General features: G+C 35.6%; 7 protein-coding genes and 1 long non-coding RNA gene across 14 annotated transcripts; 5 read left to right on the top strand and 3 right to left on the bottom strand.

Moving 5' to 3' along the window:
* The first annotated feature begins 2005 nt into the window (after positions 1-2005).
* On the top strand, positions 2006-5886 carry LOC129247951 (DNA-directed RNA polymerase I subunit RPA2). Its single transcript, XM_054887335.1, has 6 exons — positions 2006-2180; positions 2243-3284; positions 3342-3799; positions 3874-4331; positions 4406-4813; positions 4879-5886. Exons 1-6 carry the CDS (start codon positions 2112-2114, stop codon positions 5810-5812), a joined length of 3369 nt encoding a protein of 1122 aa, XP_054743310.1. The 5' UTR covers positions 2006-2111; the 3' UTR covers positions 5813-5886.
* Positions 5887-10917: 5031 nt separating this feature from the next.
* LOC129247052 (AP-2 complex subunit alpha) lies at positions 10918-27760 on the bottom strand. Of its 3 annotated transcripts, none has more exons than XM_054885926.1 (11): positions 27700-27760; positions 18864-19419; positions 16640-16851; positions 16314-16507; positions 15571-16234; positions 15264-15451; positions 14546-15172; positions 14196-14469; positions 12490-12773; positions 12219-12423; positions 10918-12153 (listed from the first exon to the last, which is right to left on the bottom strand). In XM_054885926.1, exons 2-11 carry the CDS (start codon positions 18925-18927, stop codon positions 12076-12078), a joined length of 2790 nt encoding a protein of 929 aa, XP_054741901.1. In that variant the 5' UTR covers positions 18928-19419; positions 27700-27760; the 3' UTR covers positions 10918-12075. The 3 variants fall into 3 exon arrangements, with proteins under 3 accessions (XP_054741901.1, XP_054741898.1, XP_054741900.1); XM_054885923.1 differs by lacking the exon at positions 27700-27760 and adding an exon at positions 27331-27693; XM_054885925.1 differs by lacking the exon at positions 27700-27760 and adding an exon at positions 27566-27693.
* A 2278-nt stretch (positions 27761-30038) lies between these two features.
* On the top strand, positions 30039-32951 carry LOC129248122 (F-box-like/WD repeat-containing protein ebi). The gene is made up of 3 exons (XM_054887560.1): positions 30039-30562; positions 30623-31695; positions 31757-32951. The coding sequence occupies exons 1-3, from the start codon at positions 30505-30507 to the stop codon at positions 32600-32602; spliced, it is 1977 nt and encodes a 658-aa protein (XP_054743535.1). The 5' UTR covers positions 30039-30504; the 3' UTR covers positions 32603-32951.
* Positions 32952-34174: 1223 nt separating this feature from the next.
* Positions 34175-34901, bottom strand: LOC129247941 (uncharacterized). Its single transcript, XM_054887324.1, has 2 exons — positions 34566-34901; positions 34175-34510 (listed from the first exon to the last, which is right to left on the bottom strand). The coding sequence occupies exons 1-2, from the start codon at positions 34770-34772 to the stop codon at positions 34298-34300; spliced, it is 420 nt and encodes a 139-aa protein (XP_054743299.1). The 5' UTR covers positions 34773-34901; the 3' UTR covers positions 34175-34297.
* Positions 34902-36298: 1397 nt separating this feature from the next.
* LOC129248296 (homeobox protein prospero) lies at positions 36299-39334 on the top strand. Its single transcript, XM_054887787.1, has 3 exons — positions 36299-37987; positions 38065-38193; positions 38258-39334. Exons 1-3 carry the CDS (start codon positions 36725-36727, stop codon positions 38309-38311), a joined length of 1446 nt encoding a protein of 481 aa, XP_054743762.1. The 5' UTR covers positions 36299-36724; the 3' UTR covers positions 38312-39334.
* A 978-nt stretch (positions 39335-40312) lies between these two features.
* Positions 40313-44776, top strand: LOC129248568 (heterochromatin protein 1). Its single transcript, XM_054888166.1, has 5 exons — positions 40313-40444; positions 40613-40781; positions 40865-40984; positions 43820-43934; positions 44003-44776. Exons 2-5 carry the CDS (start codon positions 40668-40670, stop codon positions 44287-44289), a joined length of 636 nt encoding a protein of 211 aa, XP_054744141.1. The 5' UTR covers positions 40313-40444; positions 40613-40667; the 3' UTR covers positions 44290-44776.
* Positions 44777-65315: 20539 nt separating this feature from the next.
* Positions 65316-91822, top strand: LOC129248604 (uncharacterized). Of its 3 annotated transcripts, XR_008582631.1 has the most exons (6): positions 65332-65402; positions 66108-66140; positions 68695-68884; positions 78982-79457; positions 90983-91057; positions 91303-91822. It is a non-coding gene; the product is annotated as an uncharacterized LOC129248604 (long non-coding RNA). The 3 variants fall into 3 exon arrangements; XR_008582629.1 differs by lacking the exon at positions 66108-66140 and having other exon boundaries at positions 65316-65402; XR_008582630.1 differs by lacking the exons at positions 65332-65402; positions 66108-66140; positions 68695-68884 and adding an exon at positions 78581-78687.
* Positions 91823-106382: 14560 nt separating this feature from the next.
* On the bottom strand, positions 106383-143358 carry LOC129247485 (inactive hydroxysteroid dehydrogenase-like protein 1). 3 transcript variants are annotated; one of them, XM_054886623.1, is made up of 6 exons: positions 143227-143358; positions 132103-132303; positions 114700-114822; positions 114421-114531; positions 107243-107691; positions 106383-106644 (listed from the first exon to the last, which is right to left on the bottom strand). In XM_054886623.1, exons 2-6 carry the CDS (start codon positions 132278-132280, stop codon positions 106537-106539), a joined length of 969 nt encoding a protein of 322 aa, XP_054742598.1. In that variant the 5' UTR covers positions 132281-132303; positions 143227-143358; the 3' UTR covers positions 106383-106536. The 3 variants fall into 3 exon arrangements, with proteins under 3 accessions (XP_054742598.1, XP_054742599.1, XP_054742597.1); XM_054886624.1 differs by lacking the exon at positions 143227-143358 and adding an exon at positions 142989-143195; XM_054886622.1 differs by lacking the exon at positions 143227-143358 and having other exon boundaries at positions 132103-132876.
* Positions 143359-144179: the final 821 nt, after the last annotated feature.

Raw genomic sequence — 144179 nt, 5'->3', positions numbered from 1 at the left:
TCTGTAATATACAAATTCTTTTAAATTAATTTCATTAATTTTGTACTATTTTAAATACAAATAACTTACTTTTTCCACCATTTTACTACTTTCATTGCGCATTTACCCTCAACGTTTAAAAAATTGTTGTAGAACAATAAGCAGTTGAAAGCTATTCACAGTCGCTGATTTTACGAGCGATCAACAATCACAGTAGCATCGATAATCGATAATGACTCAATAAGAGTTTATCGACTGGCAGCCGATATTCGCAATAGGGGTAAATATTTATATCGCGGTACCGCTATTCAGATCTCATTGAATTTAACAGAATCAGCTGTCATGCCCCTTTATTTAAATTTTGTTTCTAATCCTCTTCCATGTTTCACTTAAACAAATTTTTTATCTTTTAGATAAATTCGATACTTTGACATTTACCGCTCAGTACTCTTTTTAAGCTCCTCTAAAATTACACTCAAAATTCAACTTCATACTGCTAAATCTTGTATTCTGTTATTCCTGATTACTTATTATTTTTTTTTTTTTTTTTATTTATTATTTAAACACACAACGATAAGTTATTTTACAGTGTTTGATTCTAAAATATTAAAAATAACATTAAAATTAGGGGTGTTTTAGGGAAGAGGATTGGAGAAGAGCATAAAATGTTAGTATTATTATAAATAACATAAATAAATTAACATTGGAATGTCTAATTTTATTTATAATAGCGCAAAATTACAAAACAAAAATTGTCAACAGTTAATTCACTTATGTTCGGCATATAAAAACAGAGCACAATCTATATATTGGGGATTCTGCTGTTTCCGTGGCGCCGCAATCTGATGACGGATTTTTATAGAACTCGACAAAAGAAAACGAAATGAAGAAGTAAAATTTTTTGATATCTTGTTTAGTTTTCGAGATATTGAATAAAAAAGTCTCAAAATGCCCTTTGGAACTTCACTATAATTTGCCACATTACACTATATATTTTTTAACACTTCACTAAAATTCACGAAATATACACTCACACGCGTGTTTTTACTTATTTTTATCCTTATATTCGAATTATTTTTATTAAAATAAAATGTAAATGCATTTGTCCATACAGTCACTTTCCAATTTTAAACGCGAATAAGAAGAAGATTTGAATGACAACAGTATGGTGTTGCCGGATGCCTGCAAATGAAACAAAAATATGAACAAAAATCAAGTATTTAAGTTTAGTGTTAATGTTGGGGATGGGGGTTATTGTGCCTCCTTACTACATACACGCATATGATGTTTTAATTTTGGGTTCAATGGTTTTAACACGGAAAGAAGTTCTACGCAAAAATACTGAGGATTGCGTAGCCGGAGTTGGACTGATGAGGGTTATTTTTTTTAAGCGCAGCCGAAGGCCGCCCACGCGAAAAGGAGTTCTACGCAAAAATACTGTGTTAATTAATTTAATTTTAATTACTTTATTATTTTTTGAGATACGCGTAATATCATGGTTTTTAAGTTTGAATTAGTTGTATGTTTTTATTTTCAAAATTATTTCTCAACTTAAAATTAGAGCAAAAAATACTGCAGTTTTACAATGAACTTTCTACTGAACATCTCTGCATACGAACTTCGTTTTTATTTCAGGTGTATGGCAACACCAACTTTTCGCTAAATTAGAGAACTTTAACATTAAATTACTTGAAAACTGAGCGAGATATCAAAAAATTTTACTTCTTCATTTCGTTTTCTTTTGTCGAGTTCTATAAGAATCCGCCATTAAATTGCGGCGCCACGGAAACAGCAGTATTGCCTATATATTTGATATGTAATTAAAAGTTGTATTCTTTTTTTCAATTTTTTCTTTACACGGAAAATAAAATTATTTGATTAATTTTCCAAAAAATTGGTCAGCTGCAACTCTCGCCCAACATAATATTTTATGAATGGACTTCTCAAAAGTACCGAATACAACCAGTACTCGTATTTACATTGGCATCCGCACACATTTTTGTGCATATTTCACTTTCATAACACGTGCGGACGACCGACTATTTTGACATTTCTTTAATAACAACTATCTGCTCGTATGCAATTTTGTATGGAATTTCTGGTGTAAATTGTTAAAACAAAAAATCTGAGCCATGAAAATGTACCCAACCTTGACAAATAGTCGGCCTGACTTCAAAAAAATTCCAGATAAGCTGAACGAGGTAAGATTCACATTTCACAAAATTTAGTCTCACATTACCAAAGTTTTTCTTCACCCTCATAGCATTTGGAAAATTTGGGAGCTCCACATTTGGATTCTTTCAATGAAATGCTCACAATTGGTTTGAACAATTGCGCAAAATACATGACGCCTGTTAGCTTTAAAACGCCAGCTGGTGAACAAATAGAGCTGCGCGTGGAAAGTATACAAATTGCTCGTCCACAAGTTCCAATGGCGGTAATAGATGTAAAGACTCGCTTGATATATCCTACTGAGTCACGACAATCGCATACCTCATACATGGGTATGTGCACAGTGCGGGTAGGTTGGACGGTGGATGGTTTGGAGAAGGCTCCAATAAATGTGGATCTGGGTGAAGTGCCGATTATGCTGAAATCCAATGCATGCAACCTTGGTGCACTAACACCAGAAGAAATGGTTAAACATGGAGAACACGATACCGAATGGGGTGGAATTTTTGTCATAAAAGGAAATGAAAGAATCATACGTATGTTGCTGATGAGCAGACGCAACTACCCGATTGCAGTTAAACGTTCCACGTGGAAAGATCGAGGAGCAAACTTTAGTGAAATTGGCGTAATGGTGCGCACAGTACGCGAAGATGAAACTTCATTTAATAATGTACTACATTTTCTTAATAATGGCACTGCAAAGTTGATGTTCTCTCAAATGAAAAGATTGTCTTATGTGCCCATATGTCTCATACTGAGATGCTTGGTTGATTATAGCGATGAGCAGATATACCGTAATTTGGTACGTGGTTATGAAAAGGACCAGTATTATGTTTCATGTGTACAAACAATGCTTAGAGATGTGCATGGCGAGGGGTTGCATACCCATAACGATTGCAAGGCATATTTGGGAAAGATTTTTAAATCGAGATTTCCAGAGGTTCCTGAGTGGAAAACCGATGTGGATGTTACGGACTTCATTCTGAATGAAAGAATACTTATTCACTTGAATACACATAAAGAAAAGTTTGATTTGTTGGTATTTATGGTCCAAAAACTATTTCAATGTGCACAGGGAAATTATAAAATTGAAAATGTTGATGCAGTAATGATGCAAGAGGTTCTGCTTGCAGGTATAATCTAATTTGCACATTCATTGTGAAAATACTAATTATTTCGCGTTGTTTCAGGCCACTTATATCAAAAATTTTTGGCTGATCGTGTCGATCTGTGGCTGCAGTATGCTAAAAAATATGTTATGAAACGTCTAGAGGCACCGGACGCATTAATAACACCACCTTTACTTACAACTTGTTTACGTAATGGAGGCGGCGTCTCGCACGCCATGGAATCTTTTCTTGCCACGGGCAACGCACCTTCGCGTTCTGGTTTGGGGCTTATGCAGAACACTGGCCTTGTCGTGATGGCTGAAAATATCAATCGCATTCGTTATATGTCTCACTTTCGTGCAGTACATCGTGGCTCATACTTTCTCACTATGCGTACAACAGAAGCACGTCAATTGCTGCCCGATGCTTGGGGCTACATTTGTCCTGTCCATACACCTGATGGTGCGCCTTGTGGTCTGCTTAATCACTTGACTATGTCGTGTCGCATATCGCGCATTCCGAAGAAGGAGCTAGTTGAGGTTTGTAGCAGATAATATTACAAACACATCATATTTTCGTGAATACAATTCAAATATTACTTATTTTTTAACAGGCTATACCGAAGTATTTGATAGAAATGGGTATGATACCATTAGAGTCGGAAATGTATGATGCGAATGCAAAATTATTTGTTGTATTGTTGGAAGGCAAACTATTGGGCCACATACGTCAAGTAGACGCAGAGAAAATAGTAAATAGGTTACGTTCTTTAAAAATTGAAGGATATTTACCCAAAATGATGGAAATCGCATATATACCTTATAAAGCGAAAGGTCAATTTCCAGGATTGTTTCTCTTTGTTGGACCCACGCGCCTTATGCGTCCAGTACGAAACTTGGCGCTTGGAAAAATCGAATACATTGGTTCTCTAGAACAAGTATACATGGATATTGCAATCGATTTGAAGGAATTCTATCCCGGTTTTACCACACATATGGAATTGTCGAAAACGGAGTTTATGAGCAATTTGGCGAATTTAATTCCTATGCCAGACTACAATCAATCACCAAGGTAAAGCGCATATTGAGAATCAATGATGACTTTTTATAATAATAGAACTTTCATTTATTAAAATTCGTTTTCAGAAACATGTACCAGTGTCAGATGGGTAAACAAACTATGGGTACGCCATGCCTTAACTGGCCTAAGCAAGCTAGTAATAAATTATACCGCTTACAAACCCCCACAACACCGCTCTTTCGACCAGTACACCATGATAATATAAGGCTTGATGACTTTGCGATGGGAACTAACGCTATTGTCGCTGTGATATCATACACAGGCTACGACATGGAGGATGCCATGATTATAAACAAGTCTGCCCATGAGCGCGGTTTTGCTTATGGCAGCATATACAAATCAAAATTTATCGAACTAGAGGGTAATAGTTACTTTGCGCGCAGCCCACATTTGCCTGAACTTAGCAAAATATTGGACAATGACGGTTTGCCACACGCTGGCACAAAACTGTACCACGGCTGTCCTCTCTATTGGTAGGCGAATTAGATAGAATGTTTAATATGCATGCATATACCTAAATTATCTTTCCTCATTTCAGCTACTTTGATATGGACTCATCGAATTATAAAGTTGTAAAACTAGATGAAAAAGAAGATTGTGTTGTGGATAGTGTACGCTATTGTGGTAGCTTTAAGGCGAACGCACGTCGTTTGGTATGTGTGACGATACGAATACCCCGCCCTCCGACAATTGGTGACAAATTTGCATCCCGTGCTGGCCAGAAAGGCATCTGCTCACAACGTTATCCGGCCGAGGATTTGCCCTTCAGTGAAACGGGGCTCATACCAGATATTGTTTTCAACCCACACGGTTTCCCATCACGTATGACAATCGCTATGATGATTGAAACAATGGCAGGCAAAAGTGCTGCCTTGCACGGACTCGTGCACGATGCAACACCGTTCCGCTTTTCAGAGAAACATACGGCAATCGATTACTTTGGCCGCTTACTGGAAGCGGGTGGTTACAATTACTATGGCACGGAACGTCTTTACTCGGGCGTGGATGGTCGTGAAATGACAGCAGACATTTTCTTTGGCGTAGTACATTATCAGCGACTACGTCACATGGTTTTCGATAAGTGGCAAGTGCGATCAACGGGTCCAGTCGATGCCATAACACAGCAACCCATAAAGGGTCGCAAGCGTGGCGGTGGTGTACGTTTCGGAGAGATGGAGCGTGATGCTTTGATTTCACATGGAGCCGCCTTTCTTCTGCAAGATCGTCTTTTCCACAACTCTGACAAGACGCATACATTAGTGTGCAGCAAGTGTGGTAGTATATTGGCACCAATGCAGAAGATCATCAAACGCACAGAGACTGGTAAATTGCAATCGATGCCAGACACTTGTCGTCTGTGTGGTGATGGTTCTGCTGTAGGTCACATTGAAATTCCGTTCTCGTTTAAATATTTGGTAACCGAGCTGAGCTCAGTAAACATTAATGCGAGATTTAAGTTAATGACTATCTAATTAGCAGTGTGTTTGTATACAGATGTGGAGGCCTAAAAACGTTTTGAAATAAAAATATTTGTTCGCAACTCAAATGAGAATTTTTATATAAATTTAAAATACTTGAGGTGAAATTTGTCAAACTTCTTGGTTTTTAACTAATTTGGCAATATACGAAAATATGAAGAAAGCTATGATTACCAAGCAATAATGCTAATGCTAATGCTAATGGAATGTTTTTCATCTGACAGCGATGATGAAATGGAACAAATTATTGTGGACGAAATAAAATCATGCGATACAAAGCTCGTTGTTTTGCATTTTATTTGCAATATTTTTATTTTTTATTTAATACGAGGTAGCTCAACTGAATTTTTTTCCATTTGTTGTGATTTTTCGCGCCAACAATTTAATCAACTGTTCGTAAAGCTTACAAATTGTTATTTGTTTTGCGTGCATGTACTTTTTTTGATATTTTTCTTTTTGAGAGCGAATTCTCGGAAATTAATTTACTAGATATTTTTTACATAAACAGACATATTTAAAAGTTCTGGAATACGCGCTTCGGGTACCTATCAAGCAGTTTTCTATGACGGAAGGTGGCTCATAAATGTTAATCAAAAAATATTGGGTTAGCTAAAATGTTAGAAAAATTAATGACGTCTTTTTTATTTAAGAACTGTATTTAATTAAATACTTCTTCGATAAGGTTTTTCTATTTTTGGATGGACCTATTAGAACCTCTGAGTTTTCTAAGCAAAAAATAGAATCAAATACATTTCGTCGGCCTCTAAGCAATTTAACTTTACTCCATTTTGGAAATTCTGCAGAGACTGAAATACATTATTGCTTTCATAGATAAAAACTTTGGTTCTGTAATCAAATATGTACAAGGTGGCGCAAAATTAATCACCCTATCGGGTGCCTACCTCGGTGCCTTTTCTGTTGTTCAATTTTGGCTTCTCTTGAATTGCTTGCTGATCTATTCTCATTGAATATTAACTTTAAAGGCCGGAAGCAATGATTAGTTCAGGCGGTAGTTGTTCAGCGCATACCATTTCCTTTCAACCCCACCAAGCATACATGCCTTTGCAGCATTTATGCCATCATTTGCAACCCGAGGAGGAAGGGTTGCTATGATTTGAGAAGCTACAGGTCGGTTCTTATAAAATTTTTGTGTACATAATTGTCGCATGTGATACATTTTTCATCACCTGTAATCATAAGCTTTAAAATTGTGCGATTTCGCTCCTTTTCAGCAGCGTTTCGCATATCACAATTTAGTCTACTAAATTTTTTTCCGATAGCTTTTGCAATCGTTACTACTTATGAGCCGGTCTTTTTCAATTTTTCCACGACTTCATTGACTTTTGCGGCGATTACTCAATGTGAGAGAGGTTAATTTTTAACAATAAAATTATGCCGGTAAGCAGAATAAAGTCTTCTTTATTGTGTTAAAAAGTGTCCCTATTATTTAAATGCATGTAACTTCACTATATAATACGATTGTCCTTTTATATTTCCAGCTGCGAAACACACCACTGAGTTTGGACTGCACAACTTATTTCTCAAGAAAGCGCAAAACAGATGGAGCGCCACTTCTTCGTCTGCTATTTCGAAAATCCTTTGGCCGTAGTACAATAGACGCAGGGTGCAGAAAGTCCTGCGGACTTCACGCCATTCAATTTTCAAACTCGTAGCTGTATTTACCAGTCATTGGACGATCGGCGCACACGCAGAAAAGCTAGGGTTATCATTTAATCCCCATTGCAGAAGCTGTGGGAACCTTTCAGAGAGGGAAAGTGTTGAGCACTTTCTCTGTAAATGTCCTGATTTGACAGCTAAACGATTGAGGTCACTGGGTGCTCCTTCCTGCAACAGCCTAGGGCAGTGCGCCAACCTAAATTCCATTAACCTTCTCCATTTCATCAACAGCTCTGGTTGGATGTAAATGTCTTGTCTACCCATTGGAGGTATCTAAACTGCGCTTTAGTGCTACTTGGAGAGTAATAGAGTGATACTTCAGCCATTCCACCTACTTATCTACTAAATTTGAAGTTATCGAAGGCAAACAAGATATTCAAGTTTTAAGCAATTAATCAGAAATTCCTTACCGCACTTTTTATAGAACCCAATGAACAATAATAAGTGTTTGTTTTGTTTTTGTATGTATATTTCTGAGTTGTATTTTTATTATTAATTTATATATGTGTTTAAATATACAATATAGATTTATTTTATTATGATAATTCATAAACTGCATCGAATATGTTTATTTATAGGTGTAGAGTTGAACTGTAATATCTAAGTTTAATCTGTTTTTTTATTTTTATATTTTTGCCAAATCATCGAAAATTAATTCGCACCAACAAATATTTTTATGCAAATAAAAAAAAGTGTATTTAAATCAGTGAATCAGATATTCAAATACCTATTAATTTGTGTATCTATATTTTCAATATAAATACATAAATTCTATATATTATATATAATATTGTGGTAGGTGTTGTTGGTGTATTTACTGTACATAACATGCTGCTGCTGCAATTAAATATGGTTTTAACATTGAAACTCCCATTACACTTTGACCTAAGTAAGATCTAGTTCATAATATATGTGTGTATGTATTTATATAAAGCGTAGTCTATATGATACAGAATAAATTCCATTTTGTGTCTAGAAGAGAATTGGATTTGATTAATTCTACTTAATTGATGATTCGTTCCACGAAAAGGAAAGGGTGGCGAGCAACTAGATTCATTCGCATTCAGTTTCAGATTCAGTTTGTTCGAACGTAGAGTCGATTTGTTGAAAAATTAACAATACTATACAAATATGTATAATGTAAATGTATGTAAATATGTGTATTGGTGGCATTTTGAATCTATATATATATAATTCGTGTATTGCATTTTATTCACATATGGGCTGGCTTATAAACATTATTTAGTTTTAGTATATTATTTTGCCTCTCCATGTAATGCATTTAACGACGTTGCTTAATTTCTTTTTATTTCGTTTCTTTTTTTTTCTAGGCCATTTAACAAATACTACATTTAATACTATTCATAATTTATATCTATTGATAATTGTCGAGTCGCTCATTTTCCAAATCGATGTCGTAGAAACATGCAAATAAAAGAATTTAATTATTAACAACTTTACTCTTTCGTTAACCTTATAACTATTTTTCTGTTTTTATAAATATAAAATATCGGTTTAACATAAAAATTGAAAGCATATAAACAGGTAAGAAATTTATTCGCATCGATTTGGCATTTGAACGACTCTAATTTATAATGCGTTTTAAAATAATACAAAAAAAAAAGAAAATTTTATATCTTCAAACCCCAAGCGGCATGCAGAACATACTATGTATGCATTTTCAGCCGGGAATATTTTGCCACTTGGTAAGTTGCGTGCGTGGGTTTGCACAAACTATGAGAGTTATGCGATTAGACAGTTAATAAAAATAATAATTTGTATACAATTTGGATAAACAGAACGTGTAATTAAAAAAAAAATGATGTTTACATTGTACAATACAATTTAGATGAAGAGAAGTTTTAATAAAAAAATTGTAATTTTTATATAATTTAGATAAACAGAACTTTTAATAAGAAAATTGATTTAGATGAAGAGAACTTTAATAAAATAAATAAAAGTTTGCATACAATTTAGTTTAACAGAACTTTTAATAAGAAAATTAATTTTTTATTGTACAATTTAGATGAGAAAAATATTTAATAAAAAAATTTATAATTTGTATACAACTTGGATTAACAGAAAATTCAATTATTTTTTTTATAATATACAATTTAGATGAAAAGAACATTTAATAAAAAAATGTAATTTGTATACAATAAGATGAGGAGAACTTTAATAAAAAAATTATAATTTGTATACAATTTGAATTAACAAAAAATTTAATAAAAAAAATTATTTTTTATAATATACAATTTAGAAGAAAAGAACTTTTAACAACAAATTATAATGTGTATACAATTTGGAAAAACGAAAATTTTAATTAAAAAAATAGTTTTTACATTGTACAATTCAGATGAGAAGATTTTTAAATTTTACAATTTAGATGAAGGGAACCTTTAATAAAAAGAAAATAGAATTTGTATACCATTTGGATAAATAGAACTTTTAATAAAAACAATGATTCTTACATTGTACAATTTAGATGAAGAGAAGTTTCAATAAAAACATCAGCACTTTTAATAAAAAAAATTTATTTTTTACATTATACAATTTAGATAAACAGAACTTTAAATAAAAAAATTATTTTTATACTGAACAATTTATGTAGTTGAAGAACTTTTAATAAAAAATAAAGTTCTTTCCAGATTACAGTTTAGATCAAGAAAAACTTGGAAACCAACAATACATATATGCAACATAACTTCTTAACGATTATTTTTTTATAGTTGTAAATTTATTTGGAATGCTTATATTAGTAGATTTAACAATTAAATTCGAATATTTTTCAATTTTTTTATTTGCTACAAATAATGCGATTTCAGCGCTAATAATGAAGAAACTAAAGTCAAACGAAATTAGGAAAATACGCGTTATTAACAGTGATTGTTGTTGTTCGCTAATGAACGAGTAGCGAGCGGTAAATAAAACGCTGAAATATGTATTTATTTTATGCTATATATTATCGAACTTTTTAGCAAACCTATTATAATATTTTACTCAGTAACTTTAGCCATGCATTTTGTTTTTGAAATTACCAAAACTGCTGGTGTACGTATTTGTAGAAGCTTGCCGAATAGCGATTACGATTATAACGAACACTTTGTGACGAATGCAATGGTTAAACACATATCGGATCGCCGTCCACTAAATCACCATTTGTAAAAAAAAAACACTTTATTGAAGAAGGATAAAGAAACGGCGCATTTTATTAATCTAAATAGCAGATTGAATATATTACACGTTCTTCATCATTATTGTTATTGTAGCGGTACTTGAACTTAGTAATTAATCGTTTAATCGCACAACTCTAATAAATCAGACAATTTGGTATCAATACATTATTTTTAACACTCTTTTTCAATTTTATTTGTCTAGTATGAGATTATTCAAATTCTTTTTAATTCCTTTACGTTTATGCATGCATATCCTTGCAATTGCAGTAATATAGTATTAAATAGTTCTCAATATTTTTTTCTTATTTTTTTTTGTTCTTTAATGACATAACGATAACGAAAATTGTGTCAGCTATTCTCTACAACAACCCCCATGCCAACTTTTCATACTAAGCATCATGAACTCATATCAAAAAGAAGGTATATACAGTATATTTTTTCGAAAACAATGTTATTGGATTTGGAAATAACCTAAACTAAACGCGGATTAAGCAAAAAGAAATTGTATTTTTATTCCATTGATTTCTACTTTGATCAAAAATTTCCCCCGACAAGTTTCTTTGATTGTAGCACATGTCCTTAGCCCCCGCCCTGTTTACTAGGTAAGCTAGATTCATTATTTTGTTGTAAAAGTATTGCTGTTTTTGCTATTTTACAGTTCCTCTCCCTCTCGCATTTTTAGTAACAGTAATTTATTATATTCATTTTCTTTTCCATATATATTTGCGAGTAATCAAATTTTAATGTAAAAATCATAAAGACTGTTTTATTTATTATTATTTTCTTTTTCTTAATCAGTTGCACGTTTTTTATGAATACTCAACATAATTTTTTTTTTTGTTATTTTAATTCTAAACGAACAAACATTGTATTGTTTATTTCTTATGTTTTTTTTTGTGTGAAATTTCATTGGATGAGAGAGGAAAACATTTATGCTGATCGCTCAATGGTAGACCTAGCTACTTTAACGCAGTTGAAACGATGTACCGCAGATTTCTTTACATTTTAGATTTTCGCACACGTACATGGAAAATTAAATACTCAAAAATGTCCACACAATTAGTTGAGCTAAACGCTAATGTATTGCGAAAGCTATACAATTGTTCATACATTTGAATTTTTAGTTTATGTACTTTTTATTTATATTTGTAAAAAGTTTTGCCTTTAGATTTTTGAATTGTGCTAAATAGGAGAAAGTAGTTTTTTTTAGTAATTTTTTTCTTTATTCTTGCATTTTCCTCGCATTTTATTCCGCTTTATATGATCTCCCCTTTGAAGTATAACCATAAGAAACGCCGTTATTTAGACGTTCAAATAGCGTCTTAATCAATTTAGGTTATGTTTTCATGATTATTTACTTTTTTAGCCTACACTAAGAAGGTCGTCGTTGCTGTTTATTTATTTTTAGAACTGATCTGAGAGCAGCTCACATACTTCGCGGGTGACTGTTTCTTTGCTGGCGCGTATAGTCAGCCGAAACATCTGAAATTAATTAAAATAAAAACATATAAATTTGTCATATAAATGAATATGGAAATAACACGGACCTGCGCTTGTTTATTCGGCTCCAGACGCAACAGACAGCCAACCTGTTGCGTTTGCGTGTGTATGATACCTGCACACACCATATTATCGGGATTGGGGTCAACATTTTCCAATAGTTGCATGCCGAATCCCATTAGCTTATTGCGCGCACCAGACAGATCCAGTGGTTGTTGTGCCTTGAAGACCTTTTGTGCTCTTTGTTGTTCGCTATCAGTTATTATAAATTGTGATAAGCGTTATTGTTTTAAACATTTTCGTTGCTTCTTCACTTACCCTCCCAAATTTTTCCATCTTGCGAAAAACGATTCCGCATTCATTTCCGTTGGTTCAAAAAATTTATTTAATGTCAGTGGTAATTTAATGCTGAATTTTTGTGGCACATTGTTAAAGCGGAAGTTCACTTCGATGGTGGGTGTATCCGCATAATCCTCAATGCATTCAGCGGTGAGTAATTGCTGAATTTGTGCACCAGCTTCCAGTGTGGGGTCCACGGATTTCACTTGCACGTTAAGTTTCAGTGCCTCCTCTGCGCCCCACTGAAGTACTGGCATGAAATTCTGTACGGAATCAATAAAATTTAGAATTTAGTTTTTGTTTTTGTTTTGAAATCGATTTTTTGTTTTGTTTGATTTTTTTCGTATTTGAAAATTATTTCCGTAATAGTTCGCAAGGTTTAAAATTTAGAATAATTGTTTCACATGTGCCTAAAAAACTCACAATTTCTAGCAAATGTTTATATTATACAACCCAAAAGCATCACTCGGCCGCTATTTGTTACTTTCAAGGAAGAATTATTATTCCATCAGGACACAACTTCGGGGTACTCTTAGCCAAAAATGTGTGCCTCTATTGAATTCAACCTTACTGCAACAAGAGATTTCTGCAGAGGCCAAAAACAATTATAGTCTGAGAGTACAAGGTTTGGTAAATTTGGTGACACTATTCCTGGGGGTTATCAATAATGTATGTATGTATGTGGTTTGGCATTGCCATCATAGCAAACGATGTCTGTCCTGTTAATCAATTCTGGTTATTGTTGTTGTAACAGCATAAACATTCCTCATGCATGCTGCTGGGACGACAGTCTATCGCCGCATATGAATTCGGGTCATTCCGGTAACGTAGATCCGACTGTTGTACGAATGATTCAATTCTGGTCGATTCACTCGCATTAGTCTTCGGAAGTAGAATCATTTAACCAGGCGGCCGCTTCTGTTGCTGTTGTAGCAATTCACAAAATCTGTCTAATGCAGTGGAGTCAGCGATCGCCATCGTCTATCTCAAATAACGATAGGCCCAGGATACGCACCGCTTTCAAAGAGTGGGACCAGATGGAAAATGGGTTCAGATAAGCGGGTTCTCGCGCTTCTCTCCTATTACCTGTTACAATATCCAGAAAGTAATTGTGACAGAATAAGTCACAGTACGGATCTCGTCAGTCAATTACCGAAGATACCTTCTGACGTGCGTAGGAGGTGGTAGCGTACAGCAAACGCCTACTGGGGTGGTAGCTCATAAGGCGCCATTGCTAATTCATGTAAACACACACAAATAGGATTTTTTAACAGAACTTTAGATTATGGATGTTTAGTTTCCTAGCGATAGTTTCACTATTTTTTTCACTTTTTTCAGGAATTTTTTGTATTAGTTTTCGTTTGTAAATATTTTCACTGCTATTTTTCTAGTTTTACACTAGTAAACATAAAAACCTTTTTTAGCATCAAAAGTTTCTACAGTAAAAAACTAAAATATGTCAGAAATGTTCCGGAAATACTACGCCTGTGCATTTATTTTATTTTTTTCATATCAATCTTAAAAAAATATCCTTTCATTATGAGATTATTGCCGGAATTTGCTTCGATGTTTTCACACAACCCAATAATATAATAGAACTAAGGATTAGACGAGTTTGTCTACAGCTAATATCGAATGCTGGAACTAAGAATAAAAATATTTCGAAAAAATTTTCGTTTACTCACCGTCAACGGTGTTTGTGTCTTGTTGCCATAAAATAGTCCCAAACGTCCAAGGTTTTGCCGGAACTCGCTCTTCACACCGATCTGGAGCATTTCATTTTCAAAGAGTACTCCATTGTTCTTGAAAAGAAACTTCTTCGAGTTGTAAGTCGCCGTATTGTTATTGCCATAGATATCGCCCAACACATCTATTAAAGTGCCACTGCCTCCCGTATTATTTACGCCAGCAGGCGGTGTGCTCAAACCTAACAAATCTGCATTAGCATTACTATTCACCCTAAAGTAGAGTAAGCCAAAATTAAAAATATATAAAAATCATGCCTACACACAAAATCCATTCAATGTATACACACTTGTGATTTACAAGGATATTATTTTGCGCCAACGCATTCGGTGCTGGACTCTTCGACTCGCGAATCTCATTCTCGGGCACACGGCCAGGTTTTTTCTTCTTCAAAACAGCCAAAATGGAACTTTCGCGCTCGGGGAATGATGGCATCTCTTCCAATACAGTCGCCAACACATCGGTCGACGCGACAATACTCAGTTGCAAATATTCGCTAGCACGCTGCTGCAACTCGGCATCTGCGGAGCGTAAATTACTATGTTGCCGGAACACTTCCTGAATGTTGGTGCGTATCTCGGGGAAAAGATTTATGAATTTAATATATGTCGACAGCAACAATGCGCGTGTCATAGGTGAGCAGAGGTGATATTTCGAGTGTAACAATTTGAATTGTACGAGTGGAGCGGAACGTGAATCGCCAGCGATAAGATTGCCAAATTCGCCTAAAATGTAACCCCCTACTTTAACCATATTCTCATGGCAAGCCGGCGCCTGCAGAGCTTCGAAAACAGTTTTTGCTGCATAGCCTTGAACTTCCTCCCGATTGATAACGATCTGTATAACACGATACCAGACTTCCTCAGAGACATAATCGCCAGCAATACGTATCAGATTGAGTATGACATCAACGTACCTAATAAAAAAGTGAAGTAGGTTAGATATATTACAGGAAAAAAAATCTGATGCTTTGTCATTTTAATAATGCCAATGCCAATCTTTCATACCAAGTGTAATCAGTAGCGTATTTTTCAGCTAAAATGGCCACTTTTAGCACCATTTCTTCGCGTATGGAGTAGTCAGCTGTTTCCAAGTAGTTCAGCATTTCCTGCACGATTTCTTCAGCATTACCACGATCGCACATCGCATACAGCAAATCCACAGCCATTTGACGCACCGAAACATCCTTTTCCATCTTTATGTGAAGTAAATCATAAGACGGAAAATTATCGCAAATGATGTGACGACAATGGGCAAAACATAGCGTACGTAATAAGTTTCAATAGAGCACAGCCAGTGCTTTGCATTACCTACCTTCATGGATAGGATGACCACCTCCTGATGTTTCTTCACCTCTTCATGTGAGAATTCTGATGTGGCCAAATGACACATAGACTCCAAAGCTAAATAACGCAAATTTGTTTCGCGATTACTCAAAAACTGTCCCAGCTGATTGCAAGCGCGCACCAACAAATTCGGCTCACTATCGCTATGAATAATTAAATTAATGGCCTCGAACAGCACTGCATTCTTGGCATTCGAATGTTGGACTTTTTTACTTTTCGGTGGCTCTTGTGCCTTATTCAGAATCGTCTCGAGCGTTTCATTCAAACGCGCACGCACACCCGGTTCCTCTGTAACTGGATTGTAGTTCTGTAGCAAACGCAAAAGTTTCACCGACAACCACGGCGCTGGCACAAAATAATATGTGTAATCCTGCAAATCCGTATAGCTGGCAGTAACGATGCGCGACAGACGTGACACGGCTAGATTTACGCAACCTTTATACTCTTCGGGATTGCGCTTGACAAGTGCATCAATCAATGAAGTAGCAGCCGTAACCACGCCCATATGTTGATCGTTGAGCAAATGAATGATACGAGATGTCCATTCCCCACCTGGTATTATATCAGGACTGGAGCGGAATAAACGTAGAAGACAAAGTGCAGCCGATTGTTTTACAACGTCCATTGTATCACTGCAACCCGAATAAATAAATAAAAGTTATATATGTATGTATAAGAAAAAAAATTAGTACTAAAGTGCAAGTAACTCACCCCGATACCAATAACTTTGGTATTTCATTCGAGAAAGACTCCGCCATATCCCGACTACCAATATTGGCAATACACTGTAAAGCCAAATTCACATGTACAGGATTGCGCGATTGCAAATCATTTTTGATCGATTGTATGATCAAGCGTATCAAATCGCTATTGGTGTTCACCAACACCGAAATGAATAGGTAGCCCTGGAAGAGTTGAATGAATGAAAATATATGTATGTATGTATGTATGTATGTATGTATGTATGTACATATATATAATTTCGATTACTTAAATTGTGACAATTATAATTGATTGATATGCAGTGCAGTACATACAATTTGTTTTTCCGAATATTTGTTCGAAGAAAGTAAATTGACCGCCTCCATATGGCCAAAGTCGATGTCGTGCCCCAGCAGAAAAATAAATAACAGCTTACACACATATTTCTTCTTTTGATAACCGTCGAGCGTTTTATCGCCTTTAAATTTGCTGCGAATATTGGCGAGCTCCTTATTGATGCGCTTCACTTCGGCCTCTTTACTTTTACCTATTTGACGAAGAAGTGTAACATTAATATTTTCACATCAAAAACAGTTTGCAGTTGAACTGAATTAAAATACAAATACTAAGTATTATAATAGAGATAGTTAGCGTAGGGATAGCTAGAGGACGTGTAGAGTAGAAAACCATAACCAGAATAGTTAGCTCTTTAGAATAGAATGAATAAGGTGTTGTTGCTGTCGTTGTTGATCTTTTTGTTATTATTGTTGTTGTTGTTATTTTTGTCGTTGTTGATGTTTTGTTACTGTTGTCGTTGTTGATGTTTTTGTTGTTTATGATTTTGTTATTATTGTTGTTGTTGTTGTCGTTGTTGATGTTTTGTTATTATTGTTGTTGATATTTTGGTTATTATATTATTTTTGTTCTTGTTGTTGTTGGCTTTGTTATTATTGTTGTTGTTATTATTATTACGGTTTTTGTTATTATTATTATTGTTGTTGTAGCTATAATTATTGTTATTATTATTATTTTAATATATTAGTTAAAATATTGCCCATAAACTTTTGAGTAATGTCGTTGAGGTGACAATTCTTGATCGACATCGACTGTCGTAGGAATGACATTAATGGCGTGTAGCTTTAATTTTTTTGTTATGTACTATATTTTGCAACTGCCTTCGAAGTGCATAAAAATTTGTTAAATAGCAGTAGCAAAAATTTTTCAAGTAGCATAAACATACATATATTTAATTATTGTTGTATCAGCATCAACATTTCCCATACATATACAGGAAATGCTGCAGTCCTTGGCCCGATATAAATTCGGGTCATTCCGGTTACGTAGAACCGACTGCTGTGGGAACGAATATTTAGTTGTCTAAGAAGTTCATTAACAAATTGCTGATAAATGGCTTGGTACAACAAAATTGCGTTAGAGAGGTACCATTTTGCTGATGGACACTAAAAAATTACAGCGCAGGCCGCTAAAACGTGTTGAATGCTAGCAGATATACTAGAGAATATAAACTGAAAGCTTCGGTGCTTAGGATTAACCTCACTTTGATCGGCCAATCACAGCAAAAGACAATCAAGTAAATCAAATCAGGGAAGAAATTGAGAAAAAGACCGGCACAAAGTAAACAAGACATTGCTAGGGCACAAATATCCAACAAGCGCGAAGAAGGATGAGACACTTTGACCGGATGTGGCCGGAAGAAAGGCAGAACGCTCAGCCCAACCCTAATTTATATTAGGTTCCTTTAAAAAACTGGGTTTAGATGAGGAACAGCGCTGAATAGAGGGCACAAACGACCATGAGGTACAAGTGGAAACCTCATTTTCATTCATTCAGTCAAATATCCATAAACAAAATTTTTTGAAGCATCTCACAGCGGCCAAATGTGTTGTTGGCACACTATTAAAATAAGTGAAATTAATTAAAAATAAAATGATTAAATGTACACTGAGCGCGGAGTAAATGTGGCAAGTAAAGCAAGTCCAATGAAGCATAGCGATTCATGCTGCTATCATCAAATTAACATGTGTCTTCTGCGTCGCCCTACGCAAATCAATTTTGAAAAACTGGCGCCAAGCAGTACCAGCCACTGATTGTGGTCGCGCAAAATTCATGCCAACAATGGAGACAACAATCATGCGCGTACATTTGTACATATGTATGTATGTATGTATGTATGTATTTATGGAAAATGACTGTGAAGCGCATAACGATGCCATTTCTCCTATCGTTAGCAAACACTCATAAAATCAACAACAACAACAATAACAATAAAGCACACGCTTTAACGTATGAGTGAAAATTGAACAGGAAAATGTAGACGATAAATAGTTCTTGCAACGCATTATTGTACAATTTAGAAAGATTGACGCCCCTATGAATGCATCAACACCATTTAAGTATTGTATGTATGTATGTACATACGTAGGTATTTACATTTGTACTACTATAGCAGCAGGCAATATTATATTATATATGTATGTATGTATGTATGTGCATACATAAACATCGCTGGTAATTATTCATTAATTATGGAATACTCACAGTTTCTTATATCCGATATAAAAACCGCCAGACCTCTCATACCGTCCCCCCGCACAGGTGCCATTGTTGTTAATTTATTAATTTTCGCTAAGTTACTGCAAAACCGCTGAGATAAGAAAACTTTTCTTTTGTGTTGACCACAAATACAACGTTTACGTGATTACTGATGAGGACGCAGCGCTTCTACTTCACAAACCTTAATATGCTCTATGCGGGAGTGAAGCCGATCAGACACTGCCACAAGACGACTCCGTCGCCGGCGTCTTTTTCGGCGGATAGGTACTCAGAGAATTTTCACAAAACAAACAATCGTTAGTGGTCTCGACTCTTTCGAACAACGACGTCGTCGTCCGCACACTCACTGTAAACGGTCAGAGCTTTCGTTGCGTCCCTCGGCGAACTTGGTTGAGACTAGCACGCTAATAAGCGCCGCAACGGCAACGGAGGCAGATAAGATGCCTACCGACTGACTGGCTATGGTTGGATTTTAGCTGCGCCCGACACTGGCGACTCGCTGATAAACAAATGCAGTGATTTAATGTACTCTCAAGTCGGTCTGTTCAGAGAAATAAAACAACAATAAGAAAATTAAATAAAGGCAAATTATAAAGTAAGACTTTATAATAATTTAATTCATGATTTAGGTGCCTGTGTAACAACTAAAAACACACACACGCTGTTGAGATTAAATTTGAATTCGAAGATGCAAAATGTATTTTGTACGTGTTGTATATATGGTATGTATGTATGTGAGTGCATACATACATACATATATTGCAACGCAACGATGCCCGTATCGCTATTCGACCCTCTAATCACCGCACATACTCGGTGCCGACATAACAACATCGATCAAGACAAAAACAAAATGCACATGATTTGTAAAAAAGTCGAAAGTAAACAATGAAATAAAATCATCTGCAAAGCCTTGCCAAAATTTATACTTATAAAAAAAGTCGATACTTCGTATTGTACTAAAAATATATGTATGTATGTACATATGTATGTAGAGAAGTGTGGCTGTGCTATATAGTACATATTGCTGTACCATAAGAACATGAGTGTGTATGTACTCTACATATCTTCTGTTCAAAACGTATCCACAATTACTGATTAAAAAAAACGCGCTAGAAAGATCGTCAAAATATTTTTCTTTTCTTAATCACCAGTTAGTTGCGCTTCTGCTTTGTAAACTATGTTTTAGTAACCCACCGTTATAGTGGACGGGCATACGTGGCGTAGTAACACAAAGTACATGAAACTCGTGCAGGCAGAGAACACGCAAAGAAGAAAGATAGATTATAAGTTTTCGCCATCCGAAACAAAATTATGAGAGTAAATTTGGCTATTACCGCTGTTACATCTCCTGTCAAGTCAGCAAATCAGCTGATGTCTTCAAAATCGCTGAGAGCCGGTTAACGCAAATTCAGCTAATGGGCTGACGTCACTTAGTCACGAAGCGGTTTGTTTATGAAAAAACTGAGATGCGAAAACATCAACCAATGACAACACTTCATTGCCATCTGAACAACGACTGATTGGACGAGTGTCTGAATACATCTGAAATTGTGTTAGTGACATACGGAAGAAATCAACACAATCTGCACTCATGTTGCTTCGTTGCCATCTAAACAGTGACTGATTGCACGAATGCATGCGAAATGATCGTGCAGGATGCGGGTGCAGAATCTCTCAAGTGACGTGGCTGCCAAAGTTCCCCTAACAATTTTTTTTCACCATAGCTAAACCAAATAGGTGATCTATCAACCGCTGTGGTGAAAAAAACATTGTGATAGTAACATCGACTGCCACCTCAGCGGGGACTCGGCAACAGAATTCTGCCCGCTCATTTCACACGTATTCACACACACGTCCAATCAGTGGTTGTTCGAACAGCAACATAGTCGGACAGTAGCATGAGCGGAGACTATGTGGATTTTTTTCGAATATCATCAATACAATCTCAGTTCTTCCGTAAACAAACTGCTGTCATTACCCCTGTTACGTTAGCCAATCAGCTGATTATTTCAAATTCGCTGAGAGCCAGTTAACGGTGTGACTTTGGCCGCTATAAATCTTTTCATCATTGGTTAACAGTCCGATGTTGTACACACATTTGCATTATCTCTATTGTGGAAAGAACACTGAAATCAGGTGATCCCTCTGTCAGCATATACAGAAATTTGTAAAACTTTGTAATTTGTAATCGTTTATTTCAAAACTTGGGCGTTATGTATAAATTTTATAAAGAGTATCAAACCAAACCTGAGAAGGAAGAAGGGCTATTTAGTAAAAAGTTATTGAGAAACAAAATTGAATGATTAATTTTACGCCACCGAGTTTTGAGAGTTTGGTAAAAGTTTTAAAAACTCATGGAAGGCAAACATTTTGCACGTTTAAACTCAGCATTTGGAAGAATTATGTGCGGTTTCCTTTAATAACTCGCTTAATTGGGGTCAAATATACTCCTAAAAACCACAGCAGATATTGCATTTTTTTATTCATACTCTTTTTTTTAAGAGTGTTTAAAAGTATTTAATAATGAGTTTTTTTTAAAGGTGCTTCCGTAATTAAATAGAGTATTGTTGTAACAGCAATTAAATTCCCTGCAAATATTTTTTGGAATGCTGCTGGAGTGACAGTCCTTGACCGAATATGCATCCGCGTCGTTCTGGTAACGTGGAAACAAACTCTGGTTATATCGCCCGGAAGAAATGCACATACGCTCAGCCCAAGCCAGCTCCATCTTTAGCTGGGATTGGATGAGATACTGTGATGACTGGAAGAAACAAGAAACCATAGGCTTGAAGTGCATACCTCAAACAAATAAAAATTATTTAGTTTTCTATTATACACTACAAAAAAGGTAGGTGAAACGGTTAAAGTGCCGGTCTGGCACTCCTCAAGTAGCACTAAAGCGCCGTTTTGATACCCTATATTCGATAATGATTTTGTATTATCTTAAGTTGTCAATAAATCTATACTGTGGTGCGTTTTCAATCACATGGGACTCCCATAAGTTTGATCGTGTCAGCTGAGATGTTCTGCGAGTTCACGTTGGTAGGTAGCTGAGTTAGTAAATAATTTTTTAAGGTATTCTGTGAAGTTCGAAATATCGAATTTAGTTGAACATAGTCCAAGATGAATTCATTCAAGATGATGACACTATATCAACTGATTTTGGCATTGTGTGTCTTGATTGTCAATGTGGCCTGCTTCTTTGCTTCTTCTTTAAATGTGTTTACATTATCATTGAAATGTTGATATGAAGAAAAACTTTACGAAAAAGAATACATGTAAGTGTTGTTGTTGCTCCAGTGTTACCACCTTGAACAGATTCGCTCTAACATAGTCTATCTGAAATTGTATGTTCCTAATAAAATTTCAGGGCGGAAGTATTCAACTGAAAATTATATTATATATAAAGATTATTGAGTGAGTTTCCATTACCACGAATTCTTCTCGTCAGGTAAAACATGTCATATGACCCATGAGGACCGCAAGAGAAAGCCTAACTGAGGCTAAAGTAATTGGTGGGAGAATGGTCTCGGCCGCAAAGTTGAGAAACAACTCTGTTTTCTTGACCACGACAATACAATGACTCACACATCTCATCTTGCTATGGCCCTGATAAGGCATGCCTTTTTTACTACTGAACTTACCACTTTATGGAAAATGTTTTCGAGGCAATTAAAAGAGCGAAACTGGTCTACTAAAAATATTTGAAGTATGTGAATTTGGTTTTAATTTTATTGACAATTTTTCGGTACTTTTTTAGCAGAACGTATCGAAACACATTCATATGTACAAAAGAATTCGTTAATTCCGGTTCAGTGCCGGCAATCAATTCCATTATGAATGTATGTATCGGACTGAAGTCTTAGGCGCGCTAGGCACAATGTTGGGAATATCTAATATTAATGAATTCCATTTTTTTATTCAAAAGCAAGGAGCGTATAGAAATTTTACAATCAAGACTTTGAGTTTTGCCGAAAAAAAGTTCCATCTGACGCAGAAGTCTGAAGATACAACAAATTTTATTTAATTTTTTCCGATGAAAAAAAAAACAATACTCGTTAACTTCCCTAAGGACAAACTGATAATGCTCTATTTGGGTCAAACTTATAGTAGAAACAGAATCAACTTCGTCGAGCAAACTTCGTGGGGCGAAGCTATGCCATTAGGTGATACTCGACACAACATTTCGCCCATTTATATAGAACCAAAATTAAATTCGCATCAAAAGCAAAATTGATGAGTCTTCAAATTTTCCAATTGATTCAAATTATAAGTCGCCGGCGGCAGCGAAAAAATTAAAAATAAATGTACTCACGATGAACTTCGTCAGGCGAACTTTGGTTGTGTGCAATCTAATATACCGCAGTATGATTTAATTTTGACAGTGAAGTTTGGCCCAACGAAGTTCGTTCAGCCCACCATCCATATAATAAAGGAATGAGTATTGTAAATGCAAAGTTCCTTCGAAATGCATAGATCATGTATGATATAATTAGAGAGAGAGTAAGAAAAAACCTATAAGAAATCTGCAGAAATATATATACCTTCTGCTCAAATATGAACGAGACGGTATCAATAAAACGGTCCGCGGATGACATATGGCAAAAATAATTTTTTTGTTTTTTGGTAGGACTATTATAAGCTTACATAGCAAATTTCAGAGTGATATGTCACATAGTTTGTTTTCTGTGCTACTGTAAGCAAGTCAAGCTCGAGTGTGTTCTTCGAATTCTCTTTTATGACTTCAATTGTCTCAAAATGTTTTCCACGGAGCGGCAACTTGAGCTTGGGACACAGGAAAAAGTCACATGGAGCCATATCAGGCGAATACGGTGCTTGCGGAACGATATTAACATTATTTTTGTTCAAATAATCGCGAACAAGACGTGATGTGTGAGCTGGTGCATTATCGTGATGCAAGAACCATGACTTGTTGTCCCACAATTCCTTCCTTTTAAGACGAATGCTCTCGCGCAAACGCTTTAAAACGTCTAAATAATATTCAGCGTTAACCGATTTTGCGAGTTGTGCGATTTTCAAGCACAATTTCCTTTACTTTTCCGATTTTTTCGTCGTTTACTGATGTTGCTGGACGACGTTCATGAGGCAAGTTTTCAACCGATGTACGGCCCTCTTTGAACGATTCGTACCACTGGAAAACACGTCACGCGATAGAGCAGAGTCCCCATAGGTTGTCTGCAACATTTTTAAGGCGTCTGAAGCCGAAATTTTGTTGGAATAACAAAACTTCAAACAAATTCTTTGAATTTCCATTGTTAAATTCAAAGAACACACTCGAGCTTGACTTGTTTACAGTAGCACAGAAAACAAACTATGTGACATTCACTCTGAAATTTGCCATGTAAGCTTATAACAGTCCTACCAAAAAACAAAAAATTTATTTTTGCCATATGTCATCCGCGGACCGTTTTATTGATACCGTCTCGTTCATATTTGAGCAGAAGGTATTATACATATTATAATTAAAAAAAGAACGGGACGACAGAGTAATTAAAAAAGGATGGATTCTAGTTGCATATGCTTCGAAAGCAACTATGCACGGAAAGGAACAACTGCATCTACATATACATACATACATGTAAAAGCCTGGTTCAATTTGTGTTCAGTTCATTTAAATGTGAGACCGTTAAAGCGAAAGCTGTTGATTGGTGAGCAATAAATTGTTATAATTTAACATAAAAACATCTGAATCAAAGTTGCTATAATTACTAAACATTTAAATATAGGGTGGGCCATGTAAAATTTGCTTTTTGAATCAGCTATAAAAAAAACTAATCAGTATTTTTTCAAACTTTGAAGATTGAACATTGTCATTTATGAATGAAAAATAATATCGTTCAAATGATTGCCACGACTGGCTTTACAGTAGGCCATTCGATCAACCCAATTTTTAAGCACATTTTCGATTGTTTGAGCTCCAATTTCATAAATGGCAACTTCGATTTCGTGTTTTAAAGCATCATTTTCTGAAATGATTATGCAATTGTGTTAGTTATATACGGAAGAAATGAACACAATCGTCTCTGGATGGTTCGCAAAGCATTTGTCCTTAACGGCTCCCCACAATAAATAGTCCAACGGACTTAAATCACAGCTCCGAGGCGGCCAATTGATATCGGAATTTCGGCTGATTATTCGGTTTCCAAAAACGGTAGCCAAAAGTTCGGGTGTAACTTTGGCAATGTGACAAGTTACTGTAGCCGCGGCTCCTCGCTCATTTTCTAAAAAAATGGCCCGATGCCGCCAGACCAAAAACCGCACCAAACAGTGAACTCGTTGTGGATGCATTTGCTTCTTAACGTGTGGATATTCTGAGCCCAAATCCGACAATTTTGCTTATTGACGTAGCCACCGATGTGAAAATCAGAAAAGAAGAAGAAGACTCACCACTTTGGAAATAGGTTTTCAATATATTATTTCCCAATTTTGTTCAAGCGTATAGCGTCCCATTTAGTAAATGTGAAACCTTTAAGTAAATTATGAACACATTTGACATGTCATTTGTGTTACCATTCTCAAAAAAATAGGTGGTTCAAAAAGCAAACGCTATATGGCCCACCCTGTATAAATAGGTACATACAAATGTATGTACATAAAAATGTATGCTTACGCCGTAGCAAATTTGTGAATTTTTCGTTTCTAATCAGTGCAAACGAGACGAAAAAAAAATCTAAAACCTTTTATCAGGCTTCCAACTGCAAGACATAGCTATTGTTTAAGATAAAAAACTCAATATGCCACAGAAACCGGGCAAATTTCTCTGTTTATTAGTCATACAATTTTTTAATTTTTTTTTTATTTATTTTGAGAGCTTATCAAATTATAGAAAAAAATTAAAGTTAACATGCAATTCTTATGTTAATAATTTATTAATTACAGATGGAGGTAAACTATTACAACCTCTTCAGGCGTTCAAAAGATTCAATCAGAAGATCTGTTAAAAATTTAATCCAAAATATAGCAGCTTTGAGTAGAATTGCGGTAATTCATACAAAATGGAAAGAATTCGAAGTTGCTACTAAGGAATGAAAATTGTTTACATTCAATTGAAATTTGATGGGAATTAACTTCATGCTTATAATTCTTGTTTTGTACTCCACTTTTAAGTTACTGCCTCCACCTTTCTATTGTTTATTTTTATTTTTATTTTTTTTTATTTTTAGACTATTTCATAAAACCAAGAAAATGTCTATAATTGTTAACTTTTCTTCAGCAGCATCACCTAATGGGGATTAAATAGTTTTTTAACCGAGTTCAAAAATTAGTCAATGTAAATATTGCATATTTTTAGATTATTTCAATGATTGATTTGTAACAAGCTTGTAAGTTTAGACCAGTAGAAAAGGGCTCTTTTATTATATTATTTTTTAGATATTTTTAAACCGACCAAGAACGGGCAGAGATGATGGAAGAGGCTCATAATCCAGAGATCTCACTTCTTCACCAACCTCTTTCAGGTCTTCATTTAGACAGGTATGCTTTGAATTACATTATGGATTCGGCCGCCGTAGGCGAATAGGTTGGTGCGTGACTACAATTCGGATTTCGGAGAAGGTAGGTTCGAATCTCTGTGAAACACCAAACTGAATAAAAAGTTTTTTCTAATCGCGGTCGCCCCTCAGCAAGCAATGGCAAACCTACGAGTAGTATATTTTTGCCATAAAAAAATCTCCTCATAAAAAAAATATCTAGCGTTCGGAGTCTCCTTAAAACTGTAGGCCCCTCCATTTGTGAAACAACATCAAGACGCACCTCACAAATAGGAGCTGCTGCTCCAGCCAAATACCCAAAAAGGGTGCAAGTGCCAATTATGTATATATATACTATATATAGCATACCTGTATTTCTGCATGAAATGTTCGCAATTATAGTAATAAGATGTAAATAATACTATAATATGGTTTGTACGCGACTATCATATAGTTGGTCTCAGAATCGTAGCCCACATAAAACATTAAAAAATATAAAACTTGATTTTTTGAGAGCGGTTTTCCCTCTGCCCCTCATGCAACAAGATAGTAGGTATAACAAGAAAATCCCTTAAACCCCATAATTTGAACTGCAACAAAATGCAAAAAAAATTCGCCAATGTGGCATTGGCATTGCTTGATTCATCACGCTGTTACCTGACATACTTATTTACATTATACTTAAATACAAATTGCACTGCTTTATTATTTAAATTAATGTTTTCTCCCATAGAGTTCCCCGGCATTTCGGGCATGAAAGACATATTAAGCTGTTTTGCTCACACATTGCTTTCTTTTACTTATGTATATTCCATATTTTTGGTAATTGGTTTTAATTTTTTAGTTCTACGTTGCTATTGGCACTGTTTCGCTTTACTAACACGTCCCTATCGATGTCTAGCTGAACGCCCCTAACTGCATTAAACGATGACGAAGGCGAAAACGTTCGAATAAAATACCTTTTCAACGAATGTGCACTTTCATTTAATCGAGCGGTTTACTTTGATCTTATATCCACGGCACGAGAATGGAATGTTAGTAGTTCCGTCTGAATATTTGGGTTATTTCTTACTTTACAAGATTACAACATCGACAAAGAGGACACCGACCGCGACACGACGGCTTCTTTAACAGAAATTGCAATCAATTTCGGCCAAAATGGGCGTATCAGAAACCACTTTTCTTGTAGCTTACGTATTCATGTACAATTTCGTAGTTAAATCAGAAAGAACGCTTTCAGTTTTCAAGCGTTTTAATTTAACAAAATTTCTGCATACAATACAACACAGCACAAGTGAAAATGAAAATTTTTATTGATTTTTCCTTACGTTGACTTTTCACACACTTTTCTCTAACATTCGCTTTTCCCGAACAGTGCTGCCATTCCATCCATGAATTATACTTCTTCTATAAGTGATATATTCACAATAGACCGGCACCGATATATAGCAATGCTGCCCCTTAATTAGAATTTAAATAAAATTGCAGATTGAGTTTTTATAATCAATATTAATTTGTATTAAAAATTGTTTTGACAATGAAATTAAATGGTAGGACAATTCACGATCTGGCTTGAAACTCAACAACCTAATAAGGTTCTTTAACCTCACAGAAACGCTAGTTTCGGAATGAATCAGCACTTTAATCCACAAGCAATTCACGTTTTAGTGGATTTCTGGTAGAATGGTATGCGCATTTAGAAGAAATTAATCTTAATACGAAAAAACTGTTGATGTTTATTTCGATTAGTACTATTTTGCTTCTGCATTGGAATAGATGTGCGCAAGCATAAAACGTTTATAATATCGATAACAAATACTAGTTTTTTGTGGGTGTGAAATTATAAGCAATTTGGATTCGTGATAACTGTTTGAAGTGAAGATATCACTGAAGTTCGTAGAAAATTTGTAACTACTATCAGCTATCTATAGCTGAATGAGAACTATCTATTTGACAGCTAAGAATTGCAAACTGTTTTAAGGTTTCCGTTCAGTAAGTTTTGGCAGGCCATCATGAATCGTGTAACGCCAGAGCAATGCTTACAAATTGGGGAAATTTACATTGAAAAAATAAATATGTTCACGAAGCTCACAGAGCACTTCGACCATTTAACGTTTCTACTACATTACATTACATTGTACCATTGATGCTATATGGTCAGATTTATTGGAAAAAGTAGTCAATAATTGGACTGATCGAATGGACCATATAACTCGTAGTTGCGGCGAACATATGCCGGATATCATATTCAAAAAATAAATGCCGTGAAATTATCCACCAGGTTATAAAAAAATTCATTCCAACAATATTTCTGTCTTGTATTATCATTCGGCCGCCATAACCGAACGAGTTGGTGCGTGACTACCATTTGGGAGTGCGTAGGTTCGAGTCTCCGTGCGTGAAATACCAAAATTATAGAATTAGAAATTATAATTTTTCTCTAATAGCGGTCGCCCCCCGGTAGACTATGGCAAAGCTCCGAGTGTATATCTGAAATGAAAAAGCTCCTCATGAAAAATATCTGCCATTCGGAGTCGGCTTAAAACTGTAGGACCATCCATTTCTAGAACAACATCAAGACGCACACCGCAAGTAGGAGGAAAAGCTCAGCCAAACACCTAATAAAGGGTACAAGCGCAAATTATATATATGTATAAATGTTCAGTAAATGCCTTGGTGATATTGCAATTTTACGATTTATGACTTTTAAATTAAACAAACTAATAAAAATGAAGTGCGCCAGGTTAAATTGAGAACTAACGTGTTTAAAAAAAGGACCAAATGCAGTTTTTGTTGTTTTTATTCTGATGATATCGGGGCAAGAAAGTTTGTGTTTAATGTTTCTTCATTTTGTTTGAATACTGAATTTTGAGTTCGCTGTGCCGTCAGGCTACATGAATAAACAATCAAAAGAAAGGGGAATTACATGCTTGGGAAGAGAAAGAGTAGGCCAGAGCAATAAAAATTACCAAACCCAAGAAACTATACACACTTGTCAGGGCATCATCCGTATAAAAACACAAAAAAAACGTCATTTGCAGGTTTCATATTCATTTGTGCTTTCACAATTTAACACGCGGCACTTCGTTTTCATTAGTTTATTTAATTAAAATTTTACAAATCGCAATATTCTTAAGTTTTGTATTAGAAAGGAACCTGTCGTTAGACTTGTAAAAATCGCAAAAAATAAAGTAATTGTTTTGGGAACACGCCACCGGCAGAACTCAATTCGTCTTGCTAAGAGGTCACTTTCCATGATTTCGCCATGGCGACATCTGTTATGAAACGGAATAGCAACTAAGTTAACTCTACAGGAATGGATAAGAAATTCTCAGCTTCGAGAGAGCGCTCCAAAAATGTGCACTCTTTGTAACGTTTTCCAGTGGTGCCATACCAGCAAAAGTTGTGGATAGGGGCATTTATAGACATTTTTGTAATTTTTCGCATTAAAGAAATGCACCCAAAACTTAATTATAATTTTTTCAGTGCCGATGCTTCTATTATTACTACTATAATCGTTTAAATGTTGGAACACCATATTGTAGTTATATTTTTGTTATGAATATAAGGTATTTTTGGATTATAAGCGGGGCATTTAGCATAAAAAAGTGGCACTTCACGTTTCATGTGCACTTTTCATATAACTGTTGTTCTTGGCCGAAATCAAGGCGCAATTGGTTTAATTTTTCCTAGCCGAACTGTTTTTTTGTTATTATGTTTTTTCTGTTTACTTTCTGACTGAAAATTCAACATTCAAACTACCAAATCGCAAAAACAAAATACTTGTAAATTTAATTTTGTATTACTGCTATGCTTTGTGTGGCTGGTAGCATAAGACACGAGATCGTGGGACGCTCTCAGTAGAAGAGAGCTGTTCATTGCCTTGGCTTTGGCCGTAATAACACGTCAAAATATTAAACGAGTTTTAAATTCACAAGGAATTGATTTATTTCGTTTTGCATACATTTAATTTATAAAATGTGCATAAAGGTGAAAAAAAATCTTGATTATTGACTTCAAACAGTGCTCTGGAAATAAAGAGTGTTTAAGGAAATATTTATAACGGACGCTAAAAAGACATCAGATATTAGAATAAAAAGTTGGCCGGAATCTAGAGAATTGTAAATACAAAAATGAGTTTTTCCAGTGACGAAGTGAACTTTTTGGTGTACAGATATTTACAGGAAAGCGGTTTGTTTATCTCGTAAAATCCTAATCTTTTACAAATTAATTAACAAAAAATTTCCCTAGGTTTTGTGCATTCGGCTTTTGTATTTGGCGTCGAGTCACACATTTCACAGAGCAATATAAATGGCGCGTTGGTGCCACCGGCTGCGCTTCTCACAATTCTTCAAAAAGGCCTAATGTATACTGAAGTCGAATGGAGCGTTGGAGAAGATGGAGAAGTGGCACGTCCGGTTGAAGGTCTCAGTTTAATTGATGCTGTTATGCCTGAAGTAAAACCCCCAAAACTACCAGCGGTAAAGTCGGATCCCGGTAAGACGGGTACAGACAGCAGCAGTACTGCTGCATCCACCACTGCAGGAACTGGGGGCGTTAAAACGGAAGTTAAACCTGACAGCAACACTACCGGCGCTGCAACAAACAACGAGCAAACTCCTGGGGGAATCCCAGCGACAACTGCAGACTCAAATGAAACAGATAGCAATGCTAATTCATCTACTGGTACTACTGGAACACCGAATGCATCAACAGTTGGAGCTGTCAATTCTACCGCAGGCTCAAGTAGTGATGCTGCTGTAACTGGAAATAAAAAAGCTAACACGACTGAAGGAACTGCCACCAGCTCTATTTCAACAGACGATTCCACACCAAACGCTAGTGCCAATAGCAATAATAGTGCCGGTACCAATACCAACGTAAACGAGCCAGTGACAGCTAGTGTTCCAGCAACCGGTGCAAATACGAGCACAAATATTCCAAGTACTGGTGCTCCTACTGCTCCTACCGGCAGCACGACTAATACCTGCCCCACTTCTGGCAGTTCAGATGTAATATCCCAAATGCAAATTACTAATAGCGGCACAGCGGCGGGAGCGGGAGAACCCATGGATATTGATCAAAGCATTGAGATACCAGCCTCTAAAGCTACTGTTTTGCGTGGCCATGAGAGTGAAGTTTTCATTTGCGCCTGGAACCCCAGTCGGGATTTGCTAGCAAGTGGATCTGGTGATAGCACCGCACGCATTTGGGATATGTCTGATGCAACGACTAGCCCGAACCAACTTGTATTACGTCATTGCATACAAAAGGGTGGCGCCGAAGTGCCCAGCAACAAAGATGTTACTTCATTGGACTGGAATGTAAGTTGCATCATATTATTAGGTTACAAATAATTAATTATCATATATTCATCCAATTTAGTGTGATGGAACTTTGTTGGCTACCGGCAGCTATGATGGATACGCACGTATCTGGAAAACAGATGGTCGCTTGGCATCTACACTGGGTCAACATAAGGGTCCAATATTTGCGCTAAAATGGAATAAACGCGGCAATTTCATACTCTCAGCTGGTGTAGATAAGACAACCATTATCTGGGATGCTTCCACTGGTCAATGCACTCAGCAGTTTTCTTTTCATAATGCTCCAGCACTCGATGTCGATTGGCAGACGAATGTATCTTTTGCATCATGCAGTACTGATCAGCGTATTCATGTGTGCCGCTTGGGTTCAGACGTACCAATTAAAACATTCAAAGGTCATACCAACGAGGTGAACGCTATAAAATGGTGTCCACAGGGTCACTTACTTGCTTCTTGCTCTGATGATATGACTCTAAAAATTTGGAGCATGAAGCACGACAAATGTTGTCATGATTTGCAAGCACATTCAAAAGAAATCTATACAATCAAATGGTCTCCTACTGGACCGGGTACACAAAATCCCAACACTAATCTCATATTAGCATCTGCATCGTTTGATTCGACTGTACGTCTATGGGATGTGGACCGTGGCAGTTGCATACACACACTTACGAAACATACAGAACCGGTGTATTCGGTTGCATTCAGCCCGGATGGCAAATATTTAGCTTCGGGTAGTTTCGATAAATGTGTGCACATTTGGAGTACTCAATCCGGGCAGCTAGTACACAGTTATAAGGGAACAGGTGGAATATTCGAGGTGTGTTGGAATTCCAAAGGAACTAAAGTAGGAGCGAGCGCATCTGATGGAAGTGTTTTCGTACTGGATTTGAGAAAAATTTAAAACGTAATATAAATTTAAGAGCTAGCTGACACTCGGCAGTTATTATTTTAAGCAAAAAGTATATTAACATTTTTGTTTCAAAACAGATGATTAAAAAAAATGCAAAACATTGTAGCTTTCCCTTGAGTTAATACGGATGTTGAAGTTTGTACAATGTTAATTGTATGTATTTCTATATATTTTGTGTAGTCCCTTCATGTAATCAACCCGAAAATCGTACATAGTGAGTGTTTCTTAAATAGTAAACCAGTCAAACTACTGTAATCCCATTTACAATAATTACTTGAATACTTCAAACACAAGTAATTATATTTAACTGCTTGACTCAATAAATCTTTACATTTCAGCTGAGAGATTCGTTTTTTCAATCAAGCTCCTTAGATATTTTTCGATGTTAGAGCAAAGAATGTTTGCATCTGCCGAATCAGAGTGAGGTATATTTATTGGCAATGGGTTGGGTTGGTTGGTTAAAGTGGTGATTCATCCAGAATCCAACTAGCGCTTCCGCATCACTTTGTTGCCACATCCTCGCTACCAACTTGTTCAACGGTTATTTACAGCATGACTATATCCAGTCTGCGTGAGGCTCTCGCGCAGTGGTTTGCCAAGGGTTGACATTCTCTCCTTCCATAAGGTTCCCTACCTACCTTCACAGAGAAAATAGCAAATAGTTTTTTTTTTATCTCTGGTTGCTTAGAACTGTGACAGTGTGTGTTGTGAGGTATACCCATTTTGGCTGCCAGTTATGACCGCCGAGAGTCTGCAGTTATTCCTTCGTTTCATATTTGTTTGTTTGTGGTTGTAGGTGGGCTATAACGTTATGCCAACTTCGCATGGTGTCTCGTCTCTATCTGCATTTCGTGATTGTAGATGTTTTAAGGAAATTGTATTCTTGATTGCACCAAGTGGTATAAATACAGGTTCTGCAAGAATGTCATAGCAGACCCACTCTTGACAGTTCGTCCGCTTTTTCGTTTCCTTCAATTTTTTTGTCCCGGGACCCAGATTAAGGTAACTGTATGGTTTACCCTCGAGGTGGTAAGACTATTTCTGCTTTGTTCCACCAGTTTAGAGGTTGTTTTAAATGAATCCAGTGTCTGGATTGCAGTTTGGCTACCCGAAGGAAAAGCGATATTGCACCTAAAAGAGAAGTCTGGGATTAGTACCCTACAAGCTTCCCCTATTGCCAATACTTCCGCCTGGAAACACTGCAAATATTGGGAAGGCGCTGAGATTTTTCAATTCTAAGTCTATGAGAATATATACCAATGGGTACTAGTTTCAAAATCGCAGTGAGGATCTCAAGCCTCTTGGGGGCCCAAAATAAAAAGCGTTGCGGGCGATATTTAAATCGATCGGCCAGCTGGTTATAAACGTAAATGCTCATCTGATTGCTGATGACTAGCAAAACGCGGTGGACGAAGCTGTCGATCTTTCAAACTACTGCGTGGAGCACCACCATGGAATATCTTCCGATGTCACCTGAACACTAGAGCTAATGGAACACCGATAGGTTTTTTACATTACGCTATACTTACAAATAAAATCTGCAAAATACTATGGCCATTCAGCTTAAGTGAATTAAAAATACGTATTTTAATAATTAAAATATATAAATTCCATGTAACAAATTTACAATGTAACCACAAAATCTATACATGTAAGTATGGGGTAATTAAAACTACTAAAAGACCTTTAATATAGATTTTTGTCGAGAATATCGGCTATCTGATTAAGAACCTGTCCATCTACTTTACGTAATCCCAAAGCAATTAAGATGTCAGTAGGGCATTTGCTCAGCTTGGTTCTGTTGATCAAAAACTGTATGCCGGCTCGAGCTTCCGCTTGGTCAACACCCAATAAACATTTCATAGTCACTGGCACTGATGTGTGAAATTCGGTTATGTTCTAAGTATTGAAAAAAAGCGTAAATTCTCTGTTTATTCCATTAGTCAATTCTTACCAATGGTGCAATGCGTTTTTCATGCTCATCCTTTGCATCGAATTGAATTAAGTACAAGTTGGGTAAACCGCTGTATTGTGTGATCAGCACCATACATTTGTTTGTGAAACGATGAACAACAATTTTTGTTAAACATTCACCAATTTTACAGTTAAATTGTGACTGGAAACCAATATTTTCTTGAATCGTATCGCTAACGCACTGCATATCGTAATCTTTTTGGGAATAATTATTATATTAATGACTACAAATTATTTAATTTCGCGGCATAATAGTACAATTATCCACCAACGAAGTCATGATCTGTAACAAGCCTGAGGAACGTAAATTTGACGACTCATAACTCATACACAGGGAATAACATCAAGGCGAATTCATAGAAGGTGACTTCATTGGAGCAACAACATTTACGTGTATTCTGATTTTGCTATTTGGTTGTTTGATTGTAAAAATGATTGTAAAAAACAAATAAGGCAAAGCTTTTTGACATTCCAGTTAACAAATCGAAACAACAAAACGTCAGCAACTATAACGAATACATTTTGTGGAGATTCAAGTAGGCGAAGACCACCGATAATGTATTTATTTTTTACTTTTTGCTTAATTGAGTATAATGTGACTATCAATTGTGCGAGTAAATACTCTTGCGCATAAATATAATTTATTACTTACCTTTTTACTTGGTACAAATGGAGGAATTTCACATAAATTAATGGAAATATAATTATTTTTCCGCAAGTGACGAGAAAAAAACTATACATTTCCAACTGACTTTATTTATGAGCTATTGCTATGCGCTATGGCCATCGGCAAGGTATCAAGAACGATAGATTACTTTACTACATTCTATAATATCTGCGTTAGTGAGTTTTTGTTTAGATGGCATTTTCATATGACTATATAAGCCGACTCGTCTACGGGCCGACACTTTCTACAGACTCTAAAAGTACTTAATTTGTTTAAATCAAAGAATGCCTTTTTATAGTAGTTTGCTTTTAAGAAAAGTAGAAATTAAACATATAAATTCTTTAAAAAAAATTAGCCTCTATACAATTCGCAAGTATTCAAGAGACTTTAAGACGTTTTTATTTTCAAAAAGTCCTAAATGTATTGTTTAAATCACTAATTTAGCCACCAAGGAGAATATTTCAATATGGTATTACTTGTACAACTACAAAAAACTCCATGCATTGTGATTTTATATTTGCTGGTGGCCGTAATGTCAAAATCTGTTATTTGTAAGCTAATTTCACATTTCATCTATCAAGGCGAAAAAAAATTACATGCTAAGTAATCTTGTAATATCACCAGATAACGTTGTATTAAGAGAATGTAGAGAATACAGAATGTGGTGCCATCCGAAAGCGCAATTTTATTTTGAGCAAATTTGTATTCAAATGTATGGTGTTTTCTGTACTGACATCACGGCACTTGCGAAAACGCAATCTTGTATTCCATCATTCTTGGACAAGATACATTAAACAGGTAGCAGCAGTATGGTTGCAATTATCTTTTTTTCTATTTATGTGGTCTCTTAATTGTGAAATTTGTATTACTCTACAATGTCAATCTTTGTTTATATATTTGGACATTATGGGAATTAAATGCAAAGTTCCTACCTGTTTAATGAATTTAGTTCTTGGGAAAAGGTTAAGAGACTGAGAATAGCGTGAATTTTCAAAAATTGACTGAGGCGTGTTTTTCATCAGATACTCAACTTTTTCTGGCTATGGTGAAACTACTTAGCAGAGTTCTGATAGCTATTGACAGTTTACACCCTCTCCGTTCCTGCATTTAATTCTCTGACTGAGCAATGCCAAAAAATCACGAACAAACGTCAAAAACATTTTAAACAAAGTTTCACCTCTCGCTGCATGAATCAAAGAAAATTTAGGCCAGAAACGTAAATTACACACAAAAATTTACTACAGAAAAGCCGTTGGCGTGTTTTCCCTGTTGGAGCCGTGGAAAAGTAATAATTGAATAAAAACTGTTTGCATCGGTGTGGTACTACGTGCGACCACACTTTTGGCCGTACACCCATAACGCAGGGCAGTGGCAGGTTGGTATCAGCAACTGGCGAGCAAGGCACGGTGTGGTGCAGTGTATTTGTGTTACTAACAAGTTCATTTGGAGTTGTCGCAACGGCGCCCGATAGGATGGACGCAAAAAATGACGATTCGGCAGGAAGCGATTCGCTGGACAAGTCTTTGCAAAAGAAATGTGTAGTCGATGATGTTGGTCAGGGTGAGGGTTTAACGGCAAATCCTTCGCTGACGGAAGGCATTAGTGATAGAAATGATAAACAAAAATCGGATACTGAAGCTGAAAATCGACCTGCAATTTCCATTAATTCACAAAACAAGACTGAGAAGAGTGCTGGTGATGGCGTATGCGGTAATTTCGTGGAGAATAGTTGCCGAATCGATGGAAAATGTGACAGTAGCATCCTCAGCGCAGATATTACAAACGAAACAAAAACACCACTAGTAGTTGATTCGCACGATGCGGCTAACGCCGCCAAAGTCAAAACCAACGCGGTAGAAGGCAATACGTGCACTCGCAGCAGTGATGACACAGCCATTTCCAATAATATAGTAAATGATGCTGCAGAAGCGCCAAGCGAAAGCAACTCTAATAGCAGCAACAACAGCACCAATAGCAACAGTAATTGTAGCAGCAACAATAGTTATGCCTTTGAAACAAAAGTTAAGCAGATCTCCAAGAACCTCAAAGAGACAACTCTGGCTGAATGTGCGAATAAAAAAGCCTCAACAGACGATACCAATTCCACCTCGTCCGCATCTTCAGCCTCCTCTACACCGGAGTGTGAACAGCCGACAATTGATGCCGCGACGGCGGCTTTATACTCGTTGGGTCCTAGCACTAGCGCGGCAGCAGCGGCGGCGGCGGCAGCAGCAGCTGGCGGTGCCAGTGCACAAGACGAACATGATCATCGCTCAAAAAAAGTTCGGTTTCATCCAGATGTTAAAGAAAATGATGGTGGTAATAGGATTATGCCCAAGAAGAAGAAGAAACTGAAAACAATTCAGTTTGGAGCTAGCACTGCTGGTAGCACTGGAAGTGCTGGAGGAGGTGATGAAGCGTCAGGTAGAAGTCAACGGGGCACATCAGGTGCAGATGACATGGAGTTCGATGAGGAGGAATATGTGGAAGAAGAAGAATGTTTCAGTGCATCTAAAATGATAGAAGATGCGATTTATTATTTAATGGAACATCCGTTGACATTTGCCGGTTCCTTTGATAAAAGTAATGTCACCACACAAAGCGGTCTCCTGGAAGAAGAAGACTTACCACAGTTATCAGAAACACCAGAAGATGACGAAGAAGACTTCTGCGGTCAAGAATTTCCGGAAAATGGAGTTGCATGCATTTTAGGCAAACAGAATAAATGTGGAAAGGTATTAAGATGTAAAATTTGTTTTTGTTATTTTTCGAAATAACTTAAATATATTTAAAATCGTTTTCCTCCAATCAGGTGGAGTTCCTCCTGCGTTATATAGATCGGCCTGGCTTGTTTTGGGAAACAGAGGAATTCATTGGCCAGCGATGTCCCAATTTACTTAATCAGTATGAGCAATGCCGCGAAAGACGTCAGGCGCGCTTAGTGAGTTGTACATAACTAATTTATTGAAAACATTTGTCTTTTAAACAATTATTTTTCTAACTAGATGAACTTCGTCGCGAAACGTCAAAACCTACGGCAACGATACACAGACTTCTAGGGACAAATGTGTTCATGTTGAGGTTGACTTGACTACTGGAATTACAACAATATTTCGCTTTATCGAGTTTGCGATGCAGAAATGCTGCTTACGAAAAAAATAGTATATTCAAAATCAATACAATACAAAAAGTATGAAATTTAACACAAAATTGCTGCTTTATTAGAATGGCAATATGTACAGTAAATTCCATGATGTTCTTCAAAGACAACGAGGGACACAACAATAATTCAAAACCAACTGCAAGATGTGCTACAGCATTCGTAGCAATCATCCCTCCCACATTTTCAATTGAGAAATTTATACGGCAAATGCTTTTTTATAGTACCCATATGACCTTAGTTCACACATTCTGCTGAAGTGTCCATCATGTTGGCGAAAATGACCAGAAACAGTGAAACCAAGAAAAGTAGCTGGATTGTATATGTAAAGGATTTTTATCAACGTGCTCATTTAATGAAAATGAACTGTTAAAAGAAAATGGAACTTAAGGATCGGGATTTAAAGATATGCAAAACATACCAGCAAAAAAAGCACATTGCAAAAACCTAATAAATCGATGATAGTAACTAATTAATTATATAATATAATAAACTATAAGCAAAAGTCTAATAAGATGCATACATTTTTTATTAGCAAACACACAGGATTTGAACTAAGAAAAATTTTGGTACGCATTTATCGAAATATCGTGTTGAATCACAACTACAAAGTAAAGTTTTATTTGGGAAAAGTTTTAATTTTCACAGTAAAGTTCTATTTGCCAAAATTTTGACGCAATAACCCCAATTTTTTTTGTAAATGAAACATGGACCCTTTTGAAGAAGTTATTGACTACGCCCAAGTGCGAGCAAAATGGAAGATAATACCAGGGCTGCAATCATTATTTTAGTGTTGGTAAAGTTCGTAATTTTTTGATAAAACAAAGGAAATTCCAAATAAGCAGATATATGTTATTTGTACCTTGTGAATAATTTGTGACCTATTGTTACTCCAGTAGAGCTTATAAAAAATTGTTTGTGACAACTACAAAAAATCTTCTATATACCACTACTAAATATACATACTTCTTCCTTCCATAAATATATGTCGTGTGCTTATTGCCGCTTTGTGTAAACCATAGTCATGTGTAAAATCGAATAAATCCACCTCTTTAATATTTAACAGTAATTACGATATTCGAGAAATTATTTTGCGCCAAGATTCAGCCTCCTTGAGGTGACAGGTAGCAAAACTAAATGTACATGTCCAATTTCGCAGAAATGAATTAAGTTTACAATTTTATCAGTGTAATATTTGGTTCTAAATTCATAATAGTTCAACGCGAACTAAAAAATTAGTATCGATTTTCCTCGAAAAAAACAAAATTAACAGCAAAAGATATATTGCGTTAAAAATTTTATATTACAATATTATTTTTTTTATTATTCTAAATTGATATTCCAGTGCATATTTTCCAAGAATATATAAAAATACGAAGGAAACCCATAAATAAATTGATTATAATTATTCACAATTTTGTTTAGATGGTGAAATTCCCTTATTACATTTTCTTAGTGGAAACTACATCTTCTTGTCTTTAAAAATGCTTTCATAATTTATACTATTCCTCTCCTCCCACATCTGCATGCCCTACTAAATGTGTCTTAACATTTCTCAATTCTGTCTCTTGACTTTGTTCCGTAGGCAACTTGACATTTTCTCTTAACAATTAACAAATCTCATCAAGCAAATCAGGTCATTGTATTCGTCCATACAAATGGGACGGTTAAATGAAAATTGAGTTGTCAAACTACGAGACGATTAGATTATGATGGCAAGATTAGGATTATGATGGCAAGAAATTTGATATGACATACCTGTCTACATTAACATGGGGAATTCGCGGTCTCTATTTGACATTTCGGTTCAAACAGAAGCTTATAACATTTTCTATACATTACTGTCGTTTTTCAACACTGTCAAAGTGTCACCGTGCAACTCTGAATTCGTAGCGTTGCCTTCCATAACGTTTTTGCGCTTCATTTTACGTGCTGAGTGCGTTTATTCTTCTAAACAGTGTATCTAGTGCTGTAATTTGTTTTCTAATAAGTAATTTAAAAAAAAATTGACTATTTTAGCAGTAGAAGAATTGTAAGTATTCGGAATATAAGTGGATAAGTTTTTCATATGATTCAACTGATACAATTTCTCGAATACTTCTGGGTGGCTTGAATACTCCGGGTGCGTTGCTGTACTTATTGTTCTTGCTAATGCTATTTTACAACCGCGAAATCACACTTATTGGTTGTCTACAATCAGGATTTCTTAATTTGCTTAGTTAATTTAACTCAAAACAAAAAGGTATACAGTCAATATGAAATCAAAGAAAACTGACTCTGCAACTGGTGATGCTGTTGCCGACTCATCAGAAGAGGAGGAAGAGTATGCAGTGGAAAAAATTTGTGGCCGCCGCGTGCGTAAGGGAAAGGTTAGTATTCTGTGTATATATGCACAATTTTAATAACGACTTTAGATTAATGAATTTTGCCATTTATTTTAAAAACACCGTAGGTCGAATATTTTCTCAAATGGAAAGGTTATCCCGAGGAGGAAAATACCTGGGAACCCGTGGAGAATTTGGATTGCCAAGATTTGATACAGCAATATGAAGCAGATCGTGCGAAAGAGGAGGTGAGTTTTGCATATGTAGCTTTATAGAGCATTCGATAGTCATCAGCGCAAAAATGGCGGGAGTGTATTGCTTTGCCGCTTAAAGTACGTACTAATAAAATCAAGCAACAAACTGGAGACCCCTTGTTAAAACAGTTCAAAGTTTTTTTTATCGCTTCCGGGAGAGGCAAAAAAATCTGAATTGGAATTTTTGTGCTTTTTTTTGTTGCTTGCTGGGGAGGCAAAAAAGTCTGTATTGGTGTTGTTTATGCTTTTTTTTTTGTTGCTTGCTGGGGAGGCAAAAAAGTCTGCATTGGTATTGTTTATGCTAGCGGTCGGTATAGAACCGGGGGTCTGGCGTTCACACTGCAATAGGTTCTACGTTACAGGAACGGTAACATTGACACCTTCCCTAAAACTTAATGGGTACTGCTATGAGTATTTTAAGCTACATAAATATCTCCTGGTTTAATATGCAATGATATTGTCTTGAAATTCTTTCGACTTGTTTCATTACTATTCATGTACATTTTTTAATTTTTTTCCTTTTACTTATTATCTTTGAGGTACAATAAAGTCCATATTTTTATAGTTAAATGACACGCATTGAATGTTATGTGCAATGGTGAACTTTATCGGCCCGTGAGAGCCGGTTCTAATATGGATCGGCTACCGCACCAAAATGGCTTTCTAAAAGCTTACACCCGAAAACAATTTATGTTTTCAATCAAAACCATAAGCCAGCCACCAAGTAGTATTTTTTATCTTTGAACAATGTATAAATTTCATTCAAACCCATAGATTGTTTAATGAGTTACAGTGTTCATGGACTACGAAGACATACAAGTGCGAGCGTCCCTCATTAATTTTTCGGTATCTCAGAAACTATGGTTTGCACTTCAATCTAGAGATCTCTTGTGCCCTCTATTCTTCAGAAAAAAGCTCATCCATACCCAGTTCGCTCGATAAGACCAGGATGGAGATGGGTTTGGGCTGAGTCCATGTGGCTTTCTTCTGGCTGTATCAGGCCGAAATGTCCATTAACTCTCACAATGTCATTACCTTCGGGAGGAACGTGTGTTGCAGTTTCTGCGATTGATCACAGAAACAACAGGATCCGGTGGACTATATTCTGGATGGCTATACAATTATTATTATCAGTTTCTTCTTAGGGCAGCTAATGGGAAGCTTAAATTTCATTTGGTTACCACTTTCTAATAAGGTCAGTCTGTCGTAGCTCCATAGTTTGGAGCCGGTTTATATCTCGTAGCCTTACTTCTTCGCTTCCTAACTCTTCTTTGTTGATATGTTGTCTCATGGCAGGAAAGTACTCTGGTGCTAGGTAGCTTCTCGAGCCAATGTATCAGCTCCTTCATTGCCAGGCATTCCCATGTAGGTATGCTGGGACCTATATAAGCCTGATGCGGTTTGCACTTTTAATATGTAAATCTAGTTTCTCTATGCGCTCAAGGACTAATGAGAACTTAACCTGAAAGGATGATGTAAGCTCTGAGTGCAGCTCGGCTGTCGCTTAGAAGAGTAATTCGCTCATTCCGTAGTGTTCTTTATAAATTAATCTTTGCAAATATACAAACGGCAAAAACCGCAACTTGAAAATGCTGTCGGTACAGGAACCTATGTTTTGGGATCCGTGCAGGGTACACTCTTGGAGTTTCCTTTCGGAGATAGGGGTACTCCAATTTGAATTAATGCGCAGTTCAATTCGGAACCTCTTCTCAACAACGATCGCCTTAGTGATATCATATCTGAATATTACTTTTTTTTTACTACACAAACGCATTCTTTACTTTTGCCGTTTCCACGACAGTCGGTTCTACGTTACCGAAACGACCCGGATTTATATCCGGCCAAGGACTGTCACTCCAGCAGTATTCACCGTATGTAAGTATTGGGAATGTTTATGCTGCTACAACAACAACAACTTAGTTTGTTGAATTGATCATGCAAAATTTTGTTGATGCTCCTTGTAATAATGCCCTAGAAGCCTCAATTCCACGGTATGTGACATGAAGACCTCGCTCAAGCATTACGCGCACAGTATTCATATTTTCTGGCATAAAAACTGATTTTGATGATTTTTTGATTTTACCACTTTTTGTGCTACAGTAAAGGCTAGTGCTTGCTCACCGTGTAATGATTTTAATGCATGGATGCATTCTTGTCTGGTTAATCCACCCCGAAAATTCTGAAAAGTAATCGCATGAAAACGTTCACGGTCTAATACCGTTTTTTTACGGAGATGCATTTTTTTTAGCCACTGTAAACAACACTAATTTGGCTCACGTACCAAAACGTGCTGAGTTCCATTGACTGCAAAACAGCAATACGATTTTTTTTTCGAGAAATGTGTCTCGTTAAATGTTGTATGGGTGAAATTCGGAAATTGCGAAACAAGAGGACTCAAAGAAGCTCTTTCGAGGGTAGGGCTGAGAAAGGTCTGCTTTGTCGCGCGGAAATCTTTTTTATACATTTTAATGTAAACTCGCCAACAATCAGAAATGAGCTCATTGCAGCTAAACTTTACAGAAGAAGTCAGAGAAAGGGGCCATTACTACATTTGTAATTATATAGCAGAACTATCATTAATGTCGAAATTTTTCCATTGCCGAGGGTCCGTCTGAATAAGTTCATATTTTTGCGTAATGATTTACCCTTACAGATTTGCTGTTACTTATGATGTCAGTTATTTTAAACTCGTCATCCCATAAATTATCTCTCCACTATTGTTTTGGATTTTAATATACTAATAATAATAAAATTACTGCTTAAAATTTACTGAAAAATATTACTACGAAACTTGATTAAACTTAGGTAAATCATTGTAACTCTTTTTAGCCTGCCGCACCTAGTAAACAACCCGAAAAAAAGGATTCCAGTAAAAAAGAAGCTAGCAGCAGTGGACGCACCAGTGCCGCTGGAAACAAACGCAAGTCTGAAGAGAAAACAACAGGTAAATTTCTTCCATCAAAGTAATTAAATTATTACTTAAACCTAAATTTTCTTGTTCTTTTTGAGCAGGTAGCAAGAAAAAACGGCGTGATTCCTTAAAATCAGAAACGGACAATGAGTCAGTGTCCGATGTTTCTTCTCGTACCTCTGAGCGTACAGGCTTTGATAGAGGGCTAGAAGCTGAGAAAATACTTGGTGCCTCAGACTCGAGCGGTGGCCTGACTTTTCTTATACAATTTAAGGGTGTAGATCAGGCGGAAATGGTGCCAGCAGCGATTGCTAATGTTAAGATTCCACAAATGGTTATAAAGTTTTACGAAGAACGTCTCTCCTGGTATTCCGACAATGAAGAATAAATTTTAATTTAATTAGTTGATTAAATATCTATATATCAGAATATTAAAAAATAGATGCATATATACATAAATATTTCCGTATTTCCACATTTCCTTCTAATGGCATCTTGACATCAAAAGGAAACGTGAGTAAGTTAATTTTACAAATGTTTTGAATGAAGTCCGTCGTATTAAATTATCCTCAATTTTAACTAAGGTTTTTCGTTTAAAACATCCGACCACCAAAAAAAAACTAAGTTTTGCATTTGTGCAAGTCACCAAATGTTTTGATTTTAAAGTAAAATACTATTTTTAGAAGCCATTGAAGTTGAGATTCATTTGTGCAAATTTTTCGAAATGGGGGTTCAAAATAGAGGAAATCGTACAAATGTGTATCACTTTCTTATTCTGTGTGTTAGGAATGTTGATTTGTCAATACTGGACAAAAATCAATGTAATCATGTGGAAAATATGTTTAAATAAAAGCTGAAATTTACCAAAAATGTTATTACGTCATTTATATAAGAGAGGCGTCATAGTTGATTTGCAAGTATATACATACGTAGAGTTTGTAAAGAATATCTTTGCATAGTGAAGAAAAATTTTAAATTTTAGCTCTGATCGAGAATTCCAACAACAAATAAAAAAGCAACCAAAAAATGTGTACACACATTCCATTACTGTACTTTTCTACGACTATTATAGCCCCCGTTGACGGTCCAGCATTGCTTGTCCAGCACTTTATATGTGTACGTGTCGTTTGCCCGGTGACGTTCAAAACAAAAAGCGATCAATCCACAGTTGTATTTAGAAGTAAATATGTCGTCATCGGATGATGAATTTTTATTTATGTAAATTTGTATATAAAAAAAAAATAAATAATTGGCGCGTACACTTCTGTTAGGTGTTTGGCCGAGCTCCTCCTATTTGTGGTGTGCGTCTTGATGTTGTTCCACAAATGGAGGGACCTACAGTTTTAAGCCGACTCCGAACGGCAGATATTTTTATGAGGAGCTTTTTCATGGCAGAAATACACTCGGAGGCTTGCCATTGCCAGCCGAGGGGCGACCGCTATTAGAAAAATGTTTTTATTAAGTTTGCTTTCACCGAGATTCGAACCAACGACCTCTCTGTGAATTCCGAATGGTATGCACGCATCAACCCATTCGGCTACGGCGGCCGCTTTGTATATACATACGTAATTATTCTATGGCTGAAAAGCGTAAGTAAGGGAATTAAATTTGAGTTTGGGATATTTTACAAAAATTAAAGGTAATCTGCTTTAACTTATTCTGATCGTTGTTTGAGAATTTTTTTGTTACCCACTTTCTGTGTTACATCTATACTAATATAATATTATAAAGAGGAAAACTTTGTTTGTTTGTTTGTAACGAATAGGCTCAAAAACTACTGGACCGATTTTAAAAATTCTTTCACCATTCGAAAACTACATTATCCACGAGTAACATGGATTACATTTTATTTTGGAAAAAAATAGGGATCCGTAAGATATTTGGATTTTTCGGACACAAACTGAAAAAAATCTTATATATAAAATAAAGTCAACTTTTTGTGTGTGTTCGCTAACCGGCCGTGTCTGCACCGAATTAAACCAAACTTACACACATTGTTAAGGAGGTATTGAAGATGGTTTCCGTATAGTTTGGATACCTATTGGTAGATAGGGTCTCGAGATATAGGTCAAAACGTGGACCCGGGTAACCTTCGGATGTATATGTACAATATGGGTATCAAATGGAAGCTGTTGGTGAATGCTTTAGTTCAGAGTATTTCCATCCGCTCCGTGACTAGGGTCTCGAGATAGAGACCAAAACGTGGACCCTAGAATGTGTTTGTACAATATGGATATCAAATGAAAGCTGTTGATAAGTGCTTTAATACGGGGTAATTTTCATACCTATTGATGACTAGGGTCTCGAAATATATGCCAAAACGTGGACCCGCCGTGTCTTTGAACCGAATTAAACCAAACTTATGCACATTGTTAAGTAAGTATTGAAAATGGGTTTCGTAAAGTTTGGTTGTAATTCGGAGCACTGGCAACGGGTACAGCGTTCTTTTGAGCCAGCCATAATGTCGCTTACTTTTTTAACGCTTGGGGCGGAACTGAACTGTCAAATTGACAGTGTGAGTTACAATGTATCAATATTTTTTTCTGATTTGGACGCCATAAGGAAAAGACGTAAGTGCAAAGTGTAAAAATTGTTTGTGAATTTTTTTGGAGTGGATTTTGGAAGAGTGAATAATTTCTTACGAAATTTGAGAATTTAATGTGAGATCCGAATGAAATTAAATATGTGTTCGTGGCAAAAACAATTTTTTTCGTTTTTTTTTTTTTGAAAATATAAATGGATAATGGTTAAAAAAGCTCCAATGCTTAATAAAACATATAAATTGGAACGAAAAATTCATGGATGATCAGGAAAAAAGACGATTGTTTATTCATATGCGTTGATTTGAAATTTAAAAACAATCTTCTTTTTTCCTGATTTTCAATTTATATTTTATATTTACTCAAAAACAAATAGAAAAACAAAAAATATTGTGTATGCCAAAGCGCTTGAATAAAGAATAAAGAAATAAATAATATGAAAACCATATATTTTCTGTTCTAAACCATATCTATTCTATTTTAGTGTGCCCAGCGAAGGGGGCCGGGCTTGCTAGTATATTATATTAAAAAACCGCAATAAGTCATGTTTTTAATTATAACTTATGTTTTTCGGGTTCATAACTTTATTATTATTAAATTACTTATGTATATCAGTTTTAAATAATTTCATTTACATATAAATTTTTAAATTTTTTGCTTATTTATGTACATATTTCATACGGATTGTGCTTATTTTTAGTATATGTAGGTGTTTACGAGTAATATACTATTGGGCAACCGCACACTAAATGCTAACCTCAATGCTAAATACAACACTGCTGTTTTGTCCATCAGACTCCGACACGATCAAAAAAGTAAGCGTCAAACGAAAATATCAAAATGTTTTGATTTTCATCAAGCATCGTAGGTGTAGCCGACAACAAATACGTGTGTCACGACGCCACCCGACTGCACTAACACATACAAAGCTCAGTCAAGCATGCTGGACTGTCACCAACCCTTATTAGGCATTTGCAAAGATTTTTTTGACACTTTTTAAATAGAGTAAACATATTTTGTTGTTGTTGTTTTTCTAATGTGTGTATTTATTTAATAACCGCTGGCGCCTAATAGTCCTAGACAAGTACAGTAATGGAATGTGTGTATACATTTTTTGTTTGGTTTTATATTTGTTGTTGGAATTCTCGATCAAAACTAAAATTTAAAATTTTTCTTCACTATGCAAAGATATTCTTGACAAACCGTATGTATTTAAATTAGTAACTATAATTTGTTGAAAGTTTTTCAGTAGTAAAAATTGTGATGGGTCAAGTATAGATTACCAGGTTTGGTAATTAGTTATAGCGTAAAATGAAATTGAGCGAATATTTCAGGCTGCGACGTGACGGAAGACCGACAGCAGAATTTTCCCAAGGGTGATAGATTTACAAGGTTTGCTGTCTTTAATTATAGTGAAAAAGGCGTTTCCACGATAGTCGGTTCTACGTTACCGAAACGACCCGGATTTATATCCGGCCAAGGACTGTCACTCCAGCAGCATTCCCAGTATGTAAGTATTGGGAATGTTCATGCTGCTACAACAACAACAACATAGTGAAAAAGGAGATTTTAAGGCAGCCAAATTTTGCAGTGTGTATTCCCACACTCGTCCAATCAGTCCTTCAGATGGCAATTAATCCACATGAGTGAAGGTTGTGTTGATTTTTTTCGTATATCACCAACACAATCTCGGTTTTTTCGTAAACAAACCGCTGTCATGAGCACGGTTACGTCAGCCAATCTGATTCTTTCATTCATCGACTCGACATTCATCGGGATACCCTTACCACCTTCTTAAGCTCCCAACCCCCGAATGCCGGTATCGGAGTCCAGCCACCACCCAACGCAGAAGAAGAGCTCCAACTTCCCCTAGAGTCCCGTGTCACCTTGGCACAACTACGTTCTGGATACTGTAGCAGGTTAAACTCCTACTTATCCAGAATTGACCCCAATATACTAAACATATGTCCGGCATGTGAAGGCATCCCGCAAGACACTAACCACCTTTTCACATGCCTCAACAAATCCACTCATCTAACGCCCCTCTCCCTCTGGACGCATCCCGTCGAAACATATAGTTTGCTGGGCCTACCGTTAGATGAGCTAGACGAAGACGACTGGTGATTACACTACACTGACAGGGCAAAGGTACTGCAACAACAACAACAACAACAATATTTTTTCAAATTTGCTGAGAGCCGGTTAATGGTCTGATCTCTTGGCCACAGCTCTAAAAATCTGTTCAACATAGTGGAAGAATTGTGTTCAAATAGTCAAGAATGATAGAAACAAGACTGCGCCCATCACAGAGTGTGTGACGTCGCATTAGCTCAGTTGTGAAGTGTTGCCAACCATTTGCTCTTCGCAATAAATTTAGTGTTTTTTTATACTGAAATTGCGAAAATTTTTAAGTTTGGTGTTTGTTTATTTTTTTTAATTGTGAGCTAACGAAACTGTAACTTAAGAAAAACTGTATTATTAAACAAAAGAAGGTTAAAAAAGGTCACTCTGAGAAGTTTTTAGTGCTAATGAAAATTTGTTGATTCTTATAATTTGAATTTAACCCTCTATCCAGTAAAACCGTCTACAGACGGTCATCATAAACCCCTCCTGGGTTTTATACATATGTAATTTTCTTTTTCGTGTGAGCCGGCATGGCTGCCTTGAAACGACTATGACGGAACCATTCCAAATCGGTTATAGTGTTCATTTGTTTCATTTTGATGTGTATCGTCAGTTTAGTAATGGCCGTCGTTGAAATCAGTCGAAAAAATTACAGTTGAAAAATTTCATCTTTTCGTTTGTGAAAAAGTGACCCAACATTGCGGAAATTTCTTCAAAAATTCAAAACAGGTAGGTTTTTCTGTATACTTTTCAATGCAACTATTAGTTATAGTGAAACTGAAAAAATAAATGTGATTGTTGTGAAGTTTTTATTGACCGTCTACGGACGGTTATTCCGCATTACGGCTAATTTTTCATATACACAGGGGATACTTTTTGTGCACCTTTTGGTACAGTAAAAGTGAATAAAAATGTTCGGTTTTAGCGTACCAAAATTAACGTTATATGAATTTTACATGATTTTTTGACGATTATTTATAGTCTGCTGGATAGAGGGTTAATTTTTTGCTCCTTTTAAGTTTATACAAGAATATTAGGTCTTTTTCTTTCAACTCTCTTAACAATGAAAACCTTTTCACATTTTAAAGAGCATTTGAATTTAGTAAATGCGAATTAAAACCATAGTGGAGTAATCGTTTCTTCCGGCCCTCAATACTTAGTGGGTCATACGGGAATAAAGAGGCGTATTCATAGTAAAAATAAACAAAAAATACAAGAAAATACTGCAGAAGTCATAGAGACATTTTTACCAAAAGAGTACCTTACCGTGTTACATAACCTCAAATATAGCAAAAAAGTCGTTCTATTAACAAAAAAAAAAGAGGTTGTCTGTAAAGTCGGTTTACTGACGATAGTTTAGCGTGATAACGTCATAAGAAAATACTGATTGAATTGTTGCATTTTTCAAAAGAAAATTTTAATTTTATTTGTTTGATAGATATTTTGTATGGATATAGAGAATGAGTTAACATTAACATAACATAATATACTTTAACATAACATAACATAACATAACATAACATAACATAACATAACATAACATAACATAACATAACATAACATAACATAACATAACATAACATAACATAACATAACATAACATAACATAACATAACATAACATAACATAACATAACATAACATAACATAACATAACATAACATAACATAACATAACATAACATAACATAACATAACATAACATAACATAACATAACATAACATAACATAGCATAACATAACATAACATAACATAACATAACATAACATAACATAACATAACATAACATAACATAACATAACATAACATAACATAACATAACATAACATAACATATCATTAAGCATTCACCAACAGCTTTCATTTGATACCCATATTGTACATACACATCCGAAGGTTACCCGGGTCCACGTTTTGACCTATATCTCGAGACCCTATCTACCAATAGGTATCCAAACTATACGGAAACCATCTTCAATACCTCCTTAACAATGTGTGTAAGTTTGGTTTAATTCGGTGCAAAGACACGGCGGGTCCACGTTTTGGCATATATTTCCAGACCCTAGTCATCAATAGGTATGAAAATTACCCCGTATTAAAGCACTTATCAACAGCTTTCATTTGATACCCATATTGTACATACACAACCAAAGGTTACCCGGGTCCACGTTTTGACCTATATCTCGAGACCCCAGGCACGGAGTGGCATGAAAAATACTCTGTACTAAAGCATTCACCAACAGCTTCAATTTGATATCCATATTGTACAAACACATTCTAGGGTCCACGTTTTGGTCTCTATCTCGAGACCCTAGCCACGGAGCGGCATGAAAAATACTCTGGACTAAAGTATTCACCAACAGCTTCCATTTGATACCCATATTGTACATACACATCCGAAGGTTACCCGGGTCCACGTTTTGACCTATATCTCGAGCCCTATTTCCAAAATAAAATATAATTCATGTTACTCGTGGATGATGTAGCTTTCGAATGGTGAAAGAATTTTTAAAATCGGTCCAGTAGTTTTTGAGCCTATTCATTACAAACAAACAAAGTTTTCCTCTTTATAATATTAGTATAGACAACATATCTTATAAGGTATATGGTAAATATTACCATACATTTTTTCCTTCATATATAATAAAAAAATTAATAATAATAACATTAAAACAACAGGTATTATTAACAAACTTGGTTTTATTTTAAATTCTTCAAGTGAATCAAATTAATAATAATCAATAAGAAGGCATGTGCAAATACAAATACGTGAATTTATATATGCACATATGCGCATATACATACATACATATATACGCTCACTTAAGTAGGAGAGAGCAAGATGTCGAACGTTGCCGTTCGTTTGCTTTGTTTGCTTTGTCGTTCGTTCCACGCTTTCGCTTGCAGTTCATTCAATGCAATGAGCAAGGTAACGACAAATGAGCAAGGTAACGGCAATGAGCAAGGTAACGACATATGAGCAAGGTAACACTAATGAGCAAGGTAACACTAATGAGCAAGGTAACGACACATTTTTTCGTGCGTGCAGCCTGTTAAATCGAATTATAAGACGTTATCACGTCAAAATTCATAAATAAAATTTAAATATTTAAAATACGCACATTTTAAAGACAATTTGTCACGCATACAAAGTTCTTTGAGTAATTCAATGAAAATTTGGTATTTTATTTTCTTTAAATGGTCTACCAGAACTGCAGAACTGTCGAAATGCAACATTCACCACTCGGCAGTTTATTTTTATGTATTGTGTACGTGGAGTTCTTCATTACTATACGTTAATTTTCTCACGAAACATATGGCAAGCAACAACACTACAATCGACTAGAATGGGACGCCCTTTATTGTGTGTCAAGTGCGATATGACATTTGCTCAGTAAACTTCTTTCTCGTTCTCTCTTGACAAATCGGTTCGTTTGGCACTGAGTTTTTAACTCTAGAAATTTTGAGTAAAAGTGAAGGAAACGTTATTTTAAACCGTTTCCATTTAAGTAAAAAAAATACGTTTTTGTTACCATTTTCTCCACAATTTAATGTTAGAATACTTGCGAGGACTTGAAATAATATTGTCCATGTCGTTGCACCTAATAACTACAAAATTGCTTTTCTGATACCCAGCTATCGCAATATTGCAGAAGTCATTTCGCACCGAAAGTTTTGTCTCATTTGTTGTAGTCAAATATACAATATTAAAAAACGTACTCTTCCTCATAAAAAGAAACAATGTCGCACTTAGTACAGCTCGAACACACTCTGAGCTTCGTCGGTCTCGAGAAGATACGCGGGAAGGCATCACGATTCGCCAAATGACAGCGTGTCACTAACCTTCACCAACTATGAAGTTTAGGTGGCTACTAAAGCCTCCAAAACTAAAGGGCTCCACGAAATAAGCAGGCTGGTGCTAAAACGCTTGGGTACAGCGTGAAAAATCTTTTCACAGCGTGAACAAATCTTTTCACTGTCTATCGCCGCTCTTATAATCCCACACAGAGATGATAGATTTACAAGGTTTGCTGGTGTTGTTGTTGTTGTAGCAATATTCTTAACCTTGTCAGTGTTGTGTAAATCACCGGTCGCCTTCGTCTTGCTCATCTAACGGTAGGCCCAGGAAATTTGCTGTTTCCAGGATTGGGTCCTAAGGGAGAGGGGTGTTAGATGAGTTGGTTTGATGGGGCATGTGAAAAGGTGGTTAGTGTCGTGCGGAGTGCTTTCACATTCTGAAGTAGGAGTTTAACCTGCTACAGTATCTAGAACGTAGTTGTGCCAAGGTTACGCGGAACTCTCGGGGTAGCTGTAGCTCTGCTATGGGATAAACCAGCCCTGTCTAGTGCACAGTACAAGGTTTTTTCTTTAACTATGGCGAAACAAAAATTGTGGGGGGAACAACGGCTGCCACTTCACTTGGGAATTCCTCAACCGAATTCTGCAAGATCATTTCACGTGTAGTCACACACTCGTCCAATCAGTCGTTGCTCAGATGGCAACGAAGTGCCATTGGTTGATTTTTTCATATATCATCAACACAATCACAGTTTTATTCTGAAAGGGGGAATTCTTTGTTCGTTTGCAGGTATCAGTACTGAATCAATGGTTGGTATGCATTTTATTATTAAAGCCTTGATGTACTCGTGCGTTCTACGTACTGAAATTGGCCCCATTGAGAAATCCAAAGAACCGCCTTAAATACGGCAGTGTGCCATATAACTTCAAACTCATTTCTGATTTTATTGCCTTGCTGCATATCCTTCTGATGCGTTTACTTTCCATGTACAAGGACTTAAGCCGTCTTGAAGTTGATGTAATAAAATTTTGAATATACTTAGTCCTGCTATAAGTTCTGTTACAAGTTAACTCCGTTATAGATATGAAATTATAATACTTTTTTAATGAAGTTAGTTTTATTTAACCATGTAAATATAAAAATAATTTCATTTTCATTCGAAATGGTCACCATTTGCTTTCACAAAAGCCTTCAAAGCATCAGCTATTGCAGCACGCACGGTTTCTATGGATATTGACGTCGCTGCTCGAACCGCAGATTGTTTGAAACTCTCCAAATTTCTGTCAGGTCTTCGACAGGCCATGCTCTCCAATTCCGACTCCAATGGATTCAGATCTGGACTTCTAGACGGCCAATCTTCTGCGGCTATGAACCCAGAATTTTTTTTTTATCCACTGCTGGGTGGTTTTTGCCTTATGGGCTAGAGAAGAGAGCACTGCTCAACTGCTTCACCACACCTAATACACCCTCCTGTATACTTTTGCGCCGGACTTAATACTTTTTTCGCAGAAATGAAGAGATGCTACGACTTTACAAGACATTACGGAGGCTGTATGGTGGCTACGCTGAACCCTTGGAACAATTTTTTTTTTTGCGTCTTTAGAAGTTTTAGCATAACATTTGGTCGTTTTGCTTATTAAAAACGTCTTCAACAATGAAAATTTTCTCATCTGTGAAAACAATATTACCATGACCGTTGACCGCATGCCACCGAAGAAGCTGCTAATTTTCGTCAAGCGCATTATCAAAAGACGACCAGTTGAGAGACGGAAGGCTTTCATGTGTATATAGTCCCTAATTAGTCTTGACATGAATCTGGTCGATACCTTCATTTCCCTGAAGACGATTTTCTGTTTTCTAAGGGTGAAAATATAGCCAAATGATTTGTTTGATGACATTTTGAAAATTAAATGTTAAGACGGAAAGGCGCTCGCATGAGAAAACGGGACAAAGCCAAAACAGAACTTTGACAGATATTAAGACACATTTAATAAAGGGGGTAGATGTGCGGTTAAGCACCTAAAATTGTGCGAAACAAATTTTCGACACGCCTCCAACGTTTATTGCTGCTTGCGTACTGATGTTGTTAGTGTTGTTTTCAGATACTTGATTTGCGGCGCACACTTCACACTACTTAGTCGATGAGAAGGCAATTTTCATCTTTTCGGTTGAGGAGAAGAGCGGAGTTCGCACTCATACATATGCACATATGTTGGTTTCCATGAAAATTGATTTAATGACAACTGTCAGCTGTTGAGCGGACGATGCGCTAAGTGAGTTGACGTTGCGGATTTTCCGATTTCACACAGTTAAAACAACTAAACTTGTATATGTATGTACATACTTATTTTTACGTACATATATGCCCTACAAAGAAATGAACTGGTTCTTAATTAATGAGTTCCTACTTATTTTCTCACATGTATTTGATTTTCCAAAACAGGGTGCAATTTTCTTAAATCTATAAAAAATATAACATTTTGCAAAATATTGAAAATAGAGCGAGTAATAGTATTTCTTCGGCCGCATATAAAAAAAGTTATTTTGCGATGTACATCATAACTCGCAGCAGAATCGTCAGAAACAAGAAGATCAAAATGCTTTTCCTTTATTCCTGGCAGGATTTGTTTCGTATTTTTAGTTTTTCGTACCACCTGGAAGCCCAGAAGATGCTCTTCGAAATATCCCTGGCAGGATTTGTTTCGAATTTTTAATTTTTTGTAGCGCTTGGAAGCCCAGAAAACTATATTCGGGAAAAAATTTTATTGTAAGAATAACAATGATTTAAAATAAAGAGTTTCAAGGAATATTTGGTGAATTATCTGATAAATTTAAAAGTAATTCGTTCAATAGATTTTATGCTGCACACGTATTTTAAAAATAACAAGTTTCAGATAAAATCTTTAAAGTCGAGCTGGGCATCAGCTGTTTGTTAGTTGGCTAAATTACAGTCCAGAGTATTGTTTACAAGCGCGCGGAAGCATTTTGCCGAGAGTAACGCGAAAAAAGCTAATCAGTAATAAGTATTCTGGAGGTTGCTTTAAAGCCGTGGGCAGACAAACATTTTGGTGGCAGACCATGAACGTTTCAACAGAACTCGACACCGTCAGAGAAAACCTGAGTGAACCAAGAATGGCTAAAAAACAGCGTTCCGAGCTTAAAAACGTCCACATAATGGCTCTCAAATTCACCGGACGTGAATCCGATGGATTTTTGTCTTTGGGCCATTTTGGAGAGCAAGGAAAGATTCACCAGTCTCGAGGCGCTGAAAAAAGCCTTGTCCGCGAGTGGGCCACAATAGCTGCAAGTCACATTCGGGCAGCTTGCGATTCGTTTCTGGAGCAAAAGTAAATTGATTCTTAATTTTGTGTTATTTTTTTTTTTTACTTTGAATTGAATAAAAAAAAAACATAAAAATCATATATCACTTTCTAAAAGATTGCGACCTATTGAGAAGAATTCAACACAAATCATTCCTTCAACGGCCAGCTGATAGCCTCTGATGCTAGCGCTGCATGTTTTTTAGGTTGTACATATGTAAATTTACATTGTATAAGCTTATATAAATAAATAAATAAATAAATAAATTTTCCAAACTAAATTTATGGCCTTTTTAATTTGTTACACTTCGAGTGCCGAACCCTGTATATATGTATATGTATAAATAATGAAGAGCAGGCGAACAGTAACACTTCCTAGGACATCGTTCCTTTATGAAATTCATCAGTTGCTGAATGAAAATGAGAAGAAATGCAGACCAGTTATGGTTCCAAATTAACTAGTAGTGCATCAGTTCAGTATTACTAAATTTTGCTGCATTACATTTGTATTTATGTGAACTTACCCTTATGTATATAACTACATACATAGGCCCATCCATCATGCTTTTCACGAAACTTTAATGGACATCCCACCAGTTGAATATATCAAGGGTCAATGTGTTAATATGAGTGAAAATATGAGCTAAAAAGTCCCGGCCTAACAAAGAAAACACTTTTTTTGTACAAAATAAGCTTTATTCAATTATTAGCGCAATAATTCCAGCGCCGCTCTAACATTTCAAAACCACTTTTGTAGAACGATTTATTTTTTGCCTCAAAATAGGTATCAGTTTCAGCGATAACCTCTTCATTCGAGCGAAATTTCTTGCCGGCGAGCATTTTTTTAGGTCTGCGAATAGCCAGTAATCGCTGGGAGCCAAATCTGGCGAATACGGTGGGTGTGGGAGTAATTCGAAGTTTAATTCGTTTAGTTTGGTCATTGTTTTGATTAATTTGTGACACGGTGCGTTTTCTTTATGAAACAAAACAGTGAGCAAACGTGGCACCCACTTTGAATAGAGCTTTCTCATAGTCAAATGCTCACGTTCTTTTGATATCTTTACGATGTCAGCGAACTCACGCAACTTCACTTTCGATCATTAAAAACGATTTTGTGGATTTGTTTGATGTTTTCTGGTGTTACCGCCTCATTGGACGTCCACTGCGTTGTGCATCATCGGTGTCTCTACGACCACGAAGTCAGCATACCATCGTTCTATTGTTGTTTCTGATGGTGCGGAGTCTCTATAACACTTTTCAAGCTATTGCTTCGCTTGAACGGTATTTTTCCCCATCAAAAAGCAATGTAAAATTCTTCTTCTTTTATTAGAATTTTTTTCCTGTCATTTAGAAAAATTCAATGTAAAATTAAAACACGAAATTCTTTTTGATCCATGTCAGTCATTTTACCGTGCACCTAGGGCGTGTTTCATAAACGGGACAAGTGTGACAATTGTCGTTTTTTCCTGAATATTACAGGAGCCTTATAAAGGAGCCTGTATATGTCATAAACGCCTACAACCACCTTCGACAATTTTTGGAAATCGATAGAGAGAAAACTGCAAAATTGTTTGTACGAATTTACAAATTCACCTTATGGTTGTGATAGTATAAAAATGAGGCCATGCAATACAACTGAATTCATGCCGCATATTGCTCTGAAGAGATGAGATGGTTTTAGAGCTGTTTTGACGAAAATATCGATAAGTGGGCTGGATTAAATCGCAATGCGGAAAAGCTTCGTATAGAAGAAAAATTGGCGATGTATATACGCCCGAAGACCAGGCTCGTCTTTTTTTTTTTGTTTTTGGAACACCTTTTCATTCATATAACTGCCTCAGTAGGTTTCAAGAATGGCTCGCATGCTATTCGTCTCTCTTCTTATACAACGAAAATATATACCTATAACCGTGAAAAGAACCCCACCAGCATCGATCAGTGATAGTAGTGCCAGAAGAAAATGTCCAAAAAGTTGAAAAATTACTTCTGGCTGATCAAAGCATTAAATTGTGGCAGATAACATCGAACTTTGGATGAACAAGCAATGAATTGAAAATTTGATGCGGTGAACAAAAAGTGAATAAGGCCGCAAAAGGAACTCAAAGTGGGAAATTCGGCATATAAAATTTTATTTTATTTTATTTTATTTAACCCTTTACCCTTTGTGGGTGTTTGGACGAGCTCCTCCTCCTATTTATGGCGTGCGTCTTGATGTTATTCCACAAATGGAGGGACCTACAATTTCAAGCCGACTCCGAACGGTAGTTATTTTTTTATGAGGAGCTTTTCTATGGCAGAAATACAGTTGAAGGTTTGCCATTACCTGCCGAGGGCGGACCGCTATTAGAAAGAAATTTTTCTTCATTTTGGTCTTTCACTGAGATTTAAACCTACGTTCTCTCGAAATACCGAATGGTAGTCACGCACCAACCCATTCGGTTACGGCGGCCGACAATATATGAATAACAAATAAATTCTCGCCGGAATAAGAAAGTTAACGCGTTGAAAAGAATCGCACAATCGATGCCATCTTCACTTAAATTAATCTCAAAAGAAAGCGATAGAATCGACCTTGTGCACTCAAGCAACTTTAATGCAATTAAGGTGTCCCGGTGGTCTAGAGCTCGAAAATTTAGGGTATTTTCAGGAATTTGTTTTACAATAAAAAAAAACGAAAAAGTATATTTAAATTGTTTAGGCATTTTATTTTACTCCTTTTACATACAAAAAAGAAAAAAAAAGTTTTTTTTAGTTTTAATAATTTAAAGAATGGCACTGGAGTTGACCCTCCCGAAAAATTGGACCTGGACGGTGTTCTCCATTTCCGCTCTCCTATTTATCTGAAACAAAAAAACCAAAAAATTATTAATCAGTAGCTATGTCCCGTACTAGAATAAAAAAACTGACAAAATGGCGCGGTTTTGAATTTGACACTCTAAAAATCGGGGGTTTTTTCAGTTTGTAAACTGTAAGCAACTTATTAAAATTTCAGAGGATTCGGTTGAATAGTTGTTTTTCACAACACCAGTGTGAAAAAAGTAGTGGCCGCGTGACGAATCTTACTTTACCTGCTAAAACGGCTGTAGAATCGAAAATACTGGAAATATCCTTCCAAAAATTTGACAGAATATTCTTAAAAGCCTATACTTTCGAATCGATGTTTTGAAAATTCTAGACCACCGGGACCCCTTAATAGCAAGCGGTAGCTAGAAAAGGGATATAGGACAGAACATTTTAAAGATCTAAGCGCATATTTAAGAAATAACTTTTGTACCCATTCTATTCTTGTGATATCAAATTGCTAATAAGGTTTCCAAATAAATGAATGAACAAAGAATCATACTCGATCTTGAGATAATATAATTGATATGGCTTGATAATGAAAAATTAGAGTCAAGTATTACTCCAAGGCCCTTAATCTCATCCACAGATTGGAGGACATTATTAGAGATATTAATACGACGATTATACTTATAGAATATAGCGAGATTTAGAGTAAGTGACTTGAAAACATGTTTTCAAATTTAAAGAGATATGCACGTGAATATGTACGCCAAGAAACGAGTTTATTAAGGTCAGCCAGGGGCCTCAGCACATCCTCTAGATTTCTTTTTGAGATAAAAAAATTTAAGACGTGTGCATATAATAGGTGCCCGGCAAATAAAAAGCAGCTGCTCATATCATTTATAAATAAGATGATTATGGATACTATTTTCTGGGATAAAAAATAAATATATTGTAGTAAAAAAAATAATTGGTGCGTACACTTCTGTTAGGTGCTTGGCCAAGCACCTGCTCCTACCATATTCGTGGTGTGCGCTATGTTCTACAAATGGAGAGACCTACAGTTTTAAGCCGTCTTGGAACGGCAAATGGTTTCTATGAGGAGCTTTTTTATGGCAGAAACACGCTCGGAGGTTTGCCATTGCCTGCCGAGGGGCGACCGAAAAAACTTGTTCTATCAATTTTTTTTCATGCACGGAAATTCGAACTTGTGCATTTTCGAATTGTAGTCACGCATCATACGATTCGGCTACGGCGGCTTCACTTTGGAAAAATGCTTGCAGTTCTTTCCAATCAAGCGAAAAGTGACTCAGTTCGTTCCGAGGAGGTGTGATATTGGCTGGCACTCAAGGCTTATTCATTAGAGGTGATGTCACTGGACCAACAACAGTATTTTGTACATTGCAATGTTACTAAAAAAAAAAAAACAAAAAAAAAAAAACAAGTAAAGGACGAACTGCGTTGAACAGCTGATAAGCATTTGAAGCCAGAAGTATACGACGATGGTGCAAATGGTACGGCTTTTGGTCATTTCATAATATCATTTCAAATAATAATTCACCTGACTTACTGATATCTCCATTAATAGATTCACCTTGCTGACATTCAAGATTTTGCCTTTCTCGTGTTACCTTCTATATTTTATAACTGATTCAACGGACTTATGATACGACGATAGTAGAAAAAACATAAATATTTAAAATATTTCAATGGATTAATCGAACTTATGAGTAGTTTGACCAAGCAGGCGAAGCCACGCGCCAAATTAAATTTATACCCTAATATAATTTGTATATTGTATATATTTGGCATCTTTAAGTTTGCATGATTAATATTTGACCACAGCGTTTTTTTGTTAATATTAATCAATAAATATAGTCGAATGTATAATTTTTAAAATTTTCCAAAAATAAAAACTGGCCCCAAATTATAGCAAGATTGGCAAGCGTTTGGTTCTGCATGGACTTTTGTTTTTTCGAGCTGATAGAATCGTTTGCATGGATGCTGACACATATGCAAATACATAATTTTGCATGTGTATGTGTGAGTGTGTGAAATTTGAAGTTAAGCCAAAAACATAAAATTGCATTCTGTTGAAAGATGCAAATAAATTGATCTCAGCTGAATTCAATACACTGCTGAAACATTTTACCGCTGAATTGCATTTGCATGCGGTCAGAAACTTGGAATGGTTGGCGTAAACAATCGGTCGATGGCAACAAGCGGTGATAATCCTGTCCAACTATAGAACAAAAAAATTCAAAATACGTACATAGTTACATACATACATATACATATATATATATATGTGTACGTGCATGCTTTGTGTGTGTGAAATATTTATGTTGAACGCGGGTAGCGGCACGCAGCCGCTTGAGATCGATAAATCACCTGCTACGGAAAAATCAAAAAAAAAAACGAACGAATTGTGGTGACTGCTTGAGTTAGTTGCTGATTGCGCTGCCAGCTGCCGGACGCGCCTAGAAAATGTCACACAAATCTACGCCTTTGTGTGTGTAACCGGTTCTAAATATTCTTTCCCGATTTCTTCAATTTTCTTTCAAATTATTCCTTTTTTATCGTTTCGTTTTACGTATTTTTAAGTAAATGAGTTTGAACTTTCAAAAAATAAATTACTCTTATTTACTTTCAAATACATTCTCTTCACGTGCTTGTGTATGTATGCGCTTATTTATGCATATTCACAGATTTTTTTGTATAGATCTTTGGCTGACGGTATGACAGAGATGACTTATGAAAAAACTCGGCATATTTTTGTTGGCAGACATTTTGCGTTCTCCATGTTTCGTTTGTTAATCAATTCTATTCTATATTCCATTTATTTGGGAATTTTTAACACATATTAAGTAAAGGGTGGTTCTAATATAAGTTTTTTTTGAATATATTTAATAAGCAAAATTTTTTAAATTTTTTGGTAAATTAGACTTTATTGGCATAAGTAAACACTCGCTTTAATGAAATACGATTTCTGTCAAGAGGTTGACATCGCAGTATCCCGTCGTGTCCACTCAACTTACTAAGGCATAGCAAGTTTCTAGTTCTATTTAACTACCGGTTGGTGCCAGAGGCTTCGCTTGCGTATAAAATGAAATACTTAATGTATTTAACCTTTATAAAAAACATAACAACATTCGGTTCTTAAAATAGAAATACACTATTTTTGTTTTTAGTTGAAGTTTTTTTATGTGCATGTTTTTATGATAAGACCATTCTGACTGAATTAAAAATAAGTGGCAACGCCATTCAAAAAATACTTTATAAATAAAATGTTCTCAATCTTACATAGTTTGCATGATACACACAACCTAATACTTAATTTATCTAGCAAATTATTATATTTAACATTTGCGACTTAAGAGTTAAGTGGCAACGCTTAACACAAATAATGTTTATAAAGCTTTGTTCGTTCTTTTGTACATATTTTGTTTGATGCCCTATTAGAACTTTTTCATAAAATATGCAAAATTAATTATTAAATTTTGATTTTAAATAACTTTTTCTAAATAAAAAAAAATTGATTTTGAGCGTCGGAAACCTCTATTTTTACCTTTACGCGCTTCAAAGCTTATCTGTTTGTATGCTGCAGCTGTCTAGTTCGCAAGTGTCAAATATAATCGGCATTTGCAAAATTTATAAATCTTCCGATAGAGTGATTAATTCTGCGCCACCTTGTACATATTTTTACAAATTAATATATATTTACAATGTTGAGGAAAGGATGAAAAAGGCCAGGAATGCATTGTACACATGTAAAATAATGCTGGGCGTTACTTGGGGTCTATCACCCTCTCTGAAGAATTGGCGCTACACGGCAGTAGTTAGACCGATATTGCTGTATGGGGTGCAAAAAGCAAAAATTGCTGCTAAATACTATATATAGTACAACGAAATGGACGACTACATGAAAAAACTAGTGGAAGCTAGGTGGACTAATCTGACCACATGCAAAACAGCAAAAGTCATGTGTAGAAGTAACGACAAAAAACTGACTGAATTCGTACTTACGCTCTCACGAAAGGACTGCAGAACTATCATATCATAGGTATGCTAACAGGTCATAATCTATTGGCTGCACATGCGTACAATATAGGGATTGCTAACACGGACAAATGCAGGAAATGCAGAGAGGAGATTAAGGAAACTTTAGAACACATTCTGTGCGTTTGTCCGACATTATTAAAAACGCGTTTAAAATGCCTGAGAGCCCCATTGTTTGAGGGTCTGGAGGACGTCTCAAAAGCGGATCTCCCAGCTCTGCTTAGATTCGCCAAAAGCGCTGACATCCTACATGATGTCTATGTACTTTCAGTATTCATAAAGGTCGGCCTCCATCTGGTATCGCTAGAGATCAAAAGGTCTATGCGTGGCTTATTGCCAACCAGGCTAACCTCACCTAACTTAATATATTTTTTTGATAAATTTATAACAGGTGGCAACACCCCCTAAAATTATTTTTTATTAAAACTTGTTTCAACAGTTTTCATTCGATATCTATAACTTAATATTCAACAAAAATGTGTGCTAAATTGCTATTCCTGACACAAAATTCAGGTGGCAACGCTATCAAAAAATGGGGCTTGGAATTGATTTTCTTAAAAATATTTGCCTTGGTACCCATGCTGTAATACTTTTCTCTAGTATTATAGTACTTTTTTCTAATGCAAACAGGTGGCAATAACCAGCTAAAATGAGTGTTAGACTGTGTTTACACACGGCAACTTTTGCTGCTTATTTTCAGCGCTTTCTCGTTTGGTGTTGCCCGTTCACTTAAGACAATTTCATTGTTGCCAATTGGTTTTAGCTTACAGTCAACAACAAAATTAAGAAGAACAAGAACACAAACGCGTTGTCCGAGTACGAGTGATTCGGTATTTTTGCTTTTTCTCGTCACTTTCTCGTTGGTAAGTTACGAGTTGCCGCAACAAACGTTGCCGTGTCTGAAAGTAGTCTTACACCCAAACTACTTATGACTCATAGGCTTTCCATCGAAGACATTCCTTCGAAGACATTTTCCACGTTTTTATATTTGTACGCATATGTATGTAGATATTGGCTCGGATGAAATGCACTCCTCAAAAGAAGTCTTTTCGGAATTCCGAGGCTGCGAAATGATATCCCCAAAGCGGCTGGCAACGCGATTATAGGACTTAGCGTGCAAAAGATCGACCATTTGATGGGTTGTACGGTACAGATATACCAAAATATTGCTTAAATCTAAGATGATTCATTTACATATGTATATCCTCAATTTCAGCTTGCAAAATGGTAGTAATCACGGCTTTGCAGCGACCACTTTTAACAGAAATTATGCTTACAATAGTATTTCCGAAGCTGTCAGAGGTAATGAAGAGATAAAATAAGCAAATCACTGTTTAGTTTTATCTGATTCAATTAGCGAAGCTGTCAATTCAAAGCATATTTTTCAAGGTCTTTTTGCAACTTTCTCAGCAGACTGGTGCATGATATGCTGAGTTGAGTACGATAACGAGTTGATGTTCCAGAATTGTCTCAGGAACATTTTATGATGCCTCATGAACTTAAATCCGGGACTTAATTTTTATTGATCGAGCGACTGCTTGTATTGCATTAGACCTTCTACTCGGTCATCGGCATCCCCCTGACTGTTGTTAAAAAGGAATTATACAACTTATTTCTCAGAAAAGTTCAGAAAAGATGTAGCTCGATTTCTCCATGTGCCATTTCGACACCCAGTTGGCTCCAGTACAATAGAAGAAGGACTCAGAAAGTCCTGGGGACTCTACACCATCCAATTTCTAAACTCGTAGCTGTGTTTACCGGTCATTGGACGTAGATGTAGATGACCGGGTTTGTCAGCTAGACCACCAACCTAAACTCCATCAATCTTCTCCATTATATTAACAGTTCTGGCTGGCTGTAGATATCTGCCTGTTGGAGTTCTCATAATGGTATCAGAACGGCGCTACATTTTCAAGCCGACTCCGAACAGCAGATATCTTTTTTATGAGGAGCTTTTTCATGGCAGATATACACTGCGAGGTTTGGCATTGCCTGTCGAGGGGCGATGGCAATTAGAAAAAACGAGGTTCGAATCTACGTTCTCTCTGAATTCCGAATAGTGGTCACGCACCAACCCATTCGGCTACGGCGGCCGCCCATTTGTGGAACAACATCAAGACGCGCAACACAAATAGGAGGAGGAGTTCAGCCAAACACCCCAAAAGGGTATGCGCGCCAGTTATATATAAATATATACATATATATCCGAACGGCGCTTTAGTGCTACTTGGAAAGTGTCATAGTGGTACATCAACCATTTCACATACAGTAATCGAACTCAGAGGAATTATTGAGAAAAGTTTTACGCGACATTACATATTTTAATTTCAGTTAAAATTGATCATTGTTCACTAACTTTGTACGAGTACATGCATATGCAATTATGTTGGAGTTTCGAAAAGTAAGAGACTCATTTCATTACCGACCGTTAGTCGAAAGAGACGTCAGGCAGGAATGAGCCAACCATGTCATAATAAACTTTTAAAAACCAAACTTGTCTTTGGATCACCCTTTATTTAGTTTCGTATTGAAGCATATGCTCCTATATGTATGTATGTATATAGTATCTACTAATTTTTTTCTGAATAGCATTTGCAGCATTTTATAAATTTTGGTATAATAGAGTATAAATACATATACACTTATGCACTTATGTACAAGTATAAGTGTGTTTGTAGTGCTTGAATAATATTATATATTTGAGTAAATGTTATTACCAAAAATTAAATCGCCATACTCACCTCTTTAATGGACTATATGGGTGCAAAGGATTTTCAGTTAGACCCGAAGTCTTCAAACCAACAGTCGTTAGCTCTACAGAGAAATTTAAGTAAAAAGTTAAAAATTGTGTATATTCAAGTGCGAATAGCAAATAAGGTGCGTGATAAAAATTATAATATAATAAAATAATATAAATATAATAAATAATAATAATAATTTACATAAATCTCCTAAACAGCAATGTCAAGTGAATTAAAATAAATGTGCCATTTTTGTCTACATACATTTACATATAAGCATATATTTTTGCATATCGTTTGTAAATATTTTTTGGCTTAACAAATTTTTTTTTATAGATGAAACTAAATGATTTTTTTGCTTTCTTTAATTTTTTCATTCGAAAAAAAATTTTATTACTACACGATTTTCAATTTGATATCAGACGATTGGGTTTTTTTGTCACATTTCTTTATTATTTAATAAAATTTCTTTTTTATACGTCTTTCACCGGCTCGTGTATTTGCGTGGGTGTATGCTGGCTTTTTTATGTGCTAATTTCGACTAAAATTTAATAATTTAAGTTTACAAAAGTATTTTAATTATTTATTTATTTTTTTTTTAATAAAACTCGCAGTATTTTGGCTGTTTTCCAATATAATAAGCACAGATGTCAAGTTATGTATTCTTATATTCATGAAATTTATATGTTTAACGTTGCCATTAAAAGGTACGAAACATATCGATTATAGCAAATTAATTTTTTTATTACACTAGTGACGCGCTGAGTTCATTATTCATATATTTTATGTTGACAAATTCATATGGGAAACTGAAATATATTAAAAAATAATTTTTTTGTAGAATTTCATAGAAGAACCGAAGGTCGTTTGAAAGGTAATTGCGCTGAGCAAAATTGAGCAAATATTTTACTCCATTATATTTAACTTATGTGATCACTGCCCACAAAATCACAAAGCGATTACATTGAAATATGTGAGTTTATAGCAACTATAGTAATATGGTACACAATTTCAATCTGTTATTTAGCATCTAAGTTCTACTTACATATTTTGCTTGCCTGTAGCACTATCCTTGGCATTTTTCATTCAAAATTACTCATACGCAGTGGTGATTTGTATCAATCAAATTTTACTGATATTTGAAAATTAATGCTATTTGTATTTTAACTAATTTGGTAATGCAAACACATTTTCATTAGCATTACAGTCTTGTGCATACCATTGCTTCCATCGCTGCTTGGGTTGGCATATGATGGTATCAGTTATCCAAACCTGTTGTTGTGTGGATTCGCGACAATGAATATTGGTATAATGTTGTCAGTCTTAGATCCTATCTTGGTTTCCTTTCCTTCCTTTTGCTGCCTTTCCTTCCACTGGAGTTTCCTACTTTAGGTGATACCAAATCTCTGGCAGTTTCACCGATAGAAGGATTCAAGTTGGGAGACTGAGGAGATATACATCGTATCTCAAGATCAGTATTTAATTTGCTCATTACATACATTTATGAAACCTAGTGCATACACACCTCGAAATTAATATTTAGGCACTATATATTGACAAGTTTTCACGATTTATTTAGTTATTTTTTAATTTATATTATTTTTTTATAAAAAATTAGTGCTTTCTATAGCTAGAACCATAATAATTCAAGTCCCAAACATTGTGACACATTTAGAATATTTTTACAAATTTTCATCAAAAGTTCAAAATTTTATTGTATAAAGTGGGAAACTTGGATTCGAATGGTTTATAGACATACTACACTCGTACATATATTAGACAACGACCTAAGTTAAAAAAAAAAATAGTTTTTGATAACAAACCAAAAAAAAAAAACTAACGACCAGAAAAGTCAAATAAAATTAATCAAAACTGGAAAAATAAATGAAATTCGCTTTCGTGTTCAGCGATCCTATATTAGTCTAAAAACACTTTTCCACGAGGCCCTTTTTTCGTGTAAACTAGGCTGCGCCTAATTTTCTACACTTCGCACGCACTTTTCTTCATCACTGAAGATGCGATACACAAAGACTTTTCTGGGTACAGTGAAAAAATGGCTTTCCACTACTGTAGTTCACTTCATACGCCAATTTTCCTGCTTTTAAATAGTGGTGAGTTCTTGTAAGCGTAATTAGGATGGTTTTTTAAAACGTGGTAGCTGGATGCGAGATATCCGGGAGAAACGTATTTTTGTTTCGATTTCGTTTATACTCAGAATATACTATAAATGTGGTTAGTGCAAAGAAAAGCTTTTGCAAGAAAACGGACCTGCTAGGTGTGCTTGAGATAGAGATATTAAGACAATTGTTATTTATCTTATGAAAAAAAGTCTACCTGCGGTCGAGATGTTTAGAAAATTCGGTTTTGCGATAAGATTTATCAAAGCACGACAAAGCACGACACTTTTATTTGTAAATATACTCCAAAAGACTTGCAAGATTCGCTCACACTTGGACGCAAAAGAAGGATAGGGTTAAGAAATGTTGAGCAATACAAATTTTATGCTAGGGTGTGCATAATATTATGTTATATAATATTTATTAGCCTGGAATTTTAGAGTATTTTTTTGAAATTTTACTGGAACTCTGTTTTTGAAGTGAAAGTGTACTAACGCACCTAAAAATTTGTGAGGCAACTATTTGGTCGCAATCAGGCACATATTCTAGGCACGTATATACCATAAACAAACTTTCACCTGTATGTATGTACAAGGTGGCGCAAAATTAATCATCCAATATTGTTTTTGAATAAATTTTTGTAGAAAAATAAAAGTACTTGAAATCTTTATTTGGACCGTATGTGTCCATGTCTAGTTCACGAGTGTCCAATATGATTGACGTACAACGCTATTTGAAAAAATTATAAATTTTCCAATAAGGTGATTAATTTTGCGCCACTTTACATATTTGGTTGGCAAAAAACAAAACTATTTAATAAGTTGAAATATACAAAAATTTTATTTAGTTTTTTTTTAGTTTTGCTCATGGTCTTTTTGCTCTTTTTTTTTCTTTTGGTATTCTAATGCCTTTGGTATACTGATGATGTCGTCTTCAATTCTTGCGTATGGCGCCGATGAGAATAGAACTCTTTTCAATTGAATCATACAACTTTCAGCCAGCCCTCACTATTGTGAGAACTATTTAGTAGATACTATAAACATATACTATATACAGAAAAAAGCTTGTTCCTTAAATGGCGATCAGTACCTGTATCACTAAACGAATATAATGAAATTTCTTTTTTATAAACTTGTTTAAATAAATTCATATAAATTCAAGCAAATATTGTTTCATACTTGTTTTTTGAGTTACAACCCGTGATACTAATACCCCAGTAAATCCTCACAAAACCGAATATGCCACTCGTAAGGCTACTCCCCGCAATCCGCTTAGGCATTCCCTTATTTAGAAAACTTATTTCTTTTACAGTTTCAAAATGAGTGAAGTCCGAAGCTTGTTGTCCACCTTCTCTATTTTGGCAGTACTTTTGGTGTGCCTTTGGCTCTTATACGCCATCTTTTAAGCAGCCTTAAGCCAACAAACAATTACCAGCATCGATTGCAGGCACTTTTCCTGTAATCGCATAGTTCATAAGATGTCGTGTCTAGTTCAATAATTGGTAAGTTTAATAAATGCTGTTTTTATTTAATTTGTGGCAAATTATATATTTACATGATAATTAAATTTTTTTCGCTAAATTATTAATGATGATAACTCACGCTTATTTGTGGATTTGGTTATGGACATTTTCCAGAAAAAAATTTGTCGAACGAAAAAAGAGTGCAAAAATATGTGTATTTGATAGATAGAGGTCAAGTTTTTTGAATTTTCATTGATTTTTGCTGAACGGTAGATTACGTTTATCTGAAGCTTTCTCGTGAAAGAAATGCATTTCAGGATTGCAATTGTCTGCGGTAGCAGAACAGTTGCTGCTAAAGCAAATTTTGTTAATTATTTTGTTGTGTGTGGCCGATATGCCAAGGCGGCAATTTTTCAATGTTTTATAGGGGTTAGCAGAAAGGGCGAGTCGAAATTGAATAAAATAAGTTATGTATGAGGTATTAATCAGATTATTTTTTTTTTATATGAAAGTCTTCATGGAAGAATTTGTATGCAAAATGGCTTTGAGAGCATCGGCCGACTACCGTTTATTGACATGCACTTGCGACCTCAGAGAACCCTACAGGAACAAGTCAAGAGAGGGAAAATCGTACGATCTTAGAGATAACCATACCTTCACATCGTTCATAATACAGCTCTAATATTTGCCCGTGTTGCTCAATCGTGGAACTTCCATGGTGGCAAACCTATTTGATAGACGCCGCCAAAATAATATGGTCGCTTCAGCTTATCGACCAGTTTCTAAACCGAATGATTTTCGGAATCAGGATTATCGTCGTTATTAGAGAACTAGAACTAATAAGAACAATTTTTTTGTTGTGTACCTGATACAAATTATAAAGCCTGTTGAACGCTTTTGAAGTAGAAATTTCGGGAAATTGCAAACAATTTCGTTAACCTCCTTTATAGCCCGTTGAAATTCGATAAAGTAAATTAGCAAGCAATTGAAGTGACTCAAAAATCGTGTTGATTTCATAATACTTTTTTGTTGGCGTCTTGTGGATTTTCTTTATATAACGAATGCTCGAAATTTAGTTTATATGGAAGAACACCCGATACCGTTCCAAGAAAAAAATTGCTGTGAGTTTTGAGCCACTTCAAACTTGCACATTATTATACCAAAATTTCATGCACTATAACTCTGCATACTCGAAATTCCTCCAAAAAATTTTACAAAAAGCATTAACATGTGTTATATTTTAACTTTAATAAGAAACAAATAACTTGTTAAAACTTGTCATTAAAGCACTTTGTTATAGTTAGCACTGTATTTCCTAAAAATCGTGTTAACATACTTTTCCATTGGCAAATAATTCGATTACGCAAATTTTCTAATACATATTCATCCATATAAGCAGGTATAAGTAGGTGTAAACTGGCCTGTAGAGTAATTATAAGTACGCATACTTTTTCTATTTCCCCTCAACTTATTGATAGCTTGCTGGGAAATTGTGAGAAATCAAGCAGTTAACATTCACCACTCAATTTGTCAAGTTTTATAAACACTAATGGAATATAAATAAATTGTTAATGGGAATCCATAAAAACATTGCGTTGAAAGGCGTTCATTGAAAAGTGACTAAAGGCAGCTTAATCAAAAGGCTTGCATGAATTTTGTTTTTCTTTCACACGTTCCATTATAAACAAATTAGAAATTCCAGTTTGTTGCTGTATCATGCTAACAGCAAGTGATAGAGATGACCATCCAAAGTGCATACAACCATATGTACACACGTATGTATGAATATGCTCAGTGGTGTCCATAAGTGAAGCATGCATGTGACTATGTACGTATAAGTAACATCTACACCGTGTAGGAAAATTTGATAGTAGCGAACTGGTCCGTTTCTAGATAGAATGTAACCAGAATTTTACTCACACATATATAGTTTTACACGTATTTGAGAGAGTGTCAATTCTTTCCAATCGCTTGGGACTTTGTTTCACCATTATTATTATTTTTATTAACGCATAGTGCACTGCGACCTGTAGTTTATTGTGCTTGCCTCGAGGCTGCAATTGGAAATTTGTAATAAGTTTGAACGTTTTCTTAGTTCGAAATACAATTGGATGAAGAGATTCCGAACAATAATAGTAGAAGAGGGGTGGAAAAGAGGTATGAAACCTAGACCCAATACGCTTAATATATTTACTGATGGCTCGAAAATGATGAACGGAGTAGGTGCAGGGATTTATTGCACAGAGCTAGACATCAAGCGGCCAATTAAGCTCCCTGATCACTGCAGTATTTTTCAAGCAGAAGTCTTTGTGTTAGCACTAGCAAAGACATCGAGCACTAGCAAAGACATCGAGCAATTCCATCATAAATATAGGGTTTTCCAAACAGAGGTGTTATTTTGAATGCTATTTGTTAATGTAAGTGATCGGATGTTTATTTCATTATTAAGAGGAAGGTTTGCCATTAATAAAGGAAAATAACATCAGGAAAGTGACCTTCACGACCACGCTTACAGGACAATATCCTTTTCGTGAAATTTTCCATAACCGCATTGCAAAGTGGCTGCACTATGTCCTCGATAGCCTCCCGAAATCCATCTTTGAGGTATTGAATCGACCCTGGGCTGTTGGCGTAGACCTTTTTTTTCACGTGGGCCCAAAGAAAAATTTCATAACACAAGATGTTTCGTTGCTTGTATGGCACGTAGCGTCGTCTTGTTGAAAATAAACGTTGTCCATGACAATACCATCCAATTCCGACCATAAAAAATTGTTAATCATCTCTCATACTAGCCATGTCCAGAAAAGAAAGCAGAACTATCGTAGATATACTGACAGCAAGAATTGCAAACAATGATAACTGCAGATTTTGCTATGACCTAGAAGAGAGGGAAACTTTAGAACGCCTTCTATGTTCTTGCCCTGCATGAACTAGAACCCGGATGAAATGTTTAGGAGTTCTACAGAGAGGTTAGAATGTCTCTCGGGGTTAGAGCTTCAGAGTTTGCTTGATTCGAATCTCAATGTGATGGCTTTCAGCCAGCCAGGTCAACCTAACCTAACTGAACCGTCATCCGACATATGAGAGCTAGTATACTCTGAATTCTTTCTTCGATAGCTTCAAACTGCAAGATGGCGTAAAATTAGTCACCCGATCTGAAGATCTATAATTTTTCGACGATAATCGATTCTACGTCAACTGAACGACCCGTATTTATATCCGACCAAAAGGTATTGGGAGTGTTGTGCTATTGCAACAACAAGAACAACATTTATAATTTTTGCTAATGTCCATCACATCTGACACTTGTGCACTAGACAGCTGCAGACAAGTAATGCAGCGCATAAAGGCTGAAACGAAGATTTTCCTCACTCAAAATAATTTTTTATTTAGTAATAAAGTAATTCGCAAACAAAATTGGTTGACTAATTTTGTGCCATCTTGCAATTGAATTCGACGAATTACATACCATATATCGATTTGAAATCACGCTGCTGCCGGGAGGGAAGAAACAAATAAATTCTAAGATTTTCATATAATTTAATATAACAATTATAATAATTTATAATTTATAAATTTCACTAACTTTGTTTTATTAAAATCTAAATGTTACACATTTATCGTTATTACTTTGTATTCAAATAATGAATAGAAAACCATTCAAACATTAAAAATGTACTCAAAAGCCATAGTCATCACATAGCGTTATATGCTCGTAATTCATCAGAATTAGCGTTGATGCTGTCATATTCTGGAAACAGATGTGGTTAACCGCTATTTGAAGTGGTCCGCAATTGTCTATATCGTACTTGTGTTCAATCATTTCACTTGTTCAAACTTTCCCTACAGGGTGCATCTGCATACATATGTACGTAAATCTGTAAAAATAATCAAAAATCTTGTAAAATACAGTGCAATATATAATTAAAATTTTAAATGTAAACACACTTCATGTGTTCCGTATATGAGTGTTGAAGCACGCTTGGTCCAAAATCCTTGTGGTTCTCATGTTCTCACTGTATTGTACACAAAAAATGGTACATTAGTTCTAACATCCATATATACATATTATTATTGAACATGTTATTTTGTACGAGCGATAAAAGCGGTCATAATTCGAGGAAGAACATATTAGATTATAAATATATAAGTATACCATATACATACTTACAAATACGAGGACTGCTTTTTGACTTGCGATATGAAGCTATTGACTTGCGATATGAAGCTGCGAACAATATTTGTTTTTATTTACAAAGCAAAATACTTCCATACTTACTTATTTACTTATATGGCCTCATCAAGGACCACAGCCGATTACGGGATTAAGGCTGACTGCAACATGTCTCACTAGTCGTCTCTACTTTGCGCACGCCTTCTCCAATTAGCGATCCCTCACGATTATAGGGTTCCCTCCACTTGCCCCTTCCACCGGAGACATGGTCTTCCAATACGTCGTTGTCATCTAACTTGTCATCTGAACATCTTCTTTGCTAGAGCTTCTGCATCCATATGCTCGACGCGGCCCAGCCAGCGCAAGCGCTGAATATTAAGGCGATTAACTATGTCCACATAGTCGTAGAGCTCATATAGCTCGTGGATCACTTGGCGGCAGTAGTCAGCGCCAACACGAAGAGTACAGCCGATTTTCTGTAGTATCTCTTTCTCGTAGTATCTTTCTGTCTGCGACACAACCCATGCTTCAGTGCCATAGAGTAGCACGGGTAAGATGAGCGGCTTGTAGAGTGTTAGTTTTGTCGGGCGAGAGAGGTCTCTGCTGCACATTTGCTTACTGAGACCATAGTTACACGTATTAGCAAGCGTGATTCGTCGGTTTATCTCCAGGTTGACATCGTTTGTTGTTGTGATCGGAGGATGGTTCCATGAGTAGAAGCCCACGTAAGTGGGGAAAGTACCTGATCGCCATTTACTCCAGGACGATTCTTCTGCATAAGGTTCAAGCAGCTCACAAGGCCCAAGTATCCTCTGGGTATCTTGCAACGATCGGATGCAAACTCCACTGAGAAGCAAATTAGTCTTCTAAAAAAAGTCGAGTTATGTTAAAATATGTATGCAAGTATTTCGATGCGAATAGTCGCTTGATTGGTATGAAAAGCAACAGTGCAAAGCATACATTGCCATTCGAGGAAGGAGGAATGCTTAATTCTTAATGATAGGATCCCATTTCTTTGACGAAAAGACGTGTGGAAATAAGGGCTATCAGCTACCGAAGGTGAACCATTCTTCACCAGGTCAATGTAGCCCTTCACAATTACTCTATTTATGCTAGTTTAGTGTAAGAGTACAGACTGAAGCAAAACACTCGTGGGAGCAGCAGCAAAACATTGCTGTGAGATATGTGTATTGCGTCAGTATAGTTGCTTTCATTTTGGATATATTTTTTTTCACCTAGTATTCTATTTACATGGTGAGATTATCACCTTCGCGTGTTTGCAAGGACTGCTAAACCTTACAAGTACATATCTTCATTATGAAATTTTTGATACTGTAAAAAATAACGCTAAAAAATGAGATTTCCCACAAGGCACAGCGAAGATTTCTTGAAGATTACCTCTAACTGAGGTGGAAATATAAAAAAATGGCTAAATAAAATCAAGGATAGAATTTTTTGTTGTTAAATCAGTCTTGGACTCACAAAATAATAGTAGGAAAACTAATTAAGAATTCCGATAAAGCGAGTATAGTGAACATATCCAAAGCATAAGCTTGTACCTATATGGGTTCCAAGGCAATGCGGTGTTTAAGGAAATGAAATTGCCGACGAATTGGTCAACTGCGGATCGGCGACAATAATTTAAAATTTGGTAAGAAATACATTCGGTTGATGGTCGAAATAATTACAGGACACATCCCATGGTGTCAGCATATGACCACCATTGGAATCACTGAGGACCCGATTTGCCTGTCTTGCTTAAAGGAGTCGGACAGCACTGATCATTTTCTCTGTGAGTGTCCTGCCTTTGCTAGAGCAAGGCTACGAATTTTGTGTTCTGATGTCGTGAGAATGAGCAATATTCGTATTTTTAGACTTGCCAAACAATCTGGAACATTGTCACAGGACTAGCTATGTCTGTCTCTCTCTCTATTCTATCCTATCTCTTTCTCCCTGTCACTTCTCTCTTTTCCTTCTTGTATATAAACCCTTTTACTTACCAGATCTTCAAATGCAATGGACTTTTTAGACTGAGCGCTTTAGGAATTACCTTGATACTTCTTAGCTCGCCCTTTTCAAATTTTCAGAAAAAATTTAATTTTAGTGTATACAAGTACAATACTAAGATTTGAATCGACTAGTCTCGGTACATTCGGCCTTGACAGCTCTAGCATACACGTAATAGGTAGATAAAAACGTCAAATCAATCATTTGTTGCAGGAGAGCCGTAATCCAAAAAACAAAAACATTTGTATGTATTAACAGCATCTCATTAGATGAAAATACATATATAGATATGCCTTTACGTTCACTTAGGCAGGCATAGCAAAATGAAAACTTCGAAATCATTTTTCTCGAATTTTTGATATTTTGAGTTATGACGTTGTTTAGCAAATGTGCGGAGTTTAATTTTTTATTTGACAACTTTCGACATTTATTATTAGTTCTTGTTCTGTAATCCGGATATACAGTGACGGGCAGAACTGGCTAAATGTTTGCCATATTCATGCATTTTTCATTTGTCTGTAGAGACATCTTTCAAAATAATACTATCAAATTTTCAGGTTGAACGCTTCATTTTTTAAGAAATAAAAGGTATTCATTTTATTTTAAAATTTTAAAAATAAAAAGATATTACAAAAATAACAAAAATTTGCTCGGCAATTACTTTTATTACATAAAACTCAGTATTAATATTTTGTGCACTGACTTTTAGTCTTAATGTCGCTATTTACTATATACGTCTTGGCATGCCCTCGATCAGTTTTTGAAAAGTCGAGCGTGCAAGATCACGCCATTCCTTCTGAACTCTTGACGATAGCTCATCAATGTTCTTTGGGACCAATTCGCCATAAGCCAGTCGATTCTCTAGAATAACCCACACATTTTTAATCCGGTTTAAATTAGGACTCTATGCTGGCCATTCTAAAAGCTAGAAGTCCTCACTTTTTTATCTGCTTTTGAAAAAATTTTGGCGGTATATTTCGGGTTCTCGTCTTGCGGAAATATAACATCGTCTGTTTGATATGCGCTAAGGTCAACAAAATCCGGCAAATTGGTCTGTAAGATATTTAAATAGTCTTCAGTTTTCATTATCCCGAATATTCGTATCAATGCACCAATATGCCACAACGGGAGGCAGTCTCATACCATAAGGCTATCACCGCCAAGCTTAATATTGCAATACTCGTATTGCTTCCCATCCGACAGAAAACGGTTAACACGGGTCTCAGCAGACCATATCACGCTTTTCGAGTCATCAGCATTCCAGTGTTTGTGATTTTTACAAAATGTGAACCTCGCTTTCACGTTCCCTGGCTTTTATGGCTTGATGGCGGGCTCCAACCAGCTTTTTTCAGGCAATTTTACCTTTAGCGCGGCTCCCCTGTGTGTTTTAGCTACTTGATGAGTCAATAATTGCTCCATTGCTCGCGCTTCTTTATCCGAAAGTAGATTGGGGCACCTTTTTGTAACCTTTGGAACTTTTATATTTCGTCGTTCAGGAAAATTAACTACAGTTTGACGGCAAATTTCCCGGCATTGTACTATTTCCCTTAAGAGCGACCATTAGCAATCAACACCGCATGATTGTGGCAAAAATTTAGCAGCAACTCTAGTAAACTTACATACATACATACATATCAGGTGTGCTCAAAAAGTAAGCTGAATTTTAAAATTTCGCGGGCTACGTACATTGAACTTTCGATTATTATTTTTCTTATGTTGGTACACTCGTCTCGAAGATAGGTATGTTCACGATTTTAGCAATATGTGAGAGGCATAAGTAAGGCAAGTGTTTTGCGTGTTCGGCGATTTTCTGCTATCGAAAAAAATGGATCAAAGAAGTTCCATCAAATTTCGTATAAAAAATGCAATTAAATGCTCAAAAACACTTGAAATGTTGACAGTGGCATACGGTGAGAGTACTCGGAGTCAAAAAAATGTTTACAAGTGGTACAAGCTTTTCACAGAAGGTGGAGAAGATGTGAAGGACGACGCTCATCTGGACGCCCTAGCACATCAACAACCGATGAAATTGTTGAGAAAGTGAAGAAAATTGTTATGGAGAATCGCCGAATCAAAATTAGAGAAGTTGCTGAGGATGTCGGCATATCGGTTGGCTCATGAAGCGTGTGGCAGCGTAGTTTATTCCAAAATTGCTGAATTTTGAACAAAAACAACGGCGCATGAGCATCGCTCAGGAATTGTTGAATGACGTCAACGATGATCCAGATTTGCTTAAAAGGCAAAGCCCAATCGTCCCAATGGAAGAGCCCAGAAGAGGCAAGACCAAAAAAAGCAAGCCAAGTTCGATAAAATGTCAAGATTTTGCTCATTTTTTTTGATTATCATGACGTAGTGGGAGTATTACCTTGAAGTTATGCGCGGTTTTCGTGGAGCAATACGAAAAAAACGCTCGGAATTGTGGAAGAAATGCATGGCTTTTGCACCTGCTCACTCATCTTTGCTTATGAGAGATTATTTGGCAAAAAACAACATCGTTATCATGCCCAGGCCACCGTATTCACCAGATTTTGCCCCTTTTGACTATTTCCTGATCCCAAGATTGAAGAGACCCAGGAAAGAACGACGTTTTGCGACGATTGAGGAGATAAAAATCGAGTCGCTGAAAGAGTTCAAGGACAAAAGAGCATATCAGAACTGCTTCGAGGATAGGAAAACCGCTGGCACAAGTGTATTATATCCAAGGGGGACTACCTTGAAGAAGATAAAACAGAAATTGATGAATAAATAAATATTTTTTGAGAAAAATAAAAATTCAATTAATTTTTTGAACACTCCTCGTATATAGCGCTGTCAAAGGAATTTGCTTTAGGTAAATTTTACTTTTAAGTATAAATTATTTTATTTTGGTTAAAAATACTTTTTACAAGTCAATGATGCGAAACTGCCAGTAGATAATACACACATACATATATGCCTAAATATTTATCTATAAAAATAATGTTCCTTTCCTTTTGATTTCAAAAATTCAATTCCAACAACAAGCATGAAGATCTTTTGCGCCCACACAAAACCAAACCGAACGATTCCGTGCCAATAATCGCACAGAGCCTCCTCAACCATCACCACACATCCGACGCCGCCGTCAACGCTATTGGGGGTAGGCATTCATCCGTATTCCAAACGGCATGTACACGCACTTGGACACGAAGAGTGTTGCGGATCTGCTGAAAAGCAGCGAACGTTCGCCAATGATCCCCTCATATTTGTATGTTTCTATATTCGTGTGTTTGTATGCATACTACAGATGTATGTAGGCGCTGTTGAGATACATAATTATTTATATGCGTGTGCTTGTAAATACCTATGTACGCACATATTTTTGGCTATATCCATCTAGTCCATATGTTCTTACATAAAATTATGAGTTCTAATATACGCTTATATGTATGTGTGTATGCATGATTGTATGTATATATTCTAATATGTGTACAGTTGTATATACGAACTTATGTATGTATGTATGTATGCAATTCGTTCTGCTGCCGGCACACTTTTGATTCAATTCCGATACGATTCCGTGCATTGTGACGCTAATCGGCCTGGTCATTGTGGAGAATTCTTGCAGATGCGATTGCCAGTTTTTCAGAGGCATTCGGTACGAACGGTGTGCTCCGATCAATTAAACCATTTACCGCTAGCGGTGCGAAATTGCTAAATATCAAAAAATAAATATTATCATACAGAAAATTTATACAAGTATATGGCCACACATCTATATTAAGGATTTAGAAGAAATGCGTGTTCAAATTTGAATTACAAAAAAAAAAAAAAATCAAATAGTGATTTATTGCTTGTTATATAATATTTTCAGTTTAGTGTTAAGCCTTTTTAAAGAACTCTATTTAATTTCCAAAAAACAGAAACAAAAAAATTCATACCAAAATTACCGTAAAAATCTAATAAATTCTTTATATATTTCACCCATGACCTACAGCTTAAACGAAAAACAACAGCAGCAAAATGAATGAAGCGAGGAGTTTGTTTACCACCTTCCTTATCCTGGTCTTCTTGTTGATTTTACTGTGGGCTTTCTATGAAGCCGTTTTCTAAAACTTCAGCTAAGCGTCATTAACAACAAAACAACAGGAACAACAACAAAAACAACATCAACAATAACACAACCACAACAACTAGACATGATTTCCATGTTTTAAATTTTATGTACCCTACACAAACACGCATACATCCTGTGTTTAGGGTACTTTATCTGTTAGTTTTTATTTTTTTTACCATCAATTCATGGCAAATAGTTTGGAAACACATTAAGGATGTCATCATGAAATCTGGCAACAACAACATCATCTTACATGATAGAATTATTACGCGAAAAAAACAATTCCAAATAACATTAAATGAACACTAGTTAGCAAATGGCAAAACCGAATGGAGTTTGTTTAGTTAGAAAATGCGGTAAGTCGAATTTGTTTGTTATTATTTTAAATTATTTAAAAATTGAAAAAGTACATTAACAAAATATGGTATTTTAGATAGCTTTAATTTTCAAAATTTTTTATAAATTTTTTTCGTATCGGTTTTGAAGACCTTGAGAACTTAAATTGTTAATATTAAATGAAATATTCTTGGAATGATGACTATTTATGCTGACTATTAGCATCTACTATATAATTTCTTGGCATTTATTTTTTAATTTGATATCCAGCATGTGTCTGCCGTGGCTACGAGTCACTTGGCCCATTCGATCAGTCCAATTTTTGATTACTTTTTGAAATAAATCTGGCCGTATGGTGTCATTGATGTCTTGAATATGGCAACAAATCGATTGTTATACACGCTGGAGGGCAAGTTTTCCCTCTTGTTGAAACCGAATGTCGCCGATGTTTCACTGATTAATTTATGGAAACTCGATATCGCTCGCCATTCACCGCAACGGCAGCTCTTTCCTCGTTTCGAAAGAAATAAGGACCGATGATGTCGCTAGTGCTCTATGAACTAAGCGAATAAGTAAATTGCTACAATTTTGAAGCTTTGCTCTGGCGTTGAACTATTCATGATGACTTGCCAAACCTTACTGAATAGATATGTCGACACAGTTTGCCATTCTCAGCTTCCAATCTATAGTTATCGATAGTTCTCATGCAGCTAAAGAAATACCACAAAACATTTAAAAGTTTCCTAGAAAAAGTTATAGGACTCGAGTTATTCCTTCTTATGGGACAACACACCATCAAGAAGAAGCTTAGCAGTGATGAGCTAAGACTAAGAGACGTAAGCTGAGACCAAATTATGGGGCTATGTCAGGCGAAACCTTTACTGGGTGGATACAATCAGAGAAGGTTCAGGCAACTCATAACCCTCACTAAGGTCGAACAGAGAATGCTCACGGGCGTTCTTACAGGCATATTATGATCCACTGACTCATGTCGTTTCGGCGACTAGTCTCCGGAGACTCTAGCACACCTTCTTCTCGAATGTAATGCTGTAGCGCAAATAAGAATGAGATATCTCGACCGGATGCGGCCGGAAGAAATGCATACACGCTCAGCCCAAACCAGCTCTATCTTACCTGTAGGTTTACTAAGGGCTTGGACGAGGTCCTTTAATGAGGTACAGGTAACCCTCCTACAACGCGATTAATTGGTTCCTGAAAAACTCCGCGTTGTAGGAAAATCGCGTCGTAGGAAACTTTTTTTTCCTCCATTTTTCCTTTTCTTAAACAATATCACGCAAGTAACATTTTAAAGTTTTCTCAGCCGAATTAATTATATTAGACCTTTCATCGAATAAAAAAAATTTATTTTTTCAAAGATATTTTTCTATTTGTCTATTTCAATATAATAACATAAATTAATTCATTTAATTAACCAGCAAAAAGCAATTCATTTATTTAAATAACATAAAACTAAGGAAAATAAAATCTGGGAAAAATAGACACGGATTTTCAAATCTACATATTTCAGAGGATTTTAAATCTCAACCTTCTACAAATCCGCTTCCTCGCCCTCGCTTATTATAATTTGCTTCAAACGTTTTACTCTTGGTCGTCCTATTTCAAAATCCGAGCAAACACTTTTAGTATGTACATATGTATAATACAAACATATTATTATTTCTTTATGAGACTACGAATAATAGATATACACATATACACAAGTAATTTTTGATAATTGTGTGTTTATAGAATACAGTTTATAGAATATGTATTTAAAAAATGCTTAAAAATCGCGTTGTAGGAGTCGCGTTATAAGAAACATTCCGCAATTCGCAAACCGCGTTGTAGCGAAATCGCGCTATAGAAGTACCGCGTTATAGGAGGGTTACCTGTACACTCATTAGACAAAGCTAAGCTGTAGGTACAAATTTTGAAACAAGCTTTCATTTGACAACTGGGAACACAATTATACGCTATTTGTATTACTTTAACTCTCCACAAAGCTCGTTGTGAGCTTTTTGCTTGCGCACTTTTGAAAACGTGCAATTTTCAATTATTGTTCTTTGCTATATCTTCTGTTTAAATGAATTATTTAACTGTAAGAGGCCAAAATCAAGATTTATAATATACCGGTCAACTTTGAGGATTTCTGTGATTTTATTGCCATTTTCGACATTTTATTTAACATCAAACCAAAATTGCACGTAATTAGATGTTACAGTATCGACACCATTCACAATTTCAGCGGTTTGGCTTGCATTTTCGCCTTTATCGAAGCAAAACTGTAAAATGTACCGAATTTTCTTTTTGTTGACTTCCATTGTTAACACCCTGTAACTCGCAACTGAATCGAACAAACGAAAAAAAACCAAAAAAACGGCAAAGAATTTTTTTAGTGTGAAATGTGGCCTTGGCAACGAGCATAAGCTTTATATTGTGTGCTCGATAGTTGAAGATATATCGATCACTGCAGCCATCTACTAAGCAAATAAATGATTTCTTTTTCCCCAAACCAATATTCGATCTTCAGTACAGCAAAAAAGGGAGCACAGGAGATAACTTAGTGGCTCATCTACTTGAGGTAGGCTGTAAAAGAGTGGAAGGGCGCAAAATTTGTAGCAAATAGTAAGCTGGCTAATAAAAACGCGGCCACTCTAATTCCCAACTTTTGTCCTTCAATCTTATATGAATATTGTGGATTTGGAATTAATTTCTTCTTCTTGCTACCTTATAATCATTACTTTCATTATTTCATTATTGGGTTTGTCGCAGTCTTCGACTATCAAAGCTCAATCTCTACGAGTACCAAATAGAATTCTTCCAGTTGTGCTGGATATAAAAGTATATAGTTTAGCTGGCTTATGATCAAATATCCTGGTTATTAAATCTGCTATGTTACAGATGGTCGTTGCACTCTAGTTTGGAGACTTTAATCGCATGGCATCGCCGCTATTTGGGCGGTTTTAGTTGCTTGTGAAACAGAGAAGGGTTTCGTGATGCCAGAAAAATATTACATGTACCTAATTATAATCTTGTTGAGTTACAATAAACAAAGTGATTTATAGATGGAATTAAGATATTTTTTTATTAAAGTATTTCCCTTAGTACGTACTGCTGTCTGAATATTCTACATTTCTAATTGATCGCTAATGTTCCACTAAAAACGTTTAATCATTAGGCTTCATTTTAATTTGCCTTAGAGGCTCATCTCATACTATCTACAGGCATGCACCTTAATTAATGTATCCCTCTTTCTAAAAGAGCATCAATTAGGTTTGTAAACATAGGCAGAGCGGATTTATGAATAATATACGGGGTTTAGTCATCTTCGTTAGCATTTCACGAAACTAAGACTAGTAGAAATAAGCGTCCGTCGAATGCACAGCTCTCGCAAGGTAAATACTCACTCACCTATGTGTAGGTAGCGTGACTTTACATCCTTAGTGATATGGGATTAAAAGCCTAAGAAGTGTTCATTAGAAGCCTCCAATTCGGCTGTCGGTCAAGCACGATAGACCACATTAAGGTCCAATAAAAACTGACTAAGGCATTAATTGAGTGCACTTTACCATACAAGAACTCCATTGATAAATTGTGCAATCAGTTAATTTCACTCGAAAAAGCGTTCAACTGCGTACGAGCGGTCTGACCAAAATCTTCTATGTAAATGTAGGAGCACATCAACTTTAAGTTTTAAGCCCTCTTCTATTTAATCTGATCATGGACTGCCTTAGACGTGGCATTCAGGGCAATCACCCTTGGACATTGCTGTATGTTGACGAAATAGCCCGCCATTCTTCAAGAAAATCTGAAGCAGTAGGTACATGCCCTCGAATCTAACGGACTACGAATAAGCCGAGTTTCGTTTTGCAGCAGCGAGTTGCGAGTGGTCAGCTCTAACAATCAATAACTTTATCAGAATGATGAATAGTTTTAAATGGGCTCGCATGTTCGTTAAGGTAGTATTTTCGAGCGAGGAGTTACATACCGAATTCAAAAGTTATATCACGCAAATTTGAACAGAAACTGCACTTGGCAGAAATGCGGATGCTGAGGTGAGCCAGTGGCGTAATACTGTTGAATAAGATAAAGAACAATTATATATATTCTTGGTAACAGCAAAGTCGCTCCAATTAGCGCAAAACTTCAAGAAACTCGCCTTCGCTGGTTCCGTCATCTTATGAGAGGACCAGAGGACCACGCAGTGAGGTAAATGCTACAGATGGGTGTTTTAAAAAGAAGACTAGGCAGACCATCAAAAACATGTAAAAATACTATAAAAAATGACATGCGATGCAGAAGCATGAGTGAAGAGACGACCCAGGACCGTGTGGCCTGGAGATATCGCGCAAGGACAGCCGACCCGAAATAGGATAAGGCTAGGCAAAAGAAGAAGAGTTGATTTGGGTTGGGGTGAGAATAGCTCAATCCCTTTACTCCATCTAATATAAGGTGGCACAAAATTAATCACCCTAACTGAAGGATACAAATGGCGTGGTGGGTCAATCACATTTGACACTTGTAAATAAATAATAACAGAAGCAATATTGCGGCCGTCAGAGATTGCTGAACGTCACATTGGTGCAGTTGCATGAGAGAGATGTGAAAACGAGAACAAGACTGCAAGAAGAGAAATTACACAACCAACACACGAATAAAGTGCACAAGTGGGACGTCACACAGTGATTCTGTCAAATTCGCTGGGACCAACTTATTTTTCTCGCCATCGTGCTTGTAAGTGGACAGCTGCAGAATAAAAACAGAGAAGCTATGGAGCGCGTAAAGGTGAAAATAAAGATTTCCAGCACACAAAATCTTTCTCGCTTTTATTTAGTAAAAATATCAAAAACAAAATTGAATGATTATTTTTGCGCCACCTTGTATAAAGTAAAGGGCTCGGAATGTTTGCAGTCAGATGTCTTTACTGAGCCTGACAAATTTAGCTTTAAAAGAAAATTTGTTAAAATTCGTCAAATAGTTGTTGGCTAAATTTATCAAATAAATGGGATTAGCTAATGTTGTTGTTGCTGCTGTTGATGCTGCATTATAATTTAATCGGCGCCAACCACATAATTAAATGATTCATGGAATTCGTTAGATCAAAAGTTAAAAATAAAGCTAATTTAATAATTTTTATTAAGATTTGTGGATTTGCCGCGCTAAACGAAATCAAAAATCAAAGCATTTTCGCTTTTAAGAAAAATACATACATACGCGTTGCATACATACGCAATATTTTATACATCTTTTTGAATTGTATATGCAGGAGTTTGCCAAGTTTTAGCAATTTTTTCCTAGTTGATTTTCAAAAATGTTGGTTCAATAATAAAAATACACACACATACGGCACATAGTATGCATGATTTAATGATATTATTTTTTAAGGTCTACCGTCAAATACACACACATATGATATGTACATCAATTCTTTATTTTTTACTTTTTAGAATACCATCAAATTTAATGAGATGTTTTTCTTCTTAATATCCTTGCACAAATGCGAATATAATATCTGAATAAATATAAATATACACACGTACATACATACCTATCTCGAAAGTGTGAAAGCGTGCACCGATTTTGAATATCATCGTGAACATTCGTTTCATCAGTTAGCCAAAATACTTCCAAAAGTATTTTGAAACGTTTTTAATACGTAAAAAAAAAGAAATTGTCAACTTTTTGAGTGATACGTGCGCAGCAACATCGCTACAGTAGTAGCAATATAAAGGGTGATCAATTTAGAGATAACGGATTTTATTTTGAAATAAAACAACGGAAATTCAAACTGATTGGGAAATCTTTATTGGTTTTATGTAGAACCATTCATGACATTTATTTTTTAAAGATATTCCCTTTCAAATGCTGGCTGCAACTGCGCCGTAAATCGGCCATCCGTAAACATCTATGTTGAATGACTCGCTGGAGGACTTCAGTCGGTATCTCGTGAATAACTTTAGTAATGTTGGCTTCCAATGCCTCAATCGCAGCTAGTTTATCCATAAAGCATTTAGGCTTTACATACCGTCACAAATAAAATTCCAAAAGTGTGATATCACACGATCTTGGTGGGCAATTCACTGATTCGAGACGAGCGATAAATTGCTCACCGAAACGACGACGCAGTAAATCCATTGTTTCACGGACTGTTTGACAAGTAGCGCCGACTTGCTGAAACCAAATGTTGCAGAGATCACCGGCTTTAATTTCTGGCATAAAAAAGTCGTTTAGCATGGCGCGCTAGCGTTCGCTATTCACTGTTGCATTGGCGCCAGTCTCGTCTTTTAAAAAATATGGTCAATTGATTCCTCCAGCCCATTGGCTGCACCAAACGGTTGCTTTCAATGGATGTAATGGCTGTTCTTGAAAGGCTTTGGCTTGCTCTTCAGCTCAAATATGGCAATTTTAGTTATTGATGTAGCCCACTGAGCCAAAACTGGGCCACATCGCTAACGGTTTACACCGTAAGTTGGTCCGAGCTCGCGATGAACCCTTTTTACAGAGAGTCGATTTTCGTGATACAATTGTACGATTTTGTAAACGTTGTTGAAGCCTAAGTTTTTCCATGATAAAAGGTCAATAAATACTGAAAGAAATGTATTTAGTTTGACAGTAGTCACAAAATCCCTATTGAAAAAGTACCTCCAATCTGATCACCCTTTACATATGAGGTATACACCGGAATTAAAAAAAAAAAATATGTATATGTATGTGTATGTGTAAATATAATTCATATTTTTTAGCCACGTAGAATGGTGATATATGCTCGTATTCGTCCATTGTTACAATTTCGCACTTTTGTATGCACATTTTCGTGGCAGATCATTTGTTTGCAACTTAAGAATAGAAATTAGCGTTATTATTATTTTAGAGAGATGTATACGTAAAGATTTATTTTCATACAAAGCTTGTTTTTCTTCAATTCTTTTAATTTTTTTTGTTTGGTTTGTTCGGCCGGCTTGTGTGTACATAGTCCAGCTTGCTTACTGCTTTCACTTTTTTCTATGGTATTATAATGTCCTACGTGATATTATATTTAAGTAGTATTTTTAGCATTTCTTCGTATTTAAAACTCTGACACAATGAGTTATGAAGCAGAAATTTAAACAAAAGAAGAAAAAAAGTACAGGTTTCTGTGGCATGGATTAAATGCTTGCCAAAAAATAAAAGTATTTCTTTTTGAACTTTTTTTCAAAGCTAAAAATACGCTAAAAATATGTAATAATAAAAATATCAAGCGTAAACAATTTCTGCACGATTTCAGCTAAACAAAGAAAACAACTGTAAACGATACGACTAAATGAATATTTTTAATTCACTACAAATCGCGCCTAGTCATGGCTCAAGTAAAGACACCCATTACTTAGGTTAATGCCAAAAATGTGTTCTTTCTAATTTTTGCTCTGGCTGTCTGCTTATGGAGAAAATTAAGAAGCCATTAATATGTTGCTAGTGTGCCAACAAAAACTCGCTGTGCGGTATGCTGGTGGAATAATGAATTAATCAGGTTATGGGCTTGTCCGCAACTCAATCAATGTGGCAATATTGCAAAGCAACATTTTCGATGTAAAAATGTTGCAACTTTTCGGAACGTTTTGACGTTGCATGCGCGCAATAACATATAGTAAAAATCCAGCATTTTCAAAATTTGTGTTGGAAGAAAAAGAGTAAGCAAAATCACAAATTTATTTTTTTTATTAAATTATCAAACTTATTATAATCGAATACAGAGATTATTGTATAGCGCAATTTATTATTGAATGTTTCTGCATCTGCAGTTGTAAAAAATATATAACGTCTGGAAACAAATCGTTTTGTCACTGGCCTCCGCTTTGAAATATCGGTCACAATCCACTTTGATTTTTTATATTTTAGTAATAAGCCACTTTCACTGATTTTTTCCGTTAAATTGCCGTTGAAAAACTCATTAAAATCTCATTTCAAGCAAATGCAAACCAGGCAAAAAAGCCGCAATATTTGAGCTAAGCAGGGTTGCAGTATTGCAGCATTTATTGAGCAGCATGAACAGGGAGTGAAGTAAAAATACTAGCGCAAAATAGGCACTAGTGGAAGCAATTTGTTGAGCCCTTATGTTTTACACAGAAATAAAAGGATCAGATATACTATATGTGAATATATGAGCAACCAATTTATATGTTAGCAGTTATCGGATTTGGCCTAGTTTTGAAAGCCTTCGTGATTTGGCATTAAGGAGACGGTGGTGTGATATAGCTTCTATGCGTTACGTGAAGTCGCTGGTTTACAGCGACCGATATACGGTCCTCCTCCTTTAAGAAGGCGACGAGCGTTAGACTCTCTCATTGCGCTTCATTCGATTCAGCTGCTGCACCCGCAAGCACTACCAACAAAAAAACTTAGAAATAAAGTGTTAGGACACATATGAACACTTTCCACATTTTTTGTGCGTAGGAAGGTTAAGAAAGTACTTCGAAGTGCCGAAAATTTAAATTTTTGTAATATATAAATAACCTAGGACTCGCATACAAGAAGAGTTAATAGATTTTGACAAAATCTAGCTCTGGTTCAGGTGGATAAAATTTCTTTTAAAAGAAAAATTTATACAGAGATAGTCGCTTGATCTTATCTTGACATGTAAAATTAAATTCTATGCCATAAAGCTTAGGGAAGTGAACTTTCTTACACTAACTAATTTTGATTATTTTGTTGTTAAAAGAAAGGTTTAGCGATCATTTGCGTGGCGAATAGATGAAGTAACTGGCAAAAAAAAGATGGCAGCACTGTTAAGGAGATGCCAAAAATGGCATTTTGCTTGGAAGTACTTGGCGAGTGCTGCTCCAACATTGCGAATTCTATTCAGGTGTTGCCCGCCGTGTTCACATGCAACTGTTTTAGTTTTTAGTCTTCAAATAACAACCAGTTGACTTACCTCACATCAGAAAAGGAGGTTGATAGTATTGAATAAAGCGAAAGATATATACCAGTTTTATGAGGTATAACTGTACCCGCGAAATGCGAATATTTACTAGTTTTTCTTAGTTTATTTAGTTTTTCGGTAAGCGAGCAAAGCTCAAACATAGCGAGCAGATAAGTGGCGATTTGAAGACTCATATTATCTATTTAGTATTGCAACGGCTCCCCCGAGATAGCGTACCCAAGTGAATTTGATAGAAACAGTTGTTAAGCTAGGATAATTTAGAGTCCTCTTTTTCTGTCTATTATCTTTCATGCTTGCATTAACTTAACCTAACTTTTCATTTTTCTCTACGAAAGTTCGATCAATTTACACCTTTCACGCACTTCTTTCTCATAGTTCATATTGACTCACGTTATGGCAAAATTTCTCTGAAAATTCTCATTCGAAGGTGGCTGGAGTATTGGCAAAAGAAGTCGGACAAGTGTATTAGACCTGATGAGCATTACTTTGAAGGAGACAAAATAGATAGCGATAAATAAAGAAAATAAATATTTTTCGAAGAATAATAAAGTAATAAATAAAAAGTCACCTTACTTTCAAATTAATTGTCATAGAGAAAAATCACTTTGGGTGGGCTCTTTTGATATGCTAGCCATTTTTGAGCTGGCCACTAATAGGTATGCCGCCGTAGCCGAATGGGTTGGTGCGTGACTAGCATTCGGAATTCACAGAGAGAACGTAGGTTCAAATCTCGGTGAAACACCAAAATTAAGAAAAACACTTTTCTAATAGCGGTCGCCCCTCGGCAGGCAATGGCAAACCTCCGAGTGTATTTCTGCCATGAAAAATCTCCTCATAGAAATATCTGCCGTTCGGAGTCGGGTTGAAACTGTAGGTCTCTCCATTTGGGGAACAACATCAAGACGCACAGCACAAATAGGAGGAGGAGCGCGGCCAAATACCCAAAAAGGGTGTACGCGCCAATTATATATAATATATAATAGGTGTTGATTTTGTTATAAATCCATTATTTTGCTTATAAATCCATGCTAACTAGACGAAGCTGAGTATATTAAATGTGTGAGTAAGACTTGTAAAAATAAAAATAAATAAAAACAACTAACCAAAAAAAAAAAATTACATATAATTATATAAAAATATATTGCAAATAAACGAAAGTTAATAAAAAAAAAATAATAATAATATAATGAGCCTGTGTTCACAACAGTAGCAGCGCGAGATATTGCAAAGTTTTCATTATTATCTTGTTCTTAGTTTTATAAAGATATAGTTTATAATACCATAAAAACCATACCATTTTACGTTGTTAAACTTTATACGCAATTTTAGAAACTTCAACAAAGCTTCAAACTTTTTAATGCGAATTCTAGAAAAAATTTGGGTAAGCAGTTTTATAGCCCATTAAATTTCAGTACAATAAGTAGTAAAAAAGTGGAAGCTTAAAGTCGCTTAAAATCGCGTTGATTTTGTTTTTCTCTGCGCATTTTCTCCATATAAAACAAATTTCGAGCGTTCGCTAAATGGAAGAAGAGAAATGTATATTACCATCAACAAAAAAATTTATTAAAAATCAACGCAACTTTGAGCTTCTTTGAATAGACACACAGTTTTGCTAAATTTGAATGGGCTACAAAACTGCATACCCATACATACATTTTTCTAAAAATTCTGACGAAAATTTTTGCAGTTTTTTTAAACTTTGTATAAAGTTTGAAACATTGAGTTAAATGTTTTTTGCTATAAAAGAAACTATATTTAAAAAAAAGATAGTAAAAAAAAATATTAAAAATAGTAAATAGTCAAAAAGTTGCAATATGTGCGCTGCTATTATTGAGAACACAGGTGTACATACGCACGCATGTATTTGTCCAGCTACAAGGCATTTGTGTTAGAGGCGTCTCGACAGAATTGCATTTACGTTAAAAGATTTTTTTTTATTAATAAATAGACAATAATTGAGTTTTTATGAGAAGCTTTAAGACATCAAAGCATTCGAAGGTTTGTTATAAAAAAACCGTTACATAAATTTCGTTGTTTTTCAAAAACAAAAATTCAGCCGCGGAGTTAAATATATACATTTTTATAGTTAATGAATATAAATAAAACGTATGCAGATTCTCTTAATGGTTACCATATGTTTGCCATTTCAAGTGTTTTAATGGATTTTGGCAATCGTTTTATTTAGGCCATTCAGCCTTGCATAATTCAACATGAAGCGCCACACAAACATTACACCATAAAATATTCGTATTCTGTAAAACTATACACTTTTTCTCTTTCTTTCTTCGACTTTCCCCTTCACTTGTGTGAGTACGAGTATATGTACATATACACAAATTGCTGTAAAACATTTGGCTGTCTGAAAGCAATTTGAATTCAATGTTTTCCAGCTGCTTATGACCGAATAGAAAATCAGCGAACGAAAATTGTAAAACTACTAGATAATGTAAATATAATAATATTTTTAAATGTATTAGAGCACGCATATGATGTACTTGAAGTTTTCAAACTAGTATTTAAATAGGTACTTAGCCGATATTTTCAGTTTTTGTATATTTTTCTTGTTCGAAAATACATTTCTCGCATTTATTTAGATTAAAATTTTTGTTCTGAATTTTGCTCTTGTAGATGACGTCAACGTTCAGGCAGCAGCGGTGTTGCGGAGAGCAAGGGATTTTTCGCTTCTGATACAAAGAAATTTCGGTGAGTTTCTACGTAGCTGCCTAATTCATTGAGAAATATTTAAATTGGTTTTGCGCAAATTTTTCGTAAATTGCAAACAAGTGCAAAAGCTATAAATCGATAAATAAATTTTTGGCAATGCAAATTGATGTGTTTATTTTTTTGTTTAAATATACATATTTCCGTTTTTTTTAATATTTATTTTTTCCTGTTTGTTTGTATATTTTTCACTAAATACATGTCACGTCCATTTCTGTAAACAAAAGGCCTTATTGCATCGCGCGAACAGAATACCAGAATAAACAAAGTATCACCAACATCCCTTTGGCAACGCTAGGTGCTGCGGATTAGAAAATTTGCAGATATGTAACCGCCTTAAAAATGGAAAATATCAGCTGTCAGCAGTCCAACAGTTAATCATAAGTAAAGACTCCAGCGGACGTTCATGTCATCGACTTCAAAAAATTGCGTTTATTTAAAAGTTAAAAATAAAATATTTATGAAAACTAAACAAACAAAAAAAAAAAACTATATTATAAAAACATAAAACCAAAAAAATGTAAAGTAGCTTACACATGAACAACAACAACCATGTTTGAAACGTATTTATTACATAATTTTTCTTCTTAGGTGTATAAGGGTATTTGATATAAGCCATAGTTGTAGCGACTTTATAATATTATGAAATATAAAACAGCAGCAAAAAGGAATAAATAATAAAGAAGGGTATTTATGGAACAAAAAATATTAAAATCTTAAAATTAAATTAACTACAGAAAAAAGTAACACTAAAAGCATTTTCATTTTTTATCATACAAAAATCAAAGGTTGGGAGAAGATTTAGGGCCGTTCTGGTACAAATATTCAGATCAAGTCTTAGTTTGGGTTATACTTCTAAGATTTGGCGGGAGGTCAAGGTATTGTTCCTACCAAAAGGAGGCAATAAACTTCCTGAATTTCCCAAATCCTATAGGCCAATTAGGCTACTGAACTGTTACCTAAGAGAGGAGGTTATCTCGATAATGCCACTCCATAAACTGCAATTTGCATATCAAAAAGGGAAATCCACAGTTACAGCACTACACACAATTGTTAGCGATATAGAAAAGGCCCTTGACCTAAAGGAAATAGCCCTCTGTGCTTTTATGGGCATTGAGGGTGCATTTGATAACGTGAACTTTTAAGCAATAGAATTGGCACTCTCCAATAGGGGAGCCGATCCAGCAATTGTAAAATGGGTAAGCACCATGCTAAACTAAAGGATAATCACAGCCTCTTTGGGGCAAGTTACCCAGAGTATTACAGCCGCGAAGGATGCCTTGGCTCTGGTCTATCCTGGCTGACGGTTTGGTACAAACCATTAACAATAAAGGATATAAAACAATGCATACCCTTGCAGATGACATTTCTGTAATAATTAAATGCAACCACGAAAGGACTATAAAGGACTTAATGCAGGATGCGTTAAATACAATCTGGGACTGGTATAGAGAAGAGGGTTTATCAATCAGCCCTTAAAAAACCGCTATTATCCCATTTACTAGGAAAAGGGTTCTAAATATACCCACCCTAGGAATAAATGGCATAGACGTATCTCTTAAGAAGGAGGTTAAATATCTAGGAATTATCTTGGATAAAAAACTCACTTTGGAGGCCCACCTTATATATATGTATATGTAATTGGCGTGCGCAACCTTTTTGGGTGTTTGGCCGAGCTCGTCCCCCTATTTGTGCGTGTGTCTTGATGTTGTTCCACAAATGAAGGAACCTACAGTTTGAAGCCGTTCCGAACGGCAGATATTTTTTATGAGGAGCTTTTTCATGGCAGAAATACACTCGAAGGTTTTCCATTGTCTGCCGACGGGTGACCGCTATTAGAAAAAACTTTTTCTTCATTTTCGTCTTTCACCGAGATTCGAACCTACGAATTCCGAATGTTAGTCACGCACTAACCCATTCGGCTACGGGAGGCCCATCTTAATTCAGTAATAAAATAGGCAACGAAAAACCTTTGGACAACAAAACAATTCTTGGGTAAATTCTGGGGTCTGAACCCTAAAATGACCTTCTGGATCTACACCTAAATGGTAAGACCTATTGTACTATATGGGGCTTTGGTGTATGGTGGGTTAAAACAAACTACTGCTATATCAAAACTGTGTAAACTACAAAGGCTTTTGCGCCTAAGCATAACAGGGGGCATGAGAACTATTCCAACTACTATGCAAGCACTCTCTTTTTATATCAAAGAAAAACTTAAACCAAGAGATCTTACTGGACACCTCAATATCTTGAACAGGGTTCAACATGCAGTATGCGTAACCCTGGCGAATGACCACACGGAACCCGTACTCAATTTTATAAAGAGATACAAGGTTATCTTCCCGTCTAGGGAAGAGTGGAACACTAACCCAACATGGATAAATGGTGACTCACAAAAAATGGTACACAGATGGTGCCAAAACGCTCCAAGCAGCAGTAGCAGGAATATTGGGACCTAGAGCACACAAATCCGTAACACTAAGTACAGATACCACAATTTTCCAAGCGGAGCTCTTCGCCACAATGGAAATAGTGGAAATCATATCCAAAAGAGGGTTCGAGAAAGTAAAAATTAAAATACTTTCGGACAGCCAATTGGTTCTCAAAGCTTTGAATAGCTTCACATTCAAGTCAAAAGTCCTAATAGAGTGTAACAATGCGCTCAACAAAAGGGCCACTCATAATCAGGTCTCACTGATTTGGGTACCAGGACATGAGGGACACAAAAGAAACGAGAAGGCAGACTTTTATGCCAAAAAAGGGGCAAAAGGGCTATTTATTGGACCAACCCCATTTTTTGGATTTAACAAAAATAATTAAACAGGAAACCAAAAAAATGGATTCAAATAAAAACCAGGGAACACTGGAAATCTGCGAAATCTGCTCTAACCCTTGGACAAACCTGATATTTCCAACACATAGGAGGCCTTCCTCTTCCTCTGCTACCACCAGCTGGTACCGCATCGAATACTTTCAGAGCCGGAGTGTTTGTATACCGTTTGGATTACGTGACCAAGCCAATGCAGCCGTTGGTTCTTTATTCGCTGTGCTATGTCTACGTACCCGTAAAATTCATACAGCTCATTGTTCCATCGGATACGCTACTCGCCGTCACCAACGTGCAACGGTCCAAAAGTCTTCTACAGAATCTTTCTCAAACACTCGAAGTGACGCCTCATCGGACATAAGACTAATATACATATTTAAAAATTACAATTTGAGCTCAAACATTTTGAACCTAGCTACAACATTTTAAAAGGAATATCAAGTACATGCATACATACAGGGTGTCCAGCAGAAAAATTAGGAATTAAAAGCTAAATTAAAAAAGAATTACTAACGATAAAATTTTATTTCAATAACTATTACAAAGAAGACAAGCGCGCATTTTATTATTTAAAAATTATTTCCTTTAAATGTTGATCGTTACGTCACATACTCGTACACTCTTGGAATCTGGCCTTCGCACTCTGTGCCACTCGCTGGAGAAGTGATATACGGTTGCCATTAACCTCGCGAACGATATTTTCTTTTAGTGATGAGATGGTCACTGGGTTTGTTTCATAGACTTATTTTCGAGATACCGGGGTAAGATCGGACTACCTGGATTGACAGGATATGCCGCCGAAAGGGCTTATTAGTTTGTTAGGGAAGAAATTACTCAGTATCGCCATGGTCTCTCTGATGCGAGTGGCGTTGTGCCAATAATATTTCATGCACAATAGTTTGTGGATGTCGCAGGGCAGCCGCTATCTCGGACACGGACTTTCGCGGATTATCGTGCAAACTTGCAGCGACGAGTTCAATATTTTCATTTGTTTGCCACCGAACTTGTTGATCGGAACCTTCGCACACATGAAGGAATCAAATCTTCACTTGGGACATCACGTAAACTTTGTTTACCGTCACTATAAAGTGGGCTGTATGTTTAGAGGCTCGTTAAGAAAATATAGAAAAAGTGTTTTTTTAATAGCGTTCGTCCCCCGATGGGCAATGGCAAACCTCTAAGTGCTTTTCTGCCGTCAGAACTTTCAAACAATTTGGGAGTATTTAAAGATGATGCTCTAAATATCGAATGCGGCTTTACACAGAGTGGAAAGAAAATGAAAAATAATTCGTTCTCCCCCATCGTTCTTGCATTTCTTATAGGAATACCAATGGCATTGGGTATATTCTCTCAAGGAGGTAAATTTTGCCTTGAGATAAAATATGCTGTGTTTTGGTTCTATCTTTCATCAGCTTGTCTAAAGGCGTCAGTAGGCGTCCTCTTTTTCCAAATCAAAAAAAAAAAAATCGTATGTCTTTTTGATACATATCCTTAAGTAAGGCAGCTCCTCTACCCATAATCCATCGTTTTTCGGAGACAAGAAATCACGGGTCAATTGATTATGAATTTTCCAATTCTGGTAAGTACTGTTATATAATTCTAGCTATATACATCATTTCACTTGCCTCCAAGATTGATTTGGTCACGAGGGAAATGGAACTATTGGGACCGAAATTTTTGGTTTTAGTGAAATTCAGATTTAAAAGCGTCTTTGCTTATCGGCTATTATATGCGTAGGCTAAATAGTAGGGCTCTTCTCTATGTCTTGCAGAATTGTATAATAGCAAGAATTGCAAAAACGCTATACAAAAATATGCACCCCAGTTTCAGAGTTGTACCAAATTTAGAACAAATAACAAGGCCTCTTTTTTCGCCAAGACTTAGCAAGTGAAGAGAGCTGCCTTAAATTACATGTGCTGGTAAGGCAGTGCGGCATAATGAGCTATAGCCATACTCGCTAAGCGGCGAATCTTACTCGATAACTTCGTTGTTGCTTTCGCATGAAAATTTTTCGTACAATTAATCGAGCATAGAGAGAGCGAGCGGGGAAATGGTGAATAGAAGAGGCCTACAATAAACAACTGGCAAAGGATTTAGTCCCAGTGGCTCTCTTACACTTTGTTACAAGAAAAGAAGCGAATGTTTCAGGTATTGCAAATATTTTCTTGCATATGTTTTGTTGTTGCGTCATTGCACTTATTGAATTTTATAAGACTTATAAAATGTCCATATTTGGTACTAGAAACTATGGAATTCAAAAACAAATTGGTATGCAAAAGCAACAACAGTTTAGCGATGTTCAAGCAATTTTGATTTTATCCGCTTATATCACAAGGGACATGCACGGTTTCAAATGAAACGCTTTGAAAGGCTATGGAATTACATAACATTTTGTCAAACCAAAATAATGCAGTGTTGCCAAATCACATGCAACGTGGGATTCATGAGAAATTTTCGTTTCATTCACTACTTGCTAGGTGGTTGATGAATCGAAAGTGGATATTGTTAATTTATAAATTTCTTATTATTCAAAAGCCTACGAAGAAACACACATGCAGTTACAAATTTTTAAAATTAAATATCTCCACAAGAAAAAATATATTGGACTAAATTCAACGACGTTCGAGAGAAGTGGACTTGTACTACAAAATACTGCATTTGATTTGTTTTAGAAAAAAAAAGAAATCGTGATGCTACATAGCCTCAAATATTGACAAAAGTCAAATTTTTTATACTTTTAAAATATCTCGGAAAGTTGAGCCAGAAGAGCAATTATAACTCCGGATTTGATTTCCGTATATCGAAAGCTTTTGGAAAAATATGCTTTGCTTTTTAGTAAAACCTCTTGCCAGCTTCTGTTGTGTTTTTCAAGTAAACTCATTTATTAGGTTATTCAATAAGCTTTGCGCTTCTTAAAAAAAAGCATACATTTGGTATGTTGGCATTTTTTTTTATATGTTGGTACACCCTTCATATGGACGTATGTGAATTTTCATCGATTCATCGCTTTGGATGAGACTTGGGTCCATCACCATGATCCTGAATCAAAACAATAGGCTAAAGAGTGGTGCGAACCTGATTCATCGGCTCCGAAACCAGTTCGTGCCCCGAAATTGGCCAAGAAGGTAATAGCGTCAGTTTTTTGGGATGTGAACGGAATTTGGTTTGTGGATTACTTGCGAACTGGTAAAGCAATAAATTCCGAATATTATTGTAACCTTTTAGACCAGTTGAAGGAAAAATTCATGAAAAAATACCCAATTTGTAAAAGAAAAAAATCTTTTTCATCAAGACAATGCAGCTTTTCACAAAAGCAATGGCTAAAATCCATGAATTAAAATTCGACAGTCGAAGGAAAAATTCATGAAAAAATACCCAATTTGTAAAAGAAAAAAATCTTTTTCATCAAGACAATGCAGCTTTTCACGAGAGCAATGGCTAAAATCCATGAATTAAAATTCGAATTATTGGAGCATCCACCGAATTCACCAGATTTGGCCCTTAGCGACTTTTATCTGTTTTCAGACCTAAAAAGAGCATGCGTGGAAAAACTATGGGAGCGCATTTTGCAGACCTTCCAGACTCTCACTTCAGTGATTGAATTAAAAAATTGAAATCTCGTTGAAACAAGTGTATTGATGTTCAGGGAGAATCTACTGGATAATAAAGTATATATCAAACCATAAAATAGTGTTTTTATTATCGAACCGCAAAAGTTATCGAACAACTTAGTAAATAAACTATTGTCGAAATTTATAACGACTTTGACGTTTACTTTTATAAAATGCATTCTCATTATATAAAGAAAAAAATCTTAAAATTTATGAAGACTGAGCTATTTCTTACTCCCGCTTGTTCTTAACAGAGCCGACAGTTAATTCGGAATGCTCCAATAGAGTCGATTGTTTAGTATGAGTATTTACTGAGAGATGACAACTGCATCGGTACTCTCACTCGCTCCTACAGTAAAAATTACAAAAAAAACCTCGTTATGCAGGAGTGTGTGGGGTAATTATTCATTATAAAAACTTCCGTTATTAACTTGTGCTTAAAAATACTCAATTTTATTTTTCAATTATCGATTTGCAGTATTCAAATATCAACGATTATTTCGGAAATAGAATTACTCGTAATATATTGATGTTGTCAATTATAAATAAACAGCATTCATTATTCTAAAATTATTAGAGCTTAACTGAAATACGGTAATAATAATAATTTCAAATTCACATGAACATACGCACTTGCTAGCTGTTTACATCACTTATAAATATTACATGGTACTCGAGGCAAGGAACACACACAAATATACTTACGCACCTACTTACGCACATCTTAAGAGAAGGTCACATTTAATTGAAGTATGCATGGGTAGTCGTCCAACCGAAAAAATACGACATTTGAAGTCAGCAAACTGTGAAAAAACTTGACATTAAATCTCTTAAAATGTAGCAGAAGTTGAACTTCGGTGCTTAATTAAGCTTGAAAATATTGAAGGGAATATAACGATGATGAAAAAGAGATATGAAACATACATGCACACACGCACATTAGGGCGGGTGAATTTTTCAACATTCTTGGTACATAATTACCTAAAATTATAAGAAAGCAAATAGCTCGAGCCTCCTAAAACTTTAATACGGAGATTAATTTTTATAATACTATGAATGTATTTTTTTTTAATACAAACTTGTGCTCTATTAATTTTTTGTTACGAATAATTTACTTTTTAGGTTTATTTTTTATTTAAAGTAATGCAAAATGACGCTAAATGTTAAAAATATTTTTTGTTTGATTTTATGAAAGTCAAAAAAATGTTCATGCAATCACTTTTCGTATTACAATAAGAAAAAATTACAAATAATTTGCTTTGTTTTGCGTCATCTTACGCCACCTGGCGATTCTTTAAATAAAAAATAGATAATGGAAATACATTTTTAGCATACGATGTTGAGCATATCGCACTTGTTACGTTAAAGCGTAACAACTCAAAATCTGAACATTTTCAGTAGAGACGAAAAACTGTTTCCGTAAATATTAATAATATAGGTATTACAAAGGAAAAAATATGTAATTGCACGAAAATATCATTAAAAACAATATAACGGTTGTTTCATTCTTATTTGTTTAGTAGTTGCGCTAAAATAACAAATTTTTGAGTGGTTACTCTTTTCCTTTTCTTTTTGAGTTGTTACGCTTTAACGTAACAAGTGCGATATGTATACAGTATAACCTCTTCTAACGGACTCTTCTATTAGTCGCACACCTCTCTTCAGCGGACATTTTTTTCTATTCCAAATCTTATGTATCGGAAGAAGTTACCCTCTTTTGAGTGGGCACCTCTCTTACAGGGACTAAAGCGGGTGAGTGTCCGCCCAAGGTAGGTTTCACTGTATATATAATTATATAATTGGCTCTAACACCCTTTATTGGATGTTTGGCAGAGCTTCTCTTCCTATTTGTAGTGTGCGTCTTGTTGTCGTTTCTCAAATGGAGGGACCTACAGTTTTATGCCGCCTCCAAACGCCAAATGGCTTCTTATGAGGATCTTTTTTATGGCAGAAATACACTCGGAGGACTTATGTTGCCTACCGAGGGGCGACCGCTATTAGAAAAAACTCTTTCTATCATTTGGTGTTTCATGACCAGAGGTTCGATTCTCTAGTCACCCATCAACCCAATCGCCTACAGTAGCCGCCATAGCATTTACTTCCATATAAAAGGCTTCCAAGCTTTCTATGCAAAAAAAAATTCTAAAAAATTTACTCGATTTTTAAGCGACTTAATTTTTTTGTACTGAAATTGACTCGTCTATAAAACTGCATACCTAGATATCTAAAAATTTTGATAAAATATTTCAAATTTCGGTGATAATTTTTTGTAACTTTTCTACAAAGTTTGGAACTTTTATACGATTTTTGTTATAAAAAGAACTACATGCTTATCAAAAATTAAGAAGAAAAAATGTACCATGAAAATATGCAGATTATGTTAAAATATTGAAAGACTTAATTATATGTGGTTTCTCTTCAAATGTAGGGCGCTCGAAATTGCCTTTAGATCAATACTCTAATATATGTACTTTTATGCTTATAATGTTTTTCAGAATCCGGGTCTGCTGGGAACGATGTCGAAAAAAATATATTAGTTCCATACAAATTGCTCCGCCCTAATGCACACTTATTCACCCTGCAGTGAAATGCCAAAGTGCTTGGCAAATATTCTAGTGCATGAACCGGTATTTGACGTCAGAAGTCCTACTATGTTAGCTCGGGAGAGGTTAGAATTGGACCATTTGTAAAATTTCTCCTAAGTGGGGCAAAAAAATATTGAACTATTATTTCTGTTGCTTTTATTGCTGTTATGTGTCTAAATAGCATCATTTATTAATATTTATTTGATTTAAAGTTGCTATTGGGAAAAAATTGCCTATGTTTATTTTGATGTTTTATGCAGGGAGATGCGAACCATTGAACGCATTGCCGAATGGTAGTCACGCGCCAACCCACTGCGCTACAGCGGGCGGAACCATTGATGGCATGTTGCAAAACTGTTGGTGCAGAGAGGGCTGGTCAGTACCTTAAGGGGTTAGGTGGGTTTGAAAATTTCAAAAAATCGATTTTTGTTTTTTTGTCTCATTAAATAGTACAGTATGTTTAAAATACTCTCCTAAACTTTAAGTCGATCCGAGTAAAATTCTAAGAGATAGACCCTTCAGAAGTTCCGCCAATTAGGCCACGTCAGTTGAGCGCTTCGCAGGTATACGTGTTTATCTCAAAACTCCATTTTTTAAGTTGGTGGACACGATATCTCGAAAAGTTATGAAGCGATTTACTTCAAATTTTGTACAAATCTTTGAAATAACATTATCTAGTTATTGAACGAAGGATTTTGTTTTTTATTTATTACAACTATTTTTTTTGAGCCAATGTATGTCGAAAATTTCACTAAAAAATGTTTTTTTTGGTTCAAAGCATGTAAAAAATTAAAATTTGGATTTTTTTTCCTTCGTACAGCAACGAGATTTATCCATGTACCCACGAAATTCTTTTGGTTTTTTGATTTTAGATGAACCAATAATGAGTTATACTGTCCACGGCAAGAGCATTTTTTTTTGGGACGTCAAGGAAAATGAGGTACCAACGGCTGAGTTTTCGAAATTTTTAAACAAAAATTTTACAAGATACTGTTTATATATGTATCTTAGATATAGTGAATTGTTTAAATAAAATATATGATTTTCTATACTAAAAAAAAAAATAGTCAAAATCTTCTTTTTTCAACCTCTGAAACCCACCTAACCCCTTAATAGAAAGAGATACCATTCATAACAACATAAAAAAAGTCCTTCCTTAAAAATATTCAACAAAAAATATCATTTTAAGCATTTTTTTCCTGGAAATGTTCATCAAAAAATTATATTTGTTTTCGTAAACATTTTTTTTTAATTAATTAATTAATTTTTAAAAAATTAAAAAAAGTATAAAAATGTTAAAAACAACCCAAAAAATTTCACTTTAAAAAAATTATGTACCAAAATTCCCAACATTGAATAAATCTCAAAATTATCTTTTTTTTTTAATTTTTTCAGTTTACTTCTTATTATTCTCAAGCCAAGACGAGTCTATTAAAGCTGGTATTGGTAGACCAGCTGATTTCCTTTTTTCTTTGGTAATGGACATCCGGACGTCAGCATAAAACGAAATGACGAAAAGGCGCTCCATTTGCACTATCGTCGGCACAGCTTCCTGTCGGCTATCGAGCATAGTTAATTCTTTTCTTTTACATTTCTACCTTATTTCATCGTGAGATTTCTATGTACAACACCTTGTTATTGGTCCAACCCCCCACCTTTAATGAATGCGCCTTGATTTGCGCCTACAAATAAACTGAGATCTGGAAAAATTTACGTTAATATCTAAAATACAGAAATAAATATGTATGTATGTATGTGGATCCCTACCTTTGCGGAAAAAATTACGAAAGGCATGAGCAGCAAGGTTGTTAATTGCAGCCACACAATAATTCATAAAACATATTTATTTACGCCGTTTCTAAATTTTTTTAATTCTTGCATCGCCCTGAACGCACTGACCCCAATGCATGCATGACTTTATAATTTATTTACCTCTTTTCGAACAGATATTCATCTCTGCCATGAACGTTTTCTGTGCTATGATGTAGTAAAAAATGTATTTACATCGATTCGGGTATGACATTGTAAGTTTGTTTATACCCAAGTACATCAATGCGCACACACATACATACACGCATACACATCTCTTTGCAGCGTTGAAGATTACGCAACTCTCATTAAGCACTGTAACAATGCTTGCAGTTAATGCGAAACCGGCAGTAAAACAAAATATTACCAACGGCCGAAATTATGCGGATACTCGTAAATGCGGTTTAGTCAACCGATAGCGATGGAGGTCTCACAAAACGTGCGCGCACTTGGTGAATGTAATTAAATGTGTGTGTGTTTGTATGTATGTATGGGTATGTATGGGTAGGTAAGTATTGCATTTTACATTATGACTTGCGCACGCACACATACATTTCTAAATATTTATAGTTGTACTGTACATGTATGTATGCACATATATACACACGTTGCACATGCAATACGGCAATGCGCCGGTCACTTTGCCAATACGCAATCAACCGGTTTGTTGTCTTGCCTGGCGACCGGTGAAGACAGAATAAAAATAAAAAATTTAAAAACATACACAAAAAACAACAGAAACAATAAAAATTCCATGCATTTGCATTACGCAATTTAAAGACATTTTCAGACTGCGCCGGTGCGCGCATGTTGCAATGGAAATGCAGAAAAAAATTCTAAATAGTGGTTATGGTTTACTGCGCTGCCAAATTGCATTGCAATTAAAGGCGAATGCAATTTTTTATCAAAACTTGTATATGCAGGAAGTTTTTGAAATTTGTTAAATTGATTTCAATTCTATTAAAATATTTAGAAAGATGCTTGCGAGATAGACCGAATAGGCTACCTGTATTCATTTTATACCTTCTCGATACTACGCCAGAGATTGGAAGGACCATTCCTTCGGAAAGGGCTGCAGATGATCATGAAGAGCATCTTAGAAATTGACACCAACCCAGAAATAGGTGACCTGGAAAAAGTGACCTTCGATTCAGCGCGGAGATGCCTGGTGTTTGATCCAAAGAAGGACAAAAAAACACGTGTTAGATGCTCGGCTTGCAAAAGCCCGGTTTGCGGCATTCATCGGTTGCCTTTGTGCTCTACGTGTATTGGTGAATAAAATGGGATTCTGAGTAAATGTTTTTTTATTAAAATATCATAAAAATAAAATTTTTTAAACTTTTCTGTCCGTAAAAATGTATTTAAAAGCTAATAACACAAAAAAAAGTAAATTTTATGGTATGCAATGTTTTTCATTTTTCCCTTCAGTAATTTTCTAAAATAAATATATTGTACTTTTGGAAAGATTGGCGGATACCAATATTTCTTTAGATTTGTGGCATATGTTGGGCATACAATTCTAAAATTTTATTCTGTGTAAAACGGTTTCCAAGTCCACTTGTAGGTTTCCTCATTGTTTTGTCTACGGAGCCAGTACAGTTTGAAGTTGCGCCGTCGGACAGATTTTAGGCTTTCCTCCAGATATTTATATATGTATGAATATATATACATATATAAATATATACAATAGTTGGCGATTACACCCTTTTTGAGTGTTTGGCCGGGCTGCTCCTCCTATGTGTGGCGTGCGTCTTGATGCTGCCCCACAAATGGAGGGATCTACCGACTCCGAACGTCAGTTATTTTTTATGAGAACCGTTTTCATGGCAGAGGGTGCCATTGCCTGCCGAGGGACGACCGCTATTAAAAACATCTTTTTCTTCATTTTGCTGTTTCACGGAGATTCAAACCAACGCACTCCGAATTCCGAATGGTAGTCACGCACGGCGATTTTGTCAATAAATTTAATACAAAAAAAATTAATGTAACGTTACAATTTAGTGTCGGTACAAAGGGCTAACGAATTCCATCTATCACGATTTTGTGCAATTCCCCGCATAAAAGGCCTGTTATTCATTTGTTGATATTCAGCATTACCGTTCTTATCCATGTACTTCTGAGTCGTCCTCTCCTCCGTGAATCTTGGTGGTGCCATTATTTTCCTTTTGCAAAGAGTGTCCGATCCAACCCATTTCCGGCGTTTGATTTCGACATTAACAGGTTCTGAAATTGTAAGTGCCAGTAGATTGTCATTCAGTATAACTCTGGACCAGAAAATCCGACAGGTTCGTCGGCAAAGGTTTGCATGGTCTGGCAGATTCTGTTAGTGACTTTTGAGGTACATCTACTGATATCTCCTGAAGCCCAAATTTTGCTCAATTCATAAAAAAGTGCTCTGGCTTTTTTTGTACGGTTGGATACGTCACTTTCAGTACCTCCATTTTGGGAAATTAAGCTAATCAGATAGCAAAACTCATTAACATCTTCTACTTCAATAGTCACATCAGCAGAGTTTACAACCAGAGGCGTGCTTTTGCTAGTTTCACATCGCATTAGTTTAGTTTTTGCAATGTTTACTTTCAAGCCTTGGGTTCTGCATTTGCCATTAATTTTTCAAATTTTGTTCGAAAACCAGCAAATGTGTGTCTCACGAAGCATATGCCGTCTGCATAATCTACCAGCCCAGGATAAATAAGACTGAGCAAAAATAGAAACGACAGGAGGTATGTTCTGATAACTTCCGAGTTTATTTACTCAAAATAGTCCCCTCTGACCTCGATAGACTGTTTTGCGCTTTTCGAAAGCGTGTTTCAGGTCATTGACCGGCATGCCCTTCAGGATGTCGATACAAACCTTTTGGATGGCCATACATTTTTTTCATCAATTCAAATGTTTCTGTAAACGTTTTACCGATTTTAAAACAAAATTCGATATTAGCTCTTTGTTCGAAACTCGTTTTTGTACCGATGATACAAACATACTGACACTTTAGATGCAATAACTTCGCTTCCACTGAACCGAATGTCTCCAAGCTTTCACTGGGCGTCAGCTAAGGAGATAACTTCCAACACACTAATTCAAAAGATGCCGCCATCAAAAACATTTTTATGACGCCAATCTTGTTTATTTTGGACTTCACCTTGTAGATCTCCAAGTTTTTGGAACGGCCGCCATTGAATGCCGTCTGGGGCGTCGCAATTTGTTTTCTCTAATATGAAATCCAGTACTGCGATAAATCAAAGGGGGGAGAGGATGCATCGTTGTCTTACACCATTTACTATAGCAAATCTTTGAAACGAGCTCTGAATTTAGCATTATTGTAGAGCTCGCGTATCATACCAAGTATTGTCACCTCAGCAGTTACGCTGTTACATTAACCATAACAACAAATTTTAGAGATCTTGAATATTCTTGAACGAATCGATATATTTTTGACTATTTGCACGAAAGCCAAGTTTTTTGAGAAAGCGAGCACCATTTTGCTCACCAGCTTTGTCGCCATGTCAACTGCACACTCTTCGGCTTCAAAAACTTTACAGGCTCGGAATATGATCACACTCCTGGAATGCGTTGCCATCTCGAATATGAGAAGAAAGCTTCTCGGGCTGATTTGACCTAAAGAAAAGCACATGCCTACAATGCAGCCCAATACCGTCTTGGATTCCATAAGAGAATTGGGACCAGAAAGAAGTATAGTGAAGAGTAAAGAACACAATAAATCTTTTGGTGGAAATGCACGCCTTCTCTTTCAAATCGATCTATCTATGTATATCCTCTTCAAGGCATGCAAAACCGATTATTTTCAGATGTTTGATTCAGGACAAATTAACTATCAATAAACCCTCGCCAATATAGAGTACGTTTTTCACGCCTTCCAGAATAGAAAAATAAGTAAAGTCTATTCAGTGAACGACTTGCACTTCGAGAAATGGGTTTCAGATTTTTTGCGGGAATCACTTCGTCTAGGGTAGGGACAGTTTAAGCACATTCTCGCTGGATAAGCATTAACCAAAAGCTCTTGATGAGTTTTAAATAGCGAACTAAATAATGTCAAAGGTATCGACTTTTCACTGGAGCGGCAATGAAAAATTTACTCCGCAGACATATTCGAGCTCATAGAATATAATAATAAGTTTAGTTAAATAAAATAAATAAATATATTGGGAAAGAATTGGGTAACTGGGCAATGGGATTTTTTGGCCAATAAGGGAACTATGTTTTTTAGGAGCAGCGCATCAACCAGCCTAGTTCTAAATATACTCATCTTACATAAACGTAGTTAAATTGGTGATTCTACTCAAAGTAATTTAATTTTATGTTGACCCTAAACCAGACAATCTCATATGAAATTTATTCAAATCTACACAGGTGAGCCGTCTTGTACTTATTTTGCTGGAAAATTTGACAAACTGAATAGTTAATAATTCAAATATTCTTGTTTTTACATATTTCTAATTAAAATCTCTTGGAAAAAAAACTTTTTATTTTTATTGCATTAGTCAATAAGAGATGCAATATTAAAAACAATAATGTGAAAGTAAATATACATACATATGTATATGTACATGAGTATGTGTGTATTAGAAAATTAAAATTAAAATTATATGCTTCCTATCAATCAGTCTTTCATGCCTTTTCTCCATGGCTCACCAGGTACTCTCGACGCAGTTTACGTGTCATCATATGGGCAATACGTATGCGAAGCCACTCTGGACCGAGTTTCATGAAGAAGTACTGAAAATACATAATTTAATAAGATAATAAATTATTTTTGGCAACTTTTATTTAATTATATTTTTCCAAATTTCACTTCAATTTTTTTTTAATTTTTCCTCAATAATTGTTAAAACATTTTTTCAACATTTCGATGAAGACTTAAATTTTTTTTTTATTTTTGGTACGACTATGTACGAGTCAATATTATTTTAAAATATGTTGTATTGTAAATGTTCATTACCAAAAGCAATAAATAATGCAGTGAAGATAAATTAAAAAAAAAATTCTCGAATGAATCGAAAATTGCTGAAATTGTAATGCAAGACAATTTGTGCAAAATTGTTATGCTTCTTCTTCTTAAACTGGTTAGATATAGATGATAGATTCAAAACTGTTATGCAGGTTTCAAAAATTCCAAAAAAAAACCTACTAGCATGGATACAAACCACTGTACACCCTGGTTGATGGGCTTTTTGAGGTTTTAGTTAAAAAAAAATATATAATGTAAGTCACTCATTCTGCTTGCGCTACTTAATTACGAAAATGTGCATGCTCCATTATTTACATTTTTTTTATTCACTTTCCCTCAATAGTCTCACCTTCCCTTTAAAATTACCTGCAATCCATGTGTCCAATAACCAGTCGTCTCAGCTGTTTTGCCCAGTGTGAATACCGCCGAACGTGTGAAATTCTTCACATCCGGTATCAGAAAGCCACCCTTCATAACGGTATCCGAATACTGATTCATTTTTGTAACCAGAAAGAGTGGAGTGACGCACTGTACCGTGATATTATGCTCCGCCAATTCACGTTCGATCGCCTGCGAGAAGCATTTCACATAGCGCTTGGTTGCTGCATAAACTGCCATATATGGTATAGGCTGTAGTTCACTGCCGGACGATATATTAACAATAGCTCCTCGATTCTGTTTCTTTAACTGCGGTATGAGCATTCGTGACATTATGGTGACGGCAGCTACGTTGATGTTGATCAAATCCCAAATGACGTTTTCGGGTATTTTGGAGAGTTCATCAGGGTAATCATACATTTTGCCAACATTGTTAACTGCGGAGAGGGGGAGGAAGTATTACTTAAATATTGTTTTTTTACATTTAAGTAAGTAAATTTTTTTTTTTAACATTAAGTGCAGAATAAATAAGAAGAATTGTTAACCATGACTATGAATACTCTCTATCTTGTACCAGTGGTGCTGGAAATGTATGAGATATTTTATACGAAATTTAAATCTATTACACTGCACAACAGCATTTCTGATGATTGGGTTATGATACATGTTTTTAGTCCAATTTTTAATGACAATTTCAAATCTGTAACTGAAATTGCTGTATCAGCTCTATATGACACATTTGACTTTTTGTAATAAAACACTATAGATTTAAAGATTATTTTATTTTATTGCCTTCTTAAGTTTAAAAAAAATTTCTTTTATTTGATTTCCTTGCTGAAGTTGAAGGCATAGAACTGTTGTTAATGCTCCAACAATAGTCGGCCATCATGTCGCACCCTAAATACAAAAGGGTCACAACTCAAAATGTCCCTTCTGCTCAAATATGAACGAGACGTTATCAATAAAACGGTCCGCGGATGGCATATGGCAAAAATAAATTTTTTGTTTTTTGGTAGGACTGTTATAAGCTTACATGGCAAATTTCAGCGTGTTATGTCACATAGTTTGTTTTCTGTGCTACTGTAAACAAGTCAAGCTCAAGTGTGGAAAATTTTGAGTTGTGACCCTTTTGTATTTAGGGTGCGATGTGTGTGTTCCAGTAACCTTGATAGCGTTCCTCCATCGTACGAAGGTCCTGGTTGAATCGCTCGCCCTGTTCTTCGCTGAAATCCCCAAGATTGGCTGGAAAATAGTCCAGATGGTTGTGAAGAAAGTGTAACTTAATGCTCATATTACATCCAACCCTTTGGATGTGACCCATTAGTTGTTCGACGTGCTGAGAATAGTCAAAACTTTTCTTATTTCCTAAGAAATTTTGAACAAGCCAAACAACCTCATTCCATGCCATTTTCTCAATCACTGTCATAGTGTCTATGAAATTTGAGTCTTTTATTAACGACCTTATCTGTGGCCGTCAAAAATACCCGCTTTTACCTTCTCTGCTCTTAATTTTGGAAACTTTTTAGACAGAAAAAGAAAACAATTTCCATTTTTGTCAAGAGCTTCAACAAATTGTTTTATAAGCCCCAGTTTTATATGTAACGGAGGTAAAATTATACGATCTCTTGATACTAAAGGTGGGTTTATCACGTTCTGTTGTCCTGGTACTAACGCTTCCCGAGCAGGCCAATCTTTTTTAATCCAATGTTGATTTTTAGCTCTACTAAAAGAAAGTTTACCATTTTTAAATCGACACATATGACCCAATTGTGTTCCGCATATTTAATTTTGTCTAAAACCAGAGCAATAGTTGTATATCCTTCTTTTACTTTAGTAGAATGTGCAATAGGCAATGAGCCCAATTTGTTGCCATTGTGTAAGAGAACACATTTTAAACTTTTAATCTAGACGCCAAAATTTCTGAACCAGTCTTTGACAGTCCCAAATCTCTAATGAGGTCGTTTAAATCATCTTGGTTAAATGGTTTTGGTGTTCCCAGGTCACAATGAAAGTCACTATCGCTATTGTCTGTTTTTGCCTCAAAATGTAAAGGTTCTTCGTTTGAAGCACCAGGTTGAGGTTCAGATGACATCGTAGGGCTCAAAACACGTCTATCTGCCGATCGTATGGAAGGATATTCCCATTTGCCTCGATTTTTTCGGTTAATGCCAGTTATTTTTACCATACAAAAATAACAGTCCTCGTGGTGGTTCACAGGTTCAATTCAGATAATAGCAGTTTCGTATCTAAATTTATTCCTTTTCTTATTCGTACACAAACGTAGAAACCCAATGCACGTTTTGCATACCTTTTGTGGAATCCAAGGCTTATTTTTCATTTCCATTGGGTGTTCGAAGTAATTTTTGTACGCCTCATTTACGAACAATGTCACATTCAAACGGTTTTCTTGAAACATATACTCTCCGCAAATAAAACAAAAACTATTCCGGTCATTTATACAAACTCGTCTTGACGATGCCATAACAAATAATATTAAGAAAACTTAATATTTGTTAAAATATTCGTCAATTAACACTGAAATATAGTGATTTTTTTGTGATAGCTATAACTCGTAAGCAAGAGCTGTTACAAAAAAAATTAGGGTATATTTAGAATCAGAAAGTCATTCATCAGACAAAAAGTGCGATTTTTTTTATTTGTGTTATCTAAGGAGCATTTATCTAAATATTTGTAAAAATACCTTTACAGATGTCGGAAGTTTTTTTTTACCTTTTTCAGCCGATTCTAGACTAATGGAAATTAATATATAAGTTTGCTATGTTCATACTTAGTATATTTCTGATGTTTATGGCGCTTGTTTTGAATATTTTCTATAGTCAGATGCCGAGTCAAGAGGCCAATAGGTCACAAATAGATAACGACACATGCGTAACAGGTAGGGTACTATGACCGCAAATAAATAAGAAAAAGACAAAGGAACTGCTTAGCCTTTCAAGAGAGGATATCTCGAAGGCCGTGGCTTGTATAACCGGTCATTCGCTATTTGGCAGCCATTTCTTGAGATTAGGAGTTTTCTCCCATGAACCTTGTAGAGAGGAGTAAGAAACAGTTGAACACTTCCTTTGCATTTGTCCAACTTAATTTAAAAGCAGAGCAAGTTTTCAAAGGGAGATACTTTTTCAATTCTCTTACTGAACTGCCTGGCATGGCAGAAGAAAAATAAATGAGGTTCCTGTGTCGCACAATGGTAGCATAACGGACTTGTAAGGTCTAACGGACTTGTAAGGTCTAAGTGAGTTCGTCGTACATACCGATTACCAACATAACCTAACCTAACCTAGATGCTGCCTCATAAATGTAGATAGATTTTTTAACAGGCATAATTCCTAAGTCAAAGAACTGTTAAGAGGTTTTGAGTTTGAGACAAGTGGACGATGTGCAACAAACTCATTCCGTTAAGTCAACGGTCAATCACCCTAAAACAATTACTTAGACAGCTTTATCATATCAGCATATGTCCGTCATGAGAAGAAAGGTGTATGCACGGTATATTCCGTGAATGTATATTCACGGGTTTTCGGACCCAACCCGTCGAATCAGCATGTTTCCTGGGGCTATCTGGGCAAGAACAGACTTACCATATCATATTAGGTTGGGGAATAAGATCGTAGCGTTTTACCAAATACTTTTATTTAAACAAAAAACCATAATTATATCAAAAAGTTAATCAATTATATATTCGCCGTTGCTGCTTACAATCTCTTCCCACTGAATCAATTTTTAGGACTCTTTGTTATCGAAGGTGTACGGCGGATGCTGAAGGAACTCCCATTCAAGCTCTTGGAGTGCGGCTTTGACAATAGGGCAACATGGAGCCTGGCGTTGTTGTGAAGGAGGATGGTTTGACCATGTCGATCAGATATTTTCCGTTGAATATCCTCATTCACGCGGTGTAGCTGGGCAATGAAGAGCTCCTTGTTGACAGTGGCATTCTTTTCGAGCATTTCCCCTTTTCTTCTTCTTTGGATGAAGATCCGGCTTGACTCTCGCTTTTGGCGTATCTCCTGAAGCCTTCCAGTCCTTTCTTTGCTTCATATTGATGTATAGGCACCCATTTGACGATTTGGTACAAAATACGCTGTTTATAACCGCGTGTTGTTCGATGGCGGGCGAGAAGCTGAGAAGCAATTTGAAGACAACTTTTTTTTTCGTTGAGTTTGTGAGGCCCCAGGCTTCCAATTTTTCGGTAAATCCCATTGAATGAAGGTGATTGAAAATAATTTTATGATCGCAGTTCATTTTTTCCTCCAATTCATAACTGGTTTGGCGACCGTTCTCCTTTAAAAGTGGTTTTAGACGTCCTTCATCGAATTCAGAAGGCCTTCCGCTGCGGGACGTGTCATCGACGTCAAAATCGCCATTTTGAACTTTGCAACCCATTTCCGTGCGGTAGACTCGCCTCCTCCATACACGTCGCAATTGTCCCGGTCTGCTCCGGCACCTTTTGACCTCGATGAAAAGCACAGAAAAGCAGGTGTCGAAAAAGTGGATTTTTGTTTCCTGGGTATTCCATTTCTAAGCCTCAAAACTAACAAAAAATTAAATAACTCAAAAACACAATTAATTAGAGTTTTTTAGAACACAAATAGTTCTATCGAATGAATACTTACCCTTTACCAAATAGCAAAATAAATCGTTGTAAAATAAAATAAAATATAAAAACGCTATGAACTTATTCCCTAATCCAATATTTATGCAACCAACTTTTTTTCACATTTTATAGACTCGACCTGAATTGGTTTTGCGACTGCGACCAGGTATTAAAAGCGAGGGCTAACTGAAACATTTCTTTTCTTTGCGCAATGGAATGATTTGATCTGAGACTGGCATCTGAGATACGACGGAATGAGTATCTCTAGAATTGGAGATACAGCTCTGTTAGGTTACCATGATTTACCAGAAGTATAAGTTTCAAACTTTTGAGAATCAAGAAATTTAATTTGCTCGTTTAATACCCTCTTCCGCATTAAAGTTGTTGTCATAAATAACAATAATGCCAGTAACTGATTTCTGGTTTGTATTGATAGTTTTTGGCAGCATCTCAGGAATGGAATGGACGATATTCGATGTATTCGCGATTAGTTTTAGAGTGTCCGGGTAATATTGATCAAAAAAGTAGAGTGCGCTCAAATCGCCGCTTTGAGGCGGTCAACTTATGCGCAAAGGATATATTGCTTGAATGGCTGCGTGATGTGGTGCGCCACTGAAACTGTGAAAACCACGGCCTGTTCAAAGGCTGCTCACATCATCAATTTCTGTGCATAAAAAAAATTTTGTAATCGAGAAGCAATTTTCCGTTCAGTAAATGCGTAATATTCATGCCACAACACTCACTTTGAAAATATCAGGTAACCAAGAAAGCTCTTGCGGCTCCGTACAAAAGACAAAAGTACCAAGAGCAATGCATTTACACTATGCTTACCTCATCTGCTTCTAAAAGCTTCTCTCATCTAAGGCTACCCGCAGAGGGGACGCGGAAAACCGAGGCGAGCGTAAGAATGGTATTGAACGGCGCTAATCAAAGATTAGGTATTGCAAAGTGGATGCGAGTAACAGCGCTGAACTAATTTTGTAATTTTATTTGTGCTTATGGAGCGTAATTTAAAGAAATGGATTCGTCAGATGCAGAATATTTTGCAATGAGTTGTGTATTGAGTATTTTTTTTAATAAAGAAAGGGTTTGGAAAATGCAATTTTTCTTTTCCACTTGATTTCCAAAAGATTTCAACTAAAATTCGATTGTAATGAAAGATTACTGAATATCAAATACGGTTTTAGCGAGAGCCAACGGCGAAAAGCAGTTCCAAATTGAATTTTTCGCATTGGCCACCCTTACCCTCGAATCCGGTAAGCTTCCACTCTGTGAAGTCTGCGCAATTTGATATCAAATTCTATGCATCCAGTTTTAAAGTTTATTGCTTGCATTCACCGCCTTTACGATTGTCTCGGCTTTCAGCATCTATTCGACGGGTGCTCTAATATTTACAAGTCAGTGGATGCCATTTTGAAGGAAAAAAAGTCTGCTCCGCGTTTGCAGCCTCTTTTCAGACTTTGAACTGCCAGCATCATCGCATATAAATGTTCATGACCAAAACAGCTGATAATCTTAACGCCTGTAGGATACAGAGAATGGGGCAAAAGTTCTTATGATAGTAAGCCTGTATGGTGCCTCGTTTTATGGCACCAATTAATACGCTCAAACCAGAAAAAAATTCTTTTGGGAACCAAAAATCGTTCTACTTGGCGCTTTCAACCTCTTTTCAAATTACCGATCTCTCTTGCTCTTACAGAGCAATGCCTGTGGAATACGGATAATGGGGTAAACATTCTCATCACATTAAGAGACAATCCTTTGTCCTGAGTCTTCGTTTTATGGTAGATCTTTGAGCTATTTATTATTCTTTCTCTTCCAAACGCTCTATTCCATTTCTTAAAGCCCAGCAGATTTTGCTCGAATTTCTGAACTCCTAAATGCCAAATTGGATTTTCTTTCTATGTTTGCCGACGTGCGGATGCATACGATTTTCGAAAATAGTCTACATATGCACCGCTTTTCTTGGTAACTCTGAAAGTTTGCCATGTTTCCCAAACTTGTACGGGCGAAAAGCGCCTAACTTTCTTCCGTACAGGTAAGTATGATATCGGCAGACAGCCAATACTTTAAAGGGGAAAAGCTATCAGTGATCCATGTATTTTGGAAATGGTCTTAAATTTTGCTCAAAATTGGTTTAACTGTTGGCTTGAGTATAATAAGAAATAAACTGAAAAAAATTTAATATTTTTAAGATTTATTCAGCGTTGAAAATTTTGGTAGATATTAATGAAAAAAAAGGAAAAAATTCTGAGGATGGGGTGCTTTTCAGAAATGCCACAAAAAAATCTTTTTGTAAAAAATGTTGACCAAAAAAATATAATAATATTTTTTTAATTACATTTTATCTGAAAATATAAAAAAAAATATAAAAATGTCTGGTTAAAATTTTTCAACATTGAATAAATCTCAAAATTATTAATTTTGTTGCAGAATTCTTTTCAGTATACTTCTGAGTATACTCTTGCCTACAAATAAACCAGTCTACATGGAATCACTCATTTCTATTTACACCACCCTGTACGTATACAAAAAGAACAGTTCAAACACTCACCAAGTATGCCAACAGGTATGCCACTCAGTTCTCGCTCAATGTGCGAATACACCTCGCGCCCCTTGGCGAAATCTGCGACAATCCATTTTGTCTTCACTTTGTACTCATATTCTGCAAAGAGATTTAGGAAATACAAGTTTACACTTTTTCGATTAAATTATAAATAGATATGCAACTCGTTCCAGTTTTCAATACTTAAATTATTTTTTCCCTATACTGTTTTTGCATAAATTATATAAATTTCTAATTAATATAACATTTTTTTCAACTCTTGCTTACCAATCTCCTCTGTCACCGCCATGAGCTTTTCCTTTGTACGTGAAATGAGCACCACATTGATGCCTTGTTTGGCCAATTCTTTAGCATACTCCCGACCAATGCCATCCGTTGAACCGGTGATTACTGCAAAGAATACAATGAAGCAAAAATATTTAGTTACGCAAGTATACAAATTGGCTAAAAAAAGGTTGTTGAAGTAAATGGTTGTCATTAGATTAATTAGCAGTAAAATGCTAATTGCCCTCCTTTTTGTGAGTGGTTAATGTTTAGTAATATACTAGACACCACTTCATATAAAAAAATGTATCTAATGTGTTTACCAATATTTTTTAGTTGCATTTTAAGGCTTACAGTGCCATACGCCCAGCTCAATGGTTCTAATAGGGATTATAATTTTTTACATTTTTTTCCAAGTTGCTCATTTTGTATAATGTAAATGAGTGAAGGTATTTCAGGTCTCATTGTTTAAAAGATAAATTGCATTCACCTGTCATTGTGCAGTATATTAATAGCTTATCTTAATCTGAACCCAACAACAATTTCTTAAGTAATAAACGATTGATTGGTTGTAACTAGTTTCAATCATCACACAGAGGCGCCATTTCATTGTATTCTCGTAGTCAGGATACCCTTAGATATCTTTCTACAGACTTCCTCTCCTGTCTCAAGAACGCAACAAAAAATATACTCTCTCCTCGCTGTTGCCGAGACAACAGTTGTGATAGATTCCGATGCCGTATAAACAATTATCACAACTTACTTTCCTATTGGTCAACGACCGGTGATAGTTGCTATAAGTGATGTTAAATACTTCTGCTTGCAATAACAATACTTTGGCCAGAGTTCTTTGGTATTCTACTTTTATATATTTGATGGTGGGTATTACAGTGTGGACGTTACAAATGCAGGGCCTGTAGCTCTACACTCTTTAACGAAAAATTAAATGTGTAAAGAGCTACTAAAGTGCCCATAATATTTCTTATGGAAGGTGAAATTTTAAGGAATGTTGTCGTGGTATAGAGAAAATTCAAAAATCTGAAAACTCCAAGGCAACTGTTTTAATGAAAACTTTTAATAATTTGTATTTAAGTATTTAATAATCTGAAGAACCTTTATTTGCATTATACTTATAATATATGAAAACTTTCGTATGAACGGTTGCAAAAATATTAATGTCTAAAGAAATAGTAAAAATTTCAATGTGGTGTAGCAGAATTTTTTTACAAAATTCTTAAAAATCTTTGGTTTCTAAAAGTATATAATCCAGCTCTATAATTTTACCAAATTAAAGAAAATTCTGACGATCCTATGCAGATCGTGATATTCTAGGCGTCTGAAAATCTTTTCATAGCAAGGTCAAGGGAGTGCGATTGGTTTTCTTCTCCCTGGGCTTATCCGAGGGGCATCCTAAAGGCACTGCTGTTAATTTCTTTAGGTAAGACCCTGCTTTGGCCAATTCTTCCATTCTCTCGTTCACGCTAATGTTCTTATGATCGCACAGGCACAGCACAGCACGGGCAAGAGAGATTACGGCTTGTCTAATTTGAATCTAGTGATGCGTCCCCTGGCTGCCAGAATACATTACAACCTCACTCTGCTAATGCCTAGTTTTATTTCCAAGGCGAATTCATTAAAGGTGGTAGCACTAAGCCAACAGCCACATTTTGTACATTATTATGCCACGTCAAAGTAGAAAACAAAGAAGTGATTTATTTGTGAAAGCAAAATAGGAAAAAGTAATCAATTTATTTATCATCCTGAAGTTATTTTAAAATGTTCATTTATTTTAAATTAATGTATGTATTAGGTGTTTTGTGCAAAAAAAGAACTTTGTTGTCGGAAATATTTGCCAAGAAGACGAACTACATACCATACATTCAACGCCGGCTTGCAGTTAGAGATAGAATCATACGTTGATGGAACGACTCTTAACAGTAATTTGGGGTTTGTGCTTGAGTATTCTATATCTGCACGTGAGAAGTTGTGACAACAAATGATATCATTGCCTTTAAGTTAAATTCGGCATGATCAGGACCACTTTAACCGTTCCGAGTCGTCGATTGGAACGTTAAAAAATTTTTACTTTCCTCCCTTGTCTATTTTAAAACAAATTGACGATTTTCTCATTGTTTCGTGCAATACGGCAATAAAGCTGAACGCTTTAAGTGGTCATACATGGACTGCGGTTACGATAAAATTCTGGCAATTCGGACAGGTGGACTATGCATTCCCGTCTACACTTGACTTTACAATGTTTGCGACCCTCCTACCCTCAAGAGAAGAAAGGGAACGGGACGATGTAGGACAGGGCAAGCCCATCCATTTATACACAGATACCTTAAAGCTCGAGGGCAGAGTGGGCCGAGGTGTATATTCCGAACATCTGGGGATCTCCTTCAGTTTTCGTCTCCCCGACTACTGTAGTGGCTTTAAGGCTGAACTGATGGCAATAATGAAATCCGCAACACTGGTAGAGTGTGATGCGATACTTGGAGATGATATCTATATTTTCATTGCCAGCCAAGCGGCGGTAAAATCCCTCACCTCCAAGGTAGTCATGAAATGCTGCACATCTCTCAACGAGATGGTTGAGTAATTTCACTTAAAGGTAATATGGGTTTCTGGCCATTGTGACATTGAAGGTAACTGCAAAGACGATGAACTAGTAAGACTCAGTACCAAATTGACTGATGAGCACACAGACAATGACAGAGGCAGACCCTTACAGATATCTAAGCTACTTATCGTTGAGGAAATCGTAAGAGCAACGAATGAAATACGGCGTAATGAACCCAGACATGCCCAGACAATGGGTGTGCAAATACATAACTTCTGCAGCAGTTGTTTAGATGAGGGAGGAACGATCTCGCATCTTCTGCGCTATTGTTCTGCTCTATCCAGACGTAGATTTACTACGTAGACATTTTTTTAATGAAGTGGAAGATCTCAGACCACAGGAAAACAGCTTCAACCTAACCTAACTTATAACTAACTTATACTTAATTTTTTTCTAGAATTATCATATTTTAAATTATGTAGACATCAATTTGTAATCAGCTCAGTTACACAGCTCTTTCGGTACTTGGCAGCAATTTTTTAAAAAACAATCAAACTGACGAGGGATAGCAAAAGCTTTGAGTACCACCAAGTGCAAAAAACTATACTTTTTGAATTAACCGGCACCACTTCGGAATGAACAAAATTTGCCCAACCATGACCATTTGCTAGTCTGCATAGACAGATTGATAAAGAGCAAACAGCTGAAATTGAATATTTCAATCAAGCAAAGTCTACGTGGGCAAAGTTATCTGACCTTTTCCATACCTATTTCCCATTACTTTTGAAAATTTTCACAGTGCACTTGGCCAGTTGCTAATTTGAGATAATCGAAAGCCAAACTAGAGCAATAAAAATATTTAAGGTTTAAAATACTATAAAAGCGGCAATTGTACAAAATACCTACAGATGCTTGTATGTATGTATTTATATACATACCTATGTATGTGTTTCGGAAGGTCGTGGGGAAAACCCAATTTTTATACCAAAACGATAATAAACATAAAAAATGTGAGACTCACGCGACCACGCTAATTAATATCATAAAATCAACATTCAAAACAAAAACCGTAAAAAGGCAATAATAACGACAAGAGTAGGTTGACTAGCTGACAATACTCGTAACAACAAGCCGGCTAGACACTCTAAGCCAAGCCGGTTTGGCGCATTGCTATCTGAAGCTGCGGTTTGTTTATTGTCAGTGAGGCGCTATCTATGAGTAATATGAAGCTGCTGACGGGTGAATGACTGCAACAACAGCAGCAATAAGCAGAGATTGTTAACATACTATTATACATTTATAACAAAATAAGAACAACATAAAAAATCAAAACAATCTAATTGTACGTCGCGTGTATGTGAAATACCAAGCTACAGCGGAAAGAACTGTTCATAGAATGTTGATTCATTTGTACCCTCTAGGGAAATCTATCTCTTCTGAACTGAAGTTCCTTTAAAGTATTAGAGACCACAAGATTTTCGTGGCTGATGTGTTAGGTGATGTATTAGGAAGTACTTCCCTGATAGTCAAAACTAAAACTAAAAGAATAGTAAAATCAAAATAAGTCAACGAAGACGATAATGTCCCTATCAAGGTTTAGGAGCCTATTTGATGCTCTTCTGGAGGGAAGAATAAACTGTGCAGCCTGCGCACCTGTCCTGGACTTTCCATCCAGTGCCATATTAATACGCTTTCTTCCTAGTTTTTGATAAAATTCTATGTGTGCTTTGATTAGCCCAAAAAAGCGTATGATTTTTCTAGGAAGCCCGCATTTTCATTGTCGTCATAACCTTCATGACCTGATACCCAGCCCAACAAAATGATGTTCATTGCTCCCAGGATTTTGAGGACAATGAAACATTTTGCGGCGAATTTGAATGTCATTATCAAAGGCTACTTTGTACTTATAGCAGCTGGGAAGGTAAAATAAATAATTTGCGCTTACACTAATGTTAGGTGCTTGGTGGAGCTGCTCCTCCTATTTGTGGTGTGCGTCTTGATCGTGTTCCACAAATGAAGGGACTTGCAGCCGACTCCGAACGGCAAATGGATTTTTATGAAGAGCTTTTTCATGGCAGAAATATACTTGGAGGTTTGCCATTGCTTGACGTTATTAGACAATTTTTCTATTATATCATTTTGCTGTTTCATGCATGGAGAATCGAGCCTATGCACTCATGAATGGTAGTCACGAACTTCTTTTAGTTGCTGGAAAATATTGTTTGAGCTGTTGTACTCAATTGCTTAGATATTATATTGATACTTTTGGCCTCAAAAGCCGAGCCATTAACTCTGTTCTTTCTAAGCTGGATAAAGAAGCGTAAGGGTTTGCTGTTAAATGAGGACCAAACGAAGTAACTTCTGTCATCAAACAAGCCAAGCTCAAAGTAGCGCGAAACTTCGTTTATTTGGAAACCACCAAAAATGCCGATAATAATGTCAGCCTTGAAATCCAATAGAGAATCTCCCTTGCCAAAGCGTGGTACTTCGGTCTGAGTAGGCAATTGAGCAGTAAAGCCCTCAGCCAAAAAAAATAACATTTCATAGAGAAAAGATTGAAAGAAGACAACATCTGATGAGGCGGCCCTTGGTGTAAGAGAAAATTTCTCTGGAAGACGTAATGACTTGTGAGCATTCGCGAAGACGAATATCGCAGACGATCAAACAATTATTTATATGCGCTTTAAGACGCACCCTTTGTTGGGTGTTTGGTCGAGCACCTTCTTCAATTTGGGTTATGCAACTGGATATTGTTTCATAAATGGAAAGACCCGCAAATTTACGCCGCCCTGAACGGCAGAAGGTGTTTTATGAGAAGCTTATACTCGGAGGTTGGTCATTGCCTCCAAAGGTCCACCGCTATTAGAAAAATATATTTTCAAACATTTGGTGTTCCATGCTCATAGAGGGTTTCGAACCCGGGATTTACCGAATTGAAGTTACGCATCAACTCAGTCCGCTACGGCAACCATCGAGCATAGTGAAGCGGATAAAGATGCACCGGCTCCGCTCTCTAGGTACTGATTATAAACGCTGCAGCCCTAAAAGTAATCGTTAACTGGTGGTGGTAGCGGAAAAAAGTTCAAGTTGCGCTGGAAAGTTCAAGTGGAGAAGCACTTGGCTTTACTTGGTGTGTCCACCTGGTGTTCGTTAGTATGTGAAAGAAATTACTGGCGCGCTTTGTTGAACTTGTCTGAAATCCCTTAATCGGTTATCAACCAATCAAGAAGAAGCCGAGGTACGCAGTCCTGAATGCCTGCAGAATTTGCTGTTTACTATTGTAAACACTCGTTGCACGGAGTTTACTGAAATCAAAATCATAAATCAATACTCGAGACCAGCAGCATACGAAACCAGCACAGTAATTTATGCAAGTGCTGCAGAGATGAAGAAAAGGCAGAGTATATTCAACATTTTTTGTGCGATTGCTCTAGAAACCACTTCTTTGAAATGCTGGCTAGTCTAAGTACCTTCTCGTGTGGAAAGTTGTCATAGAATTTAGCTGAATTAAAGGATTAAGGAAACCTAACCTTTCTTTTTGCTTGGTATCACAATGGACTTTTAATGCCTCCGATTTTATGCTTTAGAGGAAACCAGTCGAATAACAAAATACTGAAATTATACCGGCGAAACATATAATTAAAATTTGTTTAGAATTTGATTTAATCATATTGTAGATTGTATTTAAAATTTACTCAAATTCTCAATAAAAAAAGGTTTCTAAATTGTTTATTGGCACCTCACGCTGATCTCGAGTTCATTGCTGGTAAAGCCGACATTTTTTCCACGAGTTAAGGCGTTTCCTGCTGGGTAATAAGGAAAAGAAAACATTGACACGCGAAAGTGTTCGTGTTTGCACCAGTCCACTGAAGCATAATTGTTGTTGTTACCTTTGTGGAAGTTTGCATGTGCCAATTCATTCATAAAATATTCGGCTGATGAAACGTTGATGAGTAGAGTTAATCTTCAAAACTTTTACTACATATTGATAAAAAAAATTACTGCGAGAATTAATTGCCTATTTCTTTCTTTTTTTATTTGTGTTTTTTTTCACCGAATTCTAACGCGGGTAGCTGCACTTCCGTAGTTTTGATTGAAAAATTTCTAATTAGATTTATTTTGAATTATTTTATAGTTAAATTGGGTCACGGTTTTAAGTACAGAAGGTGAACTTGTTTTGTTAATTTATTTCGGAAGTGACTTTTTCTTGATTGCTGATGGAAAATACTTTTATTTTTATTTTTTATTTTTATAACATTTTTTCAAAAACCTGATATAACAGTAGTTTAAAGAGCATACCAATTAAAATGCCGTTTGAGTTTTTCAAGGGCGTTAAGTTGCTCGTAAGCAGATTTTTGCTCGGTGCATTTTGGTAAGTTGGCTTGTAAATATGTTTGAATTGTTTTTCAAGTGCAGGTACATAATTGGTTTTTTTTACATGGGTCGTACTCGTATGTTAGGAATTATAATACACCTAAGATAATGAACTTGAAATTTGAATGTTGACGTGTTTGAAATTACTTTTAAATTAAACTTTTAATTAAGTACTAACAAATGAGTAAAACTAAATTTGTATTTTGGAATACTTTGCATTGAAGTGAATGAAATAGGTGTTCAATCTCAAACTAAAAGTCGTTGCCTCAATATTAACACGAAAAGGTGTTTCGAGCTAATTTGAGTTACATAAGTACTTCTTGAAAGCTTACCCGTTCTAAATATTCAACATTCATGTAATACAATGGAAGCCATGTTGTAAAAGGTAATTAATTAATTATGGCTTACACAATTTTTGAATTTTTAATTAGTTTTGGAAAATATGCAGAGCCATAAACCAAAAAATTTCAAACAACGATTTTGACATCGACAATCTAATTTATTATACCCAAGCTTAGATCAATTTTCAAAAATTTAATTGTTCCTGTTGTAAATTTTTTGGTAAAAAATCGTATTTAAAATTTAACAGAGTCGGCACTGAGGATAATTCTTTTTTGCTCAGTAAGAGAAGTGACCAACCCAATTGTGAAACTCGATATTATTGAAGCAAGTGACAAATCTTTTAAGGTAGTCTTCGGCTTCTAGCTTCGGTTTATACTGCAAAATAAAAGAAAAAGCCGACGAAATTTGAAAAAGACTTTGGCAGTATAAGAAGAAAGTCGACAGCGGCAAAGCAATGACAAATCGTTGCGTAGTTCGGTTTTAGTTTATTTTGAAAATCAATCTTTATTTTCAATTTGCCGTCGATTTAATGCTGTTGATTATAACGGGCTCTTTTGCCTGTCATCTTTGACATTAGTCAAGTATACAGATTTATAATTTTACACGATCGAACAACGCGTGAAAATTATTAAAACTTATTATGAAAATGGTCGATCTTTACGAACAACATATCGCGAAAATCGTAATTTTTTTTGTAAGCTCGAATGAGTGGACAATTCCAAGGTTGGTGAACATATTTCAAAAAAAATGGTTCTGTCGAGAATGGAAAAGGACTGGTAGACCAAAACCTAGGTGTTTTGTTGAGAATGAAAAAAAATGAATCAAAGAAACTGTATTTTTTGTTTTACGCAATACAAAAATCATCAGTCAGCCTTCGCATTCTCCCAACTTTTCTCCTTATTTCTATTCACAAAATTGAAAGACCGCATCGCTGAAGAAGCTCAAGCTGATACATCAGTAGTGTTTCGGATCTTGGAACAAACTATGGCTCAAGTGTTTTTTAGCTGAGGTGACTATTCTGAAAGGGACAAAATAGATGACTTATTGAAAATTTCATAAATTGATGAAATAGTTTTGAAAAAAAAAAAAAATTTCAGCTTTTTTGCGAACAAACCTCATACGAGTATATGCACATTTTTCTTTAGTGAATGAAAAATACTTCTTGGATTAATCTTTACACAGCGTTTTTCTATTAATTCCGTAGTAGATTTTATTCGCACAAGTAACTGGACATTTAAGAAAAAAAGTTTTAAATTTCAGTAACCACGTTGGGTGTTTACCACCGTATAAAAATTGTTATGTGTTAAAGGAGACTGTCGGAAAAAAAAAAATAAAAAAATTAATAATAATAATAAAATAAAATTTAAAAAATATATATATATATTTTTTAATTTTTAAGATACTTCAATTCAAATGATTGTGCATTGATAAACTTACTTCAATTTTTGGCTTCGAAGCGCCAAACTTAACTACTGTGAAACGTTAGTATACGGGTTCTAATATGGCCGCCGATCCTTGCAGGATAAGTTTTGCAAAGGCCATCTAAAAACGGTTGTTGTGCCCGAAATAATCGTTGCTGTGCATCAACTGATGACGTCAGATCGTCATGTGACATATCATGAGGTAGAGGCATCCTAGGACATTTGTGGAACCAGTTTGGAACAATATTGCATGAAGATTTATTCCCGTTGAATACCACATAATTTAACAATTACTCAAACAAAGAGTCGTGTCGATTGGGGTAAAGAAATGTTGAAGAAATTCAGACGCGATGGTTCAAAACACACGTCCATGACATAGTAATAAGTAACGAATCTTGGATCTATATATACTCGTATGAACCGTAAACAGAAACATAGTCGACAGTATGGGAGTTCCAAGATAAACTTTCTCACCTCAAAGTTGTTCACGGAAGTATCCCCTCAAAGCATCCCATCCCCTTCGGAAAAATGGGTCATGACGCAATTGTACCACTAGGGAAACTTAAAATAGTCAATTCTGAGTAGTATGCAATCATTTGCTTTCCTGAACCGCCGAAGCGGAATCATTCTTCATCAAGACAATGCGACATCTCACGTATCAGCTCATACAGCAGTTTTTTTTGTTTAAGAACACTTTTATTGCAAGCTGTTTACATACAGTAAGCAATATTTACTTAATAACTGTGCTGGATTTTCCTCTGAGTCGGTTAAAAACAATGGCTATCATTTCCGTTATTACGGAGTTAGAGTGAGCTTGGAGCCTGAGATTGTGGGATCTTGCATATTTCTCTATTTCTTGCGCAACAGTGGATATTTGGAGGTCTCGGGGTATTTGCGAATTTGTAATGTAGTAGGGTGAGTTGGTGATCATTCTTAATGTTTTTGACTGAAATCGTTGTGAAATTTCGATATTGGAGTTTGCCGCAGTGCCCCAAAGTTGAATACCATATATCCACACGGGTTTTAGAACTGCTGAGTATAAGAGGAATTCGCTTTCGACAGGAACTTGGGAATGACGATTTGAAAGCCAGTGAAGGTCTCTCATTTTAATACCAAGTGTTTTTCGTTTTGAGAATATACATATGTGCTTTCCACGTTAATTTTCTGTCTAGATGCATTCCTAGAGATTTGGTTTCATTGCTTTGTGGTATTTCCATATCGTTGAGTTTGACTGGTGGGCAAGTATTATTGAGAGTGAATGTGACTTGTACTGATTTAGGTCCATTGGACTTTATTCTTCATTTATTGAGTCATAGGTTGATTTTGTCGAGTCCCTTTTGCAGTTTAGAAGAAGCTGCTTGTGGAAAAGTGTCACTTACTAAATGCAGTACCATCAGCAAATGTTACTGCTTCAGTTTCGGGTAAGCCATATGTGTAGAGTAGGGGAACGAATGCCCGCTGAACTTTCGCAGAGCTCGGAGGGATGATCTCCTTCCTTGACGAAGAAATTTCGGTTATTGAGATAAGACTTTATAAGTATGTAGAAGTTTATAGGGAGGGTGGTTTTAATTTTGTATAGCAAACCGTCGTGCCATACCCTGTCAAAAGCTTGGGCAATGTCGAGGAACGCTGCTGTAAAGCATTTTTTTTTCGAATGCATTATGAATGTATTTAATAATTCGATGAATTTTTTTTGAGTACTAAAAAATCGAATTAATGGGTCATCCACCTTACAGCCCTAATTTGGCGAATGTTTCGCGTACAGTTACAGGAGTAGGACTTATAATTATTTTAGGTTCAGTTTAAATTTATTGCCACACAAAAGGTAGCAAGATTAAGTTCTAGTAATTTAGTTATAGCGTCGTAAGTTGATATCTGGAAAGAGGGTACCTTGAAGTTTGAAGCCAATATCATCTTTGGTTCTTATCATAAATCTGGTGAGAAACAATCAAATCTTTCGAAAATTGCAGCCCTCGGAGGAAAGTGTCGAAAATCGCGTACTTCAATGGGCGAGGTGGTTCAAGGAAGGGCCCGAATCGGGAGATGGCGATCTGCGTGAAAGAGGTGACGGGAACTTCTCATACGTGCGTAAATTTGACCGCTTGCTTCCGCTGATAACGTCTGGCCGGTGCTTAAGCATTCGGGGCTTGTTCCCAATGTATTACACAAAAATTTTAACACCCGAGCTCGCCGGCTCATTCCTCCCTCATTGTATGTATATGCGTTGTCGCACCCACGTGGTTAAAGAAACTGTAACTGAGGTACCGAAGGGGTTAACTTTGGTCGATTACCATGGTTATTACAACTCGTGTAAGCAACGTTGGAATCCTTGCATATAGTTATAGTAGGTGGAGGTCTAAACATTTTGTTCGCAATTTAATTCACTTATCTTTTATTGACTCATTCCCAGAACTTACCTACCATGTATGTATGTATGTATCAGTCCTTGACATTGTAAAATATTCAGAAACAATTTTTTTTTTTTCAAGTTCATATGCCTCTAGTTTCTTAATTACTTTGTTATGTGTGGTTTGTTAATCAGCTGCAAAGCTTTTTGATGTTGAAATTTAATTGATAGAAAATTTTAATCGTTATCTCAATGGCATGTACTTAGTATGGTTATGCATTTTAGATTAAATATGTGAAAACCGGGATGATTTACTGACCCGTTCATTACATTTTACAATTTTGTAATCAATCGATATAATCCAATGCATAAAACTTCTACTCAAATATGAACGAGACGTTATCAATAAAACGGTCCGCGGATGACATATGGCAAAAATAAATTTTTTGTTTTTTGGTAGGACTGTTATAAGCTTACATGGCAAATTTCAGCGTGATATGTCACATAGTTTGTTTTCTGTGCTACTGTAAACAAGTCAAGCTCGAGTGTGTTCTTCGAATCTAACGATGGCAATTCAAGTTGAACAAAGAATTTGTTTGAAATTTTGTTATTCCAACAAAATTTCGGCTTCAGACGCCTTAAAAATGTTGCAGACAACCTATGGGGACTCTGCTCTATCGCGTGCACGTGTTTTCCAGTGGTACAAATCGTTCAAAGAGGGCCGTACATCGGTTGAAAACTTGCCTCATGAACGTCGGCCAGCAACAACAGTAAACAACGAAAACATCGGAAAAGTAAAGGAAATTGTGCTTGAAAATCGCACAAATCGCAAAATCGGCTAACGCTGAATATTATTTAGACGTTTTAAAGCGTTTGCGCGAGAACATTCGTCTTAAAAGGAAGGAATTGTGGGACAACAAGTCATGGTTCTTGCATCACGATAATGCACCAGCTCACACATCACGTCTTGTTCGCGATTATTTGAACAAAAATAATGTTAATATCATTCCGCAAGCACCGTATTCGCCTGATATGGCTCCATGTGACTTTTTCCTGTTTCCCAAGGTCAAGTTGCCGCTCCGTGGAAAAGATTTTGAGACAATTGAAGTCATAAAAGAGAATTCGAAGAACACACTCGAGCTTGACTTGTTTACAATAGCACAGAAAATAAATTATGTGACATATCACGCTGAAATATGCCATGTAAGCTTATAACAGTCCTACCAAAAACAAAAAATTTATTTTTGCCATATGTCATCCGCGAACCGTTTTATTGATAACGTCTCGTTCATATTTGAGCAGAAGGTATGTGTGATAATACACTAAGCGAAATAACTACTAAGGAATAGCTGATCGAAAGTCAAATGTACGTATCCCGCGAAATTTGAAAATTGGGACAAACTCAAATAGCTGTCCCAAATAGCTGTCTCAAATAGCTGTATAATATTTTCTTGAATGGACTTATAATGCATTTAAATGTGTGCATGAAATAATGGTAGTTTTAAATTATTTTGCCTTTTGCTTCAAGACCTGTCACGTTTGAACGTTGCTTGAAATTTGAGTTTCTCAAAGGAAATTGTTATGAGGACAAGTGTTTTCGTTAAGATTTTATTTCTTGTTGGGGCAATTGTGTGATATTTTTATACAAATTTCAAAATTTGAAAGATTCGTTAAGGTAAGTTGAGTAGTTTTCATTAGCAAAATAAATAATTTTCATGCAGGAAAAAAACTTTTTGGGACACTATGCCAGCTATATATCGAGGAGCGTGCTATGTTAGTATTCGAGCTTATGGCGAATCGGGAGTCTTAGTTCGTAAAGTAGCGCAAAAAGTAAATTGAAATAAAAATGCCATACACAACTTTTTGAAAAATCTTGTTGGATATGAAAAAATTAAAAGAATAGGTCCGAAGCCTTAGATTGACGACAGGTGTAAAAGAGAAATAAAACGGTTGGTTGTCAATAAAAAGAACAGCCCTAGGCAAGTTGGATATGAATTTTCTCACAATATTACGAAGTGAAGAATACAGCAGATTTTGAGTGAAGATTCGATTTAAAAATATCAAAATAGACTAGCCAAACCGAAGCTTACACCACGCCACGTTAGACTTAAATTCGCCAATAATCATAAGTTCTGGGATGATGAATGACAATCTATCATTTTTAGCTATGAAAAATAATTTAATCTCGATGTGCTTGATGGTTGTCAGAAGTGTTGGAGTGATATTTGCTAGCTAGACAAACGAACTGGGGGCTTCAGCTGCCGTGGTAATACCCCAATTTGCTTAATTTCACATAAGATGAACGCAGTAAATTATGTAGTGGTCTTGGATAATGTTTTCTTGAATTTCGGAGAAGAGTTTTACGGTGAGTCTTGGACATTTCAATAGCACAATGCTCCAGTCCACAGTGCTAAGCGTAAAAAGGAGTTTTTCGCGTCGAAAAATATTCCTGTGCTGAAGTGGCCCGCAGTTAGTCCAGATCTAAATCCAATGGAAAACCTCTGTATCCTTCTTAGCTAGCAAGTTTATAAAAGCAGACGCAAGGTTATAAGCCTGTTGTACCTTAAAAAGCTATTCAATAGGAATGGGCAAAAATCGTTTTAGTGTGTTTCAGTCAATCGTCAATTCGATGCCACGACGACTAGTACCAGTTACAAATAAATAACGGAGGACATACAATCAATTAAATATTATTTCATATTGTTTACGTAAGATTTATTATTTTCTTAGGTTTAATATTAGTTTTCCTACATATATCGTTTTCCTTTTACGCCCCTGAAAATGATTAAATTTTGATAATAAAAGGCTAAAATAAATTCCTTACCTTTATTCTTACTTTTGCTTTCTTATGCAGAAAGGTAAACAAATTCAACTTCTGATTATTTTATTACAAAAAAAAAAAAATTTTTTGCTCAGTTGCCCATATTGGAATTTCGCTGAGTGTATAAGAGATTAGCGGCCGCTGTAGCCGATGGATAGATGCATCACTACCAATCGGAATTCAAAGAGAACGTAGGTTAAAATCTCCATAAAACACTAAAATGAAGAAAAAATTGTTTCTAATAGCGGTCGCCACTCGACAGGCAATGACAAACCTCCAAGTGTATTTCTGCCATGAAAAAGCTCCTTATAAAAAATATCTGCCGTTCAGAGTCGGCTTGAAACTGTGTTGCAAAATTAACACGCATCTGTCTCTTGTGTCAATGTGATCACAATATCGCATCATTTTTGTGAAAAATATTTAGTTCTATAAATATTTTTTTATTTTATATAATACATATGTATTCATATTTCAATGTATTTTTTTTTTTCTAAAAATATTTCTTTTACTTTCTCGTTTTTTATTGCTTATTTTGCTTGACATTTTTTGCCAGCGACTAATGCTTGTAAGGAAAAACAACAGATTTCGGCAAAGTTGAAGTATTTTAGTCTAAAAATGTAGTTTTTTCACACCTAAAAACTGAATCAGGCAAATACGGGCAGTGGTTGATAAACAGAACGACATTTTTTGCCAAAAAAAAGTCGATTATTGAAGTTGAACAATGAGTAAACCAATGCGCCAACTTCCAATTTCGCGGTATTCTGGTCGAACTCGGGATAGCAAAAGCTTCTTCATTTTACGATAGAACACAGCCTTCAACTTTTTGCGAATTTCTATGTAACGCAATGAAGATTTCGGCTCTTTTTTATGAATTCGTTCACAACAGATTTTGGACGACCGGCACGATATGGTTTTATAAAATTTACCAACCCTCTCTAAATCTTTTAGATCCACCACTCAAGTACTGTAAACAAGTACACTGTAAACTTTTTTCATTATTTGGTGCCCCGCAAATGCCATTTTACCGAGTTTGAAATAAAATTTAATATTCTTTCTTTGTTCAAAATTATTGACTATTTTTTTGTTTTTTTTTTTTTATTAACAATTGTATTTACAAATAAAATACAATAAGCTTAGAGTTTTAGCTAAATTTCATTTAGGATATTACAATATTTTAAATAGCTTGTAAGTTTAATAATGTTCTCTGTAGAATTGTTCAAAAGTCAGTACGTTTTGTGTTTTTTAGTGATTTTCTGTGGTTTGTTAAATGTGTACAGTCGTCTAGGATGTGTTTGATGTTTGGAGCTGTATTTGCAGATATTAACGTCTTATTTATTAGATATTCCGGTGTTAGTCGTGTGTGTCCAAGCCGCAGTCTAATTATTTTTGTTATTTCCTTCTGGTTATGTTAGTGCAAGACAAAACAGGCTTATACTTATATGGGTTCCAGAACACTCCGGTGTTCAAGGAAACGAAATTGCCCATGAATTGGCCAACCGTGGATCAGCGGTTCCCCCACAAGGGCCAGAGCCAATAATCGGAATCAGTTCCGGAAGAATAATGAATTGGATCAGCGATTATGTAGGCAATCTACATAAAGAGCGATGATCCGGTCTAGAACGCTCCAGAACTGCAAAGTGGTTTGTGACAAGTCCGAACAGAAAGCTTTCAAACTTTCTACTAAAACTTGGAAAGAAAGACGTTCGGTTGATGGTCGGTATCATTACTGAACACAACCCATGGGGTCAGCATATGAACACCATTGGAATCATTGAGGACCCAATGTGCCTGTCGTGCTTGGAGGAGGCGGATGGCACTGATCACTTTCTCTGTGAGTGTCCTGCCTTTGCTAGAGCACGGCTACGAGTTTTGGGTTCCGATGTCATGAGAATGAATAATATTCGTTCTCTAAAACTGGAGGATATTTACAGATTTACCAAAGAATCTGAAAAATTCTCACAGCACTAACTATCTCTATCTCTGTCTCTATTCTTTCCTATCTCTTTCTCGATACTCCTTCCCTCATTGACTATCTACCTTCTTTCCAGAGCTTTAAATACAATGGGCTTTTTAGCCTGAGTGTTTTAGGAGCCACCAAATCTCCTGTTGCTGGTCGAGGTCCTTTTCTAGCCAAGGACCTTTTCAAATTTCAAATTTCAATTTCAGTTATGTTAGTATTATGTGTAAATGTGTGTTCATTGATTGCTTGTTGCATTGGGTTAACAAATTAGTACCAGCTTGTGGTTTGTTCGAATATGGAGCGTTGTTTATTTTTGAATATTTTTGTTATACGACTTTTAATATCTGTGTGTAGGTTCAGAGACATAGTTAGTGGGCGGTTTTGTGGTTTGTTTGCTGCTAAATCTGCTAGTTCGCTACCCTGGATTTTCGCGTGTCCTGCTATCCATATAAGTTCGATTTTATTTTTGAATTTCAGTAATCAGTTTCTTATATATAATATGTAGTCTGTATAATAATTGTTATTGTTTATTTTTTTTACCATTTCTAATGAGGCTAAAGAATCGGAACAAATTGCAAATTTTCCAGGTGTTTGGCTGGCATATTATACTGTTTCAAGTAGGGCTAACATTTCTGCAGCAAAATTTGTGCTGTAATAAGGGAGGACTTTGCTTTTAATATTTTATCATTGTGTATAACCCTGAAGCTTGTTTAGTTAGCGCTTTTTGAACCGTCTGTGAAGATTATTTTGAATTTTTTTTTATAAGTTTGTTGGTAGCGTATTTTTTGGTTTAAAAGTAGTGTCCCATTAGATGCAATAACTCAGCTACCATTAAACGATAGATGAATAATTATAAGCCCAAAAGATCTAAAATATAGAGTCCTACTGAGACAGAGATATTAAGACATTCCGAGACTTTTGGGACAGACTTTGTTTAAATGTAAATATGTAACTATATGTATTTATGTACTTATACAAAACGGCCAAAAAGTAATCATCCTATCGGAAGATTTGTAATTTTTGCAAATGGCGTCGTATGTCAATCCTATTTGACACTTGTGACTAAGCAGACCAGCAATGAGGCGCGTAAAGGTCAAAATAAAGATTTCCAACACTCAAGATCATTTTTTTATTTAGTAAAAAACTTATTCAAAAGCAAACTTGAATTGATGATTAATTTTGCGCCACCTTGTACATAGCTAAACAGTGAATTGAAAATTAATTAAATTCTAAAGTTTTAAGGCAACCTAAAAATTCGAATTTAATGCATTGCTTAATTCTACAAAATTAACAACTTATAAATAAATTAAGACAGGTCACAAATAAGGGCAAATGGTTTGGCAAACTTTGTTGGTAAATAAGTACATTTTGTTGTTGTTTTGTATTGGTAATTTTCAAATGAAATGATGCCAGTTTATGTGAATTCAATCGTAAATTGCTCCATTGTAGATTTACTGATTAAAAAATATATATATTTTTTGACTAATAATATATATATATTTCGACTACTACTTCCTACTACATAAATACCTTTTAAAGGAATAAATAATAAATGTATGTAGTATAAAAACAATTACTAACCTGCCCACTTTCCAAATTTTTCCACCAACGTTTGCGGCACTTGCGGCTGAAAATATGGCTCCAAAATTGCCTTCACTATCGACACAAGCGATTTGAAATTATCCAAGAAGAATGTCGCGATGGCCAGCAGACCGACCAAGTAGACACCAAACGAAAGTAGCTGCCAAACGAACGCCATTCTCAGCAACGTATAAATGCTCACTTCATTAAGAGGAGACATTGTTGTATATTTTGTACAATTTGTGTATATTAGCTTAATGATTTTAATTGTGAAACTATTATAAAGCAAATAATTCTTCTGATAAGCGAAGGCGTGAGCAAAATTTTAGCGCGTCATAAGCAGAGTGCACCGAAAGGCCATTAAAGCACGATAAGAAAATAAGCGTCACACTTCTACTTGTACCTATTAATCGAAAAAGTCCACAGCACTCAATATCTCTCATAAAAGAAAAATACACTCAGGTCTGTAGTTTTTAACATTTCCCACTCTCTTTCAATACAATGAAATTGAATTTATATGCCTTTCTCGCTTGCATTTCTCTCTGCGTTAGGCACTTTTTTGTTTGTGATTGATTGATACACTGGACGCTCGCTATAATTTTTTTGTTTGGTTTGCTGATAATTTTTTTATTTAATTATTGCCATCAAATCTTGCTTATTTGAATTCTAAATTAATTTTCATGAAAATTTCAATATTTTTTGAAAAATTTCTATGCAAATATAAAACGTATGAAGTTAATTGATTTCAATTGAAGCACCACCACAGGTCCGCAAAAGTCATTCAGTTCGATTGCAAGTATTTTCGGAGAGCTTGATTTTGTAAACCGCGCGTATGGCCGTCGAGTAGGCAACTGATCGACCAGCACTAAATTACAGCTGCAAAAAAGTTCAAAAGTTATTGCGCTAAAATGACGGGCTACAATCGCATGTTCCGTCTTCTGCCTTGTAGTAGTGGCGGATCTGCAGTTAAAGCTGCGCTCACCAACTAGTAAGCCATGTATGAAAAGCTTGTTCGACTCAGCTAAGATACGCCGCATTTACAAGCTCGACTGACAATGCAGTATATGCTGTGCAACTGCATGCCGCATGGCATAGTATGCATTGCATTATATCTACTGTTGGATGTGTGGGCTTCAAGTATGGCAACAGCTTGCATCAGAGTTTTTCAATGTTTCCATTTTATGTACATATGTATGTAGCTCATTAATTTTTGGACCATTGACTATTGTGGTGTTGATGACTAGTGATTGTGTTTTATGCTGGTATGTAAGTATGTATATGTTGTAAGTGTTTCTTTACAATGCGTTGGGACCGAGGTTGAAGCGTTTTTTATGCCTTTCATGCAGCAAAATGGGTGCTAAAAATAAGAGTGTGCTGAAAATCATGAAAAAGAAGTCGATCAGGTAGTTCGATAACTTTGTATTATTTGATTTTTGATTGAAACAGAAAAGTGACCATATAAACCTGAAAGTTCGATATGAGTAGATAACTTTCATAGCACAAAATTATAGTTCAGCAACTCTCAGTTTTTTTTTAAGTATTTTACATTTTTAAAAAGTATTATAAGTCCATTTCTCATATAATAACTGTAGATAACGTACAAAAAACCCAAGAAGTAGGCCAACCAATTCATATTTAATTCCCCAATCGCTGAGTTGGAAAATTCGCATAATATTTTTTCTATCATGCGATCTCGATAATCGCTATATAGAGTTTTCGAATAGGGGTGGTTTGATTTTGACACATAGTCGAGGCCAGGATGCCTTACTGATGCCTATTGCTTATGTTTCAGTGACTGATGTCAAATCACAGCTTTGGGGCATTACTGCTTCTAAAATCGCTATCATACAGAGCACTTTCCATAATGATTAATTACTTCGAACATATTACTGAAACATTTACAGAGATCTTCGAATACCCATGGCCGATGGCAAAATCAAAAATAATAGTGAAAAATACAGACAGAACGAAGATATCGCCCTGCGTTAGAAGGTGATACGTACATTAAAATGAGGCCATTCAACGGGCTAATAAGCAGTTAAATTAGATTAGGAATTAAAAACTCAAAAAATTACTCACAAGAAATTCAGTAAAAAAACCAGGTGTTTATAAAGAATAATCACTAATTAATACAAATGAGGGTTAATTGGACATTAAGATCATGCAATTTAAGCCCCCGTTCTTTGCAAATTTTTTTAAAGTTGCAGATATGTAAAGTATATGCCAACAAGCGGCAACCGATCGATGTCCTCAAAGCCAACATAACCCAAACATAAATTTCGTCCAATCTATGCGGCAGTCATTAAAAATTTGATCTGTGTCACGGCGAAGACGCGGCGATTATGTGTGGCCTTGTCTTATGCCAGATTGTGGCATTGTGGCATATATGGACTTCTAAAGTAAAAAGAGAATTTAATTAATGCCTCATAAATCTCTTGTTGTACTCCATTTCAACCCGTCTTTATTGGAAAACTCTATAATAAGCATAATCTTTTAATGTCAAAATCTCGAGTGTGGATACGTCGCTACAGGTGGAATTACGTTCATTTGAAACGATGTTAAATATCTTACATGTTTGTAGTTTTTCTTACAATGTATGAGAGGCATAAAATGAATCTTAGTTTTTTAACTCCACAACTTTACCAAACTAAACGTTTTTCAATGGCGCTATTATGCGAAACTCCGAAAAATCGTGTAAAACAAAACACAAACGAAACCACAAAAACTTAACCTTTTTCTGCAACCTTTATTATTGTTGTAACAATAGTTTGGTGTCTACATTTACAGGAAACAAATGAATGTGTAAGTATGTACTTTGCTACTTCAGTATACACTATTGGGGAAAAATAATATTTCTTAAATAGGTTAAATTATATTATTTCGGGTTGCATATGTTGCGTGTATTTTTTCTAAGTTGTAAACTTCTTATGATTAGCGAGCTGCAATGGGGGTTTTCATCCGCGTAATTATTATTTAAGTAGTAACTAGGAAAAAATAGTTATGTTTAAGAAAAGTGAAAGGGTCAGTGACTAAAGGTCAAAGTGAAATAGGAGCATCCTTTGTTTTATCGCTTCATATAAAAATATGTTGGAACGTTAAATAATCAATTGAACAAAAACAAATAGGCATAGATCAGCTGGAAAGGAAGTTAACAATCGAATCACGAATTCAATATTTGATACTTAGCTTGCTTGCCAAAGTTGCTGTTGATAGAAAGACGTTGGCTGATCCATCATTTAGGAAAAAGCGCAAAATATGAAAAACATTATCTTTTATATAACAGTATCTTGTTCAAGTGAGCCCTCATATCCAAGGGGGCAATCATGTAACCTAACTCAATCTAACCTATAAAACAATGATCCGAAGTATTTACTAAAGCTTAAAATATTATTACCATTTATTCATTTCAACAATTCAAGGCAATACTTTCAATAATCAATTGCAATGCGTAGTCAAAAATAGGTGTACAATTTTAAACATGTGCCGCTCTTAGTTAGAGCATAGGACGGAAAGCTTAAAATATGGTACACTATTTTTTAAATAGTCTGGGGCAGCACTAAAACGAGAATTATGCACTTCAAATACTTGAAACAGTAAGGAGGACCATTCAAAAATCGGCCATATATTCATTTGAGTGGTTATGAAATCTGAGCAGTTCAGTACATCGAATTCGGAGAAATGAATTTTACAAACAACTGATTTTACGGCTTACTGAATTGAATTTCAGCCAGGCTTATGAACAAAGCATTATAGTTAAAAAAAAAAATTTGTTTTTACAACTAAAACTAATATAATGGGTTCATTATCTCTTTTAGAGCTTTTCAATAAAAGGTTGCTTATTCTACTATTACTAAATTTGGTTTCTACAATTCCAAAAATATTTAAAACCCCAAAAATTCATCTGCCTCTCAATTTGGACTAAGTAACAAAAATTTTTAAATTAATCAGGACTGATAACACTATAGAAATTTTTCGATTTTTTTCTGAAGAATTGATGAAACCAAGGAAATTTTTCGACTTCTACAAGGTTACACAAAGTTAGTCACCCTATCGGAAGATTTATAATTTTTGCAAATTGCGTCGTACGTCAATTACATTTGACTCTTGTGAACTGCACGGCTACTTACCCTATGATCGAAAAGTACCGTGAAGGTAATGTTGACTGTTTTCTTCGATTGCCAAGACGCAGTACACCATGAGCACCTTCCATCGGGCCAGACAGTCAATAAAGAATATTATTTATCCGTTTTGAAGCGTTTGAGAGATGCTGTACGTCGCAAAAGGCTGCAAATGTGGGCAAACAATTCTTGGATTTTGCATGATGATAACGCGCCATGGCACCGATAATTAAAAAAATTTCAACTCAATTTTGAAAGAATACAGTGCACATTATATTTCTATAAAAAATTGGCTTGGTAAATCAATTTTCTTACTCATGACACCAATGACGATAGGCTCAGCAAGATTTCAGGAGAAATATTTTCCGTGCGCTATCGGAGAGAGTTTTTGAGAGTAATTCTGGTCACACTAATGTAGTTGTGGAACTGCTATAGGAAAATTGTAATGATGCGTTAACTTTTTTGTGGCAATTCAAGAAAATGGAAGACGATGAGAATCGGAAGCCTGTAGCGAATTTCATAAACAATAAAGGAATAAGATGTTATGGGAGAGAAGAAATAATTCCCCTCAAACATACCTATCTACAAAGTTAATTTCTCAGCACGGTTTGTTTTATTGAATGAAATGTTTTTTTTTTCAAAATTCAGAGGCCATATTTCCGAACTTTCGCTTCACTTTGCAAATATTTTGCCCAATATTTGGTAGTATTGAACGTTACTTCATTTTGATTGCAAGCGTAAGAAGCTTTGGCAGTTTAAGTTTATTCTGGTGACCTTTAGCCGCGAGAAAAGTTCATATAATTATAAAAAAGTACGAATGGGTAAATTAAAAATTTATGTTTTTTTGTATATATATTAAAAATTCAATAAAAGTTTACTATAAAAATAATTATTCTAGAAACTGCTCGTTCATTATAAGCACTTATCAAATATACTCCGAAGGTTTCGCCTCTGCACCATACATTAAAGACTACTTTTGTTTGATCAAATACTTCTAATTTAATAAAATTTATGTCTAGGAGTTAGTAATTTTTTAGTCCCGTGCTCAAGTTTTTTCCCGAGAGTCTGCAGAGCCTTAAGGTTCAAAAAATTTCAAAAGATTAAGTAGTTAGCCGCATCACTTTATTATGCGCTAATAGGTTCCAGTGGTATAAAGCTCAAATAAATGAAACAGAAAACGGGCCTACCCGTAAGCTTCCGTAATCTGTATGCTCCACTTTTTACTTTGGCACCACTCTCTTCCTAACCTTATAAAAAAAAAAAAATATATGATGACTATATCAAATTAATCCAATTACTTAATACTATAACAAATAAATAAAAGCCTTGTGTTGCTTTTATTTTTCGCATCAATGTTACTAAACAATGTCTAAAAACTAGTTTGCAATTAGAAGTGTTGAAGAGTCTTGTGCTGCATCTGAATAGGCAATCGCTTGAAGTTTACGAATGCAGCTCAACCTTTGAACCACACGCGCAGCATAACCCATACGTTGGCAATTTATGTGTACATGCACATGCACTTAGCTGTGAATTTAATGATGTTAGTAAAACCAAATAAGTTAATATATGTAGTAATATTCATTTGGTACAAATTTTCGAATAAAAAGGAGTTTTGATTTGGTTTTTTTGTTGTACAGCAAAATTGCATATATTTTGCCAGCATTTCCGAGAGGCGAAAAAAATTTACTAGCCGGTCAAAGTGCAGATATTTAATTGATCTTAATTAAAAATTTATATTTATTATTTATAATTATACGTAAAATTATACGTAATTTTTAATTATTGCCTTTTTAAGCAGCGTTAAAAAGCTATATTTTATAAAAGTTTGCCTATTCGAAAAATGTCATAATTTAGGCATCGCACCTCTAAAATCGACCTCTGAAAGATAAATTTATGAAAATATGTATATTCATAAATTTTAAAATGATTATTTTTAAAATTAAAATAAGCAAAATATGGGCATGCTGCTTATGTGTCCACTAATAAGTGTCCACAAAGTAAATATATTTTTTTGGCTAAGCTTAGGCAGAATAATAAATGCCATTATTTGTTTTGTGGTTACTGTTGTTTATTTGGCGGTGTCATATAATTTATTGTACTTATATGGCAATTTTGCAATAGTAAAAACGTAAACACTTTAAACCAACTGAAAATCCTACATTGTTATCGGTTTTGGTAGTGTCATATTGTATTGACCTCATCTAAGAAATATACACACTTGGGCATGCAAAATACTGAAATCGAGGTCACAGATCAATAATACAAACTGCGATAAAGAGCGAGTCTAAAAGTTAGTTGATGATGCTGTTGAGTTGGGGAGGGTTATTGAACTCAGATGCATGTAAAGCCTAAAATCATTTTATGGGAAACTGGCTTCCAGCTAACCTGAAACTATGAAGCGTACGAAGCAAGAATTGCGACTTGAATTTAGATTAAACAAAGATTACTAGGATATCGTTTTCCATAGTCTTCTTACTAATGATGAAAAATTCATTTATTAGGACTAAGCCAAAGTTTAAGAGTCAAATGCTAAGTGAATTCAAAATCTACGCCGAACTCAGCCAAATACCGTGAATGAATTTCGTGTGACCAGAGTAAGATAAGGACCTTCATTGAGAAACTGGAGAATCAGCGAGCAATAATTTGAGCTGAGTAGCGAAAGATAAATAAAGGCAAATATATTATTTTCTCAGAAGATGCCTGTAGTGATCGATATCTCGTAAAGTATCGATTAAAAAATTTAAATTTAAAAATAATGGATTTCTCCAAAGGATTTTCTCCAAACTAATATATGTATACTAGTGCGGGTCGATTTAAAAATCGCTCATTGCTCTGTGAAAATCGTATTCTAGGGATCAAATAAGAAACTTTGCCGAAAGAACCATACCTCTAAAACGAATTCTGATGCCCCCCCAATTTGGGTCGAACGAAAAATCCCACTTTGACCCATTTAGAGTGCTCCAATCGAGTCCAAATGTATGACCGACCCCACTAACTTTGGACGGCCGATCCACCCATGCCAGTGGCATACCCCCTGGAACTCCCCTGCGGGGTTCCCCATACAATCATTTCAAAATATCACCATTTTTGGCCTTTACATGAGAAAAGAAACTAAAAAGTTCGACCCAAATTGGGGGTCATCAGAATTCGTTTTAGAGGTATGGTTCCTTCGGCAAAGTTTCTTATTTTAATCCCTAGAATATGATTTTCACAGAGCAATTGGCGATTTTTTTACCTCCCCACAAATCGACCTGGCCTAATGTATACATACTCCTATACAAATACCTGGTGTAGCTCCAGGTAGGTCAAATTATTTAAGTCCCTGTCTGGCAGTAAGGCCAGGACAAAAGAATTCCAAGTTGCATTTGAGTTTGATAAGCCACTATGCGTCGCCTAGAGGTTTTGATCTTCCACGGTTTCTAACACTGTGCGGATTCCACAACAGAGCAGCCTTGCATACTTCGCTGGCATCTTTGCGCAAAGTGTGGCCTATCCGAACAAACCGTCTGCGTTTGATGGTTAGTTCGACTGGAAGGCCGTTGGTCGATTTAAACAATTGATGATTTGAAATTACGCCACAAGCCACAAGATTTTCAAGACTTTACACAAGAAGGCGTTAAGGAATGTTTACAACTTTCGGATAAGCACGGATGTAAGCGATCAGGATTCGCAGCTATATAGGAGCACCGATTTCACATTGGAATTAAGGGGACCTGTAAACGGCCATATTTTCCCTGATTCTCATTAAAATTATTTAAAATGAAGAAGTCAATATATAAATATATTTTTCAAAATTGGCTTACAATTAATTTATACATTAAAATAATATTACATTTTTTTTTATTTAAATCATTTATTAAAATTGCGAATGTACACTCAATTCTTCCAGGGAGATCGCAGCGGGGCTTCTCAATCGGCGGGCATTGTAGCATCGGCGTCAATGACCTGAATACAAAAAACCAAAAATGGTTTTGTTTATTAATGTCATAATTTCTATGTGAATTAAACAAAAATGAAAAAAAAAAATTCGCGGAATAAAATGCTTCAAAAACAAAAAAATGAATTTTGGGGCGAATTTTCCTACTATTTTTGTAATTGTAAATTCACATAGAGAGTAATGTCATAAAAAAGATGTGTGCAAAATTTCAGGGAGGTCGGTCAATAACTTTTCGAGTTATCGTGTACGCCAATTCGAAAAATATAGTTTTGAGAAAAACGCGTCTAAAGTATGAATGCAACGTAACTATACCTCTCCCAGGGCGCGAACGCAAAGAATAGAGTCGTCACGGTTGACGATCTATAATATAAGAATACTTAAATTTACGTTCTAAAATTTTTTTGATTATATTAACATTTTATGAAAAAAAAAATTCTTTGTTTCCGAAATTTTACAAATTCGTAATATAGTTTTGGCTGAAATGGTCTGGAAACCCATATGTTGTACCACTGGAAAATCGCAACACAATCTTCATTGACGACATAGGCAAAGGTAGGCATAATTTTTCATCACTCCAATGCTCAGTTGAATCGTTCGATAATTGGTGGTAAAACTCTCAAAAATACTTCATTTATATGCCAAGAATTATTTTAGAAATTTGCTATAGGAGAAATTATCATCAGCGCCATCCACCTACCTCCATTTTAGACTTCTAACTGAAACTTAAAAAAATAATTGTAAAATTAGGTAAATAAACGAATATTTTTATAGTTTACGATGTAAATGAAAATGGTTTAGAAAAGTTGATAAAACAAGCTTTTGAAATGAGTCTGAGTACCACATTAAATTCTCAAATTAAAGATCAGAATTACGGCTGCATTACAAGCATTTCCAGTGAACTCGGCATAAAACAGTTTTTTGCCAGCTCCAAGATCATATTAACGGTTTGAATACCGCGGAGAATTCATCTCTTAAAGGAGTTATTGGGGACCCTCCGTTTCGATGACTATATGGACTCCAATCTTGGGCCCACTTCCTGCTCCACTCTAAATATACCCAGTTATTATTAGCTAGACTTGGCTAGCTAAGACCTCAAAATGTTCTGATTATTTTCTACTAGATAATTTTAAGAAGTCATATCTCACGATATTTATTTTTACATTGCATTGGGTCACATTACATTGCGATTTAAAGAAAACATTACGGTTAAAACAATTGTTGATATTTTTTGTTTGACGAAGCGAGTTGTGTCTTACAGCTTTCCAAAATGGAGTTAAAAAGTAGAAAAATGGATCACTTCTTCGGCACCACTACGATCAAGGTGAAAAGTCAAAGTAAGCGGGCAAAATGATTTCTATGATTTATGGGCTCAATACAATATTGAATTCAAGAGCAAAACCGTAGCTCCAATGGTTTAAATAATATGGACGTCGAGGATAAGGCACGCTCAGGTAGAAAAATCATGAAAATAGTAGGGTTGGACTTGTAATATTTCATTGCTCAAAAGCTGAATCTCTGCCCGAAAATTGTTCAGAACTATTAGCAGAAGGCTGGCCTCAAGAAGAAGCTTGACGTCTTCATGCCACACAAATGGATGCAAATGAACCTTTTTGCATCGAGAAGGCGCCTTTGATTACTGTCTGAAACGTAACGAGGCTGATATATCTCTTAAGCGGATAGAAAAGATAATGGTGAAAAATGTCTAAAAATGTTAATTTCATCTTCGAAATAAACTTTGTACTTGACCTATTGTACTAATTATTTTATACTGACTAAATAGAGCTGATGTGGAAAATGTACGCTGGAACATTGAATGCCTCAACTGCTTTATTCTGAATTAAAAAATAAAAAATTATAAGTGCTAAATGCTTCACCAATTACCAGCATTACATAGTAAATTCTGAATTCATGTGGGTAACACCTCAAACTTAATGGCATATATATGTACTATATGATGTAGTTACATATGAACACCAGGCAGAAAAAGTCGTCCTACCGGAGAACTTATAATTTTTGCAAATGGCGTAGTACGTAATTCATAGTTGACACTTGTGAACTAGACAGATAATGGCAATGGCAAGGTCAAAAGCGTAATGGTAAAAATAAAGAGTTCCATTTCGCGCAAGATTTTCATAATCCAAAATATTTTTATTTATTTAGTAAAAAAATATTCTAAAACAAAATTGGATGATTAATTTTGCGTCACCTTGTAAAAGGCGTTGCATGGAAGAAAATTCTCAATTCAAATTTACACTTTGCTTACATAAAAAGTTTGAAATTTTGTAGAAATTTTTTTTTGTAAATTTGTTGACTTTTTGCGAACACGAACAAAGTTTGAAATTCTGGTTTACACGGTTTTTTTTAATAAGAACTATATATTATAATTATATATATATAATATTTGTGAAAATTGACGAAAAAGCCCTAAGAAAGAAAAACTGCATGCACACTTTTTCTGGCTAGGGTATGTAGCTTATGAGTAAATGGAGTAATTAAGGTGCATATAATTTCGCATAAAAAAGCAATTCATATTTTCGTTTTCATAAAAACGCGCGAATAATCAACGATAATCTAGATTTGCTTGACCTCAGGCTGCACAAAATCGCTTTACACTTCAATTAAAAAATATGAAATAATTAAGCGCTAACTGTACAACTCTGAATTATATAATAAAATATGTATATTTGTAATGAAATGTAAAACAAACCCGTACTTTTTACAATATGACCTGAGATTTTGAATGTTTTGTAGCTTTATTACGCCCGCAATGGTCGAGGTCGTCTACTAGTAATTTAACAAAAAAAAAAGAGAATTAAAAAAAAAACAATTACCAAAAATATTATGAAGCGTGAAGCTACTTGCATTACGTATACACAGCGAACTGTTAGCTAAAGAAGCGCAAAAATGTTTATTTGATTGTCTGCTACCTTTTTTCGTTTTTTTTTTATAGTAATCACCAACAAAATCAAGCAAATATACACAATAAAGTTATTAGTTATTTGTTGTTACAGTATGTCGAATGACTGTGAAAATGTCGTTTACGCTCCCTGTACCTTCGTAGGTACATACCTGTGTACGTATGTATGCAGATCTAAGTACTGGCATGCTGCATTTTGTTGTTAGTGACATTACAAACTATTCGTTTTATTCTGTCTCAATAAGTAAATGTACCGTTGATTTTGTTGCTTTGCTATTATGTCGACTCATCGCAGGTGGTTCCTATATTTGTTTGTTTAAGATTTTGTTTACAAGGTTACCTTTTTCAGTTTTACAACGCATGCGCCAAAACTGTCAATACAGTCACAGGGAAGTTTAATTACACAGTACAACAAGTATACATTTTTTGAGGGGAACAGAAAAGCGACCATACAATTCTATTTAGAAGTACAGCACGACTAGACTATTTGTGTAGAACAAAGTTATGGTTTAGCATTTTTCACTTTTTTAAAGTGTGGAAAAATGTTCTAAAATTTGTTAACATTGGGATTTTTTTGGATACATTTTTTGACTGGAATAAAAAAGTGATCATATGATACTGAAAACCCAAGCCGCCAAGTAATCTCCAGGAATCACACCACGCGAAAATATCCTAGACCAACTATATTTCATATAATTCTATTGTCAGCGTAGGGCTAAAAATTTATGTTTTGAATATTTACATTTTAATGACAAATATTTTAAAATTATCCTGATATAAGCACACATTTTCCGAACTTAAATTATAATAATTATTAAGAAAAGTAAAACCTTTAGGACCAAATAAAATGCTTGGTATTAGTTTAAAATTTGTGGCATAGTAACTTATGTTCGATCTTCCTTGAGACATCGATTTTATCAAGTTTTTTATAAGCCTTTTAGCACTACCAAACTACCTTCCCTTTCTGTCAGCCGATTGTGAATGTATTGCCCAGGCATTTTCAATTCGGTTGAGGTCAGGACAGCAGGCAGGCCATTTTAAACAAACATTTTTATAACATATTGGAGCTCAAATGTTTAATTTAAATGCACTTTTTGAAATTTTC

Source organism: Anastrepha obliqua, chromosome 5 (assembly GCF_027943255.1).
Source record: "Anastrepha obliqua isolate idAnaObli1 chromosome 5, idAnaObli1_1.0, whole genome shotgun sequence".
Taxonomy (NCBI): Eukaryota; Metazoa; Arthropoda; class Insecta; order Diptera; family Tephritidae; genus Anastrepha; species Anastrepha obliqua.
This window is presented reverse-complemented; position numbering and strand designations above follow the sequence as displayed.

Coding starts and splice junctions, on each gene's coding strand:
- LOC129247941 (XM_054887324.1), bottom strand. CDS start 34,772: ATGCAGTGCGTTAGCGATACGATTCAAGAAAATATTGGTTTCCAGTCA. Junction 34,511..34,565: donor AAAAACGCATTGCACCATTG/GTAAGAATTGAC, acceptor TTCAATACTTAG/AACATAACCGAATTTCACAC.
- LOC129247052 (XM_054885926.1), bottom strand. CDS start 18,927: ATGGCACCTGTGCGGGGGGACGGTATGAGAGGTCTGGCGGTTTTTATA. Junction 16,235..16,313: donor CCAAAGTTATTGGTATCGGG/GTGAGTTACTTG, acceptor TTCGGGTTGCAG/TGATACAATGGACGTTGTAA. Junction 12,154..12,218: donor AGCCGAATAAACAAGCGCAG/GTCCGTGTTATT, acceptor AATTAATTTCAG/ATGTTTCGGCTGACTATACG.
- LOC129247951 (XM_054887335.1), top strand. CDS start 2,112: ATGAAAATGTACCCAACCTTGACAAATAGTCGGCCTGACTTCAAAAAA. Junction 2,181..2,242: donor TTCCAGATAAGCTGAACGAG/GTAAGATTCACA, acceptor TCACCCTCATAG/CATTTGGAAAATTTGGGAGC. Junction 3,800..3,873: donor CGAAGAAGGAGCTAGTTGAG/GTTTGTAGCAGA, acceptor ATTTTTTAACAG/GCTATACCGAAGTATTTGAT.
- LOC129248122 (XM_054887560.1), top strand. CDS start 30,505: ATGAGTTTTTCCAGTGACGAAGTGAACTTTTTGGTGTACAGATATTTA. Junction 30,563..30,622: donor CAGATATTTACAGGAAAGCG/GTTTGTTTATCT, acceptor AAATTTCCCTAG/GTTTTGTGCATTCGGCTTTT. Junction 31,696..31,756: donor TTACTTCATTGGACTGGAAT/GTAAGTTGCATC, acceptor CATCCAATTTAG/TGTGATGGAACTTTGTTGGC.
- LOC129248568 (XM_054888166.1), top strand. CDS start 40,668: ATGAAATCAAAGAAAACTGACTCTGCAACTGGTGATGCTGTTGCCGAC. Junction 40,985..43,819: donor CAGATCGTGCGAAAGAGGAG/GTGAGTTTTGCA, acceptor AACTCTTTTTAG/CCTGCCGCACCTAGTAAACA. Junction 43,935..44,002: donor GTCTGAAGAGAAAACAACAG/GTAAATTTCTTC, acceptor CTTTTTGAGCAG/GTAGCAAGAAAAAACGGCGT.
- LOC129247485 (XM_054886622.1), bottom strand. CDS start 132,322: ATGTCTCCTCTTAATGAAGTGAGCATTTATACGTTGCTGAGAATGGCG. Junction 114,823..132,102: donor AAAATTTGGAAAGTGGGCAG/GTTAGTAATTGT, acceptor TATTCTTTGCAG/TAATCACCGGTTCAACGGAT. Junction 107,692..114,420: donor CATACCTGTTGGCATACTTG/GTGAGTGTTTGA, acceptor CCCTCTCCGCAG/TTAACAATGTTGGCAAAATG.
- LOC129248296 (XM_054887787.1), top strand. CDS start 36,725: ATGGACGCAAAAAATGACGATTCGGCAGGAAGCGATTCGCTGGACAAG. Junction 37,988..38,064: donor AACAGAATAAATGTGGAAAG/GTATTAAGATGT, acceptor TCCTCCAATCAG/GTGGAGTTCCTCCTGCGTTA. Junction 38,194..38,257: donor AAAGACGTCAGGCGCGCTTA/GTGAGTTGTACA, acceptor TTTTCTAACTAG/ATGAACTTCGTCGCGAAACG.